Here is a 144179-nt window from a genome sequence, read left to right as displayed (position 1 = left end):
TTTATTTTCGTCAGGAATGGCATCAATGCATCATGATGATCTAATATAAACAGCCTGTTGTTTTTTATTGCCTGAAACAAGAGAACAGAAAATTAGTTGTCATATTGGTTTGATACGTAGATATAGTAAGGAAATATACAAAGTATGATGAATACTTGATCTACAGTGAGCCCATTGAGGTTCTTCTCTATGTCTTCTTCTCTTATTGTACTGTTCTGATTCCCAAACACTTTAGGGTCCAGCTCGCTGGTTGGGGGAAATTCCTGTGGACAGGCATTTCAGTATGCTAGCTGAAGCCAAAAAAAGAAAGAAAGAAAATGCATTTGACATTATTCATCATCTTTGATAGCTAGTCAGTGTCTTATTTTACCCGGAGGCGGCTGATGATGACAGGGTTCACTCCAGCGAGCATTTCTCGTCCAAACTCTTCATCTGTCCTCCAAGCAGACCTGTCCTCTGCAATTATACCATAAAAACTTAGTAATTTATACTGGACAAGTCGAGAAACAATGAAGTGTCTATGACTTTGAAGTATTAAATATTGCAAAGAGAAACGGGGAGGAACTTTACGCATACCTTTGATCACGTCGGGAATTGGGAATTTGAGGAATCGCTCACCGTCATTACGTACGAGTTCCCTCAACAGCTCCCAAGGAATGCGCTCCCTTATTTTACTCAGTGTAGGTCCATTGGGCAGCTTGACACCCCCCTCATAGAGATTAAGTACATCTTCAAAGGTGTCAAACTCGTTAATGGTTTTGTCACATAGAGATTTAAGCTCTGGGAGCAATATCTGAACAAGGGACTTGAGAGCATAGGCTAGAAAATCTGAGAATTTCACGTGGCCAAACCGCTCATCTCTTGGAACATAAATGTCAAGACTTAGCAGTGGCAATCTGCTCTCACAATTGGGATCTGTTACGATGAGAAACAGATCATCGTTACCATGATCAATCATAATATGCTTTGTGCCATTGAAATTCTGAAAGCATTAATGAGCAACCACCAATTTTGATAGAGTCGGGCTACTCTGCCTGCTCAAGCTAACCGCTATTCAATTCTTTTTCTAATATATTTAAATATTTTAAAAAAATAAAAAAAATCTTAATACATTTAAAATCACTTCTTTAATCATTGAGTAAAAAAAAAAAAAATAGCAAGCGGTCAAATTGAGCGGTAAGCTTGGGAAGACAAAGTAGTTTTTTCCTTTTTAATGTCATAGCAGCTCTTAACACCTGAAAATTGACTACATTTAAAATTCTAACCAGTTCTTGTTGGTTTTCGACCAGTTCTTCCTCTTCTGGGATAGGGATACTCCTCTGATCCGCCAAGAACAGGGCGTACATAGTCTGGACCTTTGTCTGGACTTCCCAAATCATTATAGTAAGCATAGTCATAAACTCTGTCCCACTCCTTGAGCTCCCCTGATCCATTTCCTCGCAGATTTACTAGCTCTTCTTCCCTGTACTTCCTTAACAGCTCAGGTGTTTGACACGGAAGGTAGGTCTAGCAAAAAAGTAATATAGTTGTTGTTACTGCATTTTCACTTGACATAAGTCCTCTTAGAGAAAAACAAAAATCCGAAAGTTCATTTCTATATTTATTTGGTCCGACCTTTTGGCAAAGCTTCCATTAGGCCTTTTGGTACAAATATTAACTTTTAAGCCTATTTGATTAAAAAAAAAAAAGGATTGAAACAAGCTGTTGATCTAGCTGTAGAATCAGTGGAATAGGAATTTTTGGCAAACATGATGAAAGAAGAATGATGAGCAGTAAACTTGCAATAATTGGGGCCAGAAGGAACAAAACAATCCCTGGAGAAAAGACCCCACAGATGGGCCAAGTCTGATGACACCAACTCGAAACACCCATAATATCATGGCAACTTTCAAAATTTACCCTAATTAGAGAGTCTAAGACCTGCCTCTAGATAATCTTCGGTCGCCCAGGTAGGGACTGTTGAAAAGTTACACACGACTTATGAATAAATTTATCCTGATCTTTATAAGTAGTTATCTCTAATATTTTGAATACTGTACCGGATGGCGTACCGGTCAAGGCATTGGAACGAAATATTTCGATACCGGTACCGTTTCGTGTATCGTTTCGGGATAGACGATATATGAATAAATTATATATATAAATATATATAACAATTATATTCTAAAATAATAGTTTATATATGAATAAATTATATATAAATACATACATATATATAAATTATAAATAGTCTAGTCTAAATTGAGGGTCAAAAAATAAACTTGAAGTTTGAAAAAATAGAAAAAAAAAAATGAAGGCCGAAATATCGGCCGGTACATGATGAAATTTAGGCTGGTACAGGCCGAAACAGCCAGTACCGGCCAGTATGGCCTGTATTTAAGCCGGTACGAAATACAGGTAGTATCTGTACCGGGTACAAAACAATTTTTAAAACTTTGGTTATCTCTCTCTTCCTATTAGGCCTTTTATAGGAAAAAATAGGTGTCTCTATATGATATTAGAGCCAAATTAACCTATGACTGATGAAGGGCTCTTGCGACCTACCCACGATGATAGTATCAAAAATGCCGGCCCACACATGAGGGGGCATGTTGAGAAGTCTCACATAGCTTGTGAACAAACTTATCCTGATCTTTATAAGGAGTTATCCCACTTCTCATATTAGATTTTTTATGAGGAGAAAATGTGTGTCTATAGGGACAAAGTCATAGTCTTTCACATTTTGGTACGTTTGGAACTTAAATACATCTCAACTCATTATTACAATTTTTTCAAATTTCAACACAAAATATAATAAACAATTTAACTTTTTCAAATTTTAAAATATTAATAATATTAAAAAATAATATTCTAATAATATTTTATCATCTCAACTCAATTCAATATCCAAACCCGGCCCTATCAATCCACCAAACTCAAAAATTACGTACCTTGTTTGAGAAGAAGACGCGGTGGTATTTGTAACGATGTGCAGGGTAAACCCAAGAATTGCAGACGAAATGCACACGACCGTGCCCACGAACATGTTCCAAGGTGATCGTCTTAAGGTAAAACTGGCTGTGGTGGTGGTTTTTGACGATTAAAGCCCCAGGAACACCCATGGACTCGTCCCAGTCAAATGTAACAGTGAATGCAGTTTCTCCTGCTGTTAATGGAGTAATTGTTGAGATCCATTTCTCCAAGTAGGCCGCCTTGCCATGCTTCCCTCTTAATCCATTCGCTAAACAATTACCCAACAAGAAATGTTAGATCCTAATTAGCTCTTTCCATCTCTATCGTTGCATCTTAATTACTCAGAAACAATGCTAGAAAGTTGTTCAAAAAGCTGCCAGATTGAAATTTCTCAGTAATATTACAGTTGATACATATATATGATCAGAGTCTACCTAAATTAGACGTATTAATATAACATGAGGCTATAATCCAAGAACTTAAAATTAATTTTTCCAAGTAAACTTAATTGGTTTTGATGTTGATATTTTTTTTTATATAATAATAAAACCCACACTTTCTTTATATTAAAGCTGATGGTTAGCCAGAAACAAGTGGATGAGAAAGGATACTTGGAGAGGAAGGCATCTGATGCCTGAAGGTTTGATTTAAAAGTGCGTTTGTCTTCCTCCATAGACGAACCTTGATAAATACACTCAGTTACCCCCAAAAAAGACAATTTTAAGAGAGAGAGAGAGGAATGACCTGGGTCGGGATGAATGGAACTGATGAGCTGCAGGGAGACGCCCTTGCCAAACAACTCGTGAATCCGATCAAGCAATGAAGCTTTAATATCATGGAAGTCCAACACGTTTTTCTTCATTAACACAACTGTACCTTTGATATTCTTGCTCTCAACTACCTGGGGACCTTGCTTCTTTTTACTCTTCCCACAGAACTTCTCCATTATTTGCTTTATGATCTCTGAACTGGAACAGATTGCCATCAACCAAAAAGGACCGAGAGCTAGAGACTTGAATCGGAAGCTTAATTTGATCTAGAAAAGGACTGGACTATATTTATATATAGACAAGATCTTGAGGAAGATTTGGCTAGGAGCTAGGGAAAGATTCAGTACTGCATGCTATGGTTTTTTCAGTTCAACTAGTATTATTCCCTTCTGTCTCTCTCTCTCTCTCTCTAGGTCTTGACTTGTAGAAACTAGAAAGAAGGCTTCCTTCCGTAGTCCTGAAATTGAAACTCACGTTATGCAGTTCTATAAAAATTGATGACGCCAACTGTAGCATGGGGTCCTAAAAGGAATTTTCAATCTTGATCTCTTTTTTATTGAATAATTAAAGGACCTGATTCCACATTCGAAACCTCGATGAGAACTCAACAAAAAAAAAAACACAGAGAGAGAGAGAAAATGTCGTACGACCGACCTGTTATCCTATACTTTGTTTTATACGAAGAAATAAAATATAGCTCGGAATATTATTTTTTATAGGTGTATGTATGAGTATTTTTTTTATAGGTGTGTGTATGATTCACACTTGCCTTTGAGTTTGTTAGATGACCATTTATTAATAATAGGAAGTTAGAAATTTAATTATAAATTATTATTGTCACAAACAAATTATACATAATAAATTTATAAATTAAAGTAATTTTATGTAATAAATTATATTTATTATATAATAAAATTAATTTTACAATCTTACGTATTATAATAGATCACGCCAATTTATAAATTTAATTTTATAAAATTATTTATGCCTAAAACATTTTGTATATATATACATATATCTTATCCTTTCTCTCTTTCTTAGGTCCATAAGAATAAATAATAAATACAAAAATCATGGTGTCCAAAGAGTCCAAACCATGTTCTGTGCGTGTTCATCGGGTGTATAATATAAAAATCAGTTTATTAGATAAGGGTGGGGGCCATATTGATGTATACTGCAACATGTATGAGTAAAATATCTGAGTCAATGACACAGAAATAATGGGTCTCATTTCTTTTTTTTTTTTTTTTTTATTCTTTCAAATTCTCAATGCTTGTGATGGTTAAATGATTATAATTTAAGAAAAATATAGCAGTTCGATCGATATGTTTTTTGTATATATAGGGGCTTACAATTTGACAAATAAAATATAACTTAAAATTAAAATATTAGAAAATATATAATCATTAGTAGTTTAGAGATTTTGCTGCACGTACCAATTAATTATGTATATGGCAAGTGTTGTAGTAGTTGTATATATACATCAAGCTGGCCTCACCTATTAATTGAAAAATGCAATCTAAAGCAACTTGCGTTTTCTAAACGTACATACAATAAATTAACATTTAAGAAGGTCGGGTTATGTCTGCAAGTCTAATGGAAAGGTATGATGTACGTAAAATAATTACATTAATTAGTGGGATTATATATGCTAAGCATGATATACATTGCATTAATCTAGAATTTCTTTGTTGCAAAGCTAAAAGTTCACAAAAGTGAGATTAATTTTGAAAAGAAAAGTGATATTTACATTTCTAGACGCGAAGTCTGATGATCTCTTTTTAAAAAAATAGGTAAATCTGTGATTGCATGGTAAAAACCATTTTTTAATGACGGACTCTATATTTTTTTAAGAGACTATGCGAAACTTGTACATCCTAAAACTGTATCTAACATTTCTATTGAAAATTATACATTTAGGTTGCGTTTGGTTCCCAAACTCAGCTGAATTCAGACTAATTTTAAGCTGAGTCTAACATCCAAATATCAAACTCTCAAATTACTAAACACATCCTAACTCAAAACTTTCTTACATGTGGAATCCACAACCTTTTTCAATTTTTCATAAAAAGTATTAAACTCATATTAACATTGAAACACACTTTAAACTCAATTTAAATGGACCTTACATAACTCCCTCCACTACTCAATTTATTACCATTTATAAAAAATTCAACTCAGTTGAATTCAGTTTAACATCCAAATGTATTCTTAATATTTTAGTAGTAAGAGAATCATACAGTTGTTTAAATTTTGAAATGGACCTTTCTTACTCTAAAGAGAATTAATTAAGTGGCAGATGACTTTTGCCCAACTCTTTGAAAAGTGAGAGATGAGAGATATATTCCACATTCCTATTTGACATAAGGCCATTAACGCAGAAGTTGTTAGTACGAATAGTTCTGATCCCTTTGTGTACCACAAATTTAAACACACAGAATTTAGTTGGAGCCGACGTTCGATAAGATAGGAAGGGGGTGGTGGGATAATTCAGAGAGAGACAACCGAAAGATATCACAGAAAGTGGATGGTAATGAGATGACTGTTCTTGATCAATAAATTAAAAAGGAAATGGTAATAAAATAACATGCATCGATCTTTCGGTGAGCAAAATCTTCTCAATTTTCTGGTTGGGCATATGTGTGCTACAAGAATTTAGAAAAAGGACCAAACACAGCTAGTTTTGTTATGCCCTAAAAGGTGGGGGGAAGTATAAATAAAAAGACCTTTCATGTCAGCTAGCTTGTTCTGAAAGAGATCCATTGCTTCGACTTCGGAGCTTCCATCCATATGGAATTACTTTATCCTCAACCGAAAATTATGTTGTTTTGACATGATTTAATTCCTCATGATCTTCGACTTTGGATGCTTTTGTTTTTAACTTTTTACCCTTTTGATTTGCAAAGAATGCAATTGGTTCGGTACTTTCTTCTTTGTTCCGAATTCATTTTGCCGCCCATATTTCCTGACATTTTTTTTAATATTTTCTTTTCCTTTTTCAGAGTATCTTCGTTGGCTTAGTTAAATATATGTTCAAATTTTAGTTAACATCAAACTTTTTTATATTTTTCCATTTCATTTAAATTCAATCTCCACAATGGATTAATCATTTACTCTCTATATAATAATAAAATATTATTAAATTAATACTTTTTTATTTAATTTATTTGTATCACATTTTATAATTTTATCAATTTAATATTAATAATAATTATATTCTAATTAAATTAATATTAAAAAATTATATTTTCAAAGGTCATTTAATGTAATAACCAAAAATTGATATTAAACTTATCTAAAATTTTATCTAAATTTCTTATTCACTAACTAAATATCTAACAACATACCCATTTCAATGCCAATAAAAAATATGCACCTACATAAACACCTACAAGTGGTTAGAGTGAGAAATTAATATTTTAATATTTGATTAATCAATTGTGGTTCTTCATCTTTAGCTAACCATTGTAGTAGAAGTCCAAATTGTTTTAGAGATACTCAATCTAATGTGGGGTCTTTTTGGTATAAATTATTTATATTTTAGCCATCCTTTAACTTTGGCCAAGCCAATGAGAATGTTAATTAATGGGTAATATCGTATATGAATCTACACCCACTTAAACCTTATTTAGATATTGAGATGAGATAAAATGAGATGAAAAATCTATGAATGAATATAGTGAAATAGTTTGTGAATAGCACTAGTGAAATTGTTTAAATTAATATGTTTATGGGATTTGAAGAAATGAGAACTAGTGAAATGAGTGATATTTGAATGTTGAGATGAGATGTGACATCATCTCATCTTATTTTATTTTATTTCATTAACATCCAAACGGTACCAGCTTAGAGCATTTATATTGGTTTATGCATTCTTATTGGTTTATGTATATACAAAGTCATATTTGCATAATATGAGTTTAAATTCCTTTATATTAGATTATGCATTTCTCTATTTTTGCATAGTTATGAATAGTGTCTATACAAATTAGATCTACTATTCACTCTTTAAATATTATTTTACTAATTATTTCTCTCTCCTCCCTATCTCTTTCTCACAATCCTTTCCTCTTCTCCATCCCTCAACAACACAACAAACATTCACTTACATATTCATTTTATTATTATAATATATTATATATTTTTTTCATTTTATTATATTTTAAATATAATATATATAAAAAATTATATTATTTATTATTGCATTTTTATTATTAATGTCAAATGTATGTAATAGATGCTAATTGCAAAATATATATAAAAAAAAATTTTGATTTTAGAATATGCATAAGTCAATATAAAAATTTTGCTTGAATGGTAAAATGAATATGTAAAATAAATAATTTTACATATTCATATCGTGCATACACCAATATTAATGCTTTTAGAAATTGAACTGATCCATATTTCTATTTTTATTACACTCGGATTCGAGAGTCCGTAATCACCTCAAGTTTATATTTTTCGTTTTATTATTTATTTAAGTTCTCTTATTGTAATATGGAAGAAAACAGATTTCTTGTCAGATTATAAATTTTTTAAAAGATAAATATTTCATTAATTGGTTTGTTAAATTTACTTTACAATTTGACATATCAAGACAAGTCAGTTTATAAATTTGTTTTTATGAAATTATAAGGATTACAATCCATGACCCAAGTAATATTATTAGTATGTGAAATTATCATTTGTCTCAAAAGTTTAAGCGGTTGGAAATATGTAGATTTTATTATTTTATATCTTAACACTCCCCTTCACTTGTGGGCCATATTTTCTTTTAATGAGTAGGCTCAATAAGTGAAACATTTAATTAAATGAGATAGAGTATAGAGTCAGGGTTCGAACTCAGGACCTCTGCGCTGATACTATATGAAATCACCACTTGTACTAAATGTTTAAACTAATAGGAAGATGTAGATTTTATTATTTTATATCTTAGCATGGTCGTTTATCGTTTGAATGCGAGGGCACTAATATTGGTGTATTGAGGTTTCAAGCATGTTAATTGGCATGTTTTCTAAATGTAGAGAGAAAGAGAGACGATCGAGGATTGAATATTAATGTTATTAATTTGTCATGTGAATGTTTTGTTGTTTATATGAAAACGCATTTTAACTTCCAACTACTGATAATTATTTAGCATATTATATAGAGCTGATCTACTGCCATAACACCAGAAGTAACTCTTTTTTTATATGATGCTCGTGACTCGTCCCCACCAATATGTCCCAATGTTATTATACAAAAGCTATTCACAAAAATGAGAAGACGACAACCTTTTTAAGTTAAAACGCAAGGAAATTTACACCCATTTAGCTAGTAATAAAGCTCGCTTTGAGGACTCTTAAACCCATGCATTTAATTACTGTCATCCACAAGATCAATATGGCTAAGAAATCTTAATAATTCCCTCCTAAAACCCCGTATTCTTACTTCCTCTTCTAATGCTTTTGCCCTTGTTAATCTTCACATGATCTCTCCCTTCGATCATTTAGATTAAGAGGCCGCCTTTCCTTTTTAAGTGGTTGCCCCTGGCCTCCCACAGAGTCTCTTAAGCTCAACATTGATGGTACTTGATCTAAAGGTAATTATGGACACGCTGGTTGTGGAATCGATGAGGGTTGCATAAGGTGGTGTCAGTAATGAACATCCACTTCAAATTCCTTGATCATGATTCTATTAGGTAGCGACTAGGCAACCAAAGAGTGCTTTTGATTTCAAACAAAAGGAGAAAACAAACATCAATATTTTCGACACGTTAAAATTGTTCTATGAATAATTCATGGGGTCAATCGAACACGACAAAACTCGATCGAAAAATGGGGTCTGCTTGGATGTATGTCATGTGTGTATGCCCTTCTGTCTAGTCAGTCAGTGACTCAGTTGCATGCCAGCTTCTAAAGTGGATCATGTCTTAGTACAACTTATAAGTAAGAGAGTATGAAAAAACAGTAATAAATATTTACTAATTTTCAATTTTTGTTTTACAGGATCAAGCTGGTTTATTGATAAATTTACGTACAAATTAGGAACTTATATGACCTAATTGATGGAATTAACCATGTTGACAACCTCCTTTCTTATTTGCAATGGAAAGGAATCAAAATAAAGAGGGGGAATATATGATGAGCAATGATATCGAAATTAGAAGATCAACTCAACAATTTTTTCACGTACAAATTAAAGGGCCCTATCCATGCATCCACCACCCCCGATGAAAATAAATTAATATAAAGTAAAGATCATAAGAATATTTGATTAGAAGTGGAATTACATGGAAAGGTGACCAAAGCGTTTCCAAATAACGATTAGAAAAGTTTTCTAGGCATATTCCTTGCTTTGGTCATGTAAATAATGATGCATTTAAATTTTAAAATGACAAATAAACAGTCATAACTTCTTAGATCATCAAACTTAAATTTGAGAGGCAGTAATCATGTACGTACTGGCAAATAGTACTTGACATTTACTCTTATTCAAATTCTAAGATCTTACAAGAAAAAGCTATTTTTGCATCCAATTGATTTATGCAAAAAGCTTTGTATCTTGTAGTGGGAACTTGACTTACAGGGAGATGGAACAACGTTTATTAAATATATAATGTTTCCAAGAGATTTACTTGAAGAATAATAATTTTCGTTTGAATAATGAAAATGTCTCATCTCATCTCATCTAATTATTACTGTGAGAGGATAAAACTATTGGCCTTGGGCCCAGTAGGGGACAAAGGGGGCAGAGAGGCATGCAGAGAGTAAGGGCTAGGGGACAGCAGGGACGTGAGGCTGTCAGAAAGTAATGGACTGTCAGGGGGGTCAGGGGGTAGAGGGTATGGTGGGTGCAGGGGCATGTCAAGGGAGCGTGGTCAGAAGGTGTAGCCTTACCTGCAGAGAGAGCACATGGGAAAAGGAAATCAGGATAAATAGAGGCTCCCTCTTCTCTGTCGGAGGGTTGGCTTCTTTTTCATCTTCAGTTCTTCTTCTTCCTCTTCGACTTCTCCTCCAAACAAAGAACAAAGAGCTCAAGCGAATGCCTTTCTCCAGTAAATTTATATACAGCATCACCATTATATAATGAGATATGAGAGACTATAAACAAGAATATTATAATGGATTTCTCCTCCCCAAACGTCCGTGGACGTAGGCATTATGCCGAACCACGTAAATCTATGTGTTCATCTCTTTTTTTCTCTGGACTTATGCTTTCCATTCACCGCTATAGACGTATGCACCGTCGTCGTATAGCCGCACCAGAATACTGCCAGGGGCTCCAAATAACACTGAATGAGACCCAAGTCGCCCCAGTGGGCCGGGACTGAAGTGGGCCGGGACTGACTCTTTCTCCCCTTCCGGCCTGTTGAGCGATTTTTACTACATCAACAATTATAATTTTTTTAATTTTCCATACAAAATATAATAAACAATTCAACTTTTTTAAATTTCAAAATAATAATAATATTAAAAAATAATATTCTAACAATATTTTTTTCGATTATTAACTTTCATCTTAACTCACCTCAATTCACTATTTAAACTACACATAAAACATTTCATTTTATAACTAGAGCATTTCTTTTTTTATCAATGCCCAACTATCTGGAGTGTCTTGTATGCTATGGCAAATAAAACATTTCAAGTTACAATTTTTGTAACTTTTGTTGACAAAGGTTTTTGCCACAACTGAAAAGTATTATAGATCTTTTGTCGTGGCTTGAAAATATATATTTAAGACATAATAAAGTAGTTGCAGTAGCATTAATTCTACATTATATATATACATCATGACACAAATATATATGCACATGTATACTTGACACAAATATATATGCACATGTACGTACAATTTGTTTTAGGCATATTATATGGGTACACACAAAGACAGATTGTTATTAGGTAGAATGGGACATGATTAGGGGTGTAAACCGGTCGGTTCGGTCCGATCCGGTCCGGTGATGGACCGAAAGTCCCATAATTAGGGGTGTAAACCGGTCGGTTCGGTTCGGTCCGATCCGGTCCGGTGATGGACCGAATATTTTCGGTCCATCACCGGACCAGACCGAACACTCCATAGGGACCGGACCAGTAGTTATCGGTCCGGTCGATCCATTCGGTCCGGCCTATTTTTTTTTTAAAATTAATTAATAAAAAAATTATTTAAAATACTAAATTAAATTAAGTGACGTATTAATGTGGATTATGTAACAAACTCAATAAAAAATATTTTATATGATCAATGATAATAAATTAAATGAAAATTAAATTATTAATTTATATAATTACTATATAATTAACTAATTGATATTATATATTAGTTAATTCATAGAATATTAACAAGTGTTAATAACATATTTAAAATTTTATATTGTTAATAGTGATAGGTTAGATGAAAATATATATAAAATATTGTTAATTTATAGAATATTAACAAATATTAATAACATATTTAAAATTTTATATTGTTAATTGTACAATTATTATATAAATAATATATATAATTTTTTTTTATTCGGTTGGTCCGGTCCAAGAAATCTCCACTTCGAAACTAGACCGAAGATCAAAATTTATATAGTGTTTAGACCGAACCGACCGGTTTACACCCCTAGACATGATGATCGAGGCCTGAAATAAAAAAGGGTTTTATTTGAAAGTGGGAATTAGTCAATAAAGAAATAGGTGTAAGCTGGACACAGATGGGATCGAGCCAAATCAAATCACATGGAGATAACCAAATCAAAGAAATAGGTGTATAGATTGGTTTAATAATGATAGATATAGCTCTCAAACGTCTAAATCATTTTTTTTTTCTTTCATTTTACTTATTAAACTAATCTTTAAAAATTGTCGAGATGACAATATAACTGTCCTTTTGTCCCACGCGAAACACACCAATTGCTTTAATAATTATCATGAGGACAAGATAATTTAGTACGTTTTCGGTGTTGGGGTAGTGAGCTCTAAAATTAGGTAGATGAAGTGGATGTATGCTCCATTTCCGAGTCCGCTGGCTCAAGATATTACAAATTACTTTAGTAAATTGCATGGAGTCAATTTATAATTAGTTTTTCTATATGTATATATTAAATCATATTTTTTAGAGATTAATTTTATATATCAAGAAAAACTTTAATATTAGATTATGCATATTTGAACTAAATAATAATAAAATATTATTTTTTTAATTTTTTTCCTAAAATTATTTTTTATATGCTTCAAATAAGCAATTATTAAATTAATTTTTCTTGATATGCTTCAAATAAACAATTATCAATCTGGTTCGGTCCTCTTTGGTTTCTTTGTTTGTGTTGCTATTGAGAGAGAGATCAAAGGGTAGGAGAGAAAAAAAATAGTAAAAATAATGTTTGGAGAGTGAACAATGTTTCTTCAAATTCTGTTCATAGCTATGCAAAATTTTGAAAATGCATAATCCAATGTAGACCAATTTGAGAAGATATTATACAAATATAAAGATAAATATGAAGATGTATAAGCCATTACCAATACATAAGCCGATATATAAGATGTTCGGCTTGTTTGGATAGAGAAATGATCTCATCTCATCCCATTATTATAATTTTTTTAAATTTTTATATAAAATATAATAAATAATTCAATTTTTTCAAATTTTAAAATAATAATAATATTAAAAAATAATATTTTATTCAACTTATCTCATCTCATTTCACTGTCCAAACCATCAAACCTACTTTCTTGTCCAATTATGTGACTCCGCTCTTTCATTATGTTTATTGACACTTCCTTTATCTCGTATTCAATACCGAAAAAATATTAAATAATTTTAAAATATAAATTATATGATATTTTCATTCTATCACGAGATGATTACGACATATCATCATTTGATTCATTTGAAAAGCCCATACTTTTCGGCATAGTCTGGTGTCTTTAATCTTCAAAAGAGTAAAGATAGACGCAATATATTTTTACAATACATTTTATAATAATATTATAAAATGAAGATATTTTTATAAAATAATATTATTTTTATAAAATATTTTATAAAAATATCTTTTATTTAAAATATAATTATGTAAAATATTGTGGGTAAATCATTTTTCTCTTAAAAATATGCTGGAGAAATACTTGGACCCATGGCCATATATATTCTCATCATTTCTTTACATCTTATTGGATGTTGATGCCGTCGTCTCAAAATTGTTTACATTGGGCCTGTACGCTTACTCTTCAGGCCCATAAAAATTAGTAAAGTGAATTTAAATTTAACGAGAAAAATAGATATATAAAGTGAATTTTATAATATTTATTACTTGTAAATTATTATCTAAAATATTTATACGGATAATAATAAATATTATAGAGCTTACTTAAATACGAAAAACGCATATAATATATATGCAAACTTATTTTCGGAAAAACATTAATAATACATCAATATCTGAACTACAAGCGCGCATTGGGTGACCTTGACAATGACTTCCTATCTTTCCTTATTTTTTCCTTCTTCTTTGCTTGTTTTTCCTTCTTCTTTGCTCTTCTTTGCTTGTTTTTCCTTCTTCTTTGCATATAATAATTAACCCCACACGCATCTGAAAACAAAACGTGTGAATTGGCAAAGCACCTTACCCAGCTTAGCCTCTTACCTGAAAATGACCCATCAAAAATATTATTTATTATCTTCTTGATTATCATTTTCTCATTATTTCCTTATATGATATTAAATTATTGAAAAAAAAAAATTGATAACCATTAATGGTTTTCTAATTATTTAATATTTCTTTTGATAAGATAATATTAATTAAAAGAATAGTAGGTGACAGTACTTCTGTATTTTCTAAATTTATTAACTCGTTCACATACTGATAATTAAAATTCGAGATCCTATCTCTAAAGATGATCTCTGCCTAAGTTCTCTCTGTTATAGAAAATTAACATTAATAATTTTCTTTTAAGTCATATTTTCATTATGCTTTCCACTAATTTAAAATCAATAACACTTTCTCATCTACTTTATATATGTTAGATGAGTTTTGCTATACATCAGCCATGATTCATCCCCACACCTCACACCTGTCAGTTTTTTTTTTTTTTTTATAAAATCTGGGGTGTTTTTCATAGGGTGTGAGATAGTAAATAGTGACTGATGAAAAGTATTATTATTATTTTTTTATGTCGGAAAACCTCTCCAAGGCAGGGCCTTTCAGATCCACCTCTATAGAGTAAACACCGGTTCCATGCACCGCATCTTCGAAAGTTTCCCTACACGAAAGTGGTTAAATCGCTGACTTTTTACCAAGAGGTGTGGTCCCAAATAATTATTTGTACCGATGAGGTGTTGAACCTTGAACTTTAAAATGAGTGATATCTCAAGACAAATGCCTTCATTACTTGGGCCAATCCCTTGGGTTAATATAAGTTGATGAGAAGAATTATTAATGTTAGACATGTAATTAGTGATGATTAACGTGATAATTGGTTCATCTTATATCCTAATCCTATATATCTATAATTATTATATAAGCGGGGATCGGCGAGCTACATGGTTGCTACAGTAATTTTTCCGCTCCGTTTTTCCCCTTCCGTGCATTTTGTTCTTTTTTTTGTCCTTTTCTAAAAATTCCAATCGGCTAAACTGTTTGTCTAAGAGTTTGTCAGCTTGAGAGGATGGGTTGAGTATTTGGGTTTTTGTGTCGTCAGTGTATTGATAATGGGAAAATGTGACCTGATTTACATCTTCTGTGAATAAGTCTTTTCTTGCTTTATTACTTCTCTTTTTGTACGTCCTTACGGGATCCCTACTTTATGTCCACACTTATATAAACCGCGATATATCATTTGAAGTTCCATACATAGGCTCACTCCTCTAACATTCCTCTAAACAAATTTCTGTAAAATAACCAAGGAACCCAACTAGGCAAATGTGCATCGCATGTTACCCCTCCACTAGTATATATATATATATACATACATACATATACATGTGAAGGAAGAGAAGGAAAGAAAAGGAAAGGAAAGGAAGTAGAAATTGTGATTGTGTTGGACCGACCAAAAAGAAAAGAAAACCAATGGAAGAAAGGAAGCAAGGAAAGAATGATAAATAGACATAAAGCGTGTCTTCAAATCAACCCTTGAGAGTGGAGCTTCGAACATATTACCTTACATATTCTGCCCCTGTTGGGATCGCATAAAAAGGCATATTATATTATATCTTTTATAATTAGATCTTACTTTCAAAAGCATTAAAAAAAAAAATGTTTCTAAAAATTAAGTACAAGGAATCCATTTGTCCTTTAATTTACGATCGAGAAAAATAGAGACATAAGAAAATAATTCCTTTTTAAAATAGATCGCCTACAGCATTTCCGATTTTGTTATTTTTTTAATTATTTAAACTAAAATAGAAACAGTTATTCATTCCCTTGAACAGATGGAAGTATAACGTCCAAAAAATCCTCGTAACTTATAATTAGAAAGACACCTTCTAGGAAGGTGACAACTGACAAGTATGTCTCCTCTACATTTTCTTTGACTGAAAATGATCGAATTGAATTAAATGACAATAATTATGATATACTTCTTAACAGAATAATAGTATTCATTTGAGTTCTAAAATTGTTCTCTGATACCCTAGCTAGCTAGTGAATATTATATAGACTTTCTTAATTATTAAGTAAAAAAAAAAAAAAAACAAATCGGTGAGATATTCGGTGGCCTAAGCATTATTCTATTATATATTACTTTGCATGGTGAAGAATGTATATATATTAAATTTAATATATCTATATAGTTATTAACTCCAAATTATAGATATTAATTATTATGCATCTTTATGGAATATGTTATTAATATAATTGGAGGTATTGCTGCAATTTTTTTTTTCACTAGTTCGGAGTGGAAAAATTCATAATTTTTCTCACGCGTTATTAAATTTTAATTTTTTAAAGACTATTTGAGTCGCTTTGTAAAAAGAGGGGATAAAATCGACGCAGGCGGATCTCCCACCAAACTCCCTTCCAACTGTTCCAAGTCCGCGTATCTGTTTTTTTTTTTTTTCCCGTTTCGTAGATCTCTGCCAATTTTGTTCAAAACAAATTCAAATATGCGGAAAAAATCAAAAACAGAGATGTTTGGTATTTGACATTCAGAAAATTGATTCATGTCCTCCATTTTCTCCGACCAATCGGAGCAATAAACTTGCACCCACATAAATTATTTCGTAATTTCTTCTAACAAAATAAATTAATATAGCTGAAAAAGGAGTTTCTGATTCTGGCATGTCTAGCGTAATGGGTTCGCGCAGAGGATCAACTTCTGTTGCTGCTGCTGCTGCTCCTCCTCCTCCCTCCGCTCAACGTGGTGACGTTGCGATCTCAGGCAGGCGATTCTGATTCTTATTTTTTCATTGTTAATTGATATCTTTCATATTGTGTTTTCTCTAAAGTTTCGTTATTTAAAACTTAAAATTTGATTCACTTCGAATCTTTGCTTTCATATATTTTAGCCTTTCATTCATTCTGTTTATGGGTATTAGGTCCTAGATTGTGTAGTAAAACCTAGGCTTAAAAGTTTTTGTATCTGCACGAATTTTTGTTTGAACTTATTCCTGAATTAGCATGGGTAGTACTAGGTAATGCCCAGAACTATCTTCGAGCTGATTTCTGAAGCGAAAAGTTTATTGGGTTATTATTTGAACATATGAAATGTTCAGAATCTTTAAGCACTTGTATTTGTATATGATTTGGGCTATGTAATAGTGAACAAAAAGCAATTCTATTGCTTTTTAATGCACGATTCAGAGGGTTTCCCAAGCGTGTGATATGCAACAGGATTGTGCTAGGAATTGTTTTGCCGAACTGTATTGGAGGAATTATCTACTAGAGGCTGTTTTTGAACTACAGAAGATCCCTTCTTATAGATCCACATGTTGTATTTTTACCTTGCCTCTGCTAATGAAATGACCTCCCTTCAGGAGTGTGAAAATTAGTTACTGGGATGGGTTTTAATCTCTCTCTCTCTCTCTCTTTTATTATTTCCGTTGTTTTTAGGGTAGAAACTACTTTTGCAAAGATACTGGGATTTTCTGTGCATAACTTATCAGAAAAATTTCGGTATGTTCTCATATCAATAGCGGTACTTATTATAAATGAATCTACGTTAGTACTAATTAAAAATAAGTAGAATATTTTATTCTTACTCATAAAGAAAAGGCAGAATATCCACCTCTGGTACAAGTTTAAGGGTCCTACCAAATCTTATCGGCTGATAGAGGTTTTGTATTTTGCAGAACTCCATGGGAGGCGGCATCAACAGGAAGTAGAAAATCTGACACTCAGAACACAACCCTTGAAAACTTTGAAGTTCTTCATTTTGGCTAGTCTTCAGTATGTTAAGCAGTTAATATTATATCTGCTAGCAAAAGGTGGATGGCTAATGCTTTTGAGCACAGTGGCAGCAGCTAGTGCAATTCTTGTTGTTGCCATTGATGGCCCTCATGAGAAGGTATTTGGCTTTGTGCATTGCCATTGTTGCTTCATTATATTTGTAGCTCCATTTTCAGTAGCTTGTTCTTTTTTGTGAAGAGATGACAGAATCTACGTGAGACTATGTATGTTTGACATAAAAGGTTTCTCTGAATTAATATTTGCACAGAAAAGATTTGCATAGTCTTAGGGTGTGTAAGCCACAGTCCATTTGAAAACAAGTGGGCAAAACTTGAGACTGACATGAAAAATCCCAATTTTTATGGTAGACCCCACTTGTTTTTTATAGAACTACGCGGGGCTTTGCACACTCTAGAACAGTATCTAGCATTACTCATTTTGCACCTCCCCTTCAGCTTACATGGTTGGTCTGCAAGTCTCCAACCAAGCCCCCTTGTAACCCCTCCCTTGACCACCTCTTCTCCACATTCCCTACACACTAAACCCCACCACTAACCAATATTATCCTTGAACTCACCCTACACTTCTAGACTGCAAGCCTTCTTACCCTATTATTTCTTTGATGTCAAAACTCAACCAAAATAACAACAATAAAAACGAGGAGAGGATGAATCCTCTTAATCTCATAGCTAGTAAGCTACCAAGAAGGGGGACACCAACCAGAAGCTCCACCACCATCAGGAAGCTGCCTTGTCCTCTGTGCAATCACTCCCTATCAAGGATGAGCTGCTCTTTGCCAACTATAGTGATGTTTGGGACAGGGAGATCTTTTTTTTTCCCTAATTGGCACTGGTTATCTAGGAACAAAGTCCTGACTAATTGAAGGGAGAAGTCCTTTGAGATGTTGTCATTGATGTCTAAGGCTAGGGCCGATGTCATTGCACTGACCGAGAAGTTGAGATACTATTATGTGTTCTTGTGTGGGTGGATGGAGAGAATCCACTCAGACCTGAATAACATGGCCTGCCCTGTTCTCAAAAGAGATCAAGTTCACCATCCAGTGCATCACAATAGCACAGACCAATATTGCAATTTGTTTTGGCGGATCAGGGGGTGGGCAAGGTCCACTGCCCCTGCTCTCCAAAAATATAAGTTTAAAACAATCCTTAGAATGCTTTTAGCCCAAGCCTGGTTTTAAATCTCCCAAGAACTATTGACAAATGTCCGGGTCTGACAAAAAATTAAAATATATTTTACCCAACTGCCTCTCTCAGAAAATAAGTTTTTGTAAAAAGCATCTGCTAGACGTATGATACATTCAATCTATGCCCCCTTTTAGCTTTTCTTTTCTTTTATTCTTTCTAGCTTGCTTTCCTCAGGCCTCACCCAATGAATTATGCGTTTATTTAGTACTAAATGTTTTTCCTCGTCCGTCACTTGGCTTGCTAAGGAGCAAGAATCAACCATTGCAGATACCCATTGAATTTGTGATTATTAATTTCAAATTGTGAGTATATATTTTTTTATTGGCATCCATATCCATGCCTTTGTGCAACATTGAGTTTTGTTTTCTATATTATAACAAACATAGGCTTTATATTAGCATATTATTTTGTATGGTGTATTTGTGTGTGTGTGTGTGTGTGTGTGTTTTTTTAATTATGTTCTCACTTTATATTGTACAAATCATTTGGATGGAAAGAAACAACCGTAGTTTTGAAGATCAGGAACACTCTAGATGATCTTAAGGTTTCTTTCTTCAATACCTTATTTCTTTGGGTTATAGCAATAGACTTCAATGGGCTTAGTTTTCATGACTTCCTGGTATCTATCTCTAGCTCCTAATCAGGTGCATTTTTTTTTATACATCCTATGTACTTTGGTTATGCCTATTTTCTGTGTTTTGTCTATTAAAAAAAGTGCCCCCGCCCCCCTTTTTTTGCATTAATTCCTATAAGAAAAAAGAAAAGAAAAGATAGACATGGAACCTTTTTTCATGCTTTTCCCTAAGGTCTGGAGATACCTGCAATCAATAGGATTTTCCTATGATGGGTTCAATTTATTTGGAACCTAACCTAAATGGGCACGCCCCCCTTTTTTTGCATTAATTCCTATAAGAAAAAAGAAAAGAAAAGATAGACATGGAACCTTTTTTTCATGCTTTTCCCTAAGGTCTGGAGATACCTGCAATCAATAGGATTTTCCTATGATGGGTTCAATTTATTTGGAACCTAACCTAAATGGGCACCCAGACCGGATTGGACTGAACTTTATGTTATTGTTCTCTTGTTTTGTAATCTATTAATCCTCCCCCAACACAACACCCCCCCCCCCCCCCCCCCCCCGGGGGGGAATCTTTTCTATGAAATGGAGCAAAGGAAAGAATTTCTTGTTTCAGGAAGCGATTTTGCACCTACAAAGGGTTTACATGGAAAAATATTGCTTTTCGTTTGCCAATATTTTCTCTCTCACCAAGCATCTCAAAATGCTGGAAATGCTTTCAATCAAGTAGGCAACATAAATTGGTTAAGGGTTCTTGTCCTCGATTTCCTTGCACATTCTAAGGTTGGACAACCTGTTATAAGCTTAAAGGTCTTTGCTTTTTATGATTAAGATGATAAAGTCCATGTGATGTGAGTTTTGTTTTAGCATCTTGTGGTGGATGTTTTTAGCCTTTATTTTGTTCTTGGTAGTTGTATTCATGTTGTTTTCACTCGGCCATAATGATGTTAATGCCATGTTTCCACAGCATGTTGAGGAGCTTTCAAGATATATTCAGTTTGGACTATGGTGGATTGCTCTTGGAGTTGCATCTTCGATTGGGCTTGGTAAGGAAAAATTTTGAGCATGGAGGCCATATGTTTTGGTGGTTGGATGAATTTTTGTGCTTATGTAAATAATGGATCACATAAATAATTGACCCCAGGAGGCAATTTTCTTAGTTTTCATAGCTATTATATTTGGGGTGGGAAAAGCATTAACTTTTTATGGTAGCTTGAAAATATGTAGATAGCATATAACTTGAATCTTGATTAAGCCTTTCTTCAACTTCTTTCTCGAAACATCCCATGTCTTGACCAGCCCTGTGTTACTGAAGTTCTAACATCAACTTTTTATTCCATTTATTTCTCTTCAGGATCTGGTTTGCATACTTTTGTCCTTTATCTGGGTCCCCACATCGCATTTTTCACTATAAAAGCAATGCAGTGTGGCCGTGTGGATTTAAAAAGTGCTCCATATGATACAACTCAGTTGAGAAGAGGTCCTTCATGGCTTGATAAGGACTGCTCTGAATTTGGGCCCCCATTATTCCCATCATTACATGGTTTGCGCGTTCCAATTAGCAGCATATTGCCACAGGTTCAGATTGAGGCCATTTTATGGGGTCTTGGGACTGCTATTGGAGAGCTTCCTCCATACTTTATCTCAAGAGCAGGTATGAGGAATATAGTTTTGGTAGTATTTTTTCCTACCAAACTGATATTTGTGAGACATATATTTTACTTTTAAAGTTATACTTCTGGGAGTAACTTTAATTTCTGTGGTCAGGGCCTCATTTGTATGTGTGTGTGTGTGTGAGAGAGAGTGAGAGTGAGAGAGAGAGAGAGAGAGAGAGAGAGAGAGAGAGAGAGTTATGCTTGTTTTGGAGGACTCCATTCTGCATTATTCTTCTTATTAAAACGAATACTTAGCATCTAATAGACAATCTGGAGCCAAAGTTAAAACCTTAATTGTGATTATTGAGCCAGCCTATGGGCTTTAATCCTTTTTTTTTTTTCTCTTTTTTCTTACCTCTTTTTTACCCATTTAAAGAAAAAAAAAAAAAAAAGGAAGAAGAAAAAAGGATGAAACCCTGCAATCTAATTAAAATGAGTGCATTGCCATGGGCTTTACTCATTTTCAAGCATGTCAGGTGGCGAATTGGAGGCTATGGAAGAATTGGATGCCTCCTCAACTGAAGGCGAAGGAGTCATTGCTACTCGACTAAATCAAATCAAACGCTGGCTGTTATCACACGCACAGCACTTGAACTTCTTTACAATTTTAGTTCTCGCTTCGGTTAGTTTGGAGTTTCTTTGGCTTTGTTACTGGAACTCTTTATGAATAGGATTGTTGGAACCTTTTGATAAGTAACACTATATTTGCTATTAATAAATCCATTAATATGTCTATATCACTGAATTTACTGTTTTAGAATTTACTTCTTGAAATTGTAAAACATCTTTTTACTGAAGTTTTCTTACTTGAAAAAACAAAAGAATTCTATGACCTGAATCTGTGTGTTCTGTGTTGACATCTACTGTTCCATTCATAAATTTGACTAGCTTCCAAGTTTAATTTGAAACTATGTTTTCCTGTATCTTGATCATATCACGTGGTATTTAATTGTTGTAATACTTATATTAATATTTCTCATGTCGAATTCTGAGAATTCAGGTTCTCTTGTAAACTTTTATATGATCCTTCAAGACCAAAGTTGGCATTTTTTATTATATAAGCTGCCAATTAAATGTAGTAATTTTCAGGTGCCAAATCCTCTATTTGACCTTGCTGGCATCATGTGTGGACAATTTGGGATTCCCTTTTGGAAATTTTTTTTTGCCACATTGATTGGAAAGGCAATCATCAAAACTCACATACAGGTTTGTGAATTCTCTAGTTATAGTTTGTAGCTTGTTTAATGTTTCTTTTTCTATTTTCGTATGGCCTTGCCGAGTGTATTGTTCACATCTCTACAACAGTTGGATAATCATACTGCCATTTATAGCATACGTGTATAAATGTATATATGAAAGGGTGTGTGTGTGTGTGAATTTGTCAGTGGAGTAAAAATATAAGGCTTTCGCTATCTCTGCAAAGCAAGCTAGATGCCTGGTGTTAATTTCATTAGCCCTAATATATATATATATATATATATATAATATATATATATATATTGTATGTGTGTGCAGACAGTTTTCATCATCTCAGTTTGCAATAATCAACTCCTTAACTGGATTGAAAACGAGTTGATATGGATGCTCAGCCTTATTCCGGGTTTTGCTTCTGTCTTGCCCGCCCTTGTTGTTAAACTGAATGGTGTCAAAGATAAGTATCTGACAGCACCTCCTCCCGGGGCATCAAATATCAAGGTACTCAATCATGGCATACAAGGAATGGTTTTGACGATATAGGGTCATATTACTATCATTTACAGACTCATCTAACCTTTTTCTTTTCTATATTTAATTATCTTTTAAAACCTTCTCAGGTGAAGAAGTGGGATCTCTCATTTGCTTCAGTCTGGAATACTGTTGTGTGGCTCATGCTCATTAATTTCGCAATCAAATTTGTGACGAGTACTGCCCAAGCGTATCTCAAGGAACAACAGGAAAATGAGGTAAATGCATCGGCAACTGGGTCATCTACATCTGCACATTCAAATTGAATCCAACCCTTTAATTTAGGATGAGGTCCCAACAAGTAGAATTAATGGAATTTTAAACAAAGGCTCTCATCAGTGCCGACGAAGAACTCTGCGGCAGAAGTCCCTATGAGAAGCCTGTATAGAATTAGGAACACAATGGACAACAGGAAATAGTTCATTTTTCTGTCTAGTGCTGGGGGAAAGCATTGTTTTGGGTAGTTTTTAGCTTATTGTTGACTACTTTGGAAATTAGAAACTGGAATCTTATTATTCTTTTGCAATGGAAGCAGATCCTATAAGCTCATAAACAAGTGAGCTTTCAACACATCTGAGTAAACAGAGTCTCTCTCTCTCTCTCCTGTTTAAAGATGCTGATGAAAGTAAAATCCCCAATGCAATATTTATGTATTCAGAGAATAATCGCCTACCCAAAAACGCATCCCAAGAATCAGGTCATAGTTTTTTTATATATCATTTTTAGCGATAAATGATGGTTTGTTTTCCATCTTTCCCTCATAAAGGACATTTAAAAGTGAGCCACAGGCCCACGGTTTATGGTAACCTACATAGCTGTTGCTTTAAAAAATAAAATAAAATAATAGAAAAATATAATCATAAGCGATTATGCGCAATAATATGCCTATTCATTCAATATGATTGGTCAGAAAGTAGATTTTATTAAAAACAGTACTAATTTGAATTTAGAATATTAAGGGAATAACATTAGTACGCAGATTGATACGCAAATTTGCTTGTACATAACAAAACTCTAAAATAATTAAATACTGAAAATCAGGCGGTTAAGTCAAAAAGGATTCTCCACTAAACAAGTTTTTAGTGGATGCATAATGGCATCTGGAAATGAGTTTACCGAACCCTAACATTCTTTTATATAGAGAATCGCAGTTTAATTATAATAACTTAACTTAAAAAGTCAGTTTTATATATAACTGATCGAGTCACTTCCGATTATAAAAGCCCCGACCGAAATGAGCTTCAATGATTAAATCATCAAATAATAATAATAATAATAATAATAATAATAATGAGGTGGCAACTGATTAAAGAAATGATTATGATCAAATAAAATAATGAAGTGGTTTCAAAATAAAGTACCCTTTTAATAATTTAATAAACAAATAGAATAATTAATCATGTGAGTTAATGGATGTGCAGTGGCTATATTTATAAATAATATGAGGTCGTTCTTGTTCGTCTGCTGGAGGTTTCCTTTTCTTTTTTATATTACATTTTAGTGATCTTGGTCATCATCATATATCCTTAAATATTGTTCGCACATTATTATTATTATTATTATTATTATTATTATTATTATTATTATTATTATTATTATTATTATTATTATTATTATATTACAAGATATATGAATTTATGTAAGCCATTTAATTTAATTGGAATCCCAGTTTATTAAAAATGACATATTGTAATGTCCAATTACAAAAATGAATAAATAGTACTATGATTCAATTTTGATACCTTTTTTTTTTATTATTGAAAATAAACATAATTTCATTCATGAAATCGAAGTTATAATTGTGACTGGTCAATATAGAAAAAAACTTCAGATTACAATCTAAACTACTCATCTGTGAGAGCTTCTTTGCACACAAATTTTTTTACGATGAACGTTGTCTTAAGACTCTTAACTTCTAGGAACTCTGTAATAACAAAACTGATTTGTAGAGAGTACAAAAAAACATAGATAACCATCTCCTTTATTTGACCTAAAAAAAACAAAACAAAATAGAGAAAACAAACATGGGAAGAGGAAGGGGGAGGAAACACTGGGGGTTAGAGAAAGGTTGAAGGCTCTCTCTTTATAAGAATGCTAGGGCCGGCTCCCTTAGTGATTTGATGTTGATAACGCATATCTTTACATATTGTCAATTTTTGTACTTAGATTAATGAGATTATGTAAAAATAAATGGTTTTGCTATACATCAATTATTATTCACTCTTACACTCCACACATAATAATTTTTTTGGAGTGTAAGATAGTGAATAGTGACTGATGAGAAGAATTATTCAAAAAATAAATGATTTGACACAAATTTGACAAATGGATCACAAAAAAATGTGCATTTTGTAATTATTTAGCAGTTTGAATCTTAATGCGTTGGTTCCAACAATTTAAGGTCTAAATTATAGAACACTTAATTAAATGAATTTTTAGTATTAATTCAGATAAAAAGATTTATTGACATATTAAATGTATAATTGATGGAAAGCCTATAACATTAATTTGAAAAAAAAAAATATTAATATCGTAAATTTTTTAATAATTAATATAATTATAATAAATCACACAATAAACACAGAATATGTTATTGTTACCAATCAAAAACAGGAAAAAGGGAAAATTGGTTTGGACGTTTTCCGTTTTAAATAAGAAGTTAGTCAAAATTGCAGTGCTTCTCCCCGCGCCAAGACCGACACTCATCATGTGCTAAAGCGACAGGGCAGTGACCGTGACTAAAACTTACTCCAACAACGTGGTACAATAGTGGACCCCACCGGCAAAAAAAAAAAAAAAATAGAATCAAAGCATTTGTCCACGTAGTGGGGGGCCACATTTAAATGGTGGTGGGGCTGCGCCTATATTTTAAAGAAGAAAAATAGTAAAATGTAGGGATTGTAGACTTTGTTACGAGAGAGAGAGAGAAGAATAAAAACATGTATGCTAGAGTGGAGCTAAGGGATTGTGGAATTTTAGGGAAAGGCTGACACCACTGACACGGGTGATGGGGTGGGTCCCACAACCCCCCTCCCCCGATTTCCTGGTTGTAATATGTAACATTGTTGTCTGCTATCTGGACACGTTTCTGTGACATGGGCCCCACTTCCCTTTTCCTTCCTCCCCCCACCCTTTTGCCACATTTAACAGACTTCTGGATACTGTTTGGGTGGGGAGAAATAGAAATCCCCCCTCTCTCTCTCTGAATATATAATATATATTGCATGTACCGACTAGGGTTGGAAGGCACTGACCTCGCCACCCCGCATCCACCACCCCGGCTCACTCGAGAGGCGCAGGGCAGAGAGGGGTGGGCCCGGGCCCAATTTTGCCTCCTCCTACACCCCCACACTCTTAGACTGAGTCTCACCCCAGCCAAAACAAATATATAAATATATATATATATATTTATTAATAAAATGACGCGGTTTTTAAAATTAAGTTAAACCTAATTTTTATCATACAGTATTTCTCTCTCACTCCCCTACGGTGAATGCCCTCTTAGAACTTTCTCCCTCTCGCAATCAATGCGGCGGCATGGCCCACTTCCTTGTCTCCTTCTCCTCCTCAGCTCCTCTTCCGTTGTGGGTTTGCTCCAAGTTTTTACTAGTTTAGGTTTTTTTCATTGTTTCCGATTTGTTGTCTATTGTGTCATGGATTTAATTTTGTTGTGCATTTGTATTTTGTTGTGTATTTTCTATTTTCTTCAAAATCTTTTTTCCTGGTTCCGTGGGTGGGCAATGGATGAACTAGTGGTCTGCTCATACATTCTGGGATCTCGCCGGCGGGCAAAAACTCCCCTCCTCCCATTGGAGGGGGTTGCGAGTAGCACCCCTAATATCGACACTGCTGGGTAATGTTGCCATCTTTTATTGATTGACAGTGTTTTTAATTTTTTTTTTCATTCATTTCTTCTCTTTGGATTGGAAAATAGAATAGTTGGTTAAATAAAAAAATTTTATCTAAAAGAGTTGAAATATGAAGAAAGAAGTATGCCTAGATCTTTTAATTTATGGATAAAAAAATGATCTAAATTAATAGAATAAGTATCGTAACGTTGTCTCTGTCAAAAGAAAAATTGAATAAATACATTAACAAAACAAAACAAAACCTTGGAAGCATTGTTTTATGGACCAAATTAGTTGAACTTAGCCCTAGCAATTAGCATAAAAGGCACCGACTAATTTTGAAAAGACACCAAAGTTTCTAGACGCATATTATTAATCATATCAGAAATTCGGAACTTCATTTCATAAAACAGGGTCCGATACATTAACCTCGTTTTAACTAGCTTTCATCACAAATATTTCAACTTGGTTGGCAATATTCAATGAAATCTCGAAAAGATGTTTGGCCAATCTTTCTTAATTGATCTCATGGACCCTCACGAACACCAATAATAGTAAGTAAGACAACTCACCTTTTTTTTTTTGGGACATTTCCCCACTAATCAATGCCCCAACTCCATAATTAAACTAATTCTCTTCCCCTCCTCTCCTTGGCTGCGTTTGGTTTCAAACTAAAATTCAGTTTAATTGAACTTTAGTTTAATTTAATTTTAAACTGAGTCTAATATTTAAATATTCAACTTTTAAATAATTAAACTTATTTCAACTCAAAAACTTATTACACGTGAGATCTATAACATTTTTCAATTTAAAACATCTTTATATGTGGACCCACAATATTTTTAATTTTTCATAAAAAATACTAAATTGATCTTAACTTCAAAACATGCTTTAAATTCAGTTTAAATGGATCTCATATAACTTAATCCACTTCTCAACTCACTTTATTTATAAAGAATTCAACTCAATTTAGTATACAAACGCAGTCAGGAGTGGTTTGGATTCAAATATGAGTTGAGATGGGTTGAGATGATTTATGAATAGTAGAATAAAAGTTGAATTATTTATTATATTTTGTATGAGAATTTGAGAAAGTTGTTTTGAGATTTGAAAAAGTTAATTTGTTTATTATATTTTGTGTGAGAATTTGAAAAAATTATAATGATGAGATGAAATGAGTTGAGGTAGATTTTAAATGCAAACGAGGTGCGACTTCCGACGAGCGAATTAGTCGAGAAAGATAAAGCACACGAGAATATTGCAGATTGCGAGGAGGATGAATATTGCAACGAAATGGATGACAAATTACGATGGAATTAATGGAAGAAAAAAGTTACTTTACCTTCTCATTTTGACCACTCCATTTGACTGTTGGTTAAATTTTTTTTTTAAACTTAGTGATTAAGGAAGTGATTTTAAGTGTATTGATATAATTTTTTATTTTTTAAAAATATATTAAAAAATTATAAAAAAAAAAATCACTTATCGGTATGCTCAGCTATAAGAGTGGAGCCACTCTTAATGGAATGGCTAGCTAGCAAAGATCGATAACAAGTCGGGTACGTACGTTTTACTTGTTTTGGATTGACGTTGACGGAGAGTGAGAGTGCTGGGAACGACCGTCGGAAGCTCCTTAATTAGTTTTAAGAGTAGTGGAGATATGTCGTTTTGAGCTCTTGCTGATGATCATGATCTGGGTGGGCTCATCCTCTGATATCTTCCTTCAATCTGCTCGGGTCCGTACATCGAAGCGTATGGTGAAGAGAATTCAATGAGATGTGGTTTATGTTTCTCCGAAAAATTTATTTGCTTTTATGATTATGGGAAGTTTGTATTTATGCAATACAAACGGAATTTAATTTATTTTTTTACACCATTTAATCAAAATGGGGATTAACCTGTCTATCTGGCTATCTAGGCTTTCATCTTAACTTCGTCCCTCACCATTAATGAAAAATATGGAGGAAAATGATATGAATCCGTGGGAATGAAATTTCTTGAACCCACAATCAATTTAAAAATTTTTCAAGAAAATCAAAAATCAAGTCAAGGATGGAAAATCTAGACCCGATAAGAACCCGTTTCTAGAACCTAGATTATATTAAAATCTAGACCCGTTGAAGAACTCGTCTCAAGAACCCAGATTACAAAGGAGGAACGCGACAAAGGTTGTAATTTACTTTTGATAAGTTCAAGAGTTCAATCAAGAACAAGAGGAGAAAACTCAACTCACAAATAAAATTCAATATTGTCCAATCTTCAAATGAGGCTACAAGGAATATTTAAACTAAACCTAATTAAAACCCTAGCCAAAATAAAGCTCCTTTTTACCCAAAATGCCCCTGATGAACAGTGTCACGCTACAGTACCGCGGCTACAGTACAGCTACAGTGCGCTACAGTACCTCTTAAAATCCTAATTCCTAAAAAGTAACTTTCCAAGTAAGCCCTTGGCCAAAATACAAGACCTTCTTGAAAACTCTAGTTCATTGAAAATAAGACGTGTGGGCCAGACATCTTCAAGCCCACTTATTCTAAACTAATAAAATAAATCATTTAACCAAATTTGAAGTCTCAAATAACAATAGGCCCTATCTCTAAGCCATGTCTTCCACAGCTTGAATCAAGTGGATCAAAGCTGGTTCTCCTTCTTTCAAGCCCATCTTGAGTGTTGGGCTCTTGCTAGCTTCATCCCAAGTGGATTGCACCAATCCGTGCATTGCTTCCTTGATCTTCTTGATCCTTGATCTTGTAATTGACCCATCTAAAATTTGTAAATGATCTTTAAAACTAAGCCTACCTTAATTTCCATCAGAAAATGTGATTTATTTTGTAAACACGATTGTTCATAATTTAATTACTTGTCATAGGTGATGGTACGTCTTTATTAAATGCTAATTTCAAAAGAAGAAATTAAGGAGTTTGATTTGTCACATATAGCCAAGGAAAAAAAAAAAAAAGATTTTGTCACCCAAATATTTCAGTGGACGAACGACTCAAATCAATCACGCAAGAGTAATGATTAGATAATAATGTGATAAGATAAGATTTTTATGAATAATAATAAAATAATTTATAAATAATAATAAAATAGTTTAAATTAAAATATTTTATTAAATTTTGAAAAAAGAAAGATAAGAATTTAAATAAAATTATCATAGTTAAAAAATTAATTAAATATTATTTAATTAAATCGACAACCATCTTATTATTATATTAAAATAAAAATATGACATATTTTCAGAGATGGAAAACACTTTATTCTTTAAAATCAGTCAAATTCTATATAGAGGAAATTTAAGTTGGGACCCATGATCAGGAGGCCACCTATAAAAACCTGTTGCATCAATGTTTACTTATCCAATCGCATCTTTGAATAATCTACACCAGGGAACAATGCCATTGCAGTCTACGTCGGCAGACTAACCTAAAAATAGATACTGCTTGGCCCTCCAATTAGATCACATACTCCGCCTCCGGGTATTGCCAACATTTTTGCGTCATCTTTTTCCTAATTTCCATCTACATATTTGCTTGTTATGCAGAATAATCTTCTGGTTTTTTTTTTTTCCTTTTCTTTTTCAAATTTGACAAATGACATTTACAAGCATATTGTAACATGTTAAGGATGTACATTGTACTCATGTCTAGCACATCATATTTTTTTGTAGCACATGCGTATTACTCGTGGTTGTTGGGGTATAATTAATGTAGAGTTTTGCTATTCATTATCTTCACACACCATACTTTTCTTTTCTTTTTTTTTAATTTATTCTTCTTAAATTTATTAATTCTTCTACTTATCATCCATATACCACACATTTAGTAAAAGAAAAAAAAAAGTGTGGCGTATGGAGATGATGAATAGAATTTTTTATAAATGCAAAGATGGAAGAAATAATAAAAGGAAAAAACAGGAGGAAAAGATTCATCTAGCCATACTGTTAGGGCGAAAGATACATCAGGAGCGGTAATTATATTCGTTACATTTCATTCTCTCTGTTTTTTTTTTTTTCATAAAGAAAAGGAGATATAGATATTTGGAAGTCAAATTTAACACACAAAAATCTATTCACTATGTCAAGCCAAACAGAAGTGTCGATGATAATTTTAATGGTGCTAGCTGGAACAGTTCCAAGCTGTGGCTTGCAAGTAATGTTTAAACCCATCATCCAAAAGTGTCGATGTCAGGAGGTATCACTTGTCAAACATTATCGGAGTGACCTGGACCACGACCTTCGTTAGTGTTTTTGGATTGTGGGAGGGAACTCGAGGACAATGGACTTTTTGAGTATCGGGGGGTTGCATGGTTTTGCCTTGTTGGGCGGTGGTTGTAAAATTAGATTAGCTATAACCTGAGTTTTAGAATTTAGGGTTTGAATTGCCTAAACTTTTTGGTTTTATTTTTTATTTAAAAAAAGAAGAAGAAGAAGAAGAAGCGTGTTTTAACTGAGGCTGCCCTTTTCTTTCTTTCTTTCTTTCTTTCTTCATTCAAACATTGGACAAGAAAATAGGAACAGGTGTAAACACGTGTGGTTAAAGATACAGCTAAAAAAGACATCCATACACGGATACCTGACTGCATAAATTCAATTATTTACGATGGATCAAAGGAACTCTACGAAACAGGCAGGATGTCAGGAGCTCAGAACTTCATGTCCTACTTTGAGTAGGGTTCTGGAAGGTCCAAGTCCAACTGCCATGAATTAGGGAGGAGTTGAGGGGGGGTGGTCCAAAGCTGATACCTGTTCTTTCATGGGACCACAAGGAAGGGTAAGATTGGAATCCGACCTTGGAAAAACTGTCATTTGATTTTAATATGATATCCTAAACATAATAATCATATAACAGAAGAAAGTCATGATATCAGTCTGCAAAATGGGTAATGAGCCACGTGTCAGATACTGACAATGAAGAGACGCGCCCTTTTGAACAACCTACAGAGCATTTTGTGGTATTAAATTTGGGCAAATCAGAGTGGTGGAGGTGGGGGCAGAGTATGGCCCACGCCAACCCTCCATATAAAGCCGAGCAAGAATCCAAAAATGGAGCTCATCCACGTACCAACTTCCCTAGGCTCTACTTATCCGTCCACCTCAACTTTCACTGTGCAAAAAATCCCATCTTTTTCCTACTTACACATCACTAAATAATAAACCTGACAAAGCCAGCGCCAAGGCCACAAATCTCTCAGCATCTTCTTTTCATTTGTTTGACAGTTCCACAAATAGACCCCTCTCTCTCTCTCTCTCTCTCTCTCTCTCTGTGACCAAAATAGCATATGAACACACAAGGGAATAAAGACTTCAAGAAAATCGGACGCAGCACCATCATCACGCAAAGGCAGCAGAGATTTGCTCGCGAATTTTAAATAAAAAAATTTACTAACTCTTATATGTGCCAGACATGCATATACAACCTCCATTGCATAGCATATATATGATGCCAAAAAGATTACTGTTTTACTGCTCTTCCTGGAAAACTAGAACCCAAAAAACAAACGGAAACAATTCAGCAAAGAGGAACCTCCATTACAGCCCCAAAAGAAGAGAAAAGGTCTTGCTCTTCCCTCCCTCTTCTACACCATTCTTTCCTCTCTCTTACAAAATATCAATCTACTTCCTTTTCCATGGCATTGCCAACCTCACCCCATCAGAATCAATAGAACTTTTTTAATTAGAATCCACGATCAACCCTGTCAGGATATCAACAGAAGTGTGTACACTGAACGGAGGACTATCTTCCCCACTCAGCTCAACTTCCTTCCCAAAATTGTGTTGGACCAACACGGGCATGCGTCCACGGCCGTGACTTCTCGAATGTTAGCATCTCTTCCATTTCTTCTCAGGCTGCCAGAAGGTATGCAAATTGTCATTTTCTAGGCAAAAAGCCTCTTCACACAAACTAGCCTAAATTAATTCTTTTTACAATTTACACTCGTTTCGCATAATATTGGGGGTGGGTAAAGCACCAAGGGGCGTTGTTTCACTCACCAGCAGGTTGTTTCTGCTCTGCCGGCTTCACCTGAACCGGAGTGGGAACAGCATGAACATAGGAGAAGCCAGCTGGCAAAAGCTGATGTGGATTCCCGGGGACTGGGCACTACCAAACTGGGTAACATGTAGAATTCCCTGTGAGGGTAAGCTGCCACCTATCATGTTGCTTGCAGCAGTAACTGCCTTCGCAGAATCAGAAGTGCTGGAGTTAGCAAGTGTTACTGGAGGGCACAACGACAACATCCCAGTTGAGGATGTACCCGATGATCCCAGTGGCAGCTGCTGTTGCTCTCGACGGTTTCTTTGAAGATAATATCCACTAACACTGGGCCAGAGGTAGTACCAGTTGGTGCTTGCATGTAGGGATTAGAGAAGAACAGCTGAGCTTGCTGCATCGCTTGTTTTGGTAAATGCTGTGGTGATGGCTGCTGCTGCTGCGGCAATTGAGACTTCGTTGCAGTGCTTGAAGTAGAGGCGACATGAGGGTTTCCAAGGATTGACGTAACATTCCTTCCCCCAACTGGAGATGACTTCCTGCTGGGCACTGAAGGTGAGTTCTTCGCTGGCTGAGATGACATTGTAGAACCTTGGCCAGCTTTGTTGGCTGTGGAAGTGGAAGTGGTCCTTGGGCTTCCACCAGCACTCTTTGACATCGAGGATGTTGTAGGCGAACCAACCATTACCGGAGGAGATGCAGACTGGTTACTACTGCTAGGAGGTTGTTGCCCTTGAACTCCTGTTGACGATTTTGCATTAGCTACAAAAGATATCTGCGTGTGGCTTTGTTGGGTCCTACCTTGGTGTTGGGGAAGGTTTTTAAGGGATGAGGAGGATAGAGATGGAGAAGGAACTTGTGAAGTGGTTGTACGTCCAGAATTCTTCCACTGAGGAGACTGAGCTGGGCTGTTGCTGCTTGTTTGGACCAGGTTTTGGGGAAAAGTGGGGAGAGCATTAGTAAATTTTGCGGCAATAGAAGAAGATGAAGGGAGGTGATCTGAGTAAACACTTCCATTGCTCGTTGCAGGGGTCTTGCTTCGAGCTGCACTGGATGCAGCTGCCACAGCAAATTGATTCTGCTTCTGAAGTTGAATCATTGGGTGCTGCTGTTGATTCCGCAACAGTTGCTGCTGAGAACTAGGAGCATTGACATTGCTGATAGCAGCAGGGACAACAGAACCAGAATTCCGACCAGACCCAAGGTTAAGAGCTCGTGCAGAGCTATCAACAACATTGTTGCCTTTTATTGTGGTAACTGAGCTGTCAGCCAAATCTTGCCTAGAGAAGGTAATAGACTGTCCGACTGTTGCAGGAACCTTCCCTGGCATGGCCTTTCTTTCTTCTTCCATATTGGAAGAATCACCGCCTCCAGTTTTCCCTTCTTCAGAAACACGGAAATTCTTATTCTGCTGGGCCACTTGGGCCGCGGCGGCCATAATCTGATGATAACTTTGCCTTGAACCCTCAGGAAGACTCTGGAGAAACGCTTTACTCTGAGAAATGTCAAGTCCAGAAGTTGTAGTAGCACCATTAATCGAAGCAAAAGATAATGCAAAAGGTTGAGATGGTAGAGGTTCCACTCCAGGCTGTTGTTGCTGTTTTTTCTCACTATGATTACCACCACTGGCACTGCCCAATGCTGCAGGAGTCATCAAAGCAAAGTTTTGAGGGTGTATCGGCATTGCAAAATTCTGGCCATACATATTCGTGTTTGCACGAGAAACACGGCTATCTGCAGTTGACGGACTATCTTCTCCTCCCATCTCAGACTCAAGTTGACGAGCCTGGTGAGGGAGGTGCTGCCGCTGGTGCTGCAGCTGTTGTGGCTGTGAAGACTGGTTTTTTAGAGCAGGGAACCCTTGCAATGTTCCACTGCTGCCGTTGACACCATTTCCATGTGCCCTCTGCTGATGATTCTGCAAGTGTTGCTTCTGAGACGATGAGGAACTGCTGGAAATGCTTGCATTTTGATGAGCTTGTAGACCTTGCTGCGACTGAGCAGGCGGCTGCTGCTGCTGCTGAATCTGTGAGGGATGGAGCATTTGAGAAGAATAGAAGGACCCATTGAAGAATGGCACTGCCTGAGCATGGTTTCCTCTATAAGCTGGTGGTGCTCCAACATGAGCAGGAATTGGGAACGGATATGCATTGTTCTGCAAAATTGCCAAATACGGAGTTTCGTTCCCAGGCATATTTGGGTAGTTGAAGCTCACTGCTGGGGTTGCTGAGGCACTCACAGCAGCAGAACTAGATGTACTTGATGAAGCAGCACCACCGGCAGCAGGAGGAGACTTTACAGAGCCAGATCGGACATGAGCAGCTGCTGGTGGTGGTGGTTGCTGGCTCAGAGGGAAGATGAAAGCAGGGCATGCTGAAATTTAATGCACAACACAAACTCTCGGAAACCATCCACAAAAGTAACACAAATAATAATATAATGAAATACAAATTGAAAAAGAGAACGTACCAAGATATTACTAGGTGCTCCTGGAGGCAGAGCTGGCTGAAGCAAAATTTTCTTTCTCTGGGCGGCGTCCACAATGTTGGCTGCCGCCTGAGAACCTTTATCCTTCCCGGAATGACCAGGAAACACAGTAAGCGCCTGCCCCTTGTCCTGTGCAGAGTTCACCCCCCTACCTGGAAAGTTTCCGTGTAATTCTGTAGAAGGTGCCACATTGAGATTGCAGGGCTTAGCCCGTACAGTGATGCAGATCCAGCTGCCGCAGGCCAGAAAGGATTCATCCTTGCGAGTTGCTGGTGATACAGTATATTCCGAGCAATGTAATAATGCGTTGCACACCTCTTTGGCCTTGGTTGAGCAAAAAGCAAATGGGGGGCTGCAGGAATTGGAAACTTCGTTAGCAAATAAGGAGAATTGAAGAGCCTAACCATAACCCAAGGTATCCACAATTGGCATACTTGTATAGCAGCAGGAGATACTGTGCTCCCATCCACGGATACAACTCCTTGTAGAGGTGCCATATATCTGCCCAAGAGAAAAGTGTCACGTCCCCAGATAAGATTATCATAAACACCCGCATACAGGGATAACCAAAAGAGTAAGGAACCCTTAACAAATTAACCCGACCATACCCCATGGGAGGAAGACCGCCTGGCCAGCCAGGAACGGGCATTGGCAAAGGTAGAGAGCTCGTTTGGGCTGCGAAAGAAAGGAAGACAAAATCAGGAACACAATTGAGCCAGAAGGATGTTGCGGAAGTAAAGATGAATTATTTAAGTTAAATTACCATTTCTATCGGTGTTAGCATGCTGTGACTGCTGGTGGTGGTGCTTCTGAACATGGTGGTGTAACTTGTTGTTTCCGCTAACACTACAGGTGCCGCTATCCCTATCGGTCTTCTCCAAGTCAAGCTGGAGGTCGATGTTCCTCTCCTTGTGCGCAAGAACCGGCTTCTGAGACTCGGTTTCTTCAGCTGCCACAGTTTTCGTCCTCTCGTTTTCAACATTCACCGCCTCTACCTTGCCTATTTTAACTGCCTTTTCATCTTCCTTCACCGCAGGCTTAATTTCCTGCACATACAATCAGAACACAATGCTAATATATGAAAATTACCCAGAACCCATTACATACCAGATAGAGGAAAATGAGAAAAAGCGACAGAGGCTGGCCCACTCACCGTATCCGCATCTGCGGTCACATATTCAATCTCACCATCTCTTTCTGGTGATGATCTTAAGGCAGGAGGAGGAGCCTGCAAAACCAAACCAAAGAAAAAACGTTAAATTTCAGATGAAGATTTCGGTGAAGAAAGGGGTCTTTATAAGCTCATCACCATCAGATCTATCTGGTACTTTCTTCTTTGTGACTCTCAGCCACGGAGATCGTTGAATTCCTGCATAATATCCCCACCCACCAAAAAAAAAAAAAAAATCAGATATCAGTTCACAGCTTTACAAGCTCTGGACAGGAAAGTTCAAAAATAAAAATCTAAAATGCTCACCCTTTTCTCGCTTTCGCATCGTCGTAATTATCATCCAATCTGAGCACAGACGATTCCTTCTTGGGCGATTGAGGAGGCTCCTCTTTACTCACTGCCACGTCCTCCTCCGATTCCTCCGTCAAAGCCTTCGAATCCGATATATGATTCCTTTCCGGTTTAATTGCTGATTCTGGTTGGGCCGCAGACGACGCCAGTACCGCTTGGGGTTGGCCAAATCGTACGATGTTCCGCCATTTTCAGCAGCGGATCCGAGCTCTTCTCCAAGTTACGGAATGAGGAAGTTTCAGTTTTTGCCGGCTGATCGGTCTCGGCTTTCATGGTGGCCGAAATGGGAGCGTTCCTTACTGTGAAAATCGAAGCGTTCTCGTCGTCGTACTTGACCGCTCGCGGTTTTTTCCTCTTTGGTGCAACTGATTCATTCCAGACAAAGACACAAATTTTGATCAGTCACTCGAGGAAGAAAATAATTTCAGCTCCGAGAAATAGAAAGTAATGCAAAAGAGTACTAAAAAAATGCAGTAAGCCATCGAGGCCCAGACTACCCACCAACAGTGGATATAGGAGCGACAGAGGAGCTAGAATTCTGAGGCAAAATAGACGATGACTGGGGTACTGCAGACGGTGAGTTTGAGATTGGCGATGAGACCCTTGATTTGGCGTCACATGAGGATTTATTGGCTTCTCGTGGGTCGAACTTCATGGAATCGGCGACCAGGATCTCCTGCTTACAAGGGCCTTGGGGCTGCCTCCCCATCCCGTACAACACCTCGGCTATCTCTATCTCGATCTCATCCTGAGCTGAGGAGGGCGACTTGGAAGACGATTTCGGCGGCCGTGGTTTGGGACCATTAGGCTTCTACAACGGCAGAGAACCTCGTTAATAAACCACAAAATGAATGAAAAAGCACATGGGAATCAAAGGGAAGACTGGAAACCAGGCCCACCATCTTCTTCCGCATCGAAGCATTGGAAGATGTCGGTGAGGCCGGAGCTGGCGAAGCGACCGCGGCCATCGAAACGAGGCCCGGTCTCACGGGCGATGTCGACGCCTGCCGATTAATTAGCTCCCCACCAACTCCGCCACTAACCCAACATTCGTGCGACCTCTTCGTAGATGCTGAAAGGGAAGAAAAACAGAGCAAAAAAACACCAAATATCAAAATCGGATATCCGCCAAACTTGGAAAAAATATTACGACAGAAAAGAACAACTAAATCCTGAACGCTATCAGTCTCCTCCACCGCTCTACCTGACCGTGCTTTTCTGGGTACCGACACGCCAATCATCTCGTCTGCGGCCTTCCAAGTCGGCGCTGCCCTAAAAACTTTGGCCGGAGGAGGAAAACTCTTCCGATGATTGGACATCAACGTTGATGACGATATAGATGCCGGGTTTGGGGGAATCATCCTCACCGAGGCGGCTCCATCTTCATCCTCGTCTTCTTCTTCGTCATTCACGCTCTCCTCCGAGCTCTCGTCGCCACCATCTTCTCTGTTGTTGCCGTGCAATAATCTATCACCTCTCCTCCTCTTGTTCCGGTTCAGCCGATCCCTATCACGGTCGCGGTCTCGGTCGCGGTCTCGATCCCGATCGCGATCTTTCTTTCCGTTCCCTCCTCGATCTCTTAGCCTCGCCGTCTCTTGCAGCTCCACCGGTCCATCTTCTTCTGCAACAAGTACACCACAAGATAAGAAGAGTCGTGAAAAAATTGAAGGATTTTGTTTCCTTCGACTCGAAGAAGTGGGTACAGGTGAGAATCGGTAGATCTGATAGAAATTCACACACCTGGGGAGTCTCTGAGACTGCTACCTCTATGTCTACGCCTGGATAAACCGTTCGTAGCCGCCATGGTTGCCCTTCTAACTTCTCTATTTCTATCCATCAGTGCGTCGATCTGTTTTCGCCAAATCAGCTACACCCAGAAGGTTAATCACGCAACTCATCAAGCGAAACCAACCATAATTCGCTGAAAATGGCGTCACGACCGGTGAGAATTTGAGGTACGAAGCAATCTCCGGCTACAAACCGATTCACTATCTTCGAGTTCCTCGAAGTTGTATAACAGAGACAGAAAAAGATCTCAGTTTTCCTTTTATCTAGTTCCTCCTATCTTTCTCTCACTCTTTTTTCTCTCCGCCTACTCTGCGTTGCTCTCTCTAACCCTTTCTGTCCTCTCGCTTTGTGCGCTCAATCTCATCATCAATTCGCTAATAACCCACTTCAAAGCCTCGTGAATGGCCACGATTCAGACCCGAGAGTACATTCTCTAATCTAAACCGTTGAATCCGAGACATATCCAGCGGTTCTAAATTGCGAAAACCAACATGGCAAAATCTGTAGCGTCCAACTAATTTATCTCGAGAGGCGTATAACCTTTTCCGGGCCTTACTGCCACGTGTCAGGGACATTTCTATTTCTTTTCTTTCTCCACAAGGTTCCATGTTTACTGCACCACCGATTTGGTAATAATAATTAAAAAATGAAATAAATAGTATTTGCTCTGATGAGGAAAGCCACGCCCCCCTTGAATTACCCCTAACTCCTAAGAGATGTTGTGACCGGTTATCTCCGGTTGCAGAGAGACCTTGGTAAAAGCTACATGACGATCACAAGGGAATCTAGGTCACCGCAGAAAATATCGTTCCCAAACTGGTCAAAATTCATTATTCATTCGGTTCCACGTTTATTATATTTATTATTATTATTATTATTTATTATATATATTCACAATTATTACGGATGATATATTTCTAGAAATTTACTCGTGGGACCACCTGAAAGGATCCAAATTTTCCATCCGACGCACCATGTCTTCCCGTTATCAGTCATTTGAACTTTATCCGCCGTCGATGGATCCGACGTGGCCCTGATAAACAAACCAAACCTAAGGGACCACATTCCAATGAACGAATGTAAGTCCGAGCTGGCACCGAACCAAGCGGCTCGTTCGTGTCGAATAGCGCGCCTGATCCTGACCCTCGTTTATGTCGCATCTGACGGTCGAGACGGGGAGCGAACTCGAGTCGCGGTCACGTAACTTCCGAGTGTTGTGGGTCCCGCATTAGCTGCCAATCTAGAGAGAGAGAGAGAGAGAGATTATTTACTCGCGTTGGCCTATTGTCACGTTCGCAAGATGTGGTAGCGGAAGGTGACGTGTACTGGGTTCCACGATTTTTTTTTTGTTTTTCTTTTAAAAGGAAACCTAAACCTACTCGCCAGGTCAAATATTACAGCGCAGTTTAAAGAGATTTTATTTTATTTTTTAAAAAAAGAAAGCAATCAACTGTAGAGAGCAGTCCCTCTGGGTTCCGGCTTTTACTCCACGCGCTTATGGCGGATTTCACATTTGTATTCCATTTATAGCGCTGGCCCCATAAAGTTGTACAGCGTGGCGATGTCATTTTCTTTACGTGTCCACGCAAAAAATGGACACGTGCTTATGCGGTCTCTTCTCTTGCTTATTCCGTTCTTCGCTTTGGATCCTGCTAATATTATTGGCTACGCTTCCCACTTTCATCACAAGGCAGTAAATATCTTTTGCTAAGAAAGGGAGGGATAATCTTACGATGCCACTGAAAAAGTTGAAGGAGACAGGCGGTACTATTGCTTCACGTGTCAGCGAATTACCAAATTATTTATTTATTTATATATTTATATTAAAAAAAGAAAAGGAAGAGAAGATAACAGGATAACAAGCAAGTGCAAGTTGCGTGGTGATAAATAAATATTTGGAAGGGGTGAGGCCCGCCCCGAGTCGTTTTATGTTTAATAGATAAAATGAATATATAGATTCTGGGAGACTGGTGTGTCCACGTTAGACAAAGGCCCACCTTTAAATGGTTGACCCGCAATAAAGTGGGTCCCTTTCTCCTTGCTTTGTCGCTTGCTAGTTGCTAGAGAGGAGGTTTTCATTCCCTCTCCCAATTCATGTCTCAAAAACTATATATTTCTACGATAACAATAATATTACTTATTAATTCCTTCCCCGTCACGAAATCCTACAGACAGTGTGCCATGTCAGACGCCTGCCTCTAACCCTAGCAATAACTTAGAGTTTTTTTTTTTTTTTTTTTTTTTAAATCTCAACAACATTTATTTAATAATAAAAATAATACGATATTATTAAAATATAAAATTTATATATATTAATTACTATTCACTTTCATACTTAACACATAATTTTTTATAAAAATATTTTTTATAAAATATAAAGTATATTTTATAAGACATCGGATGTGGGATAATGACTAATTGATGAAAATAATTTTTTTTTTTAAATATTCATGCACCTAGATTTGCAAAACAGCTCAGAAGTATTACTTTACAGCATCTGTGCCTCTTAAGTTTTATATCACAATAATAATAATAAATAAATTTAGACCAAAGTTTTTGAAATAGTTTTCGATGCGAAAAAAATAAAAAAATCGTACGATAAATGTCCACAAAGTGGGACAATGCGTGCAATATCACAGACTTTTACCCCGACCTTGTTAAATTTAATTATGTAATGCCCCCGATATACGTGTGAATCCATCCAAACCTCGGGCCTACAAAGTGGACCTATCCTTCCTTTTGCTTTATTATTATTATTATTTAAAATAAAAATAAAAAACTACTCAAAGAAAAGCCATCTGCTTTGTTTGTTTATTCTAATGGAAATTCCATTATTTTGACCTAACACTGCCATACAAATAATTCTTTATTCATCTTATAGATTTTAATATTTTTATTAGAGTATTTTTTTATTCGATTTAAAAACCCATGTATTGTGGTAAAGGCTCACGACAAGTTCTCTCCGCCTACTAAAAGAAAGGGGGGCGGGGGATAAAAATATGATTATCTTTGCATTAAAGTCGCAAGATCGAAGCGACAAAATAATTCTTATATGTGTGTGTGTATATATATATATATATATTTTTGCTGAGAAAATGTCAAGGAACCGCGCGTGTTATATGCCAAGTGGAAAAGATCCCACGTGCGACGTTTGGGAAAAGTGGAAGGTGGTGATCAACACTGTGGCCGTTATCGTATCACTTTCAAGTAATGAATCAAAATCAAAAGGACATTGGCATCTTGCTTTCTCATTCATACCTCACTGTTTCGATCGCTAGGTATAATTTTAAATTAAAGTCTCTTTGCATGGGATAATGTAAATATTTATTATTATTATTATTATTATTTTATTTAAAGAAAAGCTTCTTACCTTTATATCCATCGTTCATATCATAAACTCATGCAGCTGCTATTTTCTTTCTATACAGTCATCCCTATTTGGTGCGGAATTTACATTCATGCAAATTTTAGATGCGTGCGGTGAGAAGTTTATTTTATTCTCCCCCTTTAATTTATTTTTGTAATTTTAATGAGATGCAAGCAGGTTTCGTATAGATGCATGATAAAATTGAATATATATATGTATATATGAATGAAACCACAACTTCTAATCATTATATCATATAATGTCATATCTTTACGTATATACATATATCTCAAGCTGCAAATCGTTTGGAGAATAGTGATAATTTTGTAAAAATCATTGCATGTGGTGCTCACATGTCATTCATTTTATTAGCTTTTCTCGCCAAACATTTTGGATTACTGGAATCGTCACCACCAGATCTTTCAGATCTAACTTTATAGTTGAAAAGAGACAAGTTCATTGCCTTCACGCGCCTTCAAAGTCTATTGGAGTTGATCCAAACTGTAATCCATCATTTTTCATTTTTATTTTCCTTATTGTATAGTAAAAATAAAAAAAGAGTTTGTCTCTTAGATGATTTGTCTGTAGAGGATGAGTCTTCCCTTTCTATGAAGGATGAGATTGAATCTCTATTTAGACAGAATATTATCTCTTTGACGTTTGTCTGTAGAGAGTATCAGTAACAATGAAGTCCAGACCAGTCCAATAGTGTACTGGTAGAGCTCAAAGGGTTGATATATATAGAAATATCCCTACATGTATTCGGTCATGAATGTAAGTTTCTTCTGATAAATAAATGAATGAATGATGACATTTCTCTTTAAAAAAAAAAAAATTCTTGAAGCATGTATATAAATTAAAAATAATAACAACAACTCTAACATAACTATTATTACGATCAGAACAATAAATTAAAGTCATATCATGTATATATTATAGTATCATAAATTACATTATCAGTATGAATTAATATATATAAACTGGAACTCTTAATTCAATGACAAGAAAGAATGCGGGTAATTGGAACTCTAATATTGCAAATCAGTATAATTTCATAGGAAATGATTTCACATTGATAAGTGGAAAATCTACAAATATACAACAATAGGAGAATGCAAGCCACAAGGATCACTAATTCAACCTCTGTACGAAAGCCTTATAAAAATTCATATGGTCAAAGTCGATAGTGGGCTGCACGAAGAAAGTGAGGTCAGGTCATGAAAATTGCAGTCCAAATTATGGGCTGGAGACACTCAAAAAAAAAAAAAAAAAAAAAAAAAAAAGGGACATTGTGACTGAAAATGGTTGGGTGGCTACTGCTAGCCCATCTACCACGCATACAAAGAGTACTTAGCGTTGGTTTTGCAACAATAACCACCATCTGAAATTCAATAATTCTTATTATCATGATATGGTCATGACATGAAAATGATGTCGCCAGCCAAGGGACCCAAATTTATATATATGCTGCATGGTGCATATATATATATATATATTATATATATATATACTCTGCCGGTACGTACATTCCATCAGTGCAAATCATCGGTCTTTTAGCATTTTTTTTTCTTTAAAGAGAGATGAAACATTATGGGAAACCATACGAAACAGGACATAACATTAAGTGATGGATATGGTGCAAGATCATCATCTTACCAAGACATGGTTTTTTTTTTTTTTTTTTCTTTTTTGAAACAATTAATATTGCATGGTGTGCTACGATGCAGTTGGGTTAAGGTCACGTGGATGGATGCTCTCTATATCACCATAATGTTGAATTTTAGGATGGTGACAAATGTGACTTTCTGGCCTCCCCTCCAATATTAGATTATCAATTTATAATATCCTCGAGATACTGTTATTTAGTATTTTATATTTATTTATTTTTACCCTAAATCCGTATAAAATGTAATTATGTATACGAGTAGGATAGATGCAAGAAAGGGAATAAGTACATGTTACTGAGAATACATGAATATTCCAAGTCAGACATGTTCAGGGTGATGAAATATAGACAGCAAGAGCTTACCTAACTTGGCCACCTTTTAATGCACCCTTGCCGGTTAAAACTTTGTTCTGTGTATTTGGAAAGGAAAAACCTTCCTTTTGGTCACAAGTTTGTAGGCAAGAATACTTCTCTTCACATGAAAAAAATACGTGCGACATATTTAAAATCGGCCATTGCTAATAGTTTATTGTGGTAGAATACATTGTTATGGTCTGAGGGTACTTTAACGTTTAACTAAATTCGTATCCGACAATTATAGGGCTAATTTTTAGATCAATAGTTGGCTCTTTAACAATTGATATCTAGAGCTAATCGGTCTCAATGGCTGAAGCTACCGAATCCAAACAACAACAAGAAAACTTAAAGTGATAAGTTGATTCATATGAAGAAAAAGATATGGAAATTATCTTGTAGAACCTTGAACCAGTGGAGGTTGGATTACCTCGAATTAATCCCCAATCTTATGAAAATATATTTTTCATTTCATCTTCTTCTTGTGTCACTTTGAATCTGAGTATAATTTTCAATATCATTGGAAGAGTTTTTATGATTGGTGTCAGAGTAGGGACTACGTCACGAGTTCAAGTCACGGAAGGGATAACTTATAGGCTGAATTAAAATGTACTAATATTATGTATGAGCATGATGTTAAGCTATTGAATACTGATAGATGAGTGAAGCCGACAAAAGAGAAATGACTACCACCGAATCATGAGTGTCGATAGAGTGAGCCGTCGTGGATCTCAGATTCGGAAGCGTGGTGGAATATTATGATCTCGAGGGTTAAACGTTTAACCAAATTAGTATCTAATAATTTTAAGACTTTTAGATCAATGATTGAGTCTTTAACATATATGCGATGATATTACGGCAAATGTTTTTCACCACAAAAATGTGTTTGTGATGAGAATTCAATTTTTAGAGACTAGCTGATCCCGTTCTCCCTAAAGGCTAATTAATTTCTTACGGTACTGTGCATTCAAATAAAGTAAAATGGCGTTATATTGCAACAATATGAACACAGACTGTGTAGGGACGTTAAAGACGAATCAAAAATAAAAGGAAGCCTTCTATGCATAAAGTCATGATCTCAATGCATATGCATATCAGCGTATGAGATCATGACTTTATGCATAAAAGGCTTCCTTTTATCTTTATTCGTCTTTAACGTCTCTAAGCCACAATATTTATATATATCCTCTAGTTTTTGATATTTTTGTTTTTGTATCCATAATTTATAATTGAAATTGGCCATAGCCAATTAATTTTAAAGGGTATCTTGCAAATTGTCAACAATTTATTAATTGATATTTCTTATTATAATCAACCCTCGTTTAAAATTTTATGGTAACTACATTTTGTTTTCCTATTTTATTTTAAGAAATTAAATTAGACTATAGTTGTAAATAACGTGTTTCACATTACCAACTACTCGGATAACATGCAACATATGAGAGGGCGGCACTGGGTGCTCAGAAGAGCTCCGATGCCTAAGTTAGAGAGATGTAGTCTCAATATAAGTGTGTAAATAATAATAATTAGCTGTTACCTCCATGTGTTATTTATAGAGATGCTGAGGATGTAGATAACTATTAAATCCAAGAGCTCATCATGAATAATCCCTTAATAAGTGGATGAGATAACCATCGTGATCTATCGGCATTATCATATCACGCGGTTCGTACCATGGGCTTTTGGGCCGTGAATCTCCCGGTCTTGGGCCCGTAGGCTGAATTTGTATTTTAGTTGTGGGTTTATTGCCATGGGACCTAAACATCCCTTCCAGTTACCTCGCTAATTTTCTTTGTGGCAGCACATAGGAAATTAATTTGTTTTACATCCTTTTAATTTGCGTGAGAGTACTTTACCCTGCTAGCTTGGGGCAAGTATGCAGCCACTCAGATTTTCTTTTCTTATACCCCACTGAGGGTCCATGTTAACTAAGGTATGGGTCTAAACTTCTCACTATACCCCAAAAACGTGGCCCACGTAACTGTTTGTGCACTTTTATTCATTTCATTATTGGTAGTTTTGAAAGTAAGCTTGGCCATATAGTAGTGCTCTTGTCCCGCCTCTCCGATAATGTAGATCCCTATACCTCTTCCCGTTTTGCAGGCGGATCCGTCAATGAATACTATCCAGGGTCGGTTGGAAGATGCCACTTCGATATCTGCTGGAAAACCAGTGAATTCGGTGACAAAATCTACTAGGACTTGCCCCTTTACTGTACTCTTGGGCACATATTCGATGTCAAACTCACTGAACTCCATTGATCATGCGACCAATCTTCTCGAACTATCTGATTTTTGTAGTATTTTCCCGAGGGGGTGCTCCATTAGTATTTTCACTAGGTGGGTCTGGAAATACGATCGCAATCTCCTGGCGATTGTTACTAGCGTGAATGCGAACATCTCTATTTGCGGATATCTGGTTTTGGCGCCTCTTAGTGCACGACCCGTGTAGTATAAGGGAACTTGTGTTGCTTCCTCTTCTTTGACTAGGACTACTAAGACGGCGTGAGGGGATACTGCCAGATATACATATAAGGTGTCCTCTTGGTTGGGCTGCTTTAGTAGAGGTAGGTTAGCAAGATATTGCTTCAACTCCTGGAAAGCCTAATCGTACTCTTCGTTCCATGGGCATACCTTTTGTAAGACCCTAAAAAGGGGAAGACATTTGTCTGTAGACCTTGACACAAACTTATTCAATGCTGCTACTCTACCCACCAAGCCTTGGACGTCGTTAATGTTTTTGTGCAGTGCCATGTTTAGAATGGCGTCAATCTTCTCGATGTTTGCTTCAATGCCACTCTCCGAGATGATAAAGCCCAAAAAATTTCTTGAGTTGACCCCGAAGGCACATTTCACTGGGTTCAACTTCATCCTGCATTTGCGTAGCACTACGAAAGATTCTCTGAGGTTTGCTATGGGCAGGTTCCTTGCTCTTCACTAGCAAGTCTTCGACGTATACTTCCATAGTCTTGTCAATTTGATGTTTGAACATTCAATTGACCAGCCTTTGGTAGGTTGCCCCGACCTTCTTCAACCCAAAGGGCATCACTCGGTTACAATAAATACCTCTGTTAGTGATGAACCATGTCTTCTACTCATCCGTTTTATTCGTTTAGATCTGATTGAATATGCATCCATGAAACTCAAGACTTTGTGCCCTATTGTGGCTTATACGATGACATCAATTCGTGGCAATGAGAAACTGTATTTGGGATAGGCTTTGTTGAGGTCAGTGAAGTCTATACACATCATCCACTTCCCATTAGTTTTTTTGACCAGTACCACGTTGGAAAGCCACCTAGGTAGTACGTTTCTCTTATAAATACAGCTGCCAGGAGATAATTTACCTCCTCTGCTATGGTCATGCACTTCTCCATACTAAACGATATTCTCTTTTAGCATATCTTTTTTGCCTCCGGGTTGACACATAACTTGTGTTCTATGATGACGTTGTCAATCCCTGGCATGTCTTCACGTCTCCAAGCGAACACATCTCAGTGTTCGATCAATAACTGCTTCAACGCCTCTTGTGTTCTGGCGAGAGCCTCATCCCAACCCTCGTCGTGGCGTTTAGGCAATCCAAGTGTAAGGCTATTATCTCTAAAGGCTCATTGGCCTCAGCCTACATCAAGTTGTTTTCATCTCTTGACTCCATATCTTGGCTGGTTTCAACCAAGGGCTCGGGTGGCGGTCAGCTCTTGAACATAACACTCCCACGCCAAGATTTGTTCTCCTTGAACCTCGCCAACGCCTACTTCCGTTGGGAACTTCATTTTCAAGTGGTTGGTAAAGATGGCTACCTTTAAGTCGTTCAGAATTGGTCTTCCCAATATGGTGTTGGAGGACAACGAAGCCTCGACCACCAAGAAATTTGTCATTGTGGTAACCATGTGGGCGCCTTGGCCAACTATGGCTGGTAGTGCGATGGCACCCATAGGTTGGACAATTTTTCCTGAGAACCCCTTCTGGGGGATGACGACGGGCGTAGCCTATAAAGGTTGATGCCCATCTTGGTGAAAGCATCCCAGAATAAGATGTCGGTTGAGCTCCCATTGTCGACTAGAATCCGCCTGATAGTGTCATTGGCTATTAGCAGGGTGACAACCAAGGCGTCATCGTAGGGGTACAAGACCTCTTGGTAGTCTTCATATCTGAATGAGATGGTAGGGGTGGTATTTAGTCCAGGGTGTTTAGGAGGCTTATCCGCCATATATACCTCGTGATACCTTGCTCTGTGGGCATGAGCCATTTTGCTAGATGCTGTTACACCCCTACTGGCGAACCCTCCCATTATGGTACGAATCTCTCCAAGAGGAGCTCGGTCTTGATCACGTGGCTGTTGGGGGGTGTTGTGTCTCCGTTCCCTCTCTTGTTTTTGTCATTTGAGACTTCTGCTTCATCTAGGTTCACGCTCATGACCTTTTTCTCTCTGTGGCTTGAGATACTTGACCAACATTCGCTAGAGCTCCCTGCTTCCTGCCAAGCTGGCAACCCGCTTTCTCAATGTTGAACAATCTTCTATCCAGTGAGTTTCCGACTGGTGGTACGTGCAATAGCACTACCCTTTTACTAGTGGGCGTGCTTCCTTCCTCGTTGCCTGGTCGTTTTCTTGCACACTTAGATTATTGTGGATGAGGCAGTGCCCCTGCTCTCATTAATTGAAGTGCCGTTCACACCTCCCATCTTCCCATCTTGACCCGGTTTTTTTGTCTTTAGTACCATTTGAGTTCCTAGTCTTCGATTTTACTTCCTGCTAGGGCTGTACATAAATCTGCCGGACTGACCGCGCTGATGTAGACAGACAGCCGGATTCAAGAATCGGCCAAAACCGACAGAGAACCGGTCGGCCGACGGTAGCAAATTAACAAAACTGACGTCGTTCAGTTCGGTCTGCGGTTCAGGCCTAGTCTAAACCAAAGAACCAACCGACGTCTTATATATTTATTTTTTAAAATATATTTCTTATACAAAACGATGTCGAAACGATGTCGTTTTGTTCTTAACCCTTTGAAAAAAAATAATAACGAAATGACGTTGTTTGGTCTAAACCAAACGGCGTCGTTTTAGGTAGGATTAGGAGTTTGAATCCTCCCCCCTCCCCCGGCCGGTTTCTCCTTCCTTCCTTCATTTTAGTCTTCACATCGCAGCCGTTCTTCACTTTTGCTCACCCAGTCGCCAGACTCCCTCTCCCTTTCCCTGGACCCAATGACCTGCACTCTTCCTCTCCCTTTTCATGACCTGCACTCTCAGACTCTCCTCTCTCGTTGTGCCCTATTTCCTTTCTCGTCCCTAACGACCCACACTCCTGACGGCTCCCTCTCCTCTCTCGTCGCTGACGACCCACACGGCCCACATCCCCACTGTAAGTTTTATAATTTCCTTTGTATTTCATCTTTGCTGGGTTCCATTTAGTTGTTAATTTCTCTGAGGAATTTTTTGGGAGGAAGAGGAAATGCCGAATCTAATCTCTGTTTTTGCCTTGCTTAGTAAAAATATTGTGGTTTGTGACATTATGTTGTGTGTAATGAGCAATGCTTATAGTGTGTGATAATACTTACATTGTGGTTTATGCTTAAATGAGCTTATGCGAAAATGCTTACAGTGTGTGATAATTTGTGTGTGTGTGATAGATTTGTGAGCTGTGTTTGGAAATTTTATTTTCTTACCAGTCTTTGAATCAATGAATTTAAAGCATGAAATGTGATGAGTGAACTAAATTTAGATTAGAGTCTTAGACTTGTGATGTTTGCCATGTTGCAAACTAGCTGCTGTGTAATACTAATCATTGTTTTGTTTTATAATATATGTGATAACGTATAATATTAATATTTTGTTTTATAATTAGATGGATTCTTCGTCGTCTCCGATTGATGTTAATGCATCAGCACCAACCATTAACTTGGGAGATGATTTGAGGGAGACTCAGTCATCAAAACCCCCTAATGCTCCTACTAGTACTACTTGTCCATTACCAAAGAAATGAAAAGAGAAGGATCCATCGATTGTTTGGGACCATTTTACAAAGACGAAGGGTTGTCCTATAGATGAGTTAAAGGCTAAATGTAATTATTGAGGCAAGACGTATGCTTGTCACTCAAAATGGAACGCGACTTCAACAATGCAAAACCATTTGCCTTCATGTTCTAAAAATCCTCATAAATGTGGACCTTTGGATAGGCACTAAAAAATATTAACAGGTGAGGCAACACCTGAGGAGAGGGTTGGAGAGAGTGATGGTATGTTAAGGAGTCTTGTAACCCACAAATATAGTGAAGAGGTTGTGAGGTTGGCGATTACAGAGATGGTAATTATCGATGAGTTAGCATTTAGAGTTGTTGAAGGATAGAGATTTAGGAAAGTGTGTTGGTCTCTTGAACCTCTATTTAAAGTGCCATGTCGAGTCACAGTGGTAAGAGATTGTATGAAAGTGAAAGAAGGGAAACTTAAAGAAGTGTTAAAAAATGGTGGCATGAGGATTTCGTTGACGACCGATACATGGACATCAGTACAGAATTTGAATTATATGTGTCTAACTGCACACATCATTGATAAAGATTAGAAATTGCAGAAAACATTAACTTTTGTTTAATCCCTAATCATCAAGGGGAAACTATTGGGAGATATGTTGAATCATGCTTGCTTGATTGGGGCATTGATAGAATATTAACTGTAACTGTTGATAATACAAGTTCAAATGATACTGCAATTTTATATTTGAAACAGTTTTTGAGTAGAAATTTGTTGGGGGTAAGTATATACACATGAGATGTTGTGCTCATATATTGAATCTTATTATGAATGAGAGTTTGAAGGAGTACAATGATGCCATCACAATGGTTATAAATGTAGTTAGATATGTGTGTTCATCTCCCGCAAGGTTATACAAGTTTAAGAGATTTATAGAAAAAGAAAAAATTGGTTGTAAGAAAATGTTGCGTCTTGATGTACAGACACGATGTAACTCAACTTATATGATGTTGGAGGCGGTTGAGAAGTTTGAGAAGGCTTTCAGGCAGATGGAGAGTGAGGATTATAACTACCTCTCTTACTTTAATGATGGCCCTGGGTCTGGGCACATGGGGCCTCCTAAAGCTAGGGAGTGGGAAACAGCGCGGGTTTTTGTTAAGTTTTTTGAAATGTTTTATGATGTCACTAATAGATTTTCTGGGTCTTTATATGTAACAACTAACACCAGTTTTCTGGAGATTTGTGATCTCCAAAATGAGTGGATGGAGTTGAGTGAGAGTCCTAATAGTTGCTTGAGGAGTATAGCCATAAATATGAGAACAAAATATGATAAGTATTAGGGGTCATTAGAAAGGCTGAACTTGTTCATGTTAATTACAGTTGTGCTTGATCCACGAAGCAAGTTAGGACTTCTTACTTTCCACTTGAGGAAAGTTCATGATGAGTCTCGTGTTGAGGAGTTGGTGTCGAGTGTGAAACAGATATTGCAAGATTTGTATACGGAATATAATGCGGAATTCGGCTCTACCACGAGTACCCAAGAACATGTGCCCCCTCTGACATCTAGAACCATGAATGATGGTGATAGCAATCATGACATCAAATAGTTCTACTAGTGGTATAAAGTATTTTCCACCATGGGATCTAATATTGCCAAAACAGAAGTGGATCGATATTTATCAGATGGTTGTGAGGCACTCTCCACATCATTTGACTTGTTGACTTGGTGAAAAATTAATGAGGCTAACTATCCTATACTCGCGAGGATTGCACGAGACTTATTGGTCATGCCTGTTTCCACGGATGCGTCCGAGTTAGCATTTAGTACGGGAGGTCATGTGCTTGATCCTTTTCGAAGTTCATTGGCTTCGAGAACTAAGGGTGTAACCGGTCCGGTCCGGTTTTGAACAAAATCTAGGACCGAACCGGTATGTACTGGTTTTGTATTTTTCAAAACCGATTACGCACCAGTTACCCTCCTAAACCGGTACTTCCAGTTTTACCAGTTTCCGGTCCGGTCCGGTTTTTCGGTTTTTTTAAAATGTAAGTTTCACAATTTGTCATTAAAAATTTGTTTAAAAAAAAACTGGTTTAAAAAAATATGTTTTATACTTTTATTAATATATTAGACTATATAATAGTATTAATATTAGACTATTGAAATAGTTATATGTTATATATTAGTATTAGTTATAAACTATATATTTAATATTAGTATTAGTTATAAACTTTTAGTAAAAACTTGTAGTATTAATTATAAGTATAACTATAGTCATTAGTCTATATTAGACTATTAGTATTAGTTATAAACTTTTAGTGATTTAGTATTAACATTTTATGTAATAATTTATAATTTATAATAAGAAATTATTTCATATATGAATATATATAATTATATATATTATATATAAAAAATTCAAGTAAAAATTTATAATTATACATAATATGTAAAACTTATATATGTTAATATATATATATATATATAATATTTTGTATAAAACTTATATTGATAATAATACAAATATTATTTTTTATCAACCGGTCCGGTCCGAAAAATCCTAAAACCGGAACCGGTCGGTTTTCACATTCTAAGAACCGGTCCCGGACCGGACCGATTTTCCAGTTTGAATTTACACCATAACCGAGAACCGTTGAGGCACTTATTTGTACTCAAAATTAGTTAAGGCATCCGACAACAACCATTGATATTCGGGAGGTTATGGATAATGTGGAGAGCTTCGTAGTGGAATCAAGTAATATTTTCTTTGTTTTTATTATAATTTAATTTTAGTATTTTTTATAATTCAAATTCACTAACATTTGATGTTTTATTCTTATTATTAATATTTATTAATTTTTGTATATAGAGATCGGCACACGATGAAACGTGACAACTATTGAAGGTTGAAGTTGGGCACCCAATTTGTTGTCATTTAATTATGTTATATTTTTTAGTTACATTTTGCTATGCTTGATACAATTTGTAGTAGTTTTTTTTTTTAATATGTATTAAGTAATACTAAACATCTAGTGAATTTATTTTTATTTTTTTTAATTATGTAATAAGTAGTAAATAATAATTAATATAGTTAGTTACTTAGTAATAGTAGAAAATTAAAAATGACATTACTATTAAAATTTAAAATTAGTAATAGTAGAAAATTAAAAATGACATTACTATTAAAATTTAAAATGAAATCAACAGAAAAAAAAGCTCAAAAAGAACTTGGATAAAAAAATTGAGGAAAAAAAAAAAGCCCAAAACAATTGTTGAATTTACCCAATTGGGCAAGAGCAAAGGCCCAAGAAAAAGCCCAAACCGATCAAACCAACTGCCAATTGGCCGGACCGAAGCCGACCGGTTTCAGCCTTTAACATCGGTTGATTTCAATCGATTTTTAGCAGCAAAAAAACTTGGACGGTCGGTGTTCAGGCCTACTTCCTGCTTCCTGGGCTCCGGAAAAGCCTACAACGTGTCCTCGACATTAACGAAGTCGTCTTCCCTATCCATGAACTCCCTCAAGGTGGAGGCGGTTTTCCTGGCCAGCTTAGTCATGAAAGGGCTCCAAGGACATATGCCCCCCTAGAGGGCAGCTAGTGTGATCTTTTCATCTTGATCATCCGTGGTCAACCTCTTGTTGTTGAAGCGGGTCAGATATGCTTTTAGGCTCTTTTCTTCTCTTTGTTTAATGGTAAGCAGATAGACGGTTGGTCTTCGACGCCTCCTACTTGCCATGAACTGCGTTAGGAACTGCTTGGCTAATTCCTCGAAGCTGCTAATGGAAGACAAAAAGTCTCGAACCAACCCTGTGCTATCCCTTTTAATGTTAATGGGAAAGCACGACAAGCCACCTCTTTGGGAAAGCCGTGGAGAGTCATGTGCGCTTTAAAGTTCTCCAGGTGATCTACAGGGTACCTCGGCCGGTCATATATATTGATCTGAGGAACTTTAGTTGTTCAACGGAGGAGGACAGTCCCATCATTCTTGCCATCTCCTCATATTTGTCAACGAGGCTACGCAATTCATCGTGTAACCTCTTCTTTTCCAACTCTTCATCGTTCATGCATCATGCACTGTGTGTATCTCCTTCCACTTGTCCAGAATACTTGCCCATTCTGGACAAGTGGTGTAGTGACATTCTGTCGCTTCAACTCTTCATTTTTCTTCTAATTGCTCAACAACCATCATGGCCTTTTTCAACTTCTCCTCGACTTATGTTAGCCTTGCCTCTACCTCTGTTGCATTCATCTTTTGATCGTAAATTGCTTGAGATCGCGTTGTAGTGGGAATGTGAAAATCACACTGAAGTCTGTAAGTATCCCACAAGCGGTGCCACTATAAATGACATGTTTCACACTACCAACTACTCGGATAACCTGCAACATATAAGAGGGAGGCACTGGGTGACCAGAGGAGCTCCGATACCTAAGTTAACCTGCAACTATTAAATTTAATTATTCATCACGATAATCCCTTAATAAGTGGACGAGATAACCATTATAATCTATCGGCGTTATCATATCACACGGTTCATGCCATGGGCTCTTGGACCATCAGTCTCCCAGTCTGGGGCCCTTAGATTGAATATGTCCTCTAATCATGGGCTTATTGCCATGGGACCAAAATATCCATTCCAATAAGATTCATATTAGATTACTTCTCTTTTAAAGTTTGTCATTATTTGGGTGAAACAAACTGCATAGTATGTACTTGTGCTACTTAAAAATTTTTAAATATAAGACATTACTACTTTACATTATTCAACAAAATACAAACTTAGTTTATGGTTTATATATATTTCATCTTTTTTATAATTCATATATAGATCATTTCCATAGTTCAACATCTTCTCTTAATTGTAATATATGAAAATATTCTATGTAAAATTACCAGTATTTATGGAAGAATTCAATTTAAAATTTATTTTTTCTTTCTTATCTTTTACTTGTGTTTTATTTTTTATTTTATTTTTATCAATTTGTTAAAGGTGTTCCTAAAAATCTTTAATTCAATTATTTATCCTAGACCTTTAAGTAGCCAACCCCTCCAAACTTATATCCTAGACCTTTAGGTAGAATAGTAAAATATGATAAAATAAAATAAAATAATAATTAAAAAATTAAATATTTTTAAAATTATTAGTTATTCATTACTATATAATAAATAAATGGATAATCCAATGTGGCGATTTGATGTGAATAACCAAAATCAAATTTATCTTATATTATTTTATTGTTATATAATGAAAAAATAGTTATTCCAATGTGGAGATTTATATAAATGGAATAACCAAAAGTCAAATTTCTCTTATGTTCATAAGAAAAAAAAAAAATCATTTAGCTTTGACTAATACATTGAGAGTGCTCTAGGATTGGGGTGATCCCTCCATCCCGGGTTATATGTGCTCGAATAAGGATCATACTTCCTTTGTGGTTATCCAGGAAAACCACCAGCCGCATTCATTTGCTCAATGGGCTCCTTTTGAAGAGTTGGGCACATCTCGGTTGGATGCCCTACTACCGAACAAATCCCACAAGCCTAGTGCCAAATATTTGCCTCATTAACATGCTTAGATGGAAGGTCAAGCCTAGTGCCAAATTGTTGAGAATTGGCCACCATATTTGCAATCAAGTTTTTTGCAGCCTTAGGAGTTTTATCCACCAAAGCTCCTCCACTAACAGCATAAATCATGCTCCTATCAATGGGTAGAAGGCCCTCATAGAAATACTGGATAAGTAGCTGCTCACTAATTTGATGATGGGGCAACTTACACATAATTTCTTAAAACGTTCCAAGTATTCGTGTAGGGACTCTTCGTTGTGCTACTTTACCCCACAAATTTATTTTCGAATGTTGGCCGCCCTTGAAGTTGGAAAATATTTCTCCAAAAACAACATCTTCATGTCGTTCCATGTGACAATACTTCCGGAGGGTAGATAATAGAGCCAATCCTTAGCCAAATCCTTCAAAGAAAACGAAAAGGCTCTTAATTTAATTTGCTCTTCAGGTTACCCCTGTGGGTTTCATACTCGTGCATACCACATGAAACTCCTTTAAATGCTTGTGAGGATCTTCACCTGCAAGGCCATGAAAAGTGGGCAAGAGATGTATTAGTCCATATTTTAATTCAAAAGTAGTAGTAGCATAAGTAGGGAACGCTATGCATAAAGGTTGTTGATTCAAATCAGGGGAAGCAAGCTCTTTCAAAGTTCGATTTCTAGCCATGACTTCCTCCTCTTCTAAATCAGAATCGCTAGCAAATAGGGAATCAAGAGCCAGATCGTTCTTTTCAGAATTTCTCCCAGCTTCCCTCCTTACCCTACGCAAAGTTCTCTTTATTTCTGGATCGCATTGAAAATCACCTTGATTAAAAGATCGAGTTACAATCATAAACAATCAAAGAAACTCTAATAAACCATGAAAAACAAATCAGGAAAAGTCTAGAGTAATGAAAATAAATAAAAATAGTTATCGAAAACTAACGATTTTTTTTAAAAAAATTTAAGAATGAAATAAGGGTCACAAGAAGCACAAAAATCAACTAGAATCACTCCCTGGCAACGGTGCCAAAATTTGGTACACTGTCACAAGCAACCAAAAATAAAACCTATACTCCTAAAAAAATATGTAGTGGTGCAAGTAAGGATCGTTCTCACAGAGAGTATTTAGCCTAGTTTTATGCTACATGAACAAGGATTGAGGTTTTTAGTATAACGAAAATAATTTTAAGAACAACAACTAAGATATAATTCAAATTAAAGTATTGAAATCAATCAAAAGAACAAGCCTTGGTCTAAGTCAACATCTACAATCGGAATTTTACAACTGATCATCGATACAAATATATATTAATTCATACTTTGAATGTTCACCATTGAAATTATTTTCCTATCTCTCCTTAGTTGCAATTAATTAGATCCTTAATTAGAAAACAAGCGATCTAATTAATCTTAACTACTAAACAACCTAAGACAAGCGCTAAATGTTTAATCTAGTAACAACATTAAGAATTAGAGAGATTGATGAAGCTAAAAAATACAAGCACAAGCGGTTGCATTTAATTTCGTTGAACGTTCTTCCTAAGATCTTATAATTTTTGATGCAGCAAATCATTAAATCTTAATTGCTTTACAAATTAGAGGGATCAAACAATTACGGATTTAATATTTAACCTAGCAGTAGATTACAACAAATAATAAACTAGTAGGGCTCCTAGTAATTAAACGAGATAATCATGAAAATAGGCATAAAAGAATAACTGATACTCAAAGCATAAATTGAATACTAAAAACAAATTAGATCTCACAGTTTTATTGATTTTGAGGCTTCCATTTCCTTAAACCAATTATGAAAGTTTAGCCACCCAATACTAGAAGCCTACAAAATCTCCTAAAAATATTCTAAATATTATCCTAAAATAACAATATCTAAATTGACTAATTAAGAAAAATATTAAAAATAAAATAAATTACTAATATAACTAGGAAAGTGGTGTTTTCAGCTGGAAGTTTCATGCGGCAGATCTGAAAACTTCCTCAAATAAATCGCGTCAGATCCATGTATTAGAATTGCATACCAAGGAACGTTCCAGAACGTCAATAGTTGTAGCAGTTTCAAGCCCGATTTAGACCTTGATGCAGCCCGCATCTCTCAAAACCCAAAACATGAAGGTTTTAGAGCTTGTTCTTGGTGTTCCATATCATCTTGAATCATATCAATCGGAGCTCAGATGAGAGAGTTATGCCCAGATTACGAAGTGATGTAGAAACTGTCCAAAATCGCCCAATTAGCTTCGTTTTGCATTTAACTCCTCCATTTGGATCCTAACTCAAAACAAAAGAATAATGAGTACATTTAGGCACAAAATAAGTATAAAATACTAGACATTAAGGGAGAAAAATATGACATTTTGTATTCTCATCACTCACCTCAACTCAATGCTCATCCCGATTCAGATTGGACTAGAAATCCAAATAATAGGAAATCTACTTCTGACTATGTTATCTATTTTGGACTTTGTCTCATCAGTTGGAGTGGCAAGAAACAACCTGTTGTGTCTAAATCCACTTAAGTCGAGTATCATTCATGCACCGTAGAATATAAAAGTGGACTACCACTTCATCTGAGAGAAGGTTGTCAAAAGGACATTGTAACTTGGTATCTTCCCACACATGACCAAATTGCTTATATTTTCACTAAAGAGCTCACCATCTTCCAGGTTTATCCTTCTTCGGGAAAAGCTAAGGGTGTGTTCCCCAAGGGCCCAAGCATTAGCTTGCGGGGATATTAAGATACAATCATACAGCTATGCTCTAGATATGCGATCAGATACTAAGATCAACTCTTATCCAGCTCGTGGCTCACTTACCATATCATATTGTGAAGATGTGCATAGCAAGGTTCCCAGCTTGAAGGAAAGGAGCACAAAAGTTATATTCTCAAGTCATTATGCTACTATCACAAATTAGATTAGTTGCAATTTCTATTTGTTTGTTATAATTACAATCTCAATAATCATGGGATCTTATACTTGTTGATAGTCTATATATACTTGTGTCTATAATGAATAAGTGTGTGCTTGTGAGCATTTCATGCAAAACTTCACCTTTCTTTACTCTTTCGCACACTTATATCGAGATTTAAAAGATTTCTAAATAAAAGCCTTTAATTCTTTTTTTTTTTTAATGAATTTTCTTTGTACGTGTGGGTAATATTAATGTGCAATATACCGAATTACTCTAATACTTAAATCAAATTATCACTAATAATAAAAGCATTATCAGCTTCTACTAATAATAGTAGAGTAATTTATAAGCTAGACCTTAACAATACGAAAAATAAGAAAATTTTGGACTAGGAAAGCTCTTACGTACATTGATATATTGTTTTAACTAACAAGACGAGTACCTCGAAATTGATCGTATCAGCCCCAACTTTAAGTTCTTTAGTTGGAGTATGCCATGCACATAAGTAAGTTAATTGATATAATTAATTCATATGTTGTCTTCTACAAATATCTATACTATATATAATAAGTGGGGATAGCTGTGAACAGTGAATTTGTTGTCTTTTGTGTGTAGTCCATGTTTGGCGTGTTGTGTCATTTTTATCCTTCTGTTTTGTTCTCTTGTGTCTGTTTAAATGATGGCGTTTTGGTCTTTTAGTGCAGGTACGTCAGAGGGTCGGCTAATGGTCAGCTTTATCTTCTTCTTTTTTTCTCTCTTTTAGTCTCTTCTTAGGTCAAATGTAGGGTCGGCTGAATTTAGTCTTTTATTTTTTTCCTTTCCGTCTTCTCTTTCATTTTTCTACATATTCTCTTTCGTCTTCTCTCTCCAAAACCAAACTCCTTTCCTTCTTTGTCTCTTCATCTTCTCTCTTCTTTTTATCTTCGAATCTGCAACTTCGGGTTTTTTTTTGCAACGTTGATTTTTTTTTTTCATGTCGATCAAGCTAGTTTTAGGATTGTAGTTTTTTTTATTTTCCTTTAAATGGTCCGATTTATTTGTTTGTGAAAAAAATAGATGGGTTTCTTTTTGGTTTGTAAGTCGTGATAGATGGGTTTTTGCTAGGGTTTCTCTAATTTTTCTGTTTTTACTTTTGGTCCAGATCCCTCTCTCATTTTTCTTGCTAATGATCTGTATGCATGTATGCATCTCTGCAGCCTCTACTGACTCTACGGGTGGTGCTTTCAAAATGGTGCGTGTTGCTGAAACCCAAACCACCGAAGTTGTGAGACCCAACCCTAATGCCTCTCTCCCTCTGTTTCCATCATCTCGACCACATCGTCTGCGATTTCTAGCGCCACCACCAGTCGCGCCCCCTCTGTATTGTAGTAACAGCTCCACCATACCAAGCCACGCCGAGCCAGCCAAATCTATCGTTTCTCTTCTCGATCTCCTCCACGGCGCCTTAGAAACTGTGGTTTCGGTAGCGCTTTCTCTCTCTCTCTCCACCATCCATGGCTAGAGAAGCCTAGCTCAGCCACTATAGAATTATAGCTAGGCTGGCTTTGTTCCTTTTTTCTTTATTTTTTTAATCTAGGATTCCCTTTTTTTATGTATTAATTTGTTCCAGTCAATTTTTGGTTGGGATTCTTCTATGGTTTTCTGTTTTTGAGTCTAGTTTTAATTCTTGGTTTTTCTTGAATAGGGTGTTGGAGGCCCTGATGACAACCACAACAGGTGGCCGTCATGGCTAAAGCCTCTGCCCAGTGAGAATTTCTTTGTTCAGTGCAAAGTTACATGTCGATTCCCACAAGAGTGAATGTAATATGTACTGGTTGTTTAATTTTCATTTTTTTTTTGGTTGTTTGATTTTCGATTTTGATTTTTCATAGTTGGATTGGATTGGGTCTCGCATATTTCTAGCCTCTCATCTGCTTCCTGGTATGTTTTAGATTTTAGTGTAAAATAGATTAATTATATTGTGTTCCTCTGTTTTTGTTGCTGGTGGTGGTAATGGTGATGGTGGTGGTGTCGTTGATTTTGTGGTGGTGGAACTGCTCTCTCTTGCTATATATATATATATATATATTCAATTTCTATTTGGTCCAATAGTCCAACGATGTAGTGCATGTAATGTTCCCTTCCACATTACATATTTACAACAAAACTTGTCCAACTCATTATTCTAATTCAATTAACAATATAATTATCTCTTAATCACCTAGATTTATTGTTAAGAAATGTGAAAGAATGGGCCTGACCAAATGATAAACTATTTAAAAAAGTGCTTTGATTTGTATTTTTTTTAAAAAAAAAATTGGCATGATTTCAATAAAAAAATAGAACTTTCTTCTTGTATTTAAAGTGATTTGTCTCTGGGTGCCAATTGTCTATTTGAATGTCAAAAAAAAAAACCTAGATTGGTTTTTCTTGCTTAAGCATGTTACAATATTAAGTTGTCTCTTTGTTTATTTAATTTTAATTCGTGTGGAGAAAAAGATGGAGCGGAAAGAGGTTGTATTTTTAACTGAAATAATTAAGTCAAGATTTATTCTAATTAAGTCAGGGTGTCTCTTTTAATCTTGTGTTAAGTTTATCTGTGCTTGAAAAAGTTGTTCCCATGCTGATATGCATGTGTATGATGACTAGGCTCATTCACCTCCCATATTTAGAGGCAACAAGGTTCAATAGCTTCAATTATAATCATTGGTAGTGGTATATCAGGTGTAGCTGCTGCACATATCCTCAATGATGCATCATTTAAGGTGATCATATGTAATGCAATATATCTTTTTTTCTTTACTAGAAGCTTTAGGTAGGCAAGACTCTGTCTTTCTTTTTGCAATTTCTTAATATCGTCAATTTTTTCTCCAGGTGATCTGGCTAGAATCAAGGGATAGATTTGACAGTCGTATTCACACAAACTACTCATTGGTTGTCCAATTGAAATGGGAGCATCATGGTGAGTTTACTTGTTATTTTTTGTGGATCCCTTTCCAAACTCTAGATGTTGTAAATACACATGGATTCATTGGTTATGCAATGAAAATTAAATGGTGTCTATATCTATAAATTCACAATGTTGTTAGTTCTTGTGGCACACTATCCAATATATTTGCTCTATTATCCATTGTTCATGGGCTATCTCTGCATACTGGTATCAGCTTTAGCATCAATTCCCCTCTTCTGGACTCAATTCCATTATCTATAGTTCAATTTCTATTTTCACCTCTTTTAACAGATACTTCATAAAATCCTTGAAATATCAAAGACAACATAGTTACAGAGATGCTTCTACAATACTTTGTTGCTTAACCACATCTAGAAATTAATGCCACCATAAATGTTTCATCTCAATTCATTGTTGCTAGATGAATTAATGTTTTTTGTTGCTTCTGTTTTTTGTATCTTCTACAATACTTTGTTGTTTAAAGCTCCCTGAACAACAGCTTCCATAGGGTTGATAACTCTAGCTAGGTGAATAGCTGCATTTCTTCTATACCATTCACACTTTTTTAAGTTACAGTTATTATGATTAAGTTATATTTTAACTTTGATTTATGTACTTATTTCTTTCTATTGCATAAAACTCATTTTCATTATTATTCCAATTGTTAAGCCACTTGCTCTCTTCTAATTTGATGAATTTGGGCTTTGTAATAGGTTGCAAGAATCACTGGTGACGAGTGAAAAAAACATAATAGAAGAGCATAAAGGACCTTATAAAGAGGTTAACAGTAACTCATTTTCAAAGAAAAAATTGTGTGCCCCAAGTAATCGTGGCTTAAAGTCCTGTTTAGCTCGAGTCTCACTATTCTCTCTATTTGAAACTTATAGATGTTAAACAAGAATAAGGAAAATTATTTGCAAGAAATGGAAGCTTACAAGCAAAAGAAAGATGAAGAAGCTAACACTACAAGAGATTGTGTATTTTTAGACAAAAAATTCTCTCAAAAAATACAATTTTCGTCCCAAATTAGATTTGGAGACAAAAAAATTTCATCATTAATTTGTTTCGGAAAGACCGTCTCAAAAATTTTTTGGAGACAAAAATCAAATTTTGTCTCAAAAAATCATTTTTAGAGACGAAATTGGCAGATCCAGTCGAAACTGTCCGAACGGATAATTTATTAGACGAACTGATTTCATCTCAATAAATTATTCGAATGGAATATTTATTCATCCGAACCGAGACATCCATTCGAATAATATGAAATATTCATTCGAACTAATGATCATATTTGATTCTGTTCGAACGAACGAAGTGCTCAAATAGATTTTATACGTTCGAACTAATAAATTTTTCAGACGACTTGTGTTCGAACAAAAATTATATTTGTTCGAAAAGATATTCTATTTTCAGAAATTATATCCATTCGAACGGGGTTTTGCATATTAATGTTGTTCGAACAAATAATTTATTGTTCGAACATCCGTATTTCTTGTTTGTCGTTTGAATGTGTTAGTTTTTGTTCGAATGGGTCTGTTTTGGTTCGAATGTAATTACAAATGGTAATTTACCGTTCGAACTGGTTATTTACTGTTCAAACTGTATTAATCATACAGATCAGAATTTAATTAAAAATATCATACTAATATTACACAAATTGTAATTCAAACATCAATTGTTCAAATGTTTTGGAACATCATAATATAAATGCAATTAAAGAAAAGATAAATTTTAAGACTATGGTTGTGGCATAGAATTTTGGGACATCATTGACTGAAATTGTTTAAATATTTTTTGGTTATTCAACTACATCCTCTCCTCTAATCTCGCCTCCAAATCCACTGCTTGATCTAATCGAGTTAGCAACTCTTTTTCTTTGAATCTCAATCGTTCTATCTCAAGTGCTGCTTCCTCCAATTCCTTAGTCTTGTCGTCATTTCATCTTGTCTTACAAAAACAAAAACATTAAAGTTAGCATAAGTAACAAAAATATTATGTGACAATGGAATTAAAAAAAACTTAAACTTACATAATTTACCTTTGTTTCGAGACTGACCCAAACACCATTACGATTTTTATGTGTTTTAGCATATAATTGGATCAAATCATAGTCAGCGAGATTTTCGTCTTTCTGCAAAAGGAAAATTTATATTAGAACTTAAATCAGAAAATGTGTATTATATGTTAATATTTAACGGACACTAAAATAACTTACCATTTTATTAGACAAACGATGAAAAGATCGAGAACCTGCATGATGGTTTATATTTAAATTTGATCTATTTGCTTTATTCACAGTACTCCGTTGCTAAAAAAATATTAGTCTATATGTTTAATACTTCTATGATATACTATTAAAAAAAGATAACAGCGATATTACCTGATAAGCAGGATCTTCAAACATATCACAAACCTTCTCCCATTCGTTTGGTGGAATTGCTTGGAATGAATTTTAGCGTGCCTCTGTTGTAGTATTGAACTTCTTATAATGTGCATGGCACGACCTTTATACCTTCGAAATGCATTTGACATCAGTTCCTCGACCGTTAATTGATTCTCTTTTCGGCCAAAATTAAGCTCAAACTCATCATTTCAAAAATTATAAACAATTAGTATAAATACAAAGTAACTTGAAAGTAACATGTTATATACTTAGTTGCTTGAGATGTAACTTATTACCAAACAACGATTTTTTATGTGGTCTTTCACATCTTGGGAAACTTTATACCAAGAAGATGTAGCAATCGGTACATATGTGCAAGTAAGTGTACCAACATAAGAAGCAAGCCACGCTGCCGAATCTCCAAAGCCACCGGTGTGATCATCAGGAATATCAACCTTGATTTTTACCCACTTTCCTTACTTTTTCTATGCAAACACCCCTCATAGTGCCTCTACCTCGGCGCTTGCTTACAACAACTATATATACAGTAATTAAAGCATAACTTTTTAATTAAATTAATTTATTTTATAGATATAATACTTAAATTGAGTATAAAATGTGATATTTAATTTGATAAAATACCTTGTTCTGGGCCTGGTGATGTTGGCTCACTATTCATGACAGGTGAACCATACAGGGAGTCAGTAATGGATGGGATGGCACACGTGTTATTTTGCGTTTGGGAGGCATATCTATTTGAAATTGTAACAAATTATTATTCAAACAAACATTACAAATATTTATATATTAATATTACTTACAAAAATTCATGTTTTAAATTTATTCACTATCCGTTTTCCTAGTCGCCCTTATCCTCACTAGACACTTCAGTTGATTCATTTTCTTCCGATATTTCACCCTCAATTACTTCGGGTTGAACATCTTCTCTAGGCAATGAGACCATATCATATTGACTTAGATCAACAAATAAGTTGATGCCTACTTCATTTTCTTGATATGCTTCTTCATTTGCTAGACTATCAACTTCTTCATGTGGTTTGTCTGCCTCTGGAATGTAATCATATACATTTCTTGGTGCAAACTTCTCCACTACCCGCCATAGATTTCCGTACTCTGGATCATCTAAATAAAAAACTTGATTCGTTTGGCAAGCGAGAACGAAAGGATCGTCCTCATACCATGTGCGAGATGTATTGACACTTACAAAATAATTATCGTTGCGCACTCCCAATCTAAGATTTGAGACATCCCACCAATTACATTTAAACAACCAGACCATATATCCTCCCACGTACTTCAACGCTATGATATCTTCCACAATTTCGTAGAAATCAATGTTATCATCCCCATGGCTTCCTTCGACTATGACCCCACAATTTTGAATTTTCCTATATCGTTCTCTATCAGTTGTGTGAAATATATATCCACGCACCAAACATCCTGAGTACTGATGGCCCACCTGGAAGGACCACATGCTAGAGCATACAATTTTGGTGAGATTTCTTCTTAATTTTCACCATATTTCAATGCAACCTATATCAATAAATATTATTATATACAAAAAAAAGTTGAGTTTAGTGGTATGAAATTCGTATTATAAAATGTGGCTTAACAGTAATATCGTATGTTCAAACCACGAGGTAAATTCATCTTCGTGCGTCTTTTCTACGTCAGTTACACCATTCGAGCAAATTAGTTGTATATATTCGCTGCGCATGTTCATGTGAATGTTTAATTTGTATGAAGTTATACTATATTATTATACATAAACTTAAAGATAATATTGATTTAAAGGATCATCACTTACCTCAAGTAGTGATCAATCTCTGCCCAGTTATTCAAGACATACCATCGAGCTCTTTCAAACTCCCGCTCATATAGATCGTAGCCTCTTTGTGCGCCTATGGGATGCACGGTCTGGAAAAATACAATAAATGTCGATGAGACTCCCACTGATCGCCCACTTTCATAGTTTCGGTCTGGTCTTGTAAATCTAGTATTAGCCTCACAAAATACATTGAACAAAAGATATGCCACTCATTATCAATATATGATTATGCAATCGAACTTTCTAGACGAGTTTTATTCCCCACAGATCGCTTAAGTTTTTCCAAAAACCATTCAATAGGATACATCCATCTATACAGAATCGGGCCAGCGATTAAAGCCTCACGAGGTAGGCGCATAGCCAAATGAACCATTACATCAAAGAATGAAGGCGGGTACAAACTCTCCAATTTGCACAATATTACTGCAATGTCAGCTTCCCTTTTTAACAATGCATCAACTTTTAACGTTCTACTACAAATGTCTCTGAAGAATCCCCCAAATTCTATGAGAGTTGTACGAACATCTTTGGTAAGCTTTCCACACACACCAACTGACAACAGATGCTGCAGAAATACATGACAGTCGTGACTTTTAAGACTAGTTATCTCCCAATCATGTGTTCGAACACATCTTGTCATGTTTGAAGCATAGCTATCAGGTAATTTGATCTTCATAAACCAATCACAATATTTCTTTCTCTCATCATTTGAAAGTGTATACCATCCGGTGGGCATATAAGCTGACGACTCATTATCTTGCAAATGTAACTCCGGTCTTATCCCCACCTCTTTTAAGTCTTTACGGGAATTAACTGTATCTTTTGTCTTCCCTTCTATTGACATCAAAGCGTCCAATATATTCTCACATATATTTTTCTCGATGTGCATAACATCTAAATTGTGGCGTAGTGTCAAGGTAGACCAGTATGGCAATTGAAAGAAAATACTTTTTTTTTTGTCCAATTCAACTCCACATCTTGTCGTTTTCTCATGTTGCCAAATAGATTAAAACCATCCATTGCTAAACCAAGACGTACATTGCGAGGTTCTTCAGCAAACCATGGATACTCGACGTCAAATTTCTTCCATTGTAAAGAATCTGCAAGATGTGAGAGGAAGTTTTCATTTTGGACCCTTTCTGTGTGATGCCAAGACATATCTTTGGTTGTCAACCAGGACGTAAACAATCTTGAAGTCGAGGAATCAACGAAAAATGTCTGAACACTTTTTGGGGTACATTACGTTTATCGGATGCCCATCTTGACTCATAACACACTAGGCATGAGTCAAATTCTGCATATTGCTGCCAGTAGAGAATACAATCATTTTTACAAGCGTAGATGATACTATAATAAAATCCTTGCCCTCGCTTCAATTGTTTTTTTCATAAAAATTACGGGGTACTACGTTATCCTAAAGAAGAGCCTCTTTAAATAATTCTAGCAACATGTCGATGGCCTTGGCAGAAATACGACAAATAGACTTAATATGTAGCAACCTTATCGTGAAAGACAACTTGCTATGACGAGTGCACCCATCGTACAACTCTCTTTGTACATCCTCCCACAATCTTGTAAAATTATCATTTCCCTCAAATAATTGTGCAGATGTACCTTCTCCATCCCTCATCCCAAATATTCCTGCCCCCAGATCGTCTAACATCTCAATCATACCCTCTTCATTATCATCACTGTCATCAGGATCATCCACATTAATGTCGTCTATAGCGATGTCATTACCCTCCTCCATTTGATTTGTTTGACTGCTAAATCTAACTCTTTTGGGAAATGGTTCGCCATGTAAAACCCAAGATAAGTATTTAGAATCAATTCCATTTATAAATAAATGATCCTCCACTATCACTAAATTATAAGAACTAAGATTTTTGCACTTCTTGCACGGACATCTTATAAATCCTCGACTGTCAACACTTATGTGAGCAAACTCAATAAAAAACTTCACCCCTTGTGCATACTCCTTATAGTCTCACCCAAGTCTATCTCCCAGTAGCATCCAACTTTTATCCATTGTATTTCCGTTAGTTGTCAGATGTCTATTAAAAAAATCTAATTCAAGGGATAAACACTATAAAAAAAATCCAATTTTTATAAGTTAGTTGATCATATCTCATTCGAGAGACTATCATCTATATCGCATATATACTCAGTCCTAAACTCTAATGTTAGTAAAAATTTCGACAACTTTTCCCTACAATTTTTCAAGTATGCTAGTCACAATAAATCGTCAACCCTATTAATGGGCTGAGAAACTTACAGACCACATACCCGAAGAATGTAAGAAATCGCTGAACCAAACTTTTAATTGACTAACACAAAATTTTAAACTGAATATATCTGCCGTATAGATGATAGAATCTCAAACTATCCACTTTAGACAATTCAAGAATTGTACCCAAACATTCTCTAAGAGAATATTTGGCCAAAACTCTCGAACGAGTCTAAGGTTCAAGTACATATAAAAATAATCCTAAAATTCAAAACTATCCAACTTCTAATACAATTATACAATAAAATCACATTTCAAATCACAAATACATTGCAAAATTACAGTCCTAATCACCAATATTATAAATATTTTATAAGTATTATACATTAATTTAAGTATTAACAATTACTATGTTATATTAAATTTTAAGTTTCTATTTTAATTTTAGTGCAAAACGTTTTATAATTATATTATATTATTTTATAATTAAATATTTTATAAGTATTATATATTAATTTAAGTATTAAAAATTACTATGTTATATTAAATTTTATATATCCATTTTAATTTTAGTGCAAAACATTTTGTAATTATATTATATTATTTTGTAATTAAATATTTTATAAGTTTTATACATTAATTTAAGTATTTATTAACAATTACTATGTTATATTAAATTTTATATATCCATTTTAATTTTAGTGCAAAAAAATTTGTAATTATATTATATTATTTTTTAATTAAATATGTTATAAGTATTGTACATTAATTTAAGTATTAACAATTACTGTGTAATATTAAATTTTAAGTTTCCATTTTAATTTTAGTGCAAAACATTTTGTAATTATATTATATTATTTTGTAATTAAATATTTTATAAGTATAATACATTAATTTAAGTATAATTATTTTACTATGTTATATTATATTTTAAGTTTCCATTTTAATTTTAGTGCAAAACATTTTGTAATTATACTACATTATTTTATATTTTTATATCTTATAATTTTATAATTGTTATGTTATATTAAGATTATGTTCGAATAAGATTCTTATCAGACAGGATCTCGTTTGAACTAATATTATAGCGTTCGAAAGGGACAAATCCAAATTCTAGACAAGAAACAAAGACAAAATGGTTGCCACAAAACATAATTTTCACAAACACAATCTCATAAGTTGTATATTAGCAGAGTGCCCATTTTAAATGGGATTGCACAAACACAATTATATCAAAAATCTTAACATAATTAATTAAAACTATAAATTATCAAAAATCTAAAAATTATAAATATTACCTCGAATTTAAGCAATCCAAACAAAATATAAATCCACAATACCTAGATAAGCATAAAACACATTATGAGAAAACTTAAATCATGTGCAATAAACTAACATTAATGAAACTCAAAATACAAAAAAAACATAGAAAAAAAAAGCAATACCTTTTATAAACCCTTTCAAACTCTCAAGAATCCCTTCTCTTATTCAAGTCTATTCCTCGCTCTCTCTCCACAACATTCTCTCACACACACAAAATCACCTGTCGTGCTTGCTTTCAAATAAATTTTCATCAATTGAGAAAATTTATTGGAGGTTAAGGTATTTGAATCTGTGAAGTCCCGTTCGAACTGGACATTTACTCATTCAAACACAAAAATTTTGAATAGGCGCTAAATCTGTCGCGATTTATTTCACGTTCGAACGTGTAATATTGTTGTTCAAACTAACAAATCAGAATATTCCTTGAAATATTCTTCAAATGTAGACAAGCTCAAAGGGTATTTTCGTAACACTATTCGACCAGTACGTTCGAATGACGAATTTTCACGTTCGAATGAACAAATATTCAGAGTATTTAGTACGAAATTTCCCTCCAAACACATTCCACGAGATAAAACCATTCGAACGAGATTTTATTGGATTCGAACTAATGTATACAATATTTTAATATTATATAGTATATAATATATATATAAATATATATATATATATATATATACTATAGCTTATATTTTATATTATAATTGATAATATATAATATACTTTTGTTCTAATAGTTAATATAATACGTATACTATGTACTAACTATTAATATATAGTACTTATTAATATATATATATATATATTATATAACTTACTACCTTGTAATATAAAATATTATAAATATAGTTATCATAACTTATAATAGTCACTAGTAACTATAGTAACCATAGTAGTTATAATAGTTATGATAACTTGTATAGTTATCCTAACTTATAATACTTACACTGTAGTAGTTATAGTAACTATATATAGTAACTATAGTAGTTATGATAACTTGTATAGTTATCATAACTAATAATACTTATACTGTAGCAGCTATATAACTAATATCTACTATATCTATATTTATATTAATTTGTATAGTTATCATAACTTATAATAGATATAGCTATATAGTAACTGCATATAATACTTACACTGTAGTAGCTATATAACTAATAACTACTATATATATTAATTATTTTAACTTGTATAGTTATCATAACTTATAATACTTACATTGTAGTAACTATATAACTAATAGCTACTATATCTATATTTATATTAATTATATTAACTTGTATAGTTATCTTAACTTATAATAGCTATAGCTATATAGTAACTATATATAATACTTACACTGTAATAGCTATATAACTAATAACTACTATATATATATTAATTATTTTAACTTATATAGTTATCATAACTTATAATACTTACACTGTATTAGTTATATAACTAATAGTTACTATATCTATATTTATATTAATTATATTAACTTGTATAGTTATCATAACTTATAATAGCTATAACTATATAGTAACTATATATAATACTTACAATGTAGTAGCTATATAACTAATAATTAATATATATATATATACTAATAATTACTATATATATATATTAATTATTTTAACTTGTATAGTTATCATAACTTATAATAGCTATAGCTATATAGTAACTATATATAATACTTACACTGTAGTAGCTATATAACTAATAACTACTATAGCTATATTTATATTAATTATATTAACTTGTACAGTTATCATATATAACTTATATATAGTAGCTATATAATTAATTCATTGTAATTATACTAAGTAATTAGTATGTACTTAGTATAATAGAATAAATATGTTTACAAATAATATACTAATGATTGTCAACAGCCATACTGGAAGGAAAAGTTCATAGCCGGACTTCTATATTACTTCGCCCAAAAGGTACGAGAATCATTATTAAGATCAGACGGTACTATTGATTTTCATAATCTTACATATAGTGATATAATAAGTAAGACTAATAGAACTGGATTAACTATGTGCAATGATTTAAGATTAAAAAAGCAAATGGAGAAAGAAAAGAAGTTTGCTAGAAAAGAATTAGGTACTTTTTGTGAACAATTTGGTTACACTCCTTTATTAGCCCCCTCAAGAAGACACAAAAAGGGAAAAAGAGTTTATAACAATTATTCCAATAAAAGACGAAAATACAGAAAACCTTATAAAAAGATAAAAGATAAACAAATATATAATAAGCCACTAAAAAATCATAAAAAGACTAATAAAAAGAAAAAGCAGATTGTTTGTTATAAATGCGGAAAAATAGGACATTACAAATCAAACTGTAAAGTCAAACAACAAATTAATGAATTAGATATACCCGAAACACTAAAAGATAAATTAATGGACATTTTTATAATAAATTCAAGTGAAGATGAGGTTAGTTCTTCAGAAGAAGAAGAAATTTATCAATTAAAAGAATCAAGCTTTTCAGAACAATCTTCCGATAGTGAATTAGAAGAAGATGAAGTACATATCTGTAATTGTCTAAGTAAGGATAATTGTATTTGTAACAAAACCATTAATGTACTTTCAAAACAAGAAGACATTATATTAGAATTAATAGACAAAATCAACAACCCTCAAGAAAGAAAAGATTATTTAGAAAAATTAAAAGATACATTTAATAATCAAAATACTACAATAACTTCATCCTCAACACCTTACAATTTTTCAGAAATAATAAGTAGATTTAAAACTGACAAACAGAAAATTACGATTCAAGATATACAACAAGAAATCAATGAGATAAAACAGGAAATTAGAAATTTAAAAACATCCAATCTTAAATTAGAAGTTTCAAACGAACAACTATTACAAGAAATTATATTATTAAAAATAGAGAAAAATGGAAAAAACCCCCATGAAGAAAAACATAATATTGAACAGGGAGAAGGTTCAACATTAGATGAAACAGACAATTTCATTAATATTCTTAATAAGATAAATTTTCAAAAATGGTATGTTGAAGTAACAGTTTCAATTAATCAAGAATTCTCTTTTACTACAATTGCCCTATTAGATACAGGAGCAGACTTAAATTGTATACAAGAGGGATTAATACCTTCTAAATATTTTGAAAAAATAAAAGAAACATTATCCCAAGCCAATGGAACAAAATTAAATATAAATTATAAATTATCCAATGCACATATATGTAATAATGGACTTTGTTTTAAAACAACATTCATCTTAGTAAAAAATATTAATACCAAAATAATCTTAGGAAATCCCTTTCTTGCACTACTTTACCCTTTCTCTGTAACAGAAGAAGGAATCTCTACTAAAATACTTGGACAAGAGATACAATTTAAGTTCATATTTCCCCCAGTACCAAAAGAAATTAACTCTTTAAAAAAAATTTCATTAACCAGAGAAATTAATTTCTTAACAAAAAATAAAATTAAAAGAAAGGAAAACCAAATAAACTTCCTAAAACAAGAATTAAAATATAAAAGAATTCGAGAACAGTTAAAAGACCCATTATTAACCCAAAAAATTGATAATTTCAAAATTACAATTGAAAATGAAATATGTGCTAACCTACTCAATGCCTTCTGGAATAGAAAACAACACATAATTGAATTACCCTATGAAAAAGAATTTTCTGAAAAAAACATTCCAACTAAGGCTAGACATATCCAAATGAATAACGAATTACTAGAATATTGTAAAAAAGAAATTAATGATCTAAAAACAAAAGGATTAATAAGGAAAAGTAAATCACCATGGAGTTGTGCTGCCTTTTATGTCCAAAAACAGGCAGAATTAGAAAGAGGAGTTCCTCGTTTAGTAATAAATTATAAACCTTTAAATAAGGTATTACAATGGATTAGATACCCAATTCCTAATAAAAAATATTTATTATCCCGATTATATAATGCTACAATATTTTCAAAATTCGACATGAAAAGCGGGTTTTGGCAAATCCAAATCGCTGAAAAAGATCGATATAAAACAGCTTTCACAGTCCCCTTTGGACATTTTGAATGGAATGTTATGCCCTTTGGAATAAAAAATGCCCCTAGTGAATTTCAAAATATTATGAACGAAATCTTTACTCCATTCACTTATTTTTCAATAGTGTATATAGATGATGTATTAATATTTTCTTCATCTATTGAACAATATTGGAAACATTTAAATATCTTTGTTCATGTTATCAAACAAAATGGATTAGTTGTCTCCTCATCAAAAATAAAACTATTCCAAGAGAAAATTAGATTCCTTGGACATGAAATTTATCAAGGAACTATTACACCAATTAGTAGAGCAATAAAATTTGCTGATAAATTTCCAGATGAAATAAAATATAAAAATCAATTACAGAGATTTCTAGGAAGTCTCAACTATGTTGCAGATTTTTACCAATCTCTCAGACCATTATATAAACCATTATTTAAAAGATTAAAAAAGAATCCACCTCATTGGACAGAAAAACATACTAGTATTATAAAACAGATTAAATCTCATATTAAGAAATTACCATGCTTAGGGCTTCCATCTCCTTATACTTTTAAAATTGTTGAAACAGATGCCTCTGATATAGGCTACGGAGGAATTATGAAACAAAAATTATCATCCAACTCGGAACAAATAGTTCGATTCCATTCAGGATGTTGGAATCCTACTCAAAAGAAATATAGTACTATTAAAAAAGAAATTTTAGCTATTGTATTATGTATTTCTAAATTTCAAGATGATTTGTTAAATCAAAAGTTTTTTACTTAGAATAGATTGCAAATCAGCCAATGAAGTTTTAATTAAAGATGTGAAAAACATGGCTGCCAAGCAAATATTTGCCAGATGGCAAGCTATATTAAGTATTTTTGATTTTGATATTGAGCATATTAAAGGAGAATCTAATTCTCTTCCTGATTTTCTATCCCGAGAATTCTTACAGGGAAAATCATGTCATCTTCAAAGTCCAAAATAAAGTCCAAATCTTCATACGCACGGCCGCCATCTCCTCCCTATCCTTCATCTTGTCCTTCTGCAACTCCAAGACCGTATACGGTATTGGGATCATTACCACAAAATATTAGACCTTCTTACAATCCATTTTCACCATTAGCCTCTCCAAAATTACCAACCTATTCCAAAGCTGTCTCTCCTCCTTCTCCTTTCCAAATTATTAATCCTCCATTATTATCTCAACCATCTTCATCTCCTATTATTATCAAATCTCATTGGCATCCGGTCTTTCCTATTGAATCTGAAATACAACACCTATCTGACCCTCAGAAATTACTTGATGCCTTTCTCCTACCGGACTGGCATTATGTTCCACAAAACATTAAGAAAACCCAGCATTTTTATGAATTTATATTAGTAGATACTGACTCAATTATTCTCTCAGAAATTCCTTGCTCCCTTCAAACTCAACCTTCTCCACCAGCGTCTCCAATTATTGCCTTTCATAAAGTCACTATTAAGCAAGTTCTCACCCTGGAACAATGGGGAAAAAATCCCTACTTGACAAGAAAATTCTCTCATCCCTATGATCCTCCTTATTATGATTATTACGATTACCAGCAAGCATGGACAAAAATGTTTTTAAAACAAAACAAAAATTTGCGTCATTCATAGTTCCTTCATTTTGATAAACTACAGGAAATTAAAACACTCCCGAAATGGTTCTCACTATGGTGGGAATATTATGGACCTGAACCTCTTCTCCTTCCTCTTCCCTTTCAGGAAAGTCTCCAAAATTTCATATCACAGAATGACAACCCACCAGCATTAAACCATTGCTCACCCCTCTTGCTCTTCTTTCTCAAAACAAAATTAAATTGGATTATGAAATGGGAATACGTTATCAAACCTCATCCCTCTCTCAAAACCATTATGTTCCTAGCCCGTCAAGTTTCCATCAAATGGTGGGAAAAATACAATTATGATCATGTATTGAAGATGTTTTCAAAAGTTACCAAAGCTCCGGAAGTCCTAGTCCAGCGAAGCAGATTCCAAGCACAATTGGCATCCATTACAAACAAAAAGGATTTGAAAAAATTAGCTGAAGTAATGTCACAAATATCAGACAGTGATGATGAAGAAGAAGCACAACCCAGATTAACTCCACCACAGCAACCCGCATTATCACCAGCTCATCAGGCCTCTCCTTCTCAACAGGCCTCTCAATTTCAAGGCAACCAAGCTGCATCTCTTTCTCAAAATTATTCACCTTACCATCCGGTACAACTGATGGATTCTCAAGACCCGTTTGAACTGGAATTAGCAAATTATGATCCTCAGAATTTGTAACTCCAAAAAATTATTATCTGACTAACCAGCATGACATGCAGATATTATCTCTCTAAAAAAGTTATTCGCGACAGATTATTGCCCAGCAAAGCGACAAATAATTCTGTACTAGATTACGTGTCCTGTACTATGTTTGTTTTTAGCGTCGGCTGACACTGTTCTTGTCTTTAATGTCGGCTGGTACTGTGTTTGTCTTTAGTGTCGGCTAATACTGTTATTATAACGGCCGGTACTATTCATGTATTATTAAAGTTACTGTTTTAGTGTCTATATAAGGGGGTTCACGAGACAAGAAGGGCATTCAGAATTCTAATCTGATATCCCTTCCTCTCTCGCTCAAACCTCTCTAGTCCAAGTCCTGTCCTTCTCTCTTTGTAAATCTTCAATCATCCTTCCCTCATGTCTTCAGCTCCCAACTCTTTTGAGAATTAATCTCCTTGTAAGTATTATATTTTTAATGAAGAAGTTTATTTCATATCTCTTTTCTTTAATTTTTATTTCCTCATGCATATGGTCGGTTATACCGCCTGCCTATTTTGCTATCATGCATATGGCCGGTCTTACCGCCTTTAATCCTAATTAATACATTATTATTCTATTAATATCATATCATATTATACCTGGGATATACGCCTTTGGTATCAGAGCCATTGGTGATAGTATTGTTATTACCATTTTATTGCTTATTTTATTGCTATTGATATTTCTATCTTATTTTCCTGATATTTACGATGGATTTTTATTATGCTCATAGTACTGGATTTCGCGATTTGTATGAGTTAAAATGTACAGAATATAATTTAAGAATGGATCTACAAATCTTGATGGATAATATAAAAGATCTTAAAAGACAACAACAATTAATGAGGCAAAATTATACATTAATGATGACTAAATATCATGTCTATCAAAGTAGGCAGTCTGCAATAGAATACTATAAACCTGACTGTACTTTCCTTAGAAAAGAAATTAATGCCATAAGAAACCATCTAAAAATACTTGCTTTATAAAAAAAAAAAAAAAGTAAAGGAATCATTGATACAAATTTTACAAAGATAACCCATAACTAGAGAGAAAAATGTATATTGGGAAGCTTGTGTTGGTAAGCCAAGAAAAACCGATGGTCAGCCCATTTAAGCCAGAGGGCTCTCAGGGTGGTCCCGGTGGTGTTACCTCAAGTTCTTAATCTACTTATTTCTCTTTGGAAATAGAAAATTTTTGTTGAAAATCTGAATCAATGAATTCTTTATTCAAACCTAATGAATCTACCACTAGCATCCTATAGAATCTGATAATATTAATCAAGAAGACTATAGTATATTAGATATAGAAAGAAATCTACAAGATTGGACAATTCCCGATGTTCCAAACAATCAAATATATAAAATCTCAACTTTTTCTTCTAAATTTTCATTCCTTACAAATTATACAATTAAAACAGTAGAGAAAACTATTAGTTTAAATAATGACTATGAATCATTACATTTCTTAACAAAAAAGGCTATTGATCAACACAAAAAGCAAAATTATTCTTTTATCCATATTGGATTAGTACAAGTAGCTATAAAGCCACTAACTCGAAACGGCTTAAATACCTCAGTATTGCTTTGTTTAAGAGACGGAAGACATTATAACTTTCATGATTCATTACTTGGAATGGTAGAATCCAGCTTGTTCCAAGGACCGGTCTATTTTAACTGTTATCCCAATTATTCTTTATCATTATTTGATGGTAACATTTTACACGCCTTAATACTAAATATTAAAACAAATGGCTATCAAATGATGAAAGGGTCACATGCTTTAACAGTAGTTTACAGAATTCATTATAAATTAATGAAAACAACATTAGAACCACAAGCTTTAATTACTAGCCCTAAAGGATATACATTATTATTACAATCTAGCACACAAAATTCTAGTATACAAATTCCTAAACAAATCAATTGGAATCAAGTCACTCTTCCTAATGAATGGCAATTAGAAAATATCACTCCATCACCCAAGATAGAAAATAATTCTAAAGATAATCTCGAATATATAGATCAAAAAACGGATGGGACGGTTCAAATAGCTTTTCAGCCTTTCAGAAGATCTTTCTCACATTATTCCTCTCCAGCACCTTCCAGTTATCATACACCCAGATCTATTCTTACATCAATTTCTAGAAATAAATCTCAAAATTTTGACACCAGATCTTTTGATACTAGATCCCAAAATCTTGACACCCAGATTCGAGGGATCATTCCTGGAAACATTATTGATACACCAGTATATGCTATTAGGAATCCTGATAGAGCATCTACCTCCCAAAATCTTGAAAAAGAACCCTCTTCTCCAACGTATTCTCAAGTAGTTGGAGATGATGCCCAAATATATACCCTGAATAAAGAAGAATTCAAAATTAACAAAGAATATCTCAAACAAGATTATATGAAAAGAGAAAATAGTAACAAAAGAATAACATTTTTCTCAACCTTTATAAAAATAGAAAGAGATTATATTCAAGAAAAATATTACGAAGATTTAGAGAAAATACAGATCAATATTCCTTTCTTTACATGGTTTGAGATATATAAATCAAACCAATTATCTACCATAAACAGGACTACTAATCAATGGATTAAAGGAGAAAATAACCAAATTATTTATGAAGAATATCCCCCTTTTGAAGCCATCAAGTACAATCAAAGGAATACTCAAATTCTGGCTACACCAATAAAAAAACATAATATTGCAAATACTGAAAAAAACCTTGATAATATAATACAACAAAACAATTATACTAATTTATATTTAAAAATCATGGGTAAGCAATTAGAAAGGATTGAAACCCAAATATCTCCTATAAAACCCACTATTAAAGAAATAGAAGAAACTCCCTTATTTGTTCCCCACGAAATTCCATCCCATTTAAAATCAATATTTTCCAAAAACAAAAATGATTTATTGGAACAGATCTCTAGTAAATTAGAAAAATTAACTATTAACACTGCCACCACCTCAAAACAACTACATATTAATGTATTAAGTAAAATAGACTCACCCGTAATATCTGACTCTGAAATTAGTAATATTGAAAACCAATTTAAAAATCTAGATTTACAGATAAACAAGATTAGGGGAGATCATGTTAATAACTTTTTGGCTAGAGATTCAAAACATCATGTCTCTATTATTCGTAATTGGTATCCCAGACCTACTCCACCGGATATGCAATTCGAGGAAAGAGAACATATAGTAAGATCAGCCTTCGCACCAGATGTATTATACGAATGGAATATAGACGGATTATCTGAATACGAAATACTAAATCATTTTCAAGAAATGATTATGGTAGCCAACGTCTATAAAAGTAACAGAAAAACTGATCATCAAGTAGCACACATTATTGTTACAGGATTTACTGGCCAACTAAAGGGTTGGTGGGATCATTATCTTTCATATGACGAAAGGTCACGTATATTAACAGCCTATAAATATGATGAAAATATACAAATAATTAAAACAGAAAATGATTTACCCCTAGAAGATGCTGTCAATACATTAATATATGCATTAACTAAACACTTTGTAGGTGATCCCGTTCAATTAGTTTTATTATATATTAATATTAGTAATATAATTATAAATATATTAGTATAATAACAGTTTGAATGGATATTTATCCCGTTCGAACGAGATGCCATAGTCATTGTATACCAAGTTCGATTACAATGAAACAAAACTCTCTCATTCAAACCAACAACTGCCGAGAGCCTCCAAGTTCACCTCTTATTTCCGCCGCGAAAACTGCCACTCAACCGCTGTAGCAACTCCACATTTGAATTTCTAAGAGGTACGAGTCAACTCTCCACTTCTATTGTTTAGTTTTTTGCATGAATGAGTTGTGTTTGGGGGTATAGATTTTGAATCCGAAATCCCCTCATTTTGGTGTATTCCGTAGAAATAACATCAAAATAATCGATAGAAATGATTGAGTTTCACTCCTTAATCATTTCTACCGATTAAAACAAATGATAACATCTAGATAGGAAGTTTTTCAGTTCGGGACTGAGTCAACTCAGCCATGTCTGTTTGGCTTATTTCCGTTCGAACTAACTCTATTACATTCGAACTCTCAGTTGCCAAACAACATTATTTCTGTTTGAACAAAATAAATTTGTTCGAATGAACAAAGATTGCTGGTTCGAATGAATAGAACAGTCCATTCGAATAGATTTTACTAGTTTGAACAGAATATATTCCGTTCAAACGAGTTATTTCAATTCAGTTCAATATAGTATAATTATGCAATAATATAATTTAAATATTATGGTTAATTATATTCTTACTTTCCTTATGGTTAAACAGTATATCAATAGCATCCGGCAGAAGAAAACGTGCGAGAGATCAGCCCAGCCAAAGTAGTGGAGAAGCTCATGCTCAGGAGACGAGGCCTATACTTGTCGAGCATCTAGTCATTTTGTCTAACTTCTGCGATCTTTCATGGGAGGGACGGAGCATACAGGCCATCTTCACTGAGCGGAGATTGATACCGATCTGTGAGCAGCGGGAGACTACATATCCACAGATGGTCAGTGAGTTCTACCGTGCCATGGGAGAACTTAGCGCTGATGCTCTATTCTACACCTTATTGGTCCGGGGACTGAGTATTAATTTATCTCCCCACATTATTGTTGAGTTCCTTAACATCTTGCGCGTGGCTGACGCATATCCTGCAGCGGCTACACGGAGACCAGCGGCTATACCATCTGATTCCGACACACCAGCCGCATTCTCCACGCTAGTCCTGAATGTAGATTCAGATGCTAGTTCGGATGGTAGTGAGGATGAGGATCTACCTGATGCTGGTCTCACATATGATCAGGTGCATCAGTTAGTGCGAGACCCATCAGCTCCTCCATATGATGGGAGCAAGGTGATCCGACAAGCCGATTGTATAGCATTTTTCAGAATGCTCAATTTGATGGTTGGTTATAACATCGATCCAAAAAAACACAAGACTGATTTCGGGATCGATCGGGCTAGATTTTTACTGCAGTTGGCACGGGGGAATCCCATTGATCTGACATTGTATTTATTCCTCCGCATTCGACCGGAGTCACGCTTTTCCAGTATAAGTAGTCTACTATTTGCACTGCTGATATATAACCTCCTACTCCGATCGGGGGTTACACTGTCGGCCACTGAGTCGAGGTCGCCACAAATGGGGTCCCTTAACAAGATCATATTTAGTAAGAGCAAGGGGTACTTGCGGAAGACTGCATCATATTGGATCAGGTACGAACTTTGTTTGTGGAATTCGTTGAGCCCATCATGGAGAAGCTTAAGGATCTGGAAGGAAGTATTAAAATGTTGCAAAAGGATGTTGATCTACTTAGGCAATAGTGATCATTTTAGTTATTATTTTACTTTTTATGTTGTATTGAACATTATATATTTGAGATGTAATTAATGTATGGTTTTTATTTTTCATGTTTACTACTTTGTTTATTTTTTTCATTTTACTTGTCGTTCATGATAATATAAAAAATGATACTATCTTTAAGTTATATTTATATAAATTTAACATAAAAGAAATTACTATAAAGTTTTGAAGTTAATTACATAAAATTAATTTAGGAATTTATAAATATTTTAACTCACCGCAAATCATAATATATAATATATACATATTTTTATATTTTGAAAATGATAACAAATTAATGGAAAAAATATTTATTACTTTAATGGAAAAAATATATACACAAATCCATACTAATAAAAAATTTAATTAAAAAAATGTCCATTCGAACAAAGAAATTTAAGTTCGAACGGTTATTAACTTTTTCTGAAAAAAATAAATTAATTTCCTGCCAATATTATTATTTGAACAAATTATATACTGTTTGAACAAATATTAATTCCATGCTCGAATCTATTTTGTTCCATTCGAGCGGTTTTTTAGTTTGAGACGATTTTGTTCGTCATAAAATATCTTGTTCGAATGGATATTTTTCCGTTCGAACAAATTTAGTAGCTCAGACATTTTTTGTGAAGTAAATTTCGTCTCCAAAAATGACTTTTAGGGACGAAATTTAATTCGTCTCTAACAAATTTCGTCCCTAAGAGTTAAATTTCTTGTAATGTATCAACTTTGGAAAGGAAGATGAAGAGCATATGAAACTTCAGAAGCATGAGGCCTTGAAGAAGATGAAGGAGAAAAACTAAGAATATAATCAAGGTACGTTAACAAACAATTGTAAAAAAAAGAAAAAGTTATGACATTTACAGCTACTAATATAGTTCTCCAATGTGCATAAAGTGAAAAAAAATTGGCAGAAGAAGAAGCAACGGCAGAAGGAAGACAATAAGTCTAACCCTTGATTATATTTAATGAGATTTTCTCCAATATTTTGCAGTTTTTAGGATTGATGCAAAGCACTTATCTTTTTCATTTGGTGAATTTATGCAACTGCTCTGCTCTCACTTGAATCTTTCGGGTTGCTCTTGATGTTAAAGAAATGCAATATTTTATTTTTTGTCTCAATCTTATATTTTATTGTCACAATATTTTATTTATCTCTTTCATTTTAATTTTTTTGTCAGTCTTTTATTGGAATGCTTGGATGCACTTTGAAACAAAACGTATCTTTTTGTTTTGCATTCCATTACGAAAAATAGCCGAATTTGTCTGTCTAGGTCATCAGGTGTGTTGTTTATATTGTATTTGCAACAACTTTTCTCATAAGATCATCATATAATTTGGAATATGCTGCATGTGGTTTCTCTGTTTGAAACTGTGAAGGACTTGAGAGAATCTGAATCCGTTATCAGAAGACTATTATCAATTGATTGGTATCGAGAGCACATAATAAAGAACCATAATGGCCACCAAGAGGTATTCTTTCCACATTGCTATTTTAGGATTAATTTGGGTAAACTTCCAATGAATATTTGAGGAGAATAGGAAATTATTACGTTCAGCTTATGGTTGGATTCTCTGATATTGGTAAAGATGCTGGGCATTACACTGCTGCTTGGGAACTTTACAAAATCCAAGAAGTTGTTGTCCCAACTTTCAATGAGTTTGGTATTAAAGTTACTCTATTTCAAGGGCGTGGAGAGAGTATTGGTCGTTGTGGTGGCCCAACATATCTCGCCATCCAATCCCAATCACCTGGCTCTGAAATGGTGAGTGATCTATTAAATTTAGATCTTGGTATTTACAGTAGTTTTCTGCATCCCATTTTCTCCAATGAAAAGTGGTGTATAACTTGGCTTTAGATGCTCCAATCAAATTAAAATATCTGAGTCATATTGTGAAATACAAAACCATGATAGTCCAGTTCACTTGGTTTCTTCATATTCTTTTATTTCCAACTTAAAAACTGTTTATTCCTGAAAGTGTTCTATGTCATTCAATTGTATAAACTAAAACTTGTATAAATGTCATGGTTTTTGCTATTTGGATTTTAATTCCTATAAAACTATTATTAACTAACAACAACTAAAAGTAATTGTAAAGCTCCTAAAACTTTTGATCTACTTGAATGAGCACTAGTACTTCGACCACTTTGATTTTCTTTTTTCTTTTTTTTGGTGATTTTTTGCATTAAGTTTCATTTGTAAGTCTTGCTTCAAATTCAATGCTTAATCTGACTCAAAGTTCGTAACCCAATGGTTATCAATATCATAGAAAAAATTTCTGAAATTGAACTTATCAACGTCTTAGAAAAGGTTCATGACCTGGCCTTTCTGATGGCATATTGAATTTGCAGGGTACCCTTGGGTCAACTGAGCAGGGAGAAATGGTACCGGCAAAGTTTGAGCTACCACAGACAATGGTCAGACAATTGGAGATATACACAACAGTTGTTCTGCTTGCAACCCTATGTCCTCCACACTCGTCCTGAGAAGAACAATAGAGAAATCTCATTGGGGAGATCTCAAAAATCAGTTGCCAAATTTATCAAAATGTTGTCTATGAATTAAATTCTCAAACTATTAATCTTTTTGTAATACAATGATAAACTAGCTAATATTATGATCGAAATTAGAAGCTAATAATTAACCCCAATTTGAAATATAAGTATGATTTATGCTCTTGCTAAGATATCTCCATTAATATAGATGAAATGTAAGGGACGTAACATGATTAAAAAAATGAATTCTAGGTACGTAATGTTCAGATTAATATATACTTGTGACATGTTGTCTAATCACAATATATATGCATCTTCCACGACTTAATTTAGACGATAATCATAAAGAGGTGTCATGCAATATTGCATGGTCTGCCACAGACAAGCCAACCAGCATTTTGAACTAATATTTTCGTTAAACTTGTATTAAACAAATTTAGCAAAATGATGAATTTGCAAAACTTGTATTAAACTATGGTGTATTTTGAATTAATCTTTTTGTTTTCTAATCTATCCAAACATGTAATTATTATACTTCACTAACATATCATTATCCAAAGATATTTGCTAAAACTCATTTTTTGTTTCTATGCATTAGATAATTCATTAATCATTTTTATTATATAAAAAATCATATAATTTTTGTAAAAAAATCTTTTTCACCAACTAGGCAAACGTCCCTTTGGACGTTGCTCTACTACTAGTATATACACATATATGGATGATGTATGGCCTATCCTATTGGCATGGCGGCTGAATTAGGATTGAACATTTGACTAGGGAAAAAGAACATTATCATGCGTAGTCTGCTTTCCTTTCACTAGCAAGCTGGGAAAAAGCTATGTTTTCTCGTCTTCACACTTCGGCACCAAAAGCCTTTGCACCCTCTCTTATCCATAAAGAACGTACGCGTACGTACGTACGTAACTTCATATTCAAACCCGAATGCATGCTACCCGTGCGTGCATTAATGTTTTCTCAATCGAATAGGCCGCCAGATGGTCAACGTTAGAGCATCCGCATCCAAATCCAAATCCAAATCCAAGTCCAAGTTATAAATTATGAGTGTTACATTATTTATGTAACAGTATTAAATATTAAATAATTATAATCTATCAGACTCAATTTATACTTTAATCTTTTTTTTTTTTACAAGTCTTAGATATATATATTTTTATCCAAACTTACTAAGCATCTTTTCGCATCTCTCCTCTGTGATGTCATTGATTGCATCACTAAATATACGAGGAATCTTTTCGAATCTCCTTGCAATATTGCTAAAAAAAATATATGATCCAGTCATTGCTGAGGTGGTTAAAGGAAAATAAGAATAATAATAATAATATAAAAAGGTTGTAAGAGTTTTTTTTCGCCTACCTTGTTTTTTTTCAAAATGTTATTTTCTCAGTCAATAGATACTTTATAAAACGTGGGGAAGAAAAAAAAAATCTAAAGACGTCCAAGATAAGGAGCAAGATACACGTACGAGAAACAACGATCGAAATTGAAAAGGAATTGTGGGCGAGAAAATAAAGCAAACTGTAAGAGGAAAGTCTCATCAAGTGTTGTGAAGAAAAAGCAAAGCCTTTAGTTTGTTTGATATCGTCTTTTAAAATATATATGACATAATATTTAATTTAGAAAATTAATTTAAAAATTTAACTCTTTACATATATGTATTATATATACCGTTTATTCTTTTTCAATCAATAACTAATATTTATTAAATTCCACATACATACTGTATATATAGTATTTTATTGGGTTCTTTTATTTTTCCTATTCTGTTTGCTAGCGAGGTTAATTGGCATGCATTCAACAATTGAATTACCCTAAATGGTCACTGCAAAGGGCGTTGAGTTATATATTATTCTTTTAATTGGGACTCTCAAGTTGTCTCAGATTACTACGGATCGTGATCACATGCATGCATGTTGTCGCTAATTAAGCATCACGTGATGCATGTATTAATATTACACACATATAAATGTGTTTATATTTAAGGGTCACATGTAAAACACAGCTAGCTAATGGTCTAATTGGCATGCCATCATTATCTAGTGAATTAATTTCCAGTAGTACTGTCATTAATAATTAAGGAAATAATATTTAATTAATAAGATTAAGATATACTTTAGATAATAAAATGAGTTGAAATGATTTTATATAAAAATTAAATAAAATATTATTTTTTGATATTATTATTATTTTAAAATTTTAAAAAATTAAATTATTTATTATATTTTATATAAAAATTTAAAAATATTGATGAGATGAGATATAAAATGAAACACTTTTACTATTTAAACGAGGTAGCCTCATATATCGGAAATCTATTTGGATGCTCATTTGGGTACTATGCTTAATTTGATTAATTACTTTTCAACATGAAGCGATTTACACGTTTTAATTGGATACTATATTTAGTCCTTTTTTTCATCATTAATTAAAAAAGAAATGCTAGGTGTCATCAATAACTCAGCATAGCTTTTTATATAATGAGTAAATCAAGAGTTCTCTCGACATGATCAAACTTATAACTTCTGAGATATTTTCGCTTTAATAATATATATCGTAACCAATTAGAATATGGCCAATGCTACTATAACGTGTATAGTTGAACGTGCTGTATAGTCATGATTTACACTTTTTATTTTATTTTTTTAAATATTTATAAAAGTTAAATAAATTTATTAATAATCATTTTCTTAATTATTACAAAAAATTAAAATAAATATCGAACAGTCAAATTGAAGAGACAAATCCAAACTACATAGTATCATATGACAAGAGATCGAACTTTCCGTTATTTCTTTTTTTTTATTTTTACTCTAAATGAAGAAAAATAAAAATTCAACACTAATTTGGGTCCTCTTTGGTACAAAATGGTAGGGGAAAATTGGAAACACAAGGATAAAAAATTGGTTGTAATTTTCCTTTTCCTTTTCCTTTTGTCATTCCAAAAACTTTGGCTACCATGTGATGCTTTTGACGACTTTTGAAAAGGCAAGATGATCAGTGCTGGCTTCCGCAAATCGTATGTATTTTTCCCTTCATTCATTCGAGTGAAATATTATATAAACAACCCTATGAATTTGACCATTTCATGTCTGCAGGGAACTGTCAGCATCGCTAGAGTGCGTAATCATGAAAACTACAACCAATTAAACTTATAGATGAAAAACTAAAGGAACGTACGTGGCGATCGAATACTTTTCTTTTGATTCGATCGAAGACGTGGTGGACGTTAACTGATTTGCAACTTAGAAAGCGGTGATCTCAAGCAACTTGTTTTTATGGAATGGTTTTAATTAATTTCTTGGTCAGAGAGAGACCATGGAGCGCTAGCAGACAGATTATTAACAACAATTTGGTTATACATGCATTATATATCTTATTGTACGTGTATTCACATTATTAATTTCTTCAGCTACATACCTTATTAATATTGTAACTATTTGCTAGTCAATGGGGACGGCCGGCCGGGTTGACATTTATCTTGATTACTGCAAATACGATTAATACTTTTCAGCTATTTTCTCGCCACTATTACATATATTAATATATATTTATTGTTTCCATTTTCGCTTAAATTTATAGATTAACTTGTTATAATAAAGAGTTAGTCTACATATAATATCCTTTTTAAAATAATTTTTTTCTTTTTACCTTCATTCATCAATGAGATTGTACACTCAATCCCTATTTAAAACTACAAATAAAATATTTCTAATTTTATATTCTCGTTATGATGTTGTGTTTATCCCTAGTTTATTAAATATCCTCACTATACCAATTTAGTCTTGAAGAGAGGAAAAAAAAACACACACACATGTATAGAGTTCTTGCTAATTGCCCCAGAAAAAGTATCAGTACTTAATGTTTTTCTTTCTTTGGAGGATAGATATTAATAAGTAGCTATACGTACAGTACTTAGTTCATCATGTACACGTCAAATATTAAGTCCTAGGCTGTATCATTAATTCTTGCATCCAAGCTTCCTTAATTACATTAAATAGACAGTTATAATTAATTATCTAATTTTTAAAATCATTATCCTTCTATCCAAAAAAAAATCCAGAAAATTTTATAGCAGACTTATCCACATACTACGCTTCAAATTAATTAAATGAATTGTTTCCTACCACCTTTTGAGTAATGCTAGGCTGCCCACACGTGCGGTCTAGGCAAAATTTATTTTTTTAATATCTATAAATATTTTTAAAAAAATGAAAAGAATATCAATATATTAATAATTACTTCTTTAATTAACAAGTAAAAAAAAATAATATATTAACGATTAAAATGAAGAGACAAAATAAAAAAAAAATAACATTATTCTCTCTCTTTTACGTGGTTTTTTTTCTTTTGGTTTTAACAAGATTATTTTCATCCTACTAGTATTTTTTTTTAATTTTCTACTTTATTTGCTTTATATCAAAGTCACCAAATTATCTAAATTCATAAGAGAGAGAAAAAAAAAAGTCTTAAAATTCAACTTAAGCGGTTGACTAGCTAGCCAGCCTTCAAGTATGAACGTACACCAGCCACAGAATAGACACGTGGAAAGATCTGGAGGTGGTGCCCACTAGTCGACATGAAGCGTCGTGGATTTCAACCTCGTGCGTTGCAACTCTGTATGTGATCTCTCAGAGACCACCCTCCTCCATCGCCTATATAAACAACCCTCTCCCCTCCCTAACACCCATTATCTGTGCACGCACACATCAATTTACAAGGAGATTTTGGATAAGCTTACTTTTGCATATCAGAGAGCTTTTGATATAAATACACACATAGCCAGCTAGCAATCATGCCAGCGGGAGGGTTCTCAGGTCCGCCCGGCGGAGGCACCGAGTTCGAGGCGAAGATCACGCCCATCGTCATCATTTCCTGTATTATGGCCGCTACCGGAGGCCTCATGTTTGGTTACGATGTTGGTGTTTCCGGTGAGTACCTACATCTTTCAGATCTTCAACTGTCGCTTCGTCTCTAGCTCTCACACACGGTACTCACATGGTGCATATGCATATATATGATACTAGATCTATCGAGTTAAGCTTTTTGAGAGATTAAAGTTCATTCACAGATATCTTTTGGGTTTTAACTTATCCGTTCGCTTCCGAGAGAATAGGTAAATTAATTGCTTTGGTCGGTGTCTCCAAAAGGCAAGAAACGACTGTACTTCTAAATTTTCATGATCGGGTCCGTACAGTACCTGTGATTTCTGGTTGGAGAAATAACTAAAAGCTTTCGTTCAGTCGCTTTTTAAAAAAAAAAAGGTAGGTTCGTCCGATCTTATCCCACTCATCATCCATTTTTTTACCTCGTGCATGCTCTCACACCGGCCTCCGGCCCTCCATCCTCCTTCCCGAATATAAACAAAGCCTCTGCCGCCATTTCCCTGAAAATGAAAAACCTTTTTTTCTTGAAAATAAAATGAGAGAAGGGTACTTCAGGCCGCGCTTCGTCTTATTTCTTTCCGCCATCATCAAGCCCTGACGTTGACGTCCGGCACGTGAAGTTGTTTGGTTTTCCAGCAGATCATGAGCTTGATGTCCAATAGAATCTGCTGCTGGCTGTATCCGAATCTACAACACGTGCCTAATTTTTTATCATTGGCAAAATTATATATTTCTAGTTTCTACCCGTTGTTGCCATTGTTATGTTACGACAAAGAGTAAGGCAGAAATTAGTGAAAAAAAAAAAAAAAAACTCCCTCTTTGCTGAAAAAAAAATTAACAATTTTTATACAATATTATTTAATGTTTATGATAACTCAATATTATTATTATTAAAAATTCGTTAATGAATTTACTGTGAAATTCAATCGATATATGTAGGTGGTGTTACGTCCATGCCCGACTTCTTGAAAAAATTTTTCCCGGTGGTTTATCGAAAGACTCTGGATCCAGATATCGACAGCAATTACTGCAAATACGATAACCAAGGGCTTCAGCTGTTCACATCATCGCTGTACCTGGCCGGTTTAACCTCGACCTTCTTCGCGTCCTACACAACCAGAAGGCTTGGCCGAAGGCTAACCATGTTGATTGCTGGGGTTTTCTTCATTATTGGGACCGTCTTTAACGCTGCGGCTCAAGACCTTGCCATGCTCATTATTGGTAGGATTATGCTTGGCTGTGGAGTTGGTTTTGCTAATCAGGTACTACGTAATTCCTTTAATTAATTTGTTACTTTATCATTTACAATGTTGAAATTTTAACCATTTATACCTCTTTAATTTTGCATATATATATATATATCTATGATACATGAGTTTGCTACGTTTATTTATTTAAATATGGGCTTATTTAATTTCCTTAGGTTAATCGTTTTCTTTTATCAAATATCAAATATGTACACTGGTACTCCCCTAAAAGAATCTCAAAGAATACATAATAATAGAGAAAGAAAAATGGGCCGGGGCTTTGATATTTGCTTGCTTTAATTGTTTTTTAAACACAAGTCATAGTCACCGACTAATTTTTTCCAACCTTCTCCTCCGTACACAAACAGATATATGTACGTGTGTGTATATATATATATTGTAGCATATGAACGGACTGTTAGATGTGACAGAGATATATTGTATCTTTTCCAGCTTGACCTAAGAAACATCAATGATAAAAGATAAAAATTCCTTGGGAGTCATCCAGGGAAAGCCGATCGACTAAACAACCCATCAATTTCTTAATTTGCATCGTACCTTAGGTCCTTAATTATGCTTTTGGTATAAAACTTTCTTGCGATTGGTCCTAATTGCGAAGTATTTTAATCACAAAAAAATTATATAAAAATAAATTTATAAATTAATATAGTTTGATGTAGTATGTCAGATTAGAAAATTATTTTTATTATAAAATAGATCTAACGAATTCTATAAATTTATATTAATTTATAAATTTATTTTATAAAATCTTTCTGTATCTATAGCATTTCTTTATATATAATGTGCTATAACATGATATTGGATCGCTGGCTTTTTCTTCCAACTTTCTTGTCTTTGATTTTGTGTGGGTGCATTTTGGAATAGTTTATCCCGTCCTCCTATTATTATTTGGACCTCATGAATTTTATTTCAACGACCATCTATGTGTATGGGGGGAGGCTGTAGCTGGTGCATATAGAAAGATACGCTCAAGCTACATGTGATGTGATCCCAACATGAGGACTGTACAGTGTACAGAATTTAAAAAAAAAAAAAAGGGGAAAAAATCCCCAAGTGGATTCTGCGAGGAATCGGCCGCGTCTCGTGTTTAATAAAATAATTGATTTGGGTGGTGCGATGTCACCATAAAAAAAAAAAAAAAAATGATAAATTTCGAAAACATGCAATCCATGCATATGATTAATCAATTAAAGTATTGGGTCCACGTTGCGATTCTCTTCTTTAATATTGAATAAACTATTTGTTACGAGCTTCAATATATAATTAATTAGAGGTCTCATTATTTAAGTAATATATATATATATATATAATGAATATTTCTAAATATTTTCAATGAATGACACGTACAGGCAGTGCCGTTGTTTCTTTCGGAGATAGCACCCACAAGGATACGTGGAGCTTTGAACATTTTATTTCAACTTAACGTCACACTTGGCATTCTCTTCGCCAACCTAGTCAATTACGGCACCGCTAAGTAAGTTCATTTCTTCTCTTCATTTTCTATTCCTCAGATCAAGAAAACAAGAACAAAGAAAAAAACTACATATGTAGTAGTCACCACCTGCCCCCCAAGTTTCGACCGACATCATACAATGATTACTAGAAGTTTTGTGTTATTAATAATTTCCAGTGAAAGAAAACGATTCCAGGACATTAATTAATAGTGTTTAATAATGGCTGCCATTCAAATGGTGGGCACAATAGGGCAGAGATCATTCAGCAGTTCAAATGTTAGAAAAACAAACAATTATTATGTTCAAATCTTAAGAAGATTGGTTTTGACTTGTCTTGCTTGGCATATATACATGCTCTCCAAACAGTCACCCCCAGAGTCAATATATATATAGACATGAGTGGGACATGTGTTTGTTTTGAATCCTGATCAGGATGATCGATTTATATAGGACTGAGCAATTGCTGGTAACTTGACAATCTTAGCATCCCCTAGTGTAATATACTTGACTTATCAAAGTAGAGCAGAAATTGAGAAATTGAATATAATTCCATAAAGTTGGATAAGAACTATATATTTACTCAAAATTAGCTAGCTTTGACTTCGCATTTAGAGGGTAAGTACGGTTTTAATGATATTGAGGGAAAAAAGTTTACCTTGACCGTGATTCCATCCTCCTTGTTTTAGAAGATGAATCTGCATCTGAAAAATTTGTGGATAATAATTGAAATAATTTGCCTTTTTTTCAGACAACATGAGTAGTAATTTCTAATGTAAGTGCTGGCTTTGTTGCTAACCAGTATTGATGTTTTGCCATGCTACTACGTACAGAATCGAAGGGGGATGGGGTTGGAGGCTATCGTTGGGTTTGGCTGGAATTCCTGCTGGTCTCCTAACCTTGGGGTCTCTCCTTGTGGTGGATACTCCTAACAGTCTGATTGAGCGTGGTCGCTTGGACGAAGGAAAAGCTGTGCTTAGAAAGATTCGGGGTACTGACAATATTGAGCCTGAGTTCTTGGAGCTTGTCGAGGCAAGTCGTGTGGCTAAAGAAGTGAAGCACCCCTTCAGGAATCTCCTTAAGCGGAGGAATAGGCCCCAACTTATCATTTCAGCAGCCTTGCAGGTCAGCATCTTTCACTCTGTTCTATACACGTACGTGTATACTCCCATAAATTAGACTAATTTATCCTGATGTTCTTGCTTTGAATTGAATGTTTGTGACAGATCTTCCAACAATTCACTGGCATCAACGCAATCATGTTTTATGCTCCAGTCCTATTCAACACCCTGGGATTTGGCAGTGATGCTTCCCTCTACTCGTCTGTCATAACAGGAGCTGTTAATGTTCTCTCCACTCTTGTATCCGTCTACTCAGTGGACAAAGTTGGCCGTCGCTTGCTCTTGTTAGAGGCTGGTGTCCAGATGTTCCTGTCCCAAGTGGTGATAGCAATCATTCTAGGAATTAAGCTTAAGGATCACACTGATGACCTCCAAAAAGGTTTTGCAGTCCTTGTGGTTATCATGGTTTGCACTTTTGTATCGGCTTTTGCATGGTCTTGGGGACCTCTAGGGTGGCTGATCCCAAGTGAGACATTTCCACTGGAGACTCGCTCTGCAGGGCAGAGTGTGACTGTCTGTATCAACTTGCTTTTCACTTTTGTCATAGCACAGGCCTTCCTCTCAATGCTCTGCCATTTCAAGTTTGGCATCTTCTTGTTCTTCTCTGGCTGGGTTCTTATCATGTCATTGTTCGTGCTGTTTCTTCTCCCGGAGACAAAGAATATCCCCATTGAAGAGATGACTGAGAGAGTGTGGAAGAAGCACTGGTTTTGGAAGAGATTTATGGATGACCATGAAGATGGAGGAGCTATTACTAATGGTGACAAAAAAATTGGTCATGATAATGGATTTGATCCTTCTTCTCAGCTGTAAACTACACTAAGTCTACTTGGAATTAGTGGGGAAACTTGCCATACAAGAACATCGACACTGGATACTAAATAGGTAGAAACTCATTACCAGTGTACGGAAGGTTGATTAGTTTCTTTTCTTATTTTGATGTCTTTATGCTTATATTTTTGGGTTCATTAGGAAGGCCATGATTGAAGATGCAGTGTTTATATCTTTGTTGTATAGCACCCCAAGCGTGCGAATTATTAGTAATTACCACTGAACATGGTGAATATTGGCCGACAACTCTTACAAACAAAATTTTTAATGTAACCTTGAGTTGTTGCATCATTGAAAGAACCTTGTACTACCAAACTTCTTTTCGATGATCTTTTTCTTTTATGAGTTGCAGCTCATGTTCTTTTCACGGCCTCTTACTCATGTTATGATATGATAAGATATCTTAGCCTTTTTTTTTTCTTATGAGTGAGAACTCATGCCATCTCTCGATATCCCTCACCAGAGAGGGAGAGAGGACAAATATCATCATCCCAACAAGGGGATCAACATCTCTAAGCCTTTTTGAAGAAGGACTCAGATGCCTGCAATTGTTAACTCATGCAAGTACCCAAATACATAAAAATCATATCCAACAAACATATTTATACGGTTTAAATACATTACTATGCCTTTTGAGGAGCAAGCGTATGAACCTATACCAGATCGAAATTAATGAATATAAAAATTGAAAAAGTAAATGCTAATAATCAAATGGCAATTGGAATTCTCTTTAAGATTAAGTCTATACTTCTCCCTTGTACAAAGCAATAAGATCCCAACCAAAATGAAATTATTGGGGTTAGGCAATGCCATGATGGTTCTCAAATTCTATTGAAGATAAATCCGCACCCTACCACACCAATTACCCCCAAAACATTCTTTCCTTTCAAGTCCCTCAAACATGGCCTTCAAAGTGAAGGCAACAATCAATGCCATAGTTCCGATCGTCGATGTTTCATTTCAATCATTTTTTTTTTTCCTAGTAATCTAAGCGGTAAAATTAAAGTGGAAAATAATAATATGGGACCTGATTTCCAAGTATTCTTTTATTACTAACATTTCTCTTCACGAGTAATGCTACATTCAGTCATGGAGTATGCAAGTACCGTGTAGTCGCTTCGTAAAAGAGTGGAACTTACTATTAAAAAATTAATTTTTTTTATATGAATATTGTATTTATTTACTTTTTTCAAAGTGATTGCATGACATTTGTGCACTCATGACTGCAACCATCATTTCTCTTTACTTATTATTCTTTCTCTAATTTTAGTTTGAGGGTGCTTCTTGTTAATTTAAAAAATAACAGTACAGGACCAAACGCACTTTTCTGATCAAGCTCCAACCGCCACTTCAAAAGCTATGCAAGTCCAAAAGATTTATAAGAGGTCCTACACAGACAGCCTCTCCAATTCTCTCAACCCATCCAAAAAAAAAAAAAACATATTTGGTTCCTTCCAGCTTCCACAGGCCATGTCTTTGCTGGAGAGAGCTGTAGTTGTGCTCATGGCGATGGCTATGGTGCATGTTTCCGATGCAGCTGTGCACAAGGTTGGGGACTCTGCAGGTTGGACCACCATTGGTAATGTGGACTACAAGCAGTGGGCTGCTGCTAAGACCTTTCGAGTTGGTGACATTATCAGTAAGATTTGTTCATAATCAAATTGTCTACTTCAATTTCATTTTGGGTACTCTGTACTTTGTGAGTACTGGGTTTTGCTTCTGTGATCGCAATTCCCCTTTACTTGGATGCTCATTTAGTTCTAATTATGTCAAAGTTATGCTCTAATGTGTGAGTCTACTTCCTGATTCTTCTCAAATGGGCTCTGTGAAATTCTGTCTTGCTCAGTAATTGTTCTATGGGGGCAGCAGATTCAAGTTTAAAAAAAAGCAACTTGCTTCTATGAGTAAATAGATAAAAATAGGCAATTAATGTACACAGGACCAGAAGCAAAAGCGATGCCTCTCTGTTTTGTTTGGGCTTTTTTAAGGAACCTGATACAGTATTTAACTATTTATCTCCAAATAGGTGCCCCGCAGCCATTGCCTTGAATATAATTGGTGTAGGCATTGTCTGGCAACAACTGCTTTCCTTCTTTGTGCTAATGGAGGAAAGTAAGCATTATGCCATTGAGTGCATTATGATTGATACCATTCAAACACCCAAATGGCTAAACGCGATAAAAATAAACTTTCCGTACGTGGAGGTTTCATGATTTGGTCGGCCATGATGTATGGTGGTTTGGCGCCCCATATGCACTCACTCTTTTCCATCAACTCATGCGCGCTTTCATGATAACTGCTCACACTTTGAAATTCAATGCATATCTGGTAGGGTACCACATCCACTTTGTGCATTTGGGACAAAGAAGGAAGATATAAAGGAGATATTAGAAAAAGCTAGCCTTCGTTTTTGCTGAAAGTTAAATTCTTGGCATTGTCAAAGAAATTTTGAGTTAGTGACTGTTTAAATGCAACAGTGTTTATCTTATTTGTATGGTTGATGTTGTGACAGTTTTCAAGTACAACGCTCAATTTCACAACGTGATGCGAGTAACGCACGCAATGTACAAGACGTGCAATGTTTCAATCCCTTTGGACACCTTCACCACCGGAAATGACTCAATTATTATCACCAGTAAAGGTCACCACTTCTTCTTCTGTGGCGTCCCTGGTCATTGCCAAGCTGGCCAGAAGGTTGACATCAATGTTATACCTCACAATCTTTCGCCTGCTCCAACTCCATCTGCATCAGTATCTCCTCTAGCCCCTGCCATCGGTGTGCCTGTTCCTTCTCCGAGCAAGACTGCTCCGTCAAATGTTTTGAAGGGTGGTTTTGGTTTGCTTGGGTTGGCTATGGCATTTTTTGCTCCTTTTGTTTGTGGATCTGCTTAATCAAGGTTTTTTGTGGAATCTCCGAGAATTTCGTTGTTTTGAGACTTGCGAGGGAATAATTTAGAGTGTGATAGATATTGATACTCATTGATCATTGATTAGATCATACATAAACACATGTTACAAATTTCCAATAATTGTAATTCTTGCCTTTCTGGACTAAGACATGATACCAGTATCCCTTGTAATATATGATGTTATACAGAGATTCACAAGGTTTTGAAATTTGAAATTGCAGCAACTAGGCTTTCCTATTGATCCCATTAGAAACTTCCTTCCAATTCTAATTTAATGGTTCAATATAGCAAAGGAAATAATACCATTCCACAGTATCAACTATCAAAACCCCTTACCATTTCACCATTCACAAAGGTCACATAACTCCTACCTACTTCCACCCATTTTGAAGTCTTCGTTATCCACTGTCCATATACACTGTTTCAATTACCCTGCAATAGGCAAAGGAGGTGCACAACCTAAGCAACCCATGAAAAGAACCCACGACCTTTATTTTAACCCCTCCCTCCCTCCCTCTCTAGTTCCACCGTAGCTCAATTAGTATATATATTATTTTAATCATGAAAAGAGCTTGCTCAACTAATCTGCCATGTCATCATCTTTATATGATACAAAATTCAGCTAGGTGTGATCCATTAATCCCCCCACGTTTCATAGGGAAGAATAATCAATTAACAATTCTAGACCTACACGCTTCATGATAAAGACAAAATGGGAGAAACAATTAGATTTCAGGGATAAACACAAAATAATAATAATAATAATTGGAATCGGCAAAAAGAATTGTAATCCAGGACGGCTGGACGGCAACATCAGCTGGATGTACGAGCTTGGAGCAGAAGACCATTGAGAAGCGGTCTTTCTGCATCCCAACTCCCCGTGGACACACTTGTATCACCCTGCCGAATTCTGCATTCAGATGATCATCCACAGGATTAAAAATTTGAAAATAAATGACTGACAGATTGATGTTCCATCAGAAAAGATTTAACCCAGCTATGGACCCGTACAGCGTGAAAGCAAAATATAATTTTGACATGCACAAGATCTCAACATCCTCCCTAATGTATTGCTTTAAACAAACTGGCAGCTTCACTTCCATTGAAATACACCACTCTAAAATCTGAAGCATTAAATATAATAGGTTTTAAAAAGCAATTCCCCCATCTCTTGCAGTTCACCAAACATCCAGTCTTTTTTTTCTTGTTCCAGGGATGGAACAACAAAAATAAATAAATAAACGTATCTCAGGCATGCTAATCAGAGACCTCAAGGCACATCACTACGTTCTTCTAAAGCTCATCGTTGCATGCCCCTGATACTTTGAAATCATGGATAAACGCTTCAATGATGCTATTTAATACAAGCATTTAAAAGACTGGTTAATGGTTATCAAACAACTTCCATGAAAGAAATACAAAATTTTAAAATACAATCGGTCCTGTAAAATCCAAAACCGAAATGCATTTTCACTAGCCCTATACAGTTTTTTTTTTTCAGATTCCCCATCGCACAAATATTAATGTTGGTATATCTGACATGAGAAAAGCATCATAGAGACCTTACACTAGTCGATTGGAGCTCCACTGTATCCGATTCCTCATTATCCTGCCATGGAAATCATCAAATATCAGTTCTATTGGCATCCACATATATCAATTACTACAGATCCTATTATACTGGAGAAGATAAAAAAAAAAGGTCTAACAGAGTAGCAATACCTCAATCAACAAATCCTTTCGGGTAATCAGGCCAAGCACACGAGATGGACGAGGTACAACAAATATATGTCTCAAGCCTAGTTGGCGGAAAAGATTATATACCTGCACAATTAAGAAGACGAAACTCTTAGCTGATACAATTAGAAATAGACATAGCACACGTGCAGGATGGAATCATCACCTTCGTCAGAGACATATCTTCAGGCACAATGTATGGAGATGGATTCAAAAATGGGGCAAGATCTATGTACATTTCCAAGTCATCTGGACTAAGCTGTATATCATCTATAGATATTCCTTTACTGGAAGCAGGTTTGACAAATTCACTAGGAGTATGCCTGCAGTTTGGGGGAACCATCAAAATCTTACAGAGAGCGAAGAAAAGGCAAGACTTAACTGTGGTATGAAACGTCCAATTACCTGATAGGCCTGGATCCAGGTCTCGGATCACAGGGCAATGGACTGTGCTGGAAATCTACCTTAGACTGCAGAAGTACCAGCAAATGACTGCATCATGAACCAAATACTATAAAGTTATTTTGTTTTCAACAAAAATTGAAAAAAAAAATGATATCCTATATACAGAAAGAAAACAAACTCAATATGAGATACCTGCGAAGCACAAGTCCAATGACAAGTGTTTCCCCAGTTCTTGTATGATCAATCACCTATGTCGGTCAAAGTATGATAAAATTATTGAGAAATGGGCCAAAACATTGTTAAAACAGGGAAAAGAGAGCAAAGTAGAAGATAATCTTACAGGAAAACCGTTATGCCTGTTGCTCTGTAAAATAGAAACTACATCTGCAACCTTAACAACACGAGGGAAGGAGACCACCTTCAAAGGTAGGAAATAAAGAACTAAGTGAGTTCTTTAGGGCATACACAACACAAGGAATACAATAGAAATATCAACACAGGTATGCAATGAACATTTCAATCATGAAGTCCACATTTGATTTGGCAAGAAAATGGACATATCATTTGACATTAAAGTTTCTGCCTCATACTGCTTGGGCCGAAGACCAGGGAAGTTTAGGAGAGATAGGGAGACCCAGCAGCTGCTGGTCAGGGAGGGGATAAGCTTGTTCCTTCACAAGCTTCCCCGCACCAACAAAAAAAAAACTGATCCTGTAGTAGCTTTAGTTTTTTGGGTTTAGAAGTTTCCAAGTTTTCCTTTTCATTGTGGGGAGAAATCATTTGACCACCAAAATCATCCAGACTTTGTCCACACTTTTCTATTGTAATGAAACAATCATATTACACAAATAAGACCACTTTTCTTTCTTTTCAAATTAATTGGAAGGCACCAGGGTTTTCTAGCCTCAGTCAAATCAGGTGGGCCATAACCATTAGGTTTTGCATGCCTTATTCCAGGTATGCATCTTCAAGTCTTATTGGACCAAGATATATTAGTTCTTGATATCTATACACTACTCACATGATACATTCTGTTTAAAAGTCATTGTATGTAAGAAAACTGAACTGAAGCATTAAAGTGAAATTCACCCTTTGTCCAGAGGCCTCCTTTGCAGTCATTTTTCGCATTTGGTACTTAGGTTTCGATTCCAGTAATGGAATGCCCTTGAGTCGTGCTTGTTCTTCATATAGACCTTCATTAAAAGCATCACCAACAGCCTGCATTGGAAAAAGACTAAGTATTTTCACAGAGAAATTATTAGTAAAATGACGAGCATTAAAGTACTACCTTTGAAATAAGAAGAACGAGCATGATAAGGGGTAAAAGTTTCAAGTTATTTGTTATCTCAACCATAATGACGCATAGAGAAACCGTCATCCGCATCGACCCTCCAAGAAAAGAAGCAGCTCCCAGTAAAGCATATCTAGAAAGTCCACCAAGAATTACACAAAGCACATCAGAAACAAGAGGGACCAAGCATACAGCAAATCAAATAATATTATAGTAACCACCCTTCTTACAGAAAAAAAGTGTTGCCAAGGTGCAGATAGAAAGATATGAAAAAGAAGACACCTAATTATGCATTAGATAGAAATGACGAGACAAAAAGATTACACTCTTTCTAGCAAATTGTTGGTAGCACTCAAGTTTGTGTAAATAAGGAAACCCATTCCCTGAGCCACAGGGCAGTTATCTATACCTAAAACTAGTATATTCAGAAGTGAATAGGAGTTCTTTTCATCATATGTTTAACACAAAAAAAATGTTGGTCAGACCCACATGCAGACACAAGACAGGAAAAACCTTTTATGGTTCCCAACCAACAACATAGGCATAGTACAACACAATTAAAATTGGAAATATTATTTTTTGGCACAGAAAATACAAAGTACATGGGTGGTGTACAATGAGTAACTCCCAAGTTATGAGCTAAGATTACATAACACAAGGAAATCCAGCAAAGAATTCTAGAGCAATCGCAAAGCAAAGAATTCTAAAGCTCGAATAGCAATGAAATATGAATCTGATCCAAAAAATTCACATGAAAGAAACGACCACATTACTCACGTTCCCTCTTCAATGTTGGGCTTCTTGTAAAAGTTAACAACAAACATGCCGACTAGACGCCCATATGTTGATCCTATCATTATTCCAGGTACAAATTGACCAGCTGGAACAGCAGTACCAAATGTCACCACAGCTAAGGCATAAAACATAACCTGCAATACATTAAAAGAAACTCAATACTGAAATTGTACAAAAATATGAATCTAGCATAAAAACAGCAATAATATTGTGTGCATCATGAGAACTTAGAAAGTGAATTCAAATGTTATTGGAAGTCCTGGTTCAACAGCCTTGTGGAAAGTGCCCAGGCACCCTGTGATAATTTATAGGAAACCATATGATTTTCTAATCTCTTGTCAGTTAAGTTTCACGTTGTGGGTTTCCTTTCTCGTGTGGCATTCTTTCTTGGGGTAGCATGTGGTAATGTGAGCCATTTTCCTGGCATACTCATTGCACGCTATCTGGATATGAGCATGCACAGATAAGATATGGGTTTGAACTAAATTTTCTTGTCTGGTAGGTCAGCCAAAACAGTACTTCTAGTTTATTGAAACAAGGATTGGGGTGAAACAGCTTTGGCTTTCAAATTTCAACATTAGGATTTCACAACTATAAGAAACTGAGGAATCAACAGTATCTTTAGATGAGACATAAGTATGAAACATAGTTACTCGAAACATGATACCATAAAGTAAGAAGGTGAAAATATGATAGTGCATCAACAGAATACTTGTCCAAAATATGGGTTGTAGAGGTATGGGGTGGCTGGTGGCTACAATGGAAGCAGTGTTACAGGCGGAGAGAAACTTGCAATTCACAAAACACTTGCGCGAAGGTAACAGAGCCTTCGTGGCTCAACGAGACTCCAACGTACATAGTAGATACCTAACTGTTACCAAATATGGTGGAGGAGGCAGGCAGAGTGATCTAGTCATTCCGGAAGGGTATGAAGGGCTAGGTTGGAAGAAATTTACTGTCAAGTTACATAGAGCCGCTACTATTTTTTATCCAGTCCTAATGATGGGTCACGGCGGAAAGCCAGGAGAAGACATCCGATCATCAGAACATTAATTTGGAGGTGAAACAAACAGACCCAAGCACAACCGTGGTGGCAAGATGATCGTATGCGGCAACTTTGAAGATGGGTCACACTTTGGCTACTCAATTTGATTCTAGGGGCAAGAAGGGGAACTGTAACAGTGGCCTGGAGACTATGCAAACCACGCAAGGTCAGAACCAACAGAAGGAGTCTGACTATGGCAATATGGCTAAAAGAGAGATGCTCAGTACATTAAAGAAGATGAAAAACCAACTTGTCGAGTTGGAGGCAATGGTTGCTTTTTTATCTACGAAAATGACTTGCTTTCAGCTGGAGGTAACATGGCTGTAAGGCCCAATAAGAGGGTGTCCAAGATAGGCTCGAATTTGTTAAAATCTGATAAAGGAAAACAGAAAGTTGAGTTCGGCCCAATCCCTATAACCCGATCTAGAAGAGTGTGAAGGGTTAAAAGGAAAACAGGGTCATTCGAAGTGGGTTCCATGTCGAGTATCGGCGTAGAGACAGCCGAAATGGAATGCCCTCCGCCACGGGTCAGTGTTCTCCCCAAAGAAACGATGGCACCCTCACCAGAGCTGAGTGTAACGACGAGGCTTGAGGGAGATGTAGGGTCTGCCAAAGTGGCACAGAATGAATCACCGAGGGGTGACGCATCTCCAATTCTCGCTAACGAAACGATGGCACCCACATCGGAGGTGAAGGCAATTGGGGTTTGCCGCCAACCCAGAACCTCCAATGGTGGCCATGGCCTCACCACTGATGACAGAGAGAACCAATTTGTCGATATCTCTTCAGATATCTTGTGATAGTAACAAGGGTGTTGTTGAAGAGGTACAACATTTGAATGCAGGGAATGGCGTGGAGGAAATTTTGGGCTTGTCGTTGGTGCCTTGCAAGGAGGAATGTTTAGGGCCTAGTGTACACTTGGGAGCTAAGTCTGGGGAAGATGTTGTCCCCTTAATATCTCTTCCTCCGTTAGCTCGTTCATCATCGGATTGGATTCTGTAAAAGGTTAACGAAATACAGCAGTGTGTGGGGATTACATGTGGAGGATTTGACGACCAATTCACAGCACGACTCACTGCTATTGAGGCGGATCACTTACTTGAAATGAAATCAAGATTTAAGAAGAGCAGGGAGTTAAAGCGTCTTACTTAGGCAATCAACTACGACGCTAAAGGAGGTAGTTTAAGTTAAGAGAGAACTAGAGGGAGGGCAGGATTGTAGGAAGGGGTGTAGTATTAGTTTCGGGTGTAGTATGTAGAATGTAACTTCTAAGGGAGTTTCGGGTGGTGTCTTAGTTTTGTGGAAACAAGGGGTTGGGGCAGTTACAGTGATTTGCTTTGCTGTTGGGAGGAGCGTTTTGTCCCAATCGGGCTTGGTGTATATTGGATGGACTTACTAGTCATTAGGAGCACTCTATTATGGGCTTGGTGTATATTCCCTTTAGGTGTTCTCTATTGTGTGGTCTTTTTTTTTTTTTTTTTTTTTTTTTTTTTTTTTTTTTTTTTTTTTTTTTTTTTTTTTTTAATAAGTAAAAATTTATTAATATCAATAGGCGTAACCAAATAATTAAATTCAGTACCAAAAAGGTCAATAAACTTTGGGCACTGAACTCATGAACGGTTTTTGCACTGAACAGATTCCTAATAGCATCATCCTGCCCAATAAATAATTTATAGAATTAGAAACCAAAGAGAAACCATGGGAATATAGCATGCAAAGCCAAAAAGGAAGAATTTTCAGAAATAATACCTGAGAATTGAAGAAAATAGTAGCAAGGTCGTTGTATTCCTTTTCCTTACTGCAGTAAAACTGAAAATGGCATATACAAAGATAAGGGTTTGCTAAAACTATACCAAGATTCACTAACATATATCAGATCTGTAAAATTTAAAATAAAAACAGAAAGAGAAGAAAAAAGGTTGATATTCAAGACTTTTTTGTAATCAGTAAAGAAGAACTTTATTAATGAGAAAATTAGGCATAGCCCAAGATAATTCAAAACTTCTGAAATGAACTTCATATAAAACAAAAGATTTTCTTCATCTGATACGAAAAATTTGGTCAGAGGGGAAAATATGTGTAAGATGAAACATTTGTACACACATTGAGTCAGCAACTTTACAGCCGGGTTTAAGGTCCAAATTTCAGATTAAACTTAATATAGGACTGACGATAATAGTTCGTATTTAAAAAAAAAAAAGTCACATGCGACTACAGGTTGAAATGGAGTTTATGCTGGGCTTGTAATAGAATTTTCCAAATGGAAATTACATGCTGGAAAGAAACGCAATTATAACAACACCTCAAAACTAATCCAAAAGGATGGCAACAAACAGTATCAGATCTTACATTTACGTAATTCCCGTACATTCCAGGAGGCCTTGGGCATTCTATACCGGAATCAGGATCTGCTTCAGGGCATGGACTACATTTTCTTAGAAGTGGTAATCCAAAGGAAATGAATGAGGTTATCAGGGAGACAAGGCATGCTTCAATTATCTGTAAGGATTTGAATTTTTGAGGGAGATGACGGGTACAACTCAAGTTTAGATAACTGTACATCATTTCAAGAACATATAGATATAGAGCATTCAGTTTCCATAACAATTTACCCAAAAAGCCTACCTTGACTCGGTTCCCTCTCTTGTGTAAATGATTTCGGCGCCAATAAGATATATAAAGAGTAAGCTGATTAAACAATGCTCCTATAAAGAAGACAAAAACATTAAACCAAAAATTTAAGGAAAAAAATCTGATGTGTAAGGCAGAGTGCAAAACTTACCCAGCAGACCTCCAATAACTCCAATAACTGCCATTGGAAGTAACTCCTCGAAAGAGTAGTCCTCTTGACCACTGGGAATAGGATTGGTCAGAAAAGGAGCAAAACCTTGAGACAGATATGAACATAGAAAAGCTGAAGTATAGATACTAACTCTGATGTGTCCCATATTATGAAGCCACCAGAGCCAAAATGTCCACAATTTCCATTCTTACACCACCCCATTGCAGTACGCACCACAACAGCCACAACAGCAGAAGTAAAAAAGACACGCCACATAAGTTGACTCCTCCACCTTCAATTGTATTATGCAAGTAGACAAATGGTTAAACTGGACCACTTCTAGAATGAAATATGCAAGTGCATGAAAGGAAGCGCATCCCAAGGAAACCAATGCAGGTGCATGATCTTGAACCATACTTTTTTATGACAAGGAATCCCAAAGACCGTGCAAACGCAACTTGCCTTTAACTCAGTTAAACCCCAACCCGCGTAACGCGTCCCCATCACACAGATCAAGAAAATGGTTGGCTTCTTCCAATGGGACGTGACCCCTAGAAATTGTTAGCAACCAGGACTCGAACCTTAGACCTGAAGGGAGCACACCACCAAGACTAAGGCCCTTATCACTTGAGCCAAATCCTAGGAGTTTTTGAACCATACTAAAACAGATTTGTCAAGACATACATAGATGAGAAAGGGGGAAAAGGCACTCTTTTACCCACCCACACATCCACTCATGCCAACATTAGTTACATATATTAAGCACAAAAATTTCCTTACCAAGATGTAACCTCTTCCAATGCAAATAATACACCACCAACCGGAGCCCTAAAGGCAGCAGCAACTCCAGCTGCGCACCCACATGTCACCTTTTGAAAACATTAGATAAACGTAAAATGAGAAAAATTTTGAGAACAGAGCATAATATCATGTCCAATATTTTTTGTATAAAAGATTACAGAGTCTGGAAAAAAGATTGTTAAGTTACACCCACAACAAGTGAACAAATCCAAAAGATGCTATCTCCTACCCTTTGCATAAGAATAGAGATAAAATCCCATTATACACATCAACACCAACAATTCAAGAAAGTCATAGCATGTGGAGACTCGGCTGCAAGACAAGACGACAAGCATGGATGTTTTAGACTAATGGATTAAAAGGCTTCAAGTCACTCACAAGATCACGGCGATCACGATCACTCTTGAAAACTTGCAACCATCTTGAACTCAGATGGTATTTGGTGGATCCACCCTGAATTACACAACATAAAAAGTAAATTTTAGTTTGTAAAGAAAACAGTAGGTTGCTGTAACATATGATTTTAAAAACATGGTAGAAGGTTAGATTTTTTGTTCTTTTAACCCAGCCGGCACCTTTGATTATTAGGATTATCCATAGAAATTTCAACAAAAGAAGTCCAAAGAGTTTCCAAAGTAAATTCCACCACAAAAGTATTCTAATGTAAATTTTTTTAATCGCAACCCAAGTATATAGGAAGTATACAAGAAAGACACATTTCTAGAATGAGAAAAAGATACAAGAAAATCATGGAAGTTTTTTCCCATTAAAGTCTATAGAAGCAGTCTAATGGAAAAATGTATTGATAAAAGAAAGCGTTAAACTTTCCCCACATCCATCTGCATTCCTCAAAGATTCCATTGCTCTTTTATAGCTGCCACCTAACCCTTCCCATGAAAAAAACCAAATGCACAATTCCTCGAGGCATGACCTAAGCCAATCCAACCTAACTGAAGAAGTCACTCCACAGTGCACCTACAATCTCACAATGAAATAAAAGATGATGACTGGACTCCGCACTCTTACACATGCAGCAACAATCAATCACAACGATGTGTCTCTTCCTTAAATTGTCCATGGCGAAAATCTTTCCTAGAGAGGTTGTCCAAGCAAAGAATGCAGCTCTCAAAGGAACCTTTGTCAGCCAAATACTCTTCCAAGAAAATGGGTTAATTTTTTTTTATAGGTAATCAAGAAGTTTTATTCATAGTATAATAGGCATCGCCAAGTACACAAGACGTATACATGAGTAATATCTAACTAGGATTTACAGCTGAAATGGAAACTCATGGACATTTAGCCCTTTAAAATCAATCACCCCTGCCCAAAGGAACAAAGTTTTAAAAAAGAAAGCTTTTGACTCATCCATTGTCCTCTTGTGATCTTCAAAGCTTCTATCATTTCTATCCCTCTAAATACACCAACACATACATATAGGGGTCATCTTCCAAATTGTGCCACTTGTGAATTACCTTGGAGACCACTCCAACTTGCTAAGCCGCCAGCCCTCTAGGCATGACCCATGTTGAGCCCACTCCCACAAAAAGGTCTTCCCCATTCTTCAAAGCTTCTATTAAAGTGAGGAAAAAAGACATTATAAAAAAATAATAATACTGAACATCCCACTTTTGGAAGGAGCCAAAAGAATCTTGTTTTTGCCTCTTATATTTTGCTGAGAAAAATCGCTACAAATCTCCACATTGTCTGCCATATAAGCATCCTTGGCATGAGTAACACTGTACACATCTGTGGAGAATTCTTTGAGGACCCTATTACCACACCACATATCATGCTAGAATTTGATCCTAGATCTCCCACCTCAAATTTGATATGATTAGAAAATCACCCCAACCTTTCCTCATATTCTTCCAAAAATATTCTAATATAAATTTTTTCCATTTATCCATATTCCTAACCATAACTGTTAAGGACCAGCAACACAGCTTGCACAGTTCAAGCATACCAAAAGCCAATCTCACATCACAGATAGTGATGAACTTCAGAGAACTATACACAACATGTGGTTGTAAAACTGATGTTTTTTTGTTTACAACAATTGATTGAGCAAATAAGTATTGGAGTCCAGATTTCTAAAATCACAAATTAAAAAACAAACCTAGACTAGTGTTGGCAAAGCCAAGGTCAAGTAACAATAATGGTAAAGACAACCCAATCACCTGAATAACATTCTGGCACCAGTCAAGTCAGCCAGATTATCCATGTCAAAGAAAAGGACCATCCACTCAGATAAATAAGTACCGAACTTACATATATGACCTCCCTTAATTCAAAATCAAGCTGTTGCAACAGAATTAGTAGTGGGATATGAACTTGAAACTCACAAGGGAGAACAAAAATGAAAAATTGAAATAAAAAATGGGTCTACGCTAATATATTTAGCTTCCTAGTGAAGCAATAGTCCAGCACATAGTGCCTAATTTCCAACTGTGTGGTATTGGCATTAGAATGTCCACCCTGCCCCCAAGAGAAGAAAATCAAGAGCCATTTATTTTATCTGATGTTATAATAACCATAAGTTGCAGGCTAGAAATATTTCAGTTGTCTTCTTGTAGTAGGGCCCTCAAGCACATAATTTTCAAAGGAAGTTATTGCCATGTAACCAACAGTGTTTTCACTTCACATTTATAATCTTTTATTTTTATTTATTTTTTATTTAGGCCATAGAAACCTTATTCTTCACATTAAAAGGGACCTGGTGGAGGGAGGGGAGAAGACACAGAAGAATTTATTTATTTTCTTATTGGTAAGACACTAGGAGCTATGAGTCTTGCACTGACAAAGTCACCCTTCACCCCATTTCTACAGGATGAGAAAGTGCAATTTGAGCAAAGCTCATCTGCACAAAGGAAATTTGAAAAGAAAAATGCTCTGCCTGGGTAAAATATATAGTTAATTCTCAGCAATATGTGCTTACTTGTCCGAGCAAAGAAGCAATACAAGCACCAGTATGAACAAGAGGACCTTCTTTGCCTAGAGCTAGACCACCTCCCACTGATCCAATGCTTCCAAATATCTATAAATCACCAGGGGAAAACCACAATCAAAAACATTTATGAAGTGTAACTTTAAAAATTGAGAATGTCGAAGTAGACCATACCTTCCCAATCAAGGTTCTGAAGAGAAGAACCCCATGAATATCAACTCCTGTACAGTAGAATGACACTTGTTAACATATATGACACCGAGACAGCTGACGTATGAGTAGATCTCAAAGGTGCAGCTTACCATTCAAATATCCTTTGATTTCAGGAATTCCAGATCCAGCTGCGGCTGGTGCAAACTGTGTTATGATATATACAGAGGACAAGACTAAAACTAAGTTGATTAGTACATATACGATAAACCCAGCCACATATGATTTTTGTATTATAGAGAAAGTCAATGCAAACTTCCAGCCGGCAAAGTTCTCAACAGAAAGATTAATAAAAACTGCAGCTAATCCGGTACCTGGAACGATAAAAAAGGAATTAAGATAAATAGCCAAACAACATATATGATAAACACCAAAGATATGAATATCTGTCCTCTAAAAGTGAATGTACAAACATGATATTGAAATTATTGTAAAGAGTAATAATACCCTTCATTAAAAATGGAGTTGTAAAAAAGGTTGAAATTACTGAACTTATACATTGGGCTTTGATATCCTCACAATAATCTAATGCCAAAAAGATAACTCAAAATTGAAACAAACTGCATAAATTTCACTCTGTACTCGCATCTATAAATGCCAAAAGGGGGAAAAACCTATCTGCTTCCATCTTTGTAGTGCAAATTTAGATACCATTATATCATTAGCTGAATGAGCAAATGCAAGTACCTGGCAATTTAATCGGAAAATAGAGTTGAAAATTTGAAAAAAAAATCCAAATTTTATCAGAACCAATGAAAGTCTGGAATAAACTGGACCAATGTACAGACCTACTCTCTCTCTCTCTCTCTCTCTCTCTCTCTCTCTCTCTCTCTCTCTCTCTCTCTCTATGTGTGTGTGTGTAAAGTTTTCTTCCTCTTTTTTTTTTTTTTTTTTTTTTTGCTGAAGTGCTTCGATTATAGCATACTAGCAATTGGAATCAAAACACGCACATTTTCATCCAAAGTATATTTGGTCCTTAATCTCCATAATTAAATTATCTACAAAAATCCATTTCCTACAATGAGATAATTCACCAAAAATTACGACGTGAAAATAAATAGATCAATTGTTGGAGCTCGATCCTAGTCCAAATTAATCTAATTAAGACAAAGACTAACTCGTAAATATAACGACAAACTTATTAAGCTCACCGATGCCAATGAGCAAAGCAAAGAACCACTTCACCACCACATAATATCCAACAAAAATCTTCCCTCTCTGCTCCTATAGATCTCAAAGCACACAAATTAAATTGAACTCAGAATCCAACTCGGGAAAAAGGAATTGACCACAATGTTTGAACTAACTCAGAAACCCGACCTGCTCTTCCCAATAGGCGTGATTCTCGACGACTTCGTACTCGAGGCTCTCGACGCCACTCCCATCACTCTTACGCAAGAGCCCTGTATCCTCGTGGTCGCCTTCCTCGGCGTTCGGGAGCCGCGACCACACCATCTTCGCGGTCTCGAATCCATTTTGCAGGTGATTAGAGAGCATGATTGACCAGTGCGTATCAAATTATAAACCCTAAGTTCACAAACCTAACATATCCCTTGGAATCAAATTCCCAAAGTGTTCTTCGAGAATTGAATTCCGTTGCGGCTTTCGAAGTTGAGTCTCCGAGAAGCGAAGAGAAGCAGATCGAAGATTGAAGAATCGTTTACTCCAAAAATACAATGAGAAGACTTGAGAAATTGCCTAGAGAAGAGAAGAGATGATTGAGAAGTGGCGTTGAACCCTGACGACTCTCTCTCTCCCTCTCTCTCTCTCCCTCCCCGTCTCCCCGTGTATTTGTTTGCTGGAGCCTGCCATTTGAACATTTCCTTTGCAACCTGTAGTAGGGGGTACGGGCTTATTCGAGTAGATCGATGCTTATTGTAGAAACGGTGCAATTTCATTTCTCTGATCGGCCTGAATCCTGATAGGGTTCTGTGATGTACAGCTGTCAATGAGGCAGCATAAAAACGTAAATTCGCTGCTGAGTACGATGACGTGGGCCACTTTTGTCTGGGAACTTGAGGAATGTCGCTGTAGGCGATAATTGCTCTCAGGTTGAAAGTTCAAACTGGGGAATGTTGTTTGGACCCCACCGCACTTTGAGGTATTAGAAATGGAAAATTTAAACAATTTCTTTTCTTTATAATTTAAGAAAGTAATAAAAAATGAAAACTAGGACGAATACACGTATCTTGATACGCCACGTGGTGGTAACACTAGTTGCCGAGAGTCAAGAGAATAATTAAGATGCAGTGACCAAATTGGAGGGTTAAATGGCACTGACCTTAATGGAGTGGACTTGTCGCATTAAAGACTAAAGTGGAAAGCCTCCACGCTTGAGCTTTTCTGACATTCATGAACCCCACAAGTCTCGTACTCATTCATGTCCACGAAACTCCCTAGCTCGTTAATTATATTAAATAGTTCAATTCTTCCAGGTACAAGCAATTTTGCGTACCGTTTGTGCACCGAAAGTGACATGGCAGGGGCATTTGTGTAATTGTAAAAAGAAGAAAAAAGAAATGAAATGAAATACGAACTGAAGAAGAAGAAAGAACTCATCTGCATTCCCTCCGTCTCCCCTTCCCCAAATTCCGCCCTATTTTTGCCATTTTCATCTCCGTTGCAGATTGGCCGATCTCCTCCGCGACCCACCTCCTAAGCAAGCCTCTCATGGTCGTTTCCGTCGGTCCCCCCTTCTCGTAAGCCTCTGTCAACAAGTTGTCTATCGTTCTCTAGATCTCAGTCTCTCATAGTCAAACCGCCCCCTTCACGGCATCTCCCTCTCCATCTGGATAAGCCTCTATCTCATTTGGACGGCTCTGGCCCTCTCTGCATCTCTAATGGTTCTGCCAACGGTAAGTTAAACACGTATCTTCAACGTTTCACTTTTCTGATTTAGTTTTTTTCATGGCCTTTCAATTTTATTGTGTCGCGCGAGGGTGGGGGTATTAAAGCTACACTTAATTCAGATGAATTAAGGTAAATTGAACTGGCTACATTTGGACGGTAAATCGAACTGGCTACGTTTGGGAGTGAGCCTGCAACCAGTAGTAATCCACGCCCTGCCATTTGTAGTTTTAACTCTCTTGACCAATTTGATAAGATTTTCTTTTTCATATTCTCTTCTCCCAGATTAACGTGTGGAACTCTGATAGGTGGGAAAGACAAAATAACTGTTTCTTGCATATTCCAGCTGGGAGGGCATCCACGGTAGTTTCAGACACCCAAGTTCAATTTCACCTAGATCATATACACTTCCTTGCTGTACATAGGACTCAACTTGCCATATACGAAACAAAGAAACTTGAATGTGTGAAGCAGGTATCTTTATCTTAGCTTCATGTCAAAGTAATCAAATGTGTGTCCAGTTCCTATGGACTCTGCTCCTTTATAATTTTACCATGAAAAGTTGAGAAGAATTTTTTTTAGTGATGGCAACAAACAATGTAGGAAGAAAAAAAAAATTATGGATGAGCAATGTTTTTCCACTCCACTCCGCTCTCCAATATTTTTCTTCAGAATATATATATTAATGATGTTTTGTGTGTTAACAGTGGATTGTAAAAGAATCTTCAGCGCCTATCTGTCATGCAATATTCTCTTGTGATAGCCAGTTAATTTATGCCAGCTATTTGGACGGAACTGTGTGTGTTTTGGTGCTTCAAATCTCCAGTTACAATGTCAGATTAATCCCACTGCTTATCTTTCTTTTGATGTCAGGTATTCAATGATATTTTGGAAATCTGTCAGGATGCTTGGCCTGGCCTCATTCAGTGAGATATATGTGCTATCAGCTTTGCGTAGTCACTTAGCATTCATTGTTTAATTTCAATTTCCAAAGTGGTATTTGTCATGGGTATTTTTGAGCTCATGATTTTAGATCCAGTGTGACAAATATTTACGAAGTTTTTGTCATGTGAAGCTTTTTATATCAAGAAGGTAGAACCATTACTGTTACAAAACAAAGTAAGTTGCTTCTGAACTAACTGGTTATCCCATCTTCGTTACGAAATATATTCTTCTCTAGCTTTACAAAGTATGAACTTGGCCACTTTTGGTTGCTTTTAAACAGGTTGATCTGGTTCTCTTTGGCCATGTTCAAAATTATGAGAGAACCTGCTCAGTTTACCAAAATAAATGCATGGCCATGCCTAAAAGGGATAGAAATGGGATTGATACATATGATCACAACAATTATAGTGCCCCACTGCATGCAGTTATTGGTATGGTTGGCTTTTCCTTGGACAAGCTCCCAAATGATGAAAGTTGAGTAGAGATTTCGCTTCATTAAGCATAAGGTTCCTCGGGAAAAATTTGGGATCACAGAGACAAATGAATCACCACCTCACCAAATGATCTTTGGAGCATCTCTTTTGTACATTTACTTCTGTAATAAATCTTTGGCTTTTGAGCAAATATAATGTTTCTTTTTCTTTATAACGCCTTTTTGTAATTAGGCATAGCAAGCCATACATGCACCATTTGGCTTGTTCTTTATAAACCGAGTATTTCTCAAATTTTTAACGTCGATGTCTTAAAATTTTTGACATTTTTTATTTACCTCCACTTTCTCTAGAGACAAATATGCAAGCCTCATTGGTTTAGAATCTTGCCCTTCATCCTGATGGCTAGAGGTTCCAAATTTTTTTCAAATGATGGTTAAAGAGCCATCAAGCTGTAATAAGAATGATATTAATTATAACAACAAACTTGGAGAATAAGACTGATTGGCATATCTTTTCTGAACATTTCAATAGAGAATGTGAAATAGCGTCCAAGTCCTAACAATTAAACAAAACTCTGCTTAACACAAGAAAGCTCTTCAACAAATCCTCCACACTCTTATCTCTTATTTACAGTGCTCTATTGTGAAATCTCCTCGAAGTTTAAAGCAGATTGCTTTTGCTTCATGAAATACAAGCTTCAGGACCCATGAAGCCTTGTTAGTTCAAGGGGATTAAAACACTCATTTGCCCCAGACTAAGTTGAATATATTCTTACTAGCAACTAAATTGATCATTTATTTGCTCTGCCTACTAAGCATCTCTTCTTGTGCACTTCGGTCGCCCTCCTAGTCAAAACAGAGTGTTGAAGCCAGAATGAGTAGAATAAAATAAAATAAAAAGGCACCCATTCAAGTTCTATTTAGGAAATGTGCTTAGGGACTTGTAGATGAAAAAACCTGGGATGCAACAGGCGTGAATCAAATTTATCATTTCTCCATGGTTCTTGTATTGCTAAAATCTCAGAACAAATTTTGGTTCCAATATATTAAGGACAAGAACTCCAGAAATAGAAAGACTAAAATCTAAGAACAATTTCACACCTCTAAGCACAAGTGCACATTTTATTAGATATAGCTATTTATTTGTTGCAGCACATGTTTAATAGGCTAACCATGGATTCACAAACACACGCATGCATGTTCTGGTTAAAAAAAATCTGGATCCTATAAATACTTTCAGAAAGTCACTTACGCTGTTTTGATGCTTTCGGCAACTTCGGAAGAATTTGGGTCACCCTCCACAAGATATATCCTCTTACAAAAAGCAATTTAACGCCCAAAAAAGTCAGAATGATATAAATTAACGATAAACATAAGCAGAAGATGAGACCGAGTAGCAAATTCTTGCAGAGGCAAACTAAAATCCTAATACTAAAATTACTAGGAAAGAACTTCAAATGCTCTATCCTTAAGCATGCTCAACAGACCACAAGAGCAAGAGTTTTTTACTCTCAAAGCAACTATCCATTCATGTATGTGTGTGTGTAGCAAGTTTTAACACCAGAAATAACAGCTGCAGGGAAACTTCAAGAAAGCAATATAAGGCATTGAGTTATTTGAAATAACAGAAGCCTCAGTTTTTGGTCCCTATATCGATTATCCCTGATGGAACAACGTAAATCATCAACATTCTTCCTTTCAACAATAAAATCAAGTACATATTCACTGTCAACATATTTATGGCCAGCTATCCAGATTCCATCTCCAACTGGTAACCATCTAACCCGCAAAAGAGTCAACATTTATGACAAAATTTCAAAGAACCATTATGAACTAATAGGTATGAGGAATCAAGAGAACTCACCTCAATTTTGATTCTGAATTGACTACATATATTCTCGATAATGTTGAATTGACCACGCGCCTCTGCATGTCCATTTCAAGCACTAATTTTTAGGGTTGCAATGAAGGTTTTAGGGCGTGTGACGGGGAATGGAAAAGGAATGTTAGGGTTAGGGATCGTTTCAGATGGGGGAGGGACTGCGACAAGTTAGGGAGGGGTTAGGGTTAGGGATGGTTTCAGTCTTCAGATGGGGGAGGACTTGGAAAACACGGGGCGAAGATGCATCCATAAACGAAACGCATCGTATGGCTGATTCGAAAATTTCTTCCCTCTCCAGACGCCCCAAAAGTCTCTCTTCAATGAAACGCTCCGTTTCATTTTCCACGTAATCATTCGGTCCGCAAATTCACCTGATTGAAGAGTTTTCCTTTAATTAAATGAAACTTAGGTTTTGTTGCACGCGGAAGGGGATCTGATTTTTGGGGAAGACGAAGAGGATCTGGTTTTTGGAGAAAATTTGAAAACACTTCCTATGGTGAAATTAGAGCACCCGACAATTATGAATACAACACGGACAAAGAAAAATGTAGAAAATGAGAGAGAGATGTGATATCCCTTCATAAAATGGCCTCTAATTATAAAAGTTCTTAGCAATTTCCAATCATTCATTCTTTGAAATATAACATCCAACAGATACTTACCATCGGTATGAAAAGAAACTATTAAGTCATAGGATGATTCACCTTTGAAGCAATTCTTTATTATCCGATCCACCAAACTTTTGGAGTCTGCTCCCTACTGAATGATCAAAGGCACTACATACAGAGCGGATGCTCAATTTGCTATAGACTATAAGTCTAACTGTCATGTCTCTATTGTTATCAATAAGATCTTCTTTAAACTCCTTGTTTTCCTTGAACTTAGAGGTGGATAATTTTTCATATTTCTCACCCAAAGATTCTTTTAGGCCATTTTCATTAGCATAAACCCCTGTACAAAGACATAATCGAGAATGGCACAACTATGAAGAATAGGAGGGAATTCAGCACACTTTGGAGAAACGGGTGTTTTGGGTCTTTAGATGCCGCAAATATGGCAGCGGTGGATGCAGCAGCAGACGCAGCAACTAATGCGGCAATGGTGACGGAGGAGAAGCTTTAGGAGGAGGTGGTACTGCGGATGCATAGGAGGAGCTTTACGAGGGCTGAGAAAACAAGAACGGGAAGCGCAAGGGACATATTTTGGGGATGACAAAGGGGATTTGATATTTTTTTTTTAATATAATTAGCAACGTCAACAATTGGTGCACAATCGGTACACAAGATTGCTTGTACCAAGAAGAATTGTTTTTTAACAGCGGATGTGGGTCATGGACCGTCCCGTCCACCGAGCCTCCACTTTCTTTTTATGCTACAAGTGCATGGTGATCTTTGTCAGATTGCATTGAGTTCCTCTGAACCTTTTACGTCTCTTCATTCCCATTGGCAATAATAAAAGAAAAGAAATTATTTACTTGCCAAGAAAACAATCAGATAAGTGCAGAAATAAATTAGTTCATTTAGATAACAGTAAAGGTTGTAGATGTCTAGTTAAATCATTTTATTTTGAGAGAAAATTATGATGCAGGATGCTTTGCAGATGATGACGACAGCTCCAACGATGCCAGCAGTCACCACTAGGAATAATTTTGCCGTGTCGAGGATGTGTGTGCATCATAACTGCTTTGGCTTGTTCTTAGTTCTCTGCTTCTTACAAGTTCAACTTCACAATGGTTTCTGGGAGGGGTCCGATGTAGAGAGCTCCGCGTACATGTTAGATATTGCTTTTCCAAAGTATTTCTTTGCTTGAGGTCTCTTGATCTGGTGAAATACAACAAAATAGTCAAAACAGTCATGTTTGATCAAAACATGCAATTGTTCTCAGGTACTTCAAACTGATCACTTGCCTTAAACGTCGGAGTAAGCAGGCCGTTCTCCTCGGTGAACGGTTCAAGCACCAAAGTCACAGCTTTTACAAATTCAAAACCTATCAGCTGCAAATAAATTTGTAAAGTCATTGAGAAAATTTTAGGCAGAAATCTAACGAAGGTGAAATCAGACGGCCAAAGTAGCATAATACTGAGATAACTTGCCTGAGCTTCTCTCCCAACAGCATCCATGTCAGCCAAGATGGAAGCCCTTGTTCTTGGATCATTGCAAAGTTCTCCAAGATCTTGATACTGCATTACACATAGCCAGAGAAACACAAATAAGAGATGCATTTGCATTTTATCTTTTTTCCAATCTTTTCTAAACTATTTTTTCCAACTCAACAGTCAGCCCCACAATTACTTTTAAGATGGAAAAATGAAGGCACATGCTGTTTTATGAACTATAGATATTTAAACAGAAAAATTACTCAATCCTTCTACTATAAGAAGAGACTGGATCTCGTTAATGAAAAAATTTTCAGCCTTGATTCATTCTCAAGGACTCTTTGCCTATATAGATCACAGAACAAAATTTTCTAACCAGAGAACAACCAATCAGATGTTTTCTGTCTCATTGGATCTATAAGAAGTAGAACCAAGCAAGCATACAATGCCATGCATTGGATTTCTCACTTACAAACCATGTTAGCCTACATGGCACCTTTCATGCAGATATGCAGGATAAGAGAGAATTAAATTTTTCACCATTTTTCTTAGCACGAAGATTTACCTTATTGACCATAACATTATAAAGCAATTGCAAGTTTCAAAATGCAACATGAAAACAAGTCAAATTCATCAAGTTCACAAGTATGAAGGTTATCTCCCTTCTCTTATAAGTGGGTAGTAGTTATCATCTCCTCTTTTTCCAGATTAAAAAGACCAATTGAAAACCTTAATGCCTTCAGAAGCAGCCCATGCTTTCAAAACATCTTGGTCCACACAGACAACAGCTACCAAAGAAGAATTCAGGCTATCACCTACCAAGAGCAACAAATACGCAGTTAGTGGCTCAAATGAGAGAGAGAGAGAGACAGAGAGAGAAGCCAGATGCAAAGTACCACTTTCTTACCATATACAAAGCACTGGGAAATGAATTTGCACTTTGCATATACATTCTCAATTTTCTCTGGAGCAATGTACTCTCCTTGTGCCAACTTGAAAATGTTTTTCTTCCTAAACCAATTGGCAAAATACAGTAAGCATTTACATCTTTTAAAGATCAGCATTACTATGTTGACGTCACAGTTAAAAAATATGGATCTTACTTCATATATGAGCTCAGTGAAATTGTATTTTAATAAATTAACACAACCATCTAGTCTAGTAAAAACCTTGTGCACACAGGCTGCAGGCACTTCAATTGCTTCAGCAAAGCCAGTGCACGTTTTGAAGAAATAGCATAAACAACTGAAACTAGGGCATGTGCCTTGTTATTCAATGAGAAAAACTCCCTCCGTTGAGGTGAACAGCCAATACAAAACTATAGATACGAGATTTATAAATGATGTTTTGGCATTACATGCCAACTAAATAGCTGTATAGAAAAACTCTACCAGCCACTCATATAATGAAAAAGAACTATACTTATGGAACAGAAATATTTAACTCAGATTTGACAATATCAAGTCATCACAAACTCTTAGTGGGCATGCACTTGCTGAATGCTAAAGGAATGAAGAGACCAATTTCTTATTCTTTTTTTTTTTTTTTTTTTTTCCAACCAATTTATTTGAAGCTAATGAACTCAATCTACCAGAAGTCCCCTTGCAAGCTTAATGTATATGCTGGTGGTGAACCATCCTTTCAAAAGCTTCTTCTAAGGAGTGGGACTGCAACACATGTTAAGAGTACAACACAATAGCCCCCCCCCAAAAAAAAAATATATACAAAAAGAAAAAGAAAAACTTGAAGGGAATGCGAGCTCTGCATCTAGAGAACAAAAAACATATATACTTGAAGGGAAGTTTCATCAACTGCAAAAAATATATGTTCTTAGGAAGAGGCCAACAATGTATATCAAGCATATCACACAATAAAAAATATACTAAATCCATCACAATTAGGAAGATGAAAAACATGGCATAGTTTCCCTAATCCTAACTTGAGTAAGGCCAAATATTGAGGATGGTATGATCTTACCTATCAATAATTTTTAAACGACCACCAGTTAACCACAGCCCTATGTCTCCAGTATGAAGCCATCCATCTTCATCAATCACTTCTTTCCTATGCAATTTGAATAAACCATTAGACGCATTGGTATTTGATGGATGTAATAATTCCCAAAAGAACCAGTAAAAACATAAGTTTCATACGTCTGCACTTCATCTTTGTAATAACATTGGAAAACAATAGGACCCCTAACGCAGATTTCACCACGGGGATGTGGCTTATCGTCAGATGTGTAGTTCATTTCTGGGACATCCACAAGCTTTAGTTCTGAAACAGGCAAGATGACATAAGATCTTAGATTCTTAGCCCAAAGTAAAAGCAAGACATGACAAAAGGCAAAAAGGAAATCCCGGGTCAAGAGGCCCCAATTTTTTGAGAGGGCTTGGTAGTCTTAAGAATGGTTCGGGTGGGGGGTTATCTTAAATTTTAATAAAGAAGATTAACAAAGCAGTAAAACCTTCAATATCCACTAGGTATATATTACATGTAATCACTGTTCACATCCTTGCAAGGTTTTTAGTTAGCTTTACGTTTTTACAACTTAAAAATTAGAATTGTTCAATCTTTTGCATATACATCCTGTCAGTTCTAACATGACATCCTCAGAAGATCTCTAACCTGCTGTGATGAATTCTAATGCCTTACTTGCCTAGTGTGCTACACAGATCATTTGAATATGCTGACATTGAAATGACTAGTGGCAAATAAGGATAGGAAGATATGCCAAGAAACATATATATATATATATATAGATAGATAGATAGAGAGAGAGAGAGACGGCTAATATGCCCTAAAAAACAACCACAGACCCCACATGCACACACACACAGAGAGACCAAAAACAGATGTATATATGTCAGAACCAGTAATTGAACTGGTTTTAAATAATTAACCTCTCTTGTCTACATAACTCTGATCACCACTTGATTATCAAAAAAAAAACTCTGATCACCACCAGCTGGTATGATCAAATGCAATTAAAAAAGTCACCCTGGCTTGAACAATTGAACCTTATATGAGAAAAACCCAAGACCAAACCCAACCAGCAATAATAGAAAGCTTAATGTTTCACAAGTCTCAAGCCAAAACCTTCTGTGAGTAAATATAGACGTGCTATCTTTAACAAAGAGCATATTCTCATGAAGCCCTCAATTCCGCATGTTTATGCATCCACTTTTGTGCCGGCTTATCAAATGACTGGCTATTTATGATGCAAAAAAGGTAGGTACATCCTATGCTGATAGAATTTCTTGCAGATATACTAAAGGATAAGAAATTTCAAATTATGTAAAACTCACATCAATAACTCACCACAGGCCGGATTAGGGGCGCCAACATGGCCAGATAGACTGTCACCCTCCTCGATGGCGCTTATGACACAAGAAGTTTCAGTCATGCCATATCCTTCAGTTACTTGACCACCAAAGCAGCTGCAAAGTATAACATAATATTGAGCCTCATTTTCATTTTTATTTTTTGCACCAGTGGGGGGATTGTAAAAAACACAATGCACTTGGTATTCAATACACCATTAAAAAACTTACATCTTTAAAAATTCCATGATATCAGGAGACAAGGGTGAGGCACCTGATACCATAAAACGAACTCGTCCTCCCAGCTTTTCCCTTATCTTATTGAATACCAACTTGTCCCACATGGGAGAAGGGTTCTTTCCTGAAATAACCACATATATCACCATCAATAGACACCAAAAGGGTAAAAATTTTCTGGGTGAAAAAATGGCAAAGAAACAAATGACCAGGTTCATCCTCTGTGGCTGACACCAAGGCACTCATGAAAGAACAATGCAACTTTAAAGTTTGTTTATTGTAGAGAATGTTTTAATAGATTTGAAAAACTCTTATGTCATTAGATATTACTATGATGTTTGTTTCTTGAGTGAAAATCAATGTTCTAGCGGATGACCTTAACAGAGATTCTATTATGTGTGTCTACATGGTGGCAGCTAAAACTTGGGGTTGGGTGTTCAGGTAGAGTTTTACTTCTATGGGAAACAAGGGGTTGGGATCGGTCTAGTGTATTTTGGGTTGTTTTTCCACGGGCTTTTTGGGTCATTAGGGACTTTTTGGGTCATTTTGGGCAAGGTATTTTCTTGTATACATTTTGGTTTCTCCTTTTGATATATATAATTTTTTACTTATAAAAAAAAAACTTGTTTCAGAGAAAATTGTAGGATAAAGAAGCTATATGAGATTGGGGAATGCCAAAACATTGCAGATCTAGTTCAATGCAAGCTAAAAAAAAGTTGACAAAGGTTTTTTTTTTTTTTTTTTTTTTTGGATAAGTAAAGTTGACAAAGGAATTCAATTTGTCAAACGAAAAAAAAAAAAAACTAGAAAGTCTGAAACAGCAATGAATTATGCTACAAAGATACATAGGTCTAATTGATAATATACTTTACCACTCAATATTGCTTGCTTCTTAGCATTGTATGCAGCATTAAATAGCCTCTGTCGTAGCCCACTGGATGTCTTTACAGCATTTGTAATGCTGCACATCAAAGCATCCAACTAAATGAGTGAGAAAGTGTGTTACAGATTGTAAAAAACAAATTTCCAAAAAAACAGGCATCGATTTTACCCAGCATATACTCTGTTATACAGCCTAGGGACACTGCAGAAGATAGTTGGTCTTAGAGCAGCCATATCATCCATTAATTTCATATTATCCTGCATACAGCAGTTACAAATAAAAGGAGTGGGGAGAAAAGGTTAAGGCTAGCCTTAGAAAATTTAGGAAAATCAGTTTCATATCTAGAACGAATATAATCAAAAGGTCAGCCTGCATTTTACTTGAATGGATTGGCTCCTAAGTTCAATTTGGATGATGATTTATGTTTAAACAATAAAATTTTCGTTCTTGGTACAGTAGCCAAAATTGCATAATTTCGCCCGATTAAAAGTTGATGACTATAACAAAAAATAACAAACAAAATTGACACTTAGAACCGCTGCAAGTAGACAACAGTTCACAAAATCATAATGCACTACTCTTAAAACAAAGGTATACATATTTGCTCAGAACCTATAATCATGAATAGCATATTAAATATAGAGCAAAGCATATTACATTGCAATGTATATTTCGACTCCTTTATCAAGAACAGGGACTCGAAGATTCAAACCATCTTGAGAAGAAAAAACACCTGCTGCTGCATTTAATATACCTTCATATATAGGTACGTACCTTCATATATAGGTACGTACATACCTTTTGTGCATACCTATTTACATAGGTATGCATATTCATGTATGTGCATACGTATTTATGAAGCATATGTATTTATGTATATCTCAGAAAAAGAAAGGATGAATTCGTACCCCCTGATAGAATCCAACAGCAACTCCATGATATGTCATCGAGACCATGTTTACTCGTTCATATATGTGTGCCAAAGGAAGATATGATATGTAACTGGAATTATAGAAGGTAGTTTCAGCAAACACTAAGTAGGTCATTAAAATTCTCATAATAGAATATGTAGCATATCATTAGACAAAACCACCAGTACTCACACATCTGATGGGAAGAATTTGGCACAAAGGGAGGTCCCGGCAACATTTGCAATCAAGTTTCCATGCGTCAAAACAGCTCCCTGTCAAGAATTCATACAAGGGAGAAAGAACCGGGTGGTTAGACAGCACTCCATTAACAAATCATGTCTACAATCACTCAATAGGCCAGAAAGCTGAAAATGCTACACCAAGTTATACCTTTGGTGTCCCAGTTGTACCACTTGTGTAGCAAATGGTAGCAACATCATCAGGTTTTGGAGAGTAAAAAGGCTGAAGATTACTGCGGCCCTAAAAAGAAAGCATTCACATAATTAGAAACAAATATATTTATCTACCAATCAAAGAAAGTCACGTTATCTTGTAAAATATTTCATGTATTTAAGCAACAGGACCTCAATAAGCATTTTAATGACCATGTCACAATATGGCAGAGAAAAGCAACTTGTTTACTACATTTACGAGAAGATAAAGCCTCAGCTACCAAACAGTAGATGTAAATTCTGCTAAATGTTTGGATAGCAAAGATGTTGAGCATATTGGCTCTCCAAAATGTAGCCATGAAAATATGGCCGCATGACCGTATATATTTTGTGCATGCCTATGAATCTTTTTATGTGTACATGCATTAGTGTGCACATAAATTAACAGAGAAAATAGCAAATCTCAGAAACAAATGGCGTGATCTCAAGAATAAGCTAAGATCAATTCAAAGATCTAGTATCTTATAAACCAGATATGCCTGATCCCATGAGTTCACTACTGTGACCTATGACTATATTGACAGATTATAAATAAACCTCCAACAGAAAGATGAAGGTAGCAAAAAGAAAAAGGAGCAGGCAAAATAACACACGTTTGCAAGTACTCAAATAGCTAAGAGTCCAATGAGGAGTTAGGTCCAAAACCTTTAAGATTTTGTTGAAGGGAAGAGTACATGATTACCTGACTAAGAAGTTTTGAATATGTCACAACCTCTACTCCTGTTGATGATGGAAGCTTCGGAATTTGATCATCTATCCCTCCAACGACCTATGTAGTTGAGTAAGCAGATGAAATCAGATGAAATTACTAGCAAGAAAAGGATCGGAATCAGGGGCACAAGGTGTACATGCATACCACAATTAGGCGAACTGTTGGAATATCTAACAAAAAGCTCAACAACTGCAAAATCCAAGTGACAAAATAAGAAATAATGCAGAAGCAAGATGAGAATCATAAACCACATAAAGCTAAGAGATAGGTAGACCCAAAAAACAAAGAAATTGTCTACAAACAAAGCAAACTACATGAAATGATTTTTGTTTGGCACCCGATATGAGTAGTTATAACACAAAATGGAACATGTTAAGAAGACGGCTCCTGCATGTAGCTTGTTATTATCTCTTATCATCTTTACAGAAGAAAAAGCACACACACACACATATCTATAAGGGTTGATTGGCTAAATTTGTCATGATCGCCCTAGATTGGGGCAAGTGCTGTAAGACTGTACAGCATATGGTCAACATATACTTGGCTCATGAACCAATTGAAGATTGCATCTCAATCCTTAAACAGGTGTGGCAGAATTTAAGTAAACTTTGACCAGCCCATGTTGAGATAGTTTAGACAGGAATTCCATTTGTGAGACAAACTCGATGTGATAATGTGGCGCATGTTGATATTTTATATGGGCTAAAAGTAAAAACTCAGGCAGCTCGTAGTAAGAGGGATAAGGGCACCCTCAACTAGGCGATAGAATTAGTGAAGTCAGGCAAAAAAGTCAAAAATACATAAATAAGGGATTACATTCAAGTTGAATATGCTGAACGGCAGTAGGCCATAAAGGAGATGGAAATAAATCGATTGTAATTGAAATCGAATAATTTATTGAGTTGGATTGAGCAGAGTTTTCCTTTGTTCAAGAACCAATAATATATGTATCGCCTCTGAATTTCTTATGAATAATGTTCAGAAAGGGGAAAATTTCTCCTCCTATCCATTACTCTTCTCAGATCTCAATTTACATAGACTTATGTTCCTTTGCTCCAGAGTAAGCAAAATAACATATGATAGAATCTAATCAATCGATATGTATACCCTCCACCCTGCATTACATTTTGGTCAAGAATCCACAAGCCAATCGCCAATCCTATCCACAATATGCAAAGTTGTCATTGTTTTTATTAAGGTTTTCATTTCATATTTTACATTTTTAGGCCTAGTTTGATTACACAAACCTTTCAAACCATCTCATCTCATCTCAACATCCAAACACCATTCAAACACTTTTCAATTTCAAATTTTCAACTTTTTCAGCTAATTATTACCTAATCATTACAACTTTCTCAAACTTCCAAACAAACACAAAAAATAATTCAACTTTTTCAAATTCCGAAACAAAAATTATATTAAAAAATTATATTCTAACCCTCTTTTAACTTTATAATTTTTTTTATTCAACTTTTTCTTTCTTATTTGCCAAAACCTCATAAAAATCTTAACTCAAACCATTTCACTACTATTTACAAATTATCTTACTACTATTCATAGATTTCTTATCTTATCTCATCTGTGTAACCGAACGAGACCTTAGTCTAATAACATACAAAGTCTGAACTGATGTCCGACAGCCAATATCAAGTGAAACCGCTTTTGTTAGCCACAGCTGAGCAGAATCTAGATTAAACTCACAGTATTTAAGATTTGAGGCACACAAAATATAACTTGTAGAGCAGCATGATTTACAATGTACTTGACTGCATCGGGACCTGAAAAGTACACAATAATCTACAATAATTTTTTTTTTTATCAGTGACAATAATCTACCATAACGTCTGCAGCTGCAAAACTAGGCAAGATCTTAATGAAAATATATGAAACGGCGTGTAACAAACCAAGAGTGTCATATAAAGGAACCGATATGAAAGAATATGCAGAGCAAGCATGATCAACAATAAGCCATTCAGGTCTGTTGATGAAGTACAACCCAATGCAAGACCCCTGTAAAATAAAGCAACAGTAGTTACAGACTGCAAGAAAATATCAAGGACATCGACTATCAACAATGAACCAAATTAAAATATAAACTTCAATTGAATAAAAAAATCATCTTCAATTATAAAATCAATTTTTCAGACATTCACCTTTGGTATCCCATGATAAATTAGGCCAGAACCTATAGCGGACCGAGCAGTACCTGCTTCTCCATATGTCATCCATTTGTACCTTGACGGGTGAAAAGTAATGCAAATGAATGAGGAAACAATACATGAAAAGTTTAGCGCTTAGCTTACATACCCAAGAAAAGAAAATATACATACTCTCCAAACGTGCTGTCAACCCGAATCCGTGTTCCCAGATATTTGTAATCTCGGAAAGTGTCAACTGAGTGCCTATGTTTACAAAAAGGAAACCTTTCAGTTAATACATAAAATGAAAATAAGACAGTGCTAGTTGAAAGTAGAAGAACTAAGGCTGAGCCTGTGCTTGTTTCACCAACACTCAGAAAAGAAAAAATAAGAACCAGTTTTTGTTCAAGGAAATATTTTTCTATAAGAACCGAGACTTTTAGGTAACAAACATGTTTATTAGATACTTTAGGAAGAAATTTCTTGGTAAATAGCATCAATCAATTCATTAAGGTGTGTTTGGTTGTTGAAATCAACTCAACTCATCTCAAATCAATCATTGATGGGACCCACTACTTTTTCAACTTCCCATAAAAAAGTTAAACCCATCTCAACCTACTTCATACATTCAAATACATATCTCAAACTATTTACATTCAAACACATCTCAATGGGACCTACAAAATACTATTATTCACAGATCAACTTGGATCATCTGAGATCACCTCCACATCCAAACACAACTTAGGTCTAATCTATTTCAATCAACTTTATTAATTCTAGAAAAATAACACTTCTGCCAACATATATGATAGGGGAAAAGGTTTTGAATAATGGAAACATTTTCAGGAAATAGAAGCAGCCTAAACAGTAATTTAGCAAGAACTCATTGGGGATGCTCACACAAAATTATCATGAAGTGTGACAATTTCAGGATGATCATGGAATCTACTCACAAGCTTCAAAGGAGAACGTACAGATCTGTCACAGCAAACAAAGAAACGGCAAATGATTATGGGGCAGTATGGGGCAAATGGCAATCTAGTGCAACTAATGAACTTTGATTATGGAGCAATATAGGGTAAGGGTAATGTTATATACAATCCTGCAGTGTGCAGTTCCTGCATACTCCCTTTGAAAAAAGTGAGGGCCACCATTAAAGAAATATTTTTTTCATGGAGGTCCTAGTTTTATCCCTTTTTTCAAATAGAGTACGCAGTGACTGCACACTCCAGGACTACAAATATCATTTCTATATAGGGCAAATACAAGAGAGTGGAAAATCCCTACCTATATACATTCCACTTCCCTGACTGCAATTTCTCGGGGAGCACAACACTGTAACCCTGCTCTGTTCAGGATTAATGCCAGCATTGGCTATATCAGTAATGAAATCATACACGTATACAACAAAGACATGATCACAAATAATTGAATTGGGAAATCAGTCTAAACTGGATTGCCATATATATATGTCCACAACTAAACAATTAGCAACAGACCAGAAGGAACAAAATTGGGGTATACTTTTGATCGCATGGTTACTCCAACAACCTTTTAATTAGATAAATTGAGGTATATTAGTAATTTTACGGTCACAGATGTTTAGGGTCATGTAAATTCTGTTCTCGTTGACTTTACATTTAACAGAGATTTTTTATCTCATTGAATTAGGCCTGGTTTGAATAGCAAGATACTCTCATCTCATCCCATCTCATCTCATCTCAATATTTTTTTTTTTATAAGTAAGAGATAAATTATATATGTGAATGAAATAGGCATAACCCATATACACAGAAAGTATACAGAAGAACACCTAAATACATTCTACATGCGATAAAGTAAAGACAATAAATCATGAACATTGCCCCCCTGCAATACAATAGCGGAAAGCCAAGACAATAAAGTGTGGAACAAAAAATTCTTCAACTCAGCCAATGTGCTTTCCTTATCTTCAAAGCAGCGCGCATTCCTTTCTGTCCAAATACACCACATGATGCACAACGGAATCATTTTCCACACCGCTGCCACTTGGTTACAGCCTTGCATCTTCCTCCAACAACCCAACAGATCCACCACCCTCATAGGCATAACCCAAGCAACATCAACCCTTTGAAAGATCTCATCCCACAACACCAGTGTTACCTCACAGTATAGTAAGAGATGGTCCACCTCCATTCTTTTTCAACATTTTCATCTAATCATTACAATTTTCTCAAACTTCTAAACAAAACACAAAAAACAATTCAACATTTTCAAATTCCAAAATAAAAATAATATTAAAAAATTATATTTCAACAATATTTTCTTTATAATATTTTTATTCAACTTTTTCCCTCTCATTTCCCCAAACCCCATAAACATCTTAACTCAAACTATTTTATTACTATTCATAGATCATCCCATCTCATTATCCAAACGAGACCTTAGTCTCCAGCATCCAATTCTAGAATTAATAAGCCATGATTTGGATAGTGAGATGAGATAAGATAATCTGTAAATAGTAGTGAAATAATTTGTGAATAGTAATAAAATGATTTGAGTTAATATGTTTGATAGGGTTTTGGAATATGAGAAAGAAAAAGTTGAATAAAAATATTATAAAGTTAAAATATTATTAGAATATAATTTTTTAATATTATTTTTGTTTTAGTATTTGAAAAAGTTGAATTGTTTTTTATATTTTGTTTGGAAGTTTGGGAAAGTTGTAATGATTAATATTTTTTATTCAACTTTTTTTTATCTCCTTTCCCAAAACACAATAAATACTTAACTCAAACTATCTCACCACTATTCACAAACCATCTTACTACTATTTACAAAAATCTCATCTCACCTCATTCCCCAAGCATCCCCTAAGTCTCCCAATAAATGAACTTTGATTAAACAAGAATTCTTGCAGGTTACAAACCATTTTCATTAGTAAGGTGAGAGTGTGAGACTCCTACCAGTAACCAGACCAAGATTACGAGGTTTTCTATTTCTTTTTACTTTTTATTACCATGAAAAAGCTATAGGGAAACCCACCTATCTTCTCCTCACCCACAACCAGCCTCTTTGGAAGAGAACAAGCTGCTAGTATGTGAAAAGGAAGGGAAGATAAGACAATCAGGCAAGTGGATCATTTATGATGAAGGATGAGCTTATTGCCAGTGATCAAAAAGCATCTTTTGTAGCCCAGGTGGTGACTACTAAGAATGAATGATTCATAAATGAGAATGATGACCCTAAACTTACCTTTATAAACTTAATATTCTAGGAAATGTTTAAATTATGTTGCTGATTAGTCCATCATCCATTTCTTGACTCGGCCCGCAAAGCGCTATACGATGCCTGTTACAGAAACTAACCTTCTAGACCATAAACCTTACAATTTAAACCCATCTTAATTCAGAATGCTATATCTAATCAAGGATTAAGAACTAGAGAAGAAAGAGTCCTCATTTCTTCTCCCACTCAAGATCTCCATCTCTAGTTCAACAATCTATTTGCTAAAATATATCCTGAACTACAAGTTCTTTAGTAGAGTTTATCAAATCATATGGACTATATGGATTGCATCTTTCCCTTACAATATTCTTTATCCTTGAAAAATACTTTAACTACTCATGATTGGGAAATGGGAGAACGAGAGACCAAAACCCTTTTCGTTTTTATTTTTTATTTCTGAAACTATGAGACATACAGACACTTCGTCAGAAGTTTTCATTTTGACAGAGCTTTACATCTGATGGCCCTACCCAATCCGGAAACATGTCTGGGGCTCCGAAAAGCATGTAGCCAAAACATGAGACTCATACCCTTTGTCAACTGCAGTTAAACCTTTTGCAAATATCTCGCATTCTCACACTAACAATTACCCTTCGCCGATGTTTCATCGGTTTCAGAATTTTGCTCGAGTGTTTATGATATACGTGGTAATTTGTTTTTTTTCTTTTTTACCTAACAATATTTCAATGTTTGGGAATAAGAAACTTCTGAAAAATTCTCAAAATTGTTTCCCACTTAACCCAAACATCTTTTAGAAACTAGTGCTAGGATTATGACAGAAATCCCTCTGAAAGTGCCTCTTAAGGTCATCTGGGTTCCTAAATCAAAGAATTGGAACAAAGCAAGGTTTGCCTATCGTTATCTACCATTTCGATCAATGCTCACCTACAAACAGACATTTGGGTGTCCCGATTTGGACTCTTTCCTTTCCAGATTCCACAACAGAAAAAGGAACTAGCGGCCAGTCCGATAAAAACTACTCGTGGAATCAATAATTGAGAATGTTGGAAGCTCAAACAAGATGTCAATCATTGTTTAAAAAGCCTACATACCAAACAAGGACAAAGATTCTGACTAAAATGGAAATTACGTATTTCGGTAGAGTACTAAAAATTCTCATTTCATTATAAGCATCGATAAAGTACCATTTACCAATAAAAGTACCAAAAGCTACCACCTATTTTTGTAATCTCATTACAAAAGTACCTACTTTTGTAATCTATTATTGCGCCTTCCCCGCCACCACCACCAAAAATTCCGTAGCTCCTTTTTTTTTTTTTTTTTTTAATTACAAAGTAAAAGCTACCACCTAATCTAAACAAATATTTCAAACACGAATAGAGAGAGGAAAATTGCTTGGCGCACGAGACCATTTACACTGTTCATGTGAGGGTCCGTAGTTAGTAGAACTCATAGAGAGAGAGTACCCATAACGAACTCTGCAGCGGTGGGATTGGGACGGAGCTGGGGGTGAGACTTGCCGTCAGCAACAAGGTGGCCGTGAATGGCTTTGAGACGACGCTGAGCTGAGGTGGAATCCATGGCAGTTATGTTTCGTTTGTCCTCTAAGCGAAGGACGAAAGTCTCCCTTGCTGGGTCAAAGTGATGCACTTTCTATTTGGTTCTCGGGCCAGGAACAAAATGGTTGAGAGGAATGGGCCAGGTACGCTTCTCAAGGCGGATAACGAGGATGTGACGGTGATGATGATTTATTTGTATATAAAAAAAGAAGGATATTGAATCATTGATTATGCTGCTCGTTTTGTCAGAATTGGAGTCTGTAACTCGGTCCTGAGATTCGCTTTTTTTGGCAGCCGGCGCAAAACCGGCAGCCATTGCTACTTTTTTTTCTCCAGGGTTCTAGTATTCGTTTTTCATTTTAGGATAGGTTTATTACTTTTTTGTTATCCTCTTACTACTTCTTTAATTTTTTTTATTTTTTAAATCTTTTTTAATCAGATATAAAAAAAAATACTTAAAAATGATAATAAGAAAATAAAAAGTTTAAATATACTATAAAATAATAAAAGAATGGTAGGAAGATGATAAGTCTACCATTATCCAAATTTTAATTACAGAACTAGGAACAGGTTGCGAGATTTTTGTTTCATTTTATAGATCTTAACGATGTTCGAACAAGGCTGAAACTAATTACGTAGGAACTTGTCTTCTTCTTCACCATATATTAATTTTAATTAACAAGATTGCATAACATACCGTCCAAGATAATATCCTTTATCCTCCCCTTCTTTATACGTATCGAATACTGGTTCTTGAATTGATTGGGACCATCACTTAATACCCTATTCTATTCTTATTGTTGCCAGTCAAAGTGGTTTCTTCGAGTTTGCACTATTAGCCTATGGAGACTCGGAGACTGAAAATATTGACAGGAAATCTGAAAATGTGACCGAATTCCAGTTATTTTTCAGTTTTAACTCGCTTTTTGAAAACTTGTTTTTTTTTTTTTTTTGACAAATAAATTATACTAATAATCTTTTATTCATGCAAAATACGAAACAAATAAATAAATAAAACTCTCATGGGTCATCCATTCGGTCAGAATTTTTTACCAATAAATAAGATTTTATTGATGAATAGGCAAATGCCAATTACCCGGATCATATAAAAACAACGCCTAGGAGTGATATCCATTTGGTCGCATTTCAGGTCTCATTCACTTTTATAAAATTTTTTCTTTCATTTCATTTAATTTTATCATTATAATTTTTTTAAATTCTTACATAAAATAAAATAAAAATTTAATATTTTCAAATCTCAAAACAAGATTAATATTAAAAAAATATATTCTAACAATATTTTATTCAACTTTTAATTTTTATTTTAATTCATATCATCCCATTGTAAAAAAACAAAACAAAGGAAGCCTATCAAAATAACATTTTCTTTATCCTATTGCTGATCGGCACCATACGGTCTGCCTCGTTGGGTGCCAATAAAATTTGGCAACCTATCTTTTCTTTCTTTGTGAAAAGTTTTAGTTCATGTTGGGACATAAATCATAAAATGAAGGATATACACTTACGTTTTATCACCAACTTGTTTGCAACTCAGTCCATGTGGCCTTTTTGCTGTCTTTTCCTCCGAGTCTAGGGTAGTGTCCTCTGAGTCCATGTGGCCCCGTGCACGCCAGCCACGGTGGTAAAAGACGACGATGATGTTTTGCATTTCTTGAGTGTGCGAGAAAGAAATGAAATGGGAAGAAACAGTGTGTTTCATTAATTGGTTATACCTCGAAGGTAATCTCAAACTTTTTGATTGAAAATGAGAAACAAACACAGAAATTCCTTTAAACGTAAATGGAAATTTCCAAATAAAAAGTTGTTTTAAAGAAGAAAACAGAAGATCAAATTCATCAATACGATGAGATTGCCCATGGCTAAGATCGGAATGTCAAGTTGCTTGACGTAGCGAAGATTGGTCGCTGCTAAAAAGGAGATCGGAATTTGCAGGTTACCAAATCAAAACCAGAGATTGGGGAGAGAGAGAGAGAGAGAGAGGTGTATATTCCGAGTGATGTTACTGCGTTTTCTTTTTCTTCGAATGATTCTTCTTTCCGCTGCATTTTCTTCTTCTTCGAAGCTCGAATGAGGATTCTTCTTCCCGCTGTGTTTCTATATCATTTTTCTCAAGGAAAAAAAGAGAAAAAAGCAATACAAGTAAACAAACTTACTAAAGACAATAGTGATCAACTCTCGAAATGTATTTTTCGCAGATCCTTCACCCATTTTTTCTGAGAAATACTAGCCAAAAACAAATTCTATAAAAATAAATTTATAAACTGACGTGATTTGATGTGTTACATTATATTGTTTATTATTAGAACTAACGTATCTTATAAAATCATATCAATTTGTTAGTAAATTTATTTTTGTGGAATCTCTTTATGGTTGTAATATTTCTTTCTTTTCTTGTGAATTTGGTATTTGCCGCTGAAGTTCTGAGTAATGAGCATAACTCAATTTGCAGCTTGTAAAAATACTCATCAAGACAAGGTCTGCTTTCAAGGTACTTCAGCCAACCTTCCCTCCATATAAAACAGCAAATATATAACAAACCAAATCAACCCCGCTTTATGCACTGCAGTAAGGACTCTTTTGGCATCACCAATAAATCAACCCTTCTTTATATTATATATTCAACAACAACATACCTGAAAGTGCAAGACAAGTTATCGCAAGCGGCTTGTAATCTGGGCATGCCACAATCCACAGGAAGAGATGGAAACACTCAAAAGCAGCGAAAACAAGGTCCTTGCAGATCCGTGAAACAATCTTGTCGTTTATTCTTTTTGGACTATCCTTTTCAGGAATGCCGAGAAAAAAGGGACCACCTTCTATTTCTCAACTCATTTGAACGATATTTTATCTTGTAGTGGCACAATCAGTCCCCTCAAACACGTGGTTCATCTCCTCTAATTTGCATACTGGTGATCTATTTCCTATCAATCTTCTTGCACTAAAACCTAAACTATGCAGATGATTGTTTCATCATTTCATAACTCATATATCCCAACTTACAAGAATATTTACCCACAAAACCTGGAGAGTACCATCGCGATAGAACTGACCCAATTCTATGTCCCAACTCAGTATTCAGCTAGCCTTCTCAGAAAAGCTCCATCAATTGCTGCGATACATCTGCATCAAGTAATCAAGCATTAATTAGCATCCAGCACCATTCTTGCCAAGGGCTTAAGCACAGAATTATTATTCAATTTTAGAACATAAAGACTGATGCTTCTAGAAGATTTTATCCATATTAGGTTTTTATGCTGTCATATATTAATGATGACAATGAACTTTGGCATCCATCAGAGAATTGTAGTCTTGTAGAGTGTGGCACACACTCAAGAAGTCAAGTTCTTGAAATACAATGATGATAATTTCAGTTTCAGTTTCAAAGATTGCAAAGGGTCACCTAACCATGCATAACAGAATACATTGAGCATAAGTTCAGGAAGAAAATCACCACAATGGTAATACCTTGAATAATTTCTGGTGTCGTTTGGAACTCCTGCCAGATATTTTGATAAGAAGTAAGATCTAAATTCAGAAACTTAGCAGCAAGGAAGACAGCTCCAGCAGCAATATGATGAGATTTGAATTGAAGCCACAGTGAGCTTCGAAGTCTGCAAAACAAAGTATTCAACAACTTTAGAAGGTGATAATATTAAAGCAGCAGCACGTTCACCATTAATAAAAGCAGGGAGTGTGATACATGAATAGTCCAACCAACCATCTGGGGCAACACAAAAACAACATTCATTTCCTCGTACAATGAAACACACATTTCCACATTGCCAAATCATGTCAGCTACAAAGGTACAACAGTTATCCATAGCAGAAGCTAAAAGAAATAAGAAAATTAATCAGCCATTCATTTCAACTCAAATGAGCAAGTCAAGTTATTTTTCCTTACCAACTAAAAAAGCAGCAACTCAGGTAGAATAGTATCCAAGAATCTCTGCAGGATTGCTGATAGAGTACCAAAACTATAGCAAACAAGTTATACTCATCTAGTGAATACACCAAACTCCCAGGAAAAATTCGCTGATTGACCTTTTAACTCCAGAGATATACAAAATTCAAATGAGAAAGCAAATAGGAAGTAACTGTTCGTTGCCATCAAACCTCTTAAAGCAAATGCACATATCCCGGCTTCTGGACAGGCTGGTTGACACGCATGCTTTCGTGCTAATCTAGCACGCATATAAGCCCCACTATAGAATACCACCCAAAATTCTCTATTGTAAACAGTATCACAGGCATAGATCACGATAGAAGCATCATTAGTATCATATTGAATGAAACATCAGGCACACCAAGAAAAAAAATAAACATTAGGCACGATCGCCATGTATCTTTTTTTATTTTTAATAAACAATTTTTTTTTCTTTCATTGAAGTAGTCTTTAAAAGTAATAGATGCATAGCATTGCCCATTGATAAGCTTTTCGAAAAAGCAGAAAAGCATGTTCTGCAACATGCAACAGAATGATTCTCAATAAGAGTTGCTTTTGCAGATGGACAAGGGGTTTTGTAACAAGGGAGGAGAGTTAATTAGAGAAAAAAAAAGGCAAGTACAGATATTACTGACAAGAGAATATGTGGGGGGGGGGGGGGGGGGGGGGGGGGGGGGGGGGGGGGGGGGGGGGGGGGGGGGGGGGGGAGAGTCTTCTAAAATATTAGATACCAACTTGAGAGTGGCAAGGTTTCATATAAACCATTTTTTTGTAATTTTTTTTCCTTGAAACCTCAGCAATATCAATTGAAAAACTACCCCTCGTTGGGATAGTCCCAAGAGATAATGCATGTGTATGCACAATGAAAAGTTTAGAAGAATTTGCACAAAAGAAATAAGTCAGGGAAAAAGACACCTTGGCAACTTTCAAGTGACCAGGGACAGACTGAGAATATGGCTTCAATTCTTTCCTTTTTTCCCGTTTCATTCCCACAAGGAAGACCTTTTTAAGAGGGGGAAATTGATCAACATTTTGAAACTACGACACTCTCTAAACAACTTAGATGGTCTTTGGGGAGATGGCACAGCCCTCCTCCTTGCCGAACAACGGCCCATGGAGATATTGAAGAAGGCATACAAATGCTGCTTTTCACTTTGAAAAAAATAAAGATGAGCAAATATCATCCCATTCCACTCCTTAAAATTGTAAATCCATAGATATGCAAACTTTGAGGAAGAAGAAAAGAATGATCTGATAGGGTGCGCCTATTGGTGAAAGGACAGGCTTTGATATTTTAGAGTCCAAAACATCAAAGGCATCAGTCAATATACCTTGAAACAATTCTTCATTACTTTCCAATATCAACAACTTTAAAAGCTTATCAGGTTATTTATAAAACACACACACACACGTATATATATTTTTGATAAGTAAGAAAGAGTTTGTCTATATATATACACCTTAAGAGTAGAAATGGCAAAGTAACATTGACAAAAATGAAAATATGATGGTATTGATGACAATGCTGATTAAAATGGTTATAAGATTTCACAAGTAATTAGAAAGGAATAGTTCATTAGCATGAACGGATTGATTTTATTCTTCGTACCTTACATACTTTTCATCGATATTTAATATTAGGGCATCCGAATCATGAGGTTATGCCATTTTGGGAGTTGGAGAGGAAATTGGTCGTGCAGACACCTTTTTTTTTTTTTTTTTTTTTGGGGGGGGGGGGGGGGGGGGGGGGGGGGGGGGGGGGGGGGTGTAGTATAAACATCAAATTATTGAAATTAATAAATGTGTAATCAGCTGCAAAAATACAATGAGAAGTGGAGATATGGATAGATGGAGGCACTTATGTAAGGTTTATTTGGTGTGGGAATAAAAATGAGCAGTGTGAACATCAACATCAAAATTTGATGCATCATATGATAAAGCGTTAAGCTATAAGCGAAGAGTTTGCGAAAATTTTGGCAAGCAATAGTAACAGCCATCGATGTTTACATCATAGTTTATAATGAATCAATGAGTGAATAAAAGAAGAAGAAATGACTCCCACTTCATGTTTATGCTTCTTTTTTATAAGTAAACAAATTTTATTGAGAATAAGAATAGGCAAGAGTCTAAGTAAACGAGACATATATAAGAGTGCCACTTATGCATGGTAATCTAGTGATACTTATGCTTCTAAGACAAGGAAAAAAAACAAGGAGACTATTTAGATACTAAACAGTTTATATTACATTAGGGTTGGTTTGGTTACACAACCAAACTATCTCATCTCATCTCATCTCATATAATCTTTACAACTTTTCCAAACTCACACACAAAATATAATAAACAATTTAACTTTTTCAAATCCCAAAACAAAAATTATATTATAACAATATTTTATTCAACAAAACAAAACATATCATCTCATCCTATCTCATCTGAACTGCGTAACCTTAATAAGAATCTCTCTTCCCTTCTCAAGATGCGGGAAGAGACATCCAGCCAACTCCTCCAATTTTCCTCCTCCTTTAAAAGTAATATTGAAATGGCATAGTGTTCATTATTAGGTTTTTCCAAACCAAAAGTCATATATAAATGTGTACTATGAATGCCAGAAGATAATTCTGTTCATAAGATATGTTGGCAGAGTAAACACATAACTCTAACCTCCAATCTATAGGCTTTGGCTAAGTCATCACATTTCCCCGAGAATCTCAACACATCAGAACTATATAACTTCGTCATTTTAGTCCATGTAGAAGATAATGGCCTTGACAACACCCACCAAATTGAGAAAAAAGTATAAACACATTTTTACTTTCTAATTGACCTACCCAACAAAAAAAGACCAGTCTGCACCTGTTAAGCATCAATAGATCACAACTATTAGAAAAGACCATTTAATTTAATGGCGCTGGTGTTGCTCACCAGCCAACCACTAGCCTCTAAGCTACAAACCATGAAAATAATATAACATAAATGGCAGGGGGTAAGACTGTCCTTTCTAGCCCATTGCAAAGGCTGATCCTTTCAGTAACAATCCATCCCAAGTGAGTGGTACTAGAGAAATTTTTAGTCAGCCATTCTTTTCAACGGGCAAGAGAAAAATAATAGGAAATCAAGTCTGTCCCAAACCACAAAAAACTACTTATAGAATACATCAGATGTGACACTTCTACATTAAGAAGCAACAGTTGGAGGAAGGTTTTCACTCACATAATGCTTGGTTAAAACTTAAATCAAATTCAAGTTCCTTATTATTAGAGAAGTTCATTTGAAGTACTAAGTACGAGAGAGTGTGAAAAAGAACACATACTTGAGTTTATCAAAACATCCAAAAAAGGGAGCAAAATTAAGCCAATGGTTCAAAGTTTCATGGCAGACAAAAACAACTTGGCAACATGTTTGGGTAAGCCCAAATATGCCCCTAGCTAACTGAACTCTCACCAGGTGGTAAGAAAACTCAAAGGCAACAAAGAGAGAAATTCCTACCCAAGAAGGTCAGTATGGACAGCAAGTGCAAGTTGCCATGCCTTAAAAGTGTATGTTTGTGTATGAAGTCTAGAGGGCATTCTTTTTTTTTTTTCTCTTTTTTTTTTATAGGTAAAAGTCTACGGGGAATTCCAAACAGATTCAAAGAAAGATGGGAGGAAAAAAAAAAAAAAGCAATCAAAATAGTAAAGAAAAAATGGTTTTGCAGGTCCTGTGGCCATCCTTTTTCTTTTTTTTTCTTTCATTAGCACTGGGTGTCTAGGAACAACGTCCCGACTGATCCCGGGGGTGCACAGGCCCTCGGCAAGGCGTTTCCCGCAAGTGCACCTCAGGTAATTCAAAGGAAAAATCCCCCAGTCCGATGGCCCCTAGAGATTGTTTGCACCCAAGGGATTTGAACCTTAGACTTGGGGGGAGCAACCCCCAAGCCCAAGGCTTTTACCACTTGAGCCAACCGCTAGGGGTTTCCTGTGGCCATCTTTAGTAGCCAATGACCAAAATCATGAGGTTAATTGGTGAAAAAGTCATCAACACCACATCAGCCGTTCAACTTCAGATGTAAAACAAAACTTTCCAAGAACAGCATATCAATCCGCCAGGTAAGAAAATCATACATGCGAGCACGCTAATCAATCTTGTGTAGACCCTGCAATTATATGCATGCCAAAAGAATCAATATCCCATACGAGAATAACTACAGAGTAGTTTCTCAAAGAAGAAAATTATTGAGACAAGCAAAAGTCAATTTTGAATTGCCCAAAGAAAAGGGAAAAAACCAGTGTAGCCATCCCATTGGCCAGAACCTCCTCCAGAACCCAATCTGCTCTCTGGTTGACCTTCTTCTAAGACCCACTGCCCAAATCCTGTTTCCTACACTATGTGTTCAACTAAACTACATCGAAAGGATACAAATTTATGACAATGGACAGGCCCAAACCACAAATGAAAGAAACAAGGTCAGAGTCAATGCATTAACTAAGATCAGCAGGTTCAAGGTGCACATCTTCAGGTGAAATTCAACATGAGCTAACTAGACAGCCAATGCAAATATATTGCACTAGTAGGAAATATAACATTCGATTAAAAAAGAAGAAAAACTATTGAAAGCAATAAACTTACCCTTCACTGACCAAGTTCAATGCCAAATTGACCAAAACAGTTTGTGAAAGACCTAATTTGTCAAGAACAGACGTAAGAGGAGCATATGGATGCTGCACATTAAGCTCAAAATTTAGAGTAGACAGTATCCTATGCTCAGCCTCAATCACTCGTTCCCGATAAAGCTCAAACCAGCCCTGTTTAATACAATATATATCATGTCAGCATAGGTAAAAGTTGCAGCTTCAAATTATTTTTTATAACCAAAAATACATTTTAGAAGCATATTAATGGACACATTAAACATGCACTAGCAGAAGCCTTACTTCTGTACACAAAATGCCTTAACTTTGAATTTAAATGCACAACAGGAAATACCATTTAATTTAAAACAAGGAGCGTCAAACATCAATGGTGTGGTTCCTCAAACAATTTTAGAATTTCTGAGCAATCAGAAACTGCTTTTGATGTGACATATTCTTAAGGTAAAGCCGAGACAAATCAGTCCTTCAAATTAAAAACATATTCTTTCTCAGTTCAAATTAAAACATAAATGTAACCCAAGTGGTAAAGGCCTTGAGCTTGGGGGTATGTTCCCCCCAGGTTTAAGGTTCAAATCTCCTTGGGTGCAAACAATCTCTAGGGGCCATCGGATTGGAGGATTTTCCCCTTGAATTACCTAAGGTGCAATTGCCGGAAACTCCTTGCCGAGGGCATGTGCACCCCGGGATTAGTCAGGACACAATTCCTGGACACCCAGTGCCAATAAAAAAATTAAAAAATTAAAACATAAATGCCAATGATTTGTTTTCCTTAATGAGGCTACTTACAGTAGGAAGCAAATGGGACAAGAAAGAAACATCCTGCCTACGGGAAATTTCACAAGATGCTCTCAGCACATTGTTTAAAGGGCGTGGAGTCTCCTCAGACTTTGCAGCGAGAAAAAGGGTGGCAGTAGCAATCAACTGCAAAAGAGACAGATCAGAATCAGTAAGTAATTTGCCACAAGATTGACAAAAATCATTTCAAAGAAAATGTCACAGTGTAGCAGAAAATGAAGCAGCCAACAGCGTTTGGACAAAACCACATCCCCCCCCCCCCCCCCCCTCCCCCTCCCCCTCCCTCATCTCAAGATGAGTAGTGTGAGATCAAATGTTCAATCTCATAAGGATAAACCAAGAACTCAGATCAGGATCATAGGAGCCATTGTCAACTGAAGCCAAATTTATAAAAATATAGTACTTGAAAGAGTGAAGAATATTAAAAAATGTTGGAACAAGAACATAGATCAACCCATGAACAAAAATAAATACAACAAGAGCATCTCATCCTTTCAGAAGACATCAACATCCTTCATTATAAACTAGAATATTATTCAAGTCTCCCTTGAGATGAATGCTCTAAATAGTACAGGTTCTGGGAAATCATTATTTTCTGACAGTGCATGCACAATTTTATATAGGTCACAAAAGTAGAACAAGTTTTCCTTCCAATATCTTACTGAGTTCTTGGTCATCTATTCTACGAAAACTTGTACAGATGTACTGCAAATTTTACTCATAACAGTAAACTCACAAATCTATCATGGGAAGCATGTGATTGTCGAACAAAAAATCGGTGGCACAGAACCATGGCAGTGCCAATAGTGGTTTGGGGCCTGCAAGATGCATGCCACAGAATGTCAGTTATATCAAACAACCTTGCAAAAGAAATAATAATAGTCCAGTTTGAAAAGAAGAGCTTACAACTCGAGTTGCAATCCAAGATTCTGAAGGAAGGTGCAGTATGAGTACCGCAAATGAGCTTCACGAAGAGCATCGATACCATCTTTTCTTGACGGGGAGTGTCTCTCAATCTCATCCCTTGACATGAAGGCTGGTTCATCGTCTTCCAATTGTGAGCGGTCACGTTTAAAGTTAGTGGACATAGAGGCCTCTGCATTGTGTCTTGTAGGACGGACTACATAATTGCAGGTCGAAGGGGCCAAGTCATATGTCCCAGGCAACACATAGTGTCTCCCACTACCTCCCCAAGTAGAAGCTGAAAACTTTCTCCTTTTCAAAGATGGCACTCCCATGCCATTACGATTAGCATGAGTGAAATTTTCCGGCTTAACATGATAAAAACTGTCATTATGCTGCCAAAGTGTCCCTGGGAAGTCATTGATATTCCTATAATTCCTATTACTATAATTGTTCCTTCTATTCCTGTTGTTGTTGCTGAAATTGTTCCTGCTGAAGGAGGACCGGTAGTCATCATTAGTGGTGCCTCCTTGCGAATGGAAATTCCATGGAAAAGACATTTCTGTTCCTGATATATAATAGAGAAGATAGATATTTTCAGAAAATTTATATGCAAATATGATTTGCTTTAACAGTTTAACAGTTACAGACCAGAGTCCAATGACTGCCAAGCAATCATTAACATGTTTGCTTTTTGTTAAATTTACGTTCTTATTATTGTACTCTTCTTATTATAGAAAGTACAGCCAACGTTTCTTAGCTTTAGAAATTTATAAAGCTTAATTGGGTACCGTATTGACATTTTTTAAAAATTTCTGATTATACGGCTCTTCATTAAATATTTGGAAGAAGAAAATTTTCATTTCATATTAAGAATGTATGAAGCAAAGCAGTGAGATGTAGAAAATCTGGGTAACTAGACCCTGAACAATCAAGGGTTTTCTTGTATTTCTTTTTTCTTTTTTGGATCGGTCCTAGGCCCTGATAACTCAAGGGCTTTCTTACCAACATAGTTTTGTTTTTTTTTTTTTTTTTTACGGCGTGAAACCACACCAAGGCAAAGCCCACCCTTAAGGACTAAACACAGATACATGATCCCACCCACAAAAACGCAGATACTCAACCCAAGCCTGCACTTTGATCACTAGAATTGCCTTCTCAGTGTTCTCACCAACAATAATCTACCCTAACATATATATATAAATAATACCTATGAAAAAAAATACATATCAATAACAATCATAATAATAGTAACAAAAACAAACCATAAACGACGTCAATTCCATAAATATTAGAGCGGGCGGTCATCAAAATTAAAAAAATATTAAAATGAAACAACTCTAAATGAACATCGAAAATCTCAAAGGAAAAAAGATCAAACCCCTGGAAACGAAGAACAGCAGCCAAGAAAAAAGGTTTCAAAAACGAAGACAAAGATAAGAACAATATTTACCTGACAAGAGAGGAAATAGATCTGAAACTGCGTGAATTTAGATTATGTTAGGGAAGAGACTAAGATCGAAATTGCGATGAGACTATGGTTTGGTGGAGGAAAGCGTAATAAAGGAGTCAGAAGAGAGAAAAGGAAGGCGAAGCTAAACGAGAGGATACAGGCACCGAGGGGATGTAGATATGTATATATATATGAGTTGGACCCGTAAATTATATGAGTTGGACCCGTAAATATAAATATAAATATATATATACATTTTAAAGAGACCGGTAAATATATTGGGAAATTGGAATAAAATTATTAGATACATATTACATATTAAATTTTTTTTTATTATTTATTTTTACTTTTATTTTTTATTTTTAAAATAATTAAATTATTCTACTCCTCATATATATATATCACATATTTATTATCAAAAAATTAAAATATCTGTGATATAAAAATAATAAATATATATTTTCTAAAATTATAGGGATAATAAAAGGGCAATGGTTTACTTTATCGGGGTATTCGGTGAGACTCTGTACCACCAACGACCTACTCAATCCACCTTTTCTTTTGCTGCTGTGATGTCCCGTATCGGTTTTGAAGACCGATGCAGTGGAGGTTTGGTTTTCAAAAATCTTTTAATAATATTTTTAACTGTCATCTCATTTTATTTATTAATTTTTTAAAATTTTTATATAAAATATAATAAATAATTTAATTTTTTCAAATCTCAAAATAATAATAATCTTAAAAAGTAATATTTTAATAATATTTTATTTAATTTTCATCTTAATTGACTATCCAAACCTCTCATAGAGTTTGTATTTTATTACAACCCGACTCAATAATTCTAATATTAGAATATTAATAATTTTTATTGAGTTTAAATTATATTTAATTGATCGTATTGGATAAGTTATTGAGGTTAATTAAGAGTTTTAATTAGACTCAATAACTAAATTAAATCTCATTTATTATTTATTGAAGGAGTTAGATTTCTTTTATAATTTAAAAATCGGCTATTGGAAATTTATTTCAATTTAAAATAATTATTGATTGAAATCTCCTACGCAATCTCAGTTACTATCAATTCTACATTAAATGAACTACTAGAGTATGTCTTTAATTTCAAACACAATGGGATTACAATTCTATAATCCTCTTCACCTTAAATTCTCTAAACCCAACTCATACTATCCTATAAATAGAGTCTTATGTACTGTAGGTGCACCCACCTCTTCAAGTTTGGCCTTTTTATTTTTAGCTCTCTTTTTACTTTTGGCATGCCGTAGCCTCATCTTTCCCACCATGAAACACAGCAAGGCCACCATAGTTACTTCTTCCCTCCTAATCACAACCACCATTATTCCTCTATCTCACCGTGATTGATTTTGTGTTGAAAATTTTAATAAAAACACTACAAAATAAGTAGATTGATCAGAAATTAGGATTAATATACATTATCTAGTAATATATATTATTATAAAATCCCGTTATTTGGAAGCCAGTGTTTATTTATCACACATGTCATGATACTTGTTAGCACGTCAGTTATCATGTTTTATTATGCATATTATAGTCATATATATATATATATATTATGCATCTCACGTTGTATAAAACACGTAAGATTTCATAAGATCAAGTATAAGATAAGTTCAAAACAATTAATCAAATGGTCATTTAAATGCATGGTACCAATGCAATTTCATAGTGGATGTGCAAGCCATAGATTCAAGCGTGGTCTACTATAGTATGTCAGAATATTATCAGCAACTCCCCATGCGGTTACGGGACGTGGGGTCAGTGCACAACCTCGCACACATAGTTAAATGTGTTGACCAGTCAAATCAGTCATATAAATCATATCAGTCAGTTAATTCTGATAAATTAGTCATACATAGTATAAAAAATTATGATTTTATTCTCTATGCATAAATTTTTTATGAAAAACCTTATGTTAAGTATATTTATGTTATGATGAGTTTCTTACTGAATCATCTACTCATTTTAATTTATTTTTATGTTTTTAAACAACCTCAAATCAGAATATTTATGAAGGTAAAACTGCAGGATGAGACTTAGTCCAGGGTGGCATGACAGTGACCTAGATCATGTATAGAGATTTTAAGTTATATTTTTTTTTTTTTTTACAGAATTTGAAAAATTTTAATAAATATTTTCGCACACTCTCTTTTATAATTTCAGTATTTTTAATAAAGGATGATTTTATTTATTACATAAAACTTTTGTATTTGCCACAAGTATAAGAAAATATGTTTTAGTCAAGTTCAGTGGTAGTATTTCGACTTTCCCAAATATCTAAAAATAACTTTACTAATAACCGTGAGAGCGGTTGTTACATGTTATAACTTTAATAAAGTTGTCACGCAATCGCAAAATTTTAAAAATCTCTCAGTCCAAGCATTGAAAAAAAAAAAAAAAAACTCTTAAAAAATTATATCCTTGTAATGGTAAAGAGACAACGTTTTGTATAACTATTTCACAGTGTTATTTTACAGGAAAAAAAAATGGTGAGATCATATAAAAGTAACGATTGATATTTTTATAAAATAATGGCATTCCTGCAACTTTGATTTAAATTGAGAGTAAATTTGTAATAGAATTATTTCGTCTACAAAGAAATTGTTTAAAATAAAGCTTACATCTCATG

The 144179-nt window shown here is 35.3% G+C and overlaps 9 protein-coding genes and 1 long non-coding RNA gene across 13 annotated transcripts in view; 3 read left to right on the top strand and 7 right to left on the bottom strand.

Moving 5' to 3' along the window:
• The window catches only part of LOC121235148 (probable linoleate 9S-lipoxygenase 5), a 5885-nt gene extending 1696 nt beyond the window's left edge, over positions 1-4189 (bottom strand). The window contains exons 1-7 of the mRNA XM_041131423.1: positions 3697-4189; positions 2931-3220; positions 1266-1506; positions 577-915; positions 371-456; positions 156-263; positions 1-71 (exon numbers count right to left, since the gene is read on the bottom strand). The exon at positions 1-71 is cut by the window's left edge and continues 234 nt beyond it. Coding sequence (XP_040987357.1) covers positions 1-71; positions 156-263; positions 371-456; positions 577-915; positions 1266-1506; positions 2931-3220; positions 3697-3937 — 1376 coding nt within the window. The 5' untranslated portion in view covers positions 3938-4189. The remainder of the gene's footprint in view (positions 72-155; positions 264-370; positions 457-576; positions 916-1265; positions 1507-2930; positions 3221-3696) is intronic.
• Positions 4190-16621: 12432 nt separating this feature from the next.
• On the top strand, positions 16622-23807 carry LOC121234272 (vacuole membrane protein KMS1-like). Its single transcript, XM_041130152.1, has 8 exons — positions 16622-17068; positions 17979-18193; positions 20825-20903; positions 21212-21511; positions 21989-22134; positions 22602-22718; positions 23028-23207; positions 23327-23807. Exons 1-8 carry the CDS (start codon positions 16969-16971, stop codon positions 23501-23503), a joined length of 1314 nt encoding a protein of 437 aa, XP_040986086.1. The 5' UTR covers positions 16622-16968; the 3' UTR covers positions 23504-23807.
• A 9262-nt stretch (positions 23808-33069) lies between these two features.
• LOC121237233 (protein TIME FOR COFFEE-like) lies at positions 33070-39245 on the bottom strand. Its single transcript, XM_041133871.1, is given in 18 exon segments — positions 33070-33168; positions 33171-33404; positions 33407-35448; positions 35541-35760; positions 35763-35930; positions 35997-36063; positions 36171-36237; positions 36326-36608; positions 36716-36790; positions 36872-36894; positions 36897-36931; positions 37040-37233; positions 37236-37291; positions 37294-37449; positions 37586-37895; positions 37984-38156; positions 38289-38705; positions 38825-39245. Coding segments are annotated over 18 exon segments (4716 nt in total). The 5' UTR covers positions 38922-39245.
• A 49020-nt stretch (positions 39246-88265) lies between these two features.
• Positions 88266-93493, top strand: LOC121254933 (sugar transport protein 13). The gene is made up of 5 exons (XM_041155178.1): positions 88266-88575; positions 89470-89792; positions 91148-91272; positions 92083-92374; positions 92476-93493. Exons 1-5 carry the CDS (start codon positions 88440-88442, stop codon positions 93181-93183), a joined length of 1584 nt encoding a protein of 527 aa, XP_041011112.1. The 5' UTR covers positions 88266-88439; the 3' UTR covers positions 93184-93493.
• Positions 93494-94561: 1068 nt separating this feature from the next.
• On the top strand, positions 94562-96321 carry LOC121254961 (mavicyanin-like). Its single transcript, XM_041155215.1, has 2 exons — positions 94562-94840; positions 95714-96321. Exons 1-2 carry the CDS (start codon positions 94672-94674, stop codon positions 96091-96093), a joined length of 549 nt encoding a protein of 182 aa, XP_041011149.1. The 5' UTR covers positions 94562-94671; the 3' UTR covers positions 96094-96321.
• Positions 96322-96648: 327 nt separating this feature from the next.
• On the bottom strand, positions 96649-109933 carry LOC121254919 (chloride channel protein CLC-d-like). The gene is made up of 24 exons (XM_041155154.1): positions 109441-109933; positions 109272-109344; positions 108213-108434; positions 108085-108131; positions 107902-108000; positions 105345-105419; positions 104946-105034; positions 104317-104457; positions 104166-104236; positions 104009-104088; positions 103733-103882; positions 103133-103192; positions 102963-103037; positions 100321-100472; positions 99541-99676; positions 99342-99470; positions 98593-98670; positions 98445-98500; positions 98253-98339; positions 98014-98170; positions 97833-97934; positions 97673-97719; positions 96897-97020; positions 96649-96864 (listed from the first exon to the last, which is right to left on the bottom strand). Exons 1-23 carry the CDS (start codon positions 109615-109617, stop codon positions 96924-96926), a joined length of 2400 nt encoding a protein of 799 aa, XP_041011088.1. The 5' UTR covers positions 109618-109933; the 3' UTR covers positions 96649-96864; positions 96897-96923.
• A 2886-nt stretch (positions 109934-112819) lies between these two features.
• On the bottom strand, positions 112820-113657 carry LOC121254974. The gene is made up of 2 exons (XR_005938755.1): positions 113598-113657; positions 112820-113357 (listed from the first exon to the last, which is right to left on the bottom strand). It is a non-coding gene; the product is annotated as an uncharacterized LOC121254974 (long non-coding RNA).
• Positions 113658-113762: 105 nt separating this feature from the next.
• On the bottom strand, positions 113763-114298 carry LOC121254969 (crossover junction endonuclease MUS81-like). The gene is made up of 2 exons (XM_041155228.1): positions 114210-114298; positions 113763-114124 (listed from the first exon to the last, which is right to left on the bottom strand). Exons 1-2 carry the CDS (start codon positions 114281-114283, stop codon positions 113932-113934), a joined length of 267 nt encoding a protein of 88 aa, XP_041011162.1. The 5' UTR covers positions 114284-114298; the 3' UTR covers positions 113763-113931.
• Positions 114299-115723: 1425 nt separating this feature from the next.
• LOC121254926 (long chain acyl-CoA synthetase 6, peroxisomal-like) lies at positions 115724-130130 on the bottom strand. The gene is made up of 23 exons (XM_041155168.1): positions 129676-130130; positions 126269-126329; positions 125882-125959; positions 125171-125242; positions 124994-125075; positions 124745-124850; positions 124542-124618; positions 122985-123029; positions 122811-122897; positions 122067-122156; positions 121869-121948; positions 121674-121767; positions 120934-121022; positions 120755-120843; positions 119877-120006; positions 119644-119762; positions 118476-118599; positions 118300-118386; positions 117230-117333; positions 117052-117137; positions 116320-116406; positions 116134-116220; positions 115724-116047 (listed from the first exon to the last, which is right to left on the bottom strand). Exons 1-23 carry the CDS (start codon positions 129788-129790, stop codon positions 115952-115954), a joined length of 2085 nt encoding a protein of 694 aa, XP_041011102.1. The 5' UTR covers positions 129791-130130; the 3' UTR covers positions 115724-115951.
• A 2242-nt stretch (positions 130131-132372) lies between these two features.
• On the bottom strand, positions 132373-141669 carry LOC121254944 (cyclin-T1-5-like). 4 transcript variants are annotated; one of them, XR_005938754.1, is made up of 8 exons: positions 141515-141669; positions 140065-140629; positions 139895-139976; positions 139150-139284; positions 138341-138516; positions 133691-134015; positions 133508-133618; positions 133301-133400 (listed from the first exon to the last, which is right to left on the bottom strand). XR_005938754.1 is itself a non-coding variant. In XM_041155194.1 (7 exons), exons 2-7 carry the CDS (start codon positions 140619-140621, stop codon positions 132878-132880), a joined length of 1128 nt encoding a protein of 375 aa, XP_041011128.1. In that variant the 5' UTR covers positions 140622-140629; positions 141515-141669; the 3' UTR covers positions 132373-132877. The 4 variants fall into 4 exon arrangements, 2 of the variants coding, with proteins under 2 accessions (XP_041011128.1, XP_041011136.1); XM_041155194.1 differs by lacking the exons at positions 133508-133618; positions 133691-134015 and adding an exon at positions 132373-132909 and having other exon boundaries at positions 133255-133400; XR_005938752.1 differs by lacking the exon at positions 133508-133618.
• Between the last annotated feature and the right edge of the window lie 2510 nt (positions 141670-144179).

This window comes from Juglans microcarpa x Juglans regia, chromosome 1D, assembly GCF_004785595.1.
Source record: "Juglans microcarpa x Juglans regia isolate MS1-56 chromosome 1D, Jm3101_v1.0, whole genome shotgun sequence".
Lineage (NCBI taxonomy): Eukaryota > Viridiplantae > Streptophyta > Magnoliopsida > Fagales > Juglandaceae > Juglans > Juglans microcarpa x Juglans regia.
Note: the sequence above shows the minus strand (reverse complement) of the source record. Positions and strands in the feature narration are given on the sequence as shown.

What these genes read in the sequence shown, in the direction of transcription:
- LOC121254969 (XM_041155228.1), bottom strand. Translation starts at nt 114,283, where the DNA reads ATGGACATGCAGAGGCGCGTGGTCAATTCAACATTATCGAGAATATAT. An exon ending in AATTCAGAATCAAAATTGAG is followed by an intron (nt 114,125 to 114,209) that starts GTGAGTTCTCTT and finishes TTTGCGGGTTAG; the next exon opens with ATGGTTACCAGTTGGAGATG.
- LOC121254944 (XM_041155194.1), bottom strand. Translation starts at nt 140,621, where the DNA reads ATGTCTTTTCCATGGAATTTCCATTCGCAAGGAGGCACCACTAATGAT. An exon ending in CTTGGATTGCAACTCGAGTT is followed by an intron (nt 139,977 to 140,064) that starts GTAAGCTCTTCT and finishes TGCATCTTGCAG; the next exon opens with GCCCCAAACCACTATTGGCA. An exon ending in ATGCTTCCCATGATAGATTT is followed by an intron (nt 139,285 to 139,894) that starts GTGAGTTTACTG and finishes TCTCTTTTGCAG; the next exon opens with TTGATTGCTACTGCCACCCT.
- LOC121254926 (XM_041155168.1), bottom strand. Translation starts at nt 129,790, where the DNA reads ATGGATTCCACCTCAGCTCAGCGTCGTCTCAAAGCCATTCACGGCCAC. An exon ending in ACACTTCATGATAATTTTGT is followed by an intron (nt 125,243 to 125,881) that starts GTGAGCATCCCC and finishes TTGTAAACATAG; the next exon opens with GCACTCAGTTGACACTTTCC. An exon ending in GAAGCAAGCAATATTGAGTG is followed by an intron (nt 120,007 to 120,754) that starts GTAAAGTATATT and finishes TGGTTATTTCAG; the next exon opens with GAAAGAACCCTTCTCCCATG.
- LOC121254919 (XM_041155154.1), bottom strand. Translation starts at nt 109,617, where the DNA reads ATGCTCTCTAATCACCTGCAAAATGGATTCGAGACCGCGAAGATGGTG. An exon ending in ATAATATGGGACACATCAGA is followed by an intron (nt 104,237 to 104,316) that starts GTTAGTATCTAT and finishes TCCTATTCCCAG; the next exon opens with TGGTCAAGAGGACTACTCTT. An exon ending in CCCAACATTGAAGAGGGAAC is followed by an intron (nt 99,677 to 100,320) that starts GTGAGTAATGTG and finishes TGGACTTTCTAG; the next exon opens with ATATGCTTTACTGGGAGCTG.
- LOC121234272 (XM_041130152.1), top strand. Translation starts at nt 16,969, where the DNA reads ATGTCTAGCGTAATGGGTTCGCGCAGAGGATCAACTTCTGTTGCTGCT. An exon ending in CAATTTTAGTTCTCGCTTCG is followed by an intron (nt 22,135 to 22,601) that starts GTTAGTTTGGAG and finishes AGTAATTTTCAG; the next exon opens with GTGCCAAATCCTCTATTTGA. An exon ending in CCGGGGCATCAAATATCAAG is followed by an intron (nt 23,208 to 23,326) that starts GTACTCAATCAT and finishes AAACCTTCTCAG; the next exon opens with GTGAAGAAGTGGGATCTCTC.
- LOC121254933 (XM_041155178.1), top strand. Translation starts at nt 88,440, where the DNA reads ATGCCAGCGGGAGGGTTCTCAGGTCCGCCCGGCGGAGGCACCGAGTTC. An exon ending in TTACGATGTTGGTGTTTCCG is followed by an intron (nt 88,576 to 89,469) that starts GTGAGTACCTAC and finishes CGATATATGTAG; the next exon opens with GTGGTGTTACGTCCATGCCC. An exon ending in GAGTTGGTTTTGCTAATCAG is followed by an intron (nt 89,793 to 91,147) that starts GTACTACGTAAT and finishes TGACACGTACAG; the next exon opens with GCAGTGCCGTTGTTTCTTTC.
- LOC121254961 (XM_041155215.1), top strand. Translation starts at nt 94,672, where the DNA reads ATGTCTTTGCTGGAGAGAGCTGTAGTTGTGCTCATGGCGATGGCTATG. An exon ending in TCGAGTTGGTGACATTATCA is followed by an intron (nt 94,841 to 95,713) that starts GTAAGATTTGTT and finishes ATGTTGTGACAG; the next exon opens with TTTTCAAGTACAACGCTCAA.